The sequence below is a fragment of the Struthio camelus genome, chromosome 11 (assembly GCF_040807025.1).
Source record: "Struthio camelus isolate bStrCam1 chromosome 11, bStrCam1.hap1, whole genome shotgun sequence".
Lineage (NCBI taxonomy): Eukaryota > Metazoa > Chordata > Aves > Struthioniformes > Struthionidae > Struthio > Struthio camelus.
The window spans coordinates 15,332,402-15,476,580 of NC_090952.1; positions in this window are offsets into that span (position 1 = coordinate 15,332,402).

Here is a 144,179-nt window from a genome sequence, read left to right on the forward strand (position 1 = left end):
AACAAGCACTGGGGGAGGTGTTAAACACATTACAGTGAAACAACTGCATAAACAGCGCTTGTGCTACTGCAATTACTATATTTCTTGATTGCCAGGAGATAGGCACTTGGAAACATGTGGCTTCATTGTTCACTCCTGTTCATTTTCAATTTATAACAGAAACCTATAATGTGGATTAGAACACTGCTCAGTTCAGTTTGAAAGGAAGCAGGTAATTAATGACTAGACATTGCGTCTATTTATTTAAGACTGTTTCCAGAGACTTCAGTGACTGGCCATTACCAAGATAATAAGGGTGCTGGAGAAAAACAACAATTTCTTTAGGCTTATTTTTCCACCTGTACTGTTCTTGAACTTTCTTCTTTTTTTCTTTTTTATTATTTAAAGGCTTTTGCCTAGGTATCATTCAGGTGTTCAAAACAAGCATAGCACTTCCTCACCTTCTATATCATATGGTAGCCTGGAAGCTGTAATTTCCAGGCTTCCAGTTGTCCAAAGCACTTTGGAAATGCAGAGCAAATGATGTTCTCCCAACTGTTTCATTCTCATCATTTTTGTTGAGCTGCTAATCTGATTAATCTGTCAGATTTGGTCAGACTATCATCTGGCAGGGCCTTGGGAGTAACTCCTTTTATCAGTAGCTGACCCACAAATTTACAAGTACTTTACAAGTACTGCTTGTACTTAGCAAAGTACTGCTGGTTACAAGCATTACAGTATCTCTTGACAGATTTTGGAATTAAACCACTTTTATCAACAGTTAACCAAACGTGTTTGATTGTTATCATCTCTAGTTCCAGTCAAGAGGTACTAATGACCTATACACCTTTATTCCTTTGAGGAGCCTCTATCAGAGAAGTCTGTGAAAACACAGACAATACTCCTACAAAATGTTTCACACTGAAACGTGCACATTGACTCATCGGAAAGGGGAGAGAGCCTGAGATGGGTGCTATGCAGGAAGAGACCATTCCTGATAAGCAGTGTCAGCAAGTCAGCTCCATACCCAGGCAGAGACCTTTTGGTAACAGCAGATCAGCCATGGGTTTCCTTCATGTCTTCGCTGTGGCTTTAATAACTGTGAATTTTAAGCTAGGTTTTTAATGTTAGCTACTCTAAAGGAAAGCGTTAGTTTGCCTTTTACTTTAACCTGGTTGGAATTAAGAATGATTTGTGAGATCATGGCATAATACCTCTTTACACAGGCCATTTATCAACTGCCCAGTTCCTGAGAATAAGGTAACAGCCTCCATCCTAGAAGCCACTTGGCCAAAGTTGAGATCTGGTACCAGAGGAATCATGGGCGGAAGACATGTCCTCCAGTGAGCAGGTGTTAAGCAGGTGGATCTCCCAGTATGGAGTGAGGTAGCAGGGACCATACCTAAACCTTCAAGGGTCAAATTGGGATCATCTCAACAGCAATTACAATATCTGGTATAATGTAAGCATTAAATGACATTTCTTTATGTAACAATGTAATTTGCAAGAGAAAATGTATGTATGCACCTTTACATATACTCTAAGCCAGAAGAGGTCATTTTAGGAAGCCATTAATTTATAGGAATTTATATTAAACTTTCAAAGCATATTAGATGCTTAAATGTCTATCATTTTCAACGAGAGTTAGGCACCTGATTTAGACAAAAATTAGTATCTATGTATTTAATAACTATAAGAAATTGGGACTGAGACTGACAGTTCAAGATAAATTTTCTTCACAGCATATTTCTTTCAGTTAGAAAAAAGTTATACATACATATGACACACATGCACATTCACAGAATGTATAACGTGTATGAATGCCTGTGTGTGTGTATATATATATATATATATATATGAATGAAAATACAACGTGACCTTATATTAGTACATGGCTAAACATTCATGCTTCCTTTATGCAAAACAAGGTGGATCAGTTACTTATACTGCTTAAAGATCAGAGTCACATTTTCATCACACTTTGTGTCTAAATGCATTATACATATTCAGAGTCCCGTTTTTGGACTTACGTGACTCATTTTGTTTTGAAGTTGCTTATTCATGTGCATAGCTGGAAGTTGTGCTGATGTGCCTGAGGAACATAAGTTCTTTGTGCAAAGAGCATTTCATGTTTTCTTAGCATAAATAATATGGTCATTACTCCTAAATGACACAAATTGCTTATTAATGAGGCCAAAAAATAGCCTTTAAAACACCCTAAATGCAGTTTAGATTGGTTCCTTTATAGAAATAATGAAGAAATAATCGTAACATGGCCATTCATGTAATTTAATACAGGGATTCACTGATCTGCTAGAATCATATGGCCATAAGACAAGATAATGTTTTGGAGCTACATCTGTTGTCATTTATCTAACTCTCACTGAAGTGTATGGGAACAGTCCCCCTCAATTCCACTGGAAATCTGAGCTGATTTCTGTTGATTTCTATAAGAATTGGATTATGCCCTTAGCAGCATGCACAGTGGAATTCAAGAACATGTGCTCATGTTACTTAGTAATTGCTTCAGTAGTTTGATAATGAGCCTATCTTCCATTTGGTCATAGTTATAAAGTAAGAGATGAAATTCTGCTCAAACCATGCACTCCTGCAAAAGAACATGACATTCAAGTAGTTGATCTTGGGATGTGGAATAACTCATTAGGATAATCTCTATGCTGTTGCATGTAAAGACACATTTATAAATTCCTTGAAGAAGTAGACCTTGATGAGGGAATCTGGCCTCTCTCAAATCAGGTTGATACATGAAAATGTAGATCTAAAATATTCCTGATGTACAAGCATTTCCTAGGGAAATGTGCATCCACAGACATTTTTTGTCTGTTACACATTTAAAATTTAAGGAGATACGAAAACGTTCTGGCACACACCACCTGTTTTAAAAGCTAAGAGTACAGTGGGAGATAGCCTGCAATAACATCTGCTGCTTACTGGGAATTCTTCTCTGAAACTTTTATGACAGTGAAAACAATACGCATGTTACAAAAATGGAAGAAAAGATGTGTGTGGTTTAGGGACCTACACAGATAAAGACAGATTCAAAATTCCTCTGCAGAACATGACCACAGCTGCATGTTCTACCTCTTGAGGTTTACCGGCTTTTAATGCAACTTCATGGAGACATGTTCTACTAGGAATTCATCATCTTTCAGGTAAGCACACAATTACATTTTGCTCATTATTGCAGCTACATATGCATATAGGGATCACCAAACGATAATAGACACACCAAGCTGCTGTTTAAACATGAAGTAAGCTGCTGTTTAAACACGAAGAAATAGAACTCTGACTCACTTCCTAAATTGGTACAATTAAGACAAAGTTCATAATTTCACTCTGGATGGCAAACTACTGTGTCCGATGGACAGAAAAACTTTTCACTTGAAAGGTAGTGTTCGACTCTGTACATTTCTGATGTGAAACTTGTGCACTATAATTTTGCATTAGTAGAACAGCAAATGACTCTAATCATGTTTAAGTATCTCATTTGTTTGTTATTGGAGAACCAAGCAACTATGAACTACTGGGAAACATCCGAAATTGCATACGGTGTTGTCTTGGGTTTGTTTTTTACTGCATACAGCACTCTCCACAGAACACACTCTTCCTCACTCAAGTACAGGCTGCATTTTTTTTCCAGTCGTTATAAGAATTTCTTCTTTCAAAAGGTATTTTAGAGGCAGTTAAATTTTTGATATTCCACAAATGAAGCATTGTCCTCTTTCATTTCATTCGTCCATTATCCTGGACGAAAATATTGCCAGAAATACTGGGCAGTTGTGTATCTGAACTGCTTTTCAGATTCGGCCTCTTATTTCTAGTGCTAGGTCTAAAAAGACCTTTTAACAGTAGAGGGCCAGTAGACAATGGTGGAAGGAAGGCCAGTATGTACTTATAAAAAGAGAAAAATCAAGAGAGTGTATTTAAAGGAGGAAGCAGAGGAGGAAAGATACTATAGCAAGAAGATATGCAATAGCAAACATTAAAAAGAGGAAGAGAAACATAAACATGCACAACCGTGCTAGTGAAGACAGAGATAGTAGGGGAAACATCCCAACTTCAGCCACATTATGGGAGAACTACAGATGAACTTTTCTTATCAAAGCTATGGGAAAGAGAGGCAAATTTTCCTTCTACTTTTTTGAGGAGTGAAGAAATCTTAACCTCTTCCTCTAACTCCACCTCCTCACTCTAGCTCTTGCCAGTGCGATGCCAGAATCTGAAGAGGTTCTGTGAGTCTGGGAGAGTTTTGGTTCACAAGGAATAGAAACCAATAGAAAGGATGGCATCACATGAAAAAATGGACTGCCTAACACGTCTGCCTGGGCAAAGGCAGAGCATCAGTTAGAGAAATGACCCACTTAACTTTCCTCCTCCTCAGCCAATTCTTCTTTATTCATGCCATCATATTCCACCTACTGTCAAAGCTTGCAGCATGGTTACAGTGCATAGCCAAGGTGAGTTAAAGTAGGAATTTTAAGGAGAGCTTAGAGAATAGTCACAGAAACAGTGTGTAAAATTGTTAGCAGATAGTATTTGTGCCAGAAAGCTAAATATTCTGAGAGTTACATGTATCACTTTAAGCAACAGAATATCAGTGTTTAATGTGGCTAAACTCCCCCTACTATATATATATATTCCTCTTGTAGTGAACAACTAGCAAGCAACAAATAGGCCACGAATTATTTCAAACTAGCATAGATGGGCGTATTGCTAGCCATTCATTTACAATATGCAATTAAGGGAGAAAATGTATCTATTTTATTTGCTAGGAATTATTTACATTCTCTTACACATAGCATTTTGAAGGCTATATCCAGTAACAGTTTAGAGAGGAGAGATGCAATTAAGGAAAAACACAGACCATATTGGCTGCTATTACTGAAGAAAGCTACAGTCTTCTTATCCATCCCACCTACTACTAAATGTTCTGCAAGTCCGTACTTTAAAATAATCAAGAACTGAATATCCATTCCCTTGTTCCACAAATTCAAGACCATCATGACTTAACCACTAAAAGTACTGACTAAATAACAAATAACAAAACTTCTGCCACTGACATTCAATGCATCACTCTATGTCTCAACACAGCCCAGCATGCTCCAGTATCATTGCCTGAGTCTGGATAATTAAGATAAATGTTTTAGCTTCTCCAAGCACTGTACTAAATCAAAAAGTATCAAGTCCATCTGAGAAATGGCCATTTATTAAAGTTAGTTTTGTTTTTGTTGTTGTTGTTGTTGTTTTCCTCTGTCACCTCACTGATTTAGGTTCTTTCACAAAAGGGAGAGTTTTGTAAAGTGAAAAAAATCAAGCACATCTCCTGGTGAGAATCCAGTTTTCAAGAGATTATGGATTTTGGTACTCCTAATCAATGCTGCACAGCCCTTATTTTACAAGCATTTTATCAACCAGTGTTTTAGAACATGGAATAGGGATTTTTGTCCTCAACTTTATCACTAAGATCGTTATTCTCTATTTTGAAAAGAGAGTTGAGTTCTGAGTATTAAATAAAGAGGAGCACTGTTTAGCCAGGAGAAAAATGTGATTTCTTTTCTTTCAATAAGTAGTGGGTTAGCAAGTTTCCCGCTCCTGCAGGGTACTTCCTTCAGTACTCCAGGGTACTTGCTCTTTATTGCTACCTTTCTTCCTTCTTTGTCCCACTAAAGCACAAAAAAAAAAAAAAAAAAAAAACCAAACCAAAACCCAAAGCAAAACACCTGACAGCTTAATTTCAATGCTTCTCAGGCCTGGGAGGCAATAAACCTATGCAAATATATAGCCAAATATGTATAATTTAGAATTTAAACACCAGAAAATAGTTAAGCACATGAATAAGTTTAGGTAAACAGGTAATTTCATATACTGGACATTAATATGGTCTGCTTGAGTAGGTAAATATATCTGCTTCAAGGCTTACAGGATTAGGTGTGTATCTAAAATCCTCAATATAAAATGTCCTCATAGTTTAGAAAATTGAGCATGGTTCTGAAGTTCTCATCTCAGCTCCCTATAATGCCAGTTCATCACATCAACACAGTATCTCTTCAAGAAGTAGTGAAACATATTTGCAATAAACAGAATAACCCCACTAACCTTTAGCACATGTAACATCTGCAGTGTCAGAGAGCATCATATTCTTCAGTGGTCTTAAAGTGAGCCACATATGAATGAAGAAAATTTGTCTAGAATACCGAAATAAAAGGGGGAAATTGTTAACTAAATAATCTAGCAACTGTTTGGTGCAGCCTTTCAAGTGAAAGAAGGGGTGGGGAATCATATCTTATTTTTCCTAAATGACAGTACCTATTTCATTAATCTCTTTTGTTTGTGAAAACAACATAGTTGCATATGAAGATCTTGCACTGGTCAGCACATATGTGTCTCCTCTCCAGCAGAGTCTAAACTTCCCCTATACAGCTTCTGTTGCTTTTAGCTCTGGGGTTGCCTCGTCTTTAGTGAACTGCCGAGCTTCATGCAAGCATGTTTTCATTCATATAAGATAACCACGCTTCCATTCATACTAACATTCATATGAATTTTATAGGCTGTCATTGTCCAAAACGAAGGAAGAAGACAGCTCCTCTTGCTCTCATGCCCACCCAGAAATCATCAGCTTTGTAACTGCTTTTATTTAGAATAGCCATTCTGAAGCCCTATTATCCCTCTTAATCCAGGATCATTTCATTCCCTGAAGAATCCCTCAGTTGAGAGATGAACCCTAATCAACTCCAGCTCATTTACCTGCAAATTATGGAGGAATTATGGTCTCTAATGGTGATTTTTATCCCTGCCTCCTGTAGTGGATAGGCCTATAAAACCTTTTAGATCTTATATGTGTTCAGCCTGAGAACTTTGTAAACGTTTTCTCTTCCAAAGGAAGGAATTTCACTATAGTCCCAAATTTAAGAAAAGTTGAAGGGTGTCAAAGAACTCTGTATTCTTCCGAAGTGCTTATTTGCTCCCAGATTATGGGTCAGATTTTAAATTTAAATTTGAAAGACTGTGGGCTGCATTTGTACCAAATTACACTCAGCTGGGATGTAGCTCATGGACATTTCAACAAATACACATGTAAAATAACATGCCCTTTTAGTCATTATTTAAATAAAGTCTGTCATCTTTGACATAAAGTCATACAGCCGCTGTCTTGAAAATATTTTCATTAGTTTTTAATATTCACCCCAATGTTTTCCCTTAACTCAACTTTCCTGATTTCCACAAAATGAGACCTCAATTCAGCTACTTGCATTGTATTGCCCCATAACTAAATTTTAGATTTAATTCCAGGTTTTCCCTCAAACTTCTGAGAGATTTTGCTATCATTAGGAACAGACTCCTAGACCCTCCATACTTATACTAAATACAGTAGGAATCATTGTATGAGAAGGTACAATTCAATATAAAAATTTGACATCTTTGACCTGCTTCTTATTTCAGTGGAAAGCCGAGCCATAAGCATAGCTTTGTGAATCAAGTTCTGAATAATTGCAAAGAATCATTTACATAATTAAAAAGCTTTTCCTGTAAGCAGACCATATTTTTCCAAACATATTCACAATTACTTGAATCTGTTCTACAATTTGTTATGTGAATCAAACAATGAATTCCTCCTCAGTGGATGTCACCTGATATATAAAACTTACACATGCCTCCTTTCTTTTCATTTGCTGGGTAAGCAACGTGGTGGTGTCAACTTCTTCACTGGTAGATAATATGGATGTTCTTAGCCATACCTGAAGCTTGTAACTTTGAAATTAATTTTTCACAAAGATTAATGCCACTATAGATCTATAGCTCAGTTCCTCACATGAAATGAAAGGGACATTATTTTGTCACAAGAAAAATCCTCATGGAAAATATTCTTAGAAATACATTTCTGATGTCTACTTAGGACCAGCTTGACATAATTAATTTATCCTATGATTCTCTCTCCACACCTGAAATCTTAGCTCAATCAATAAAGCAAACACAGGCTTTAGGTTTTCAAGAGGGGAAAGTTACAGCCGTTTTTGCTTAATATTTTTTGCAGCAAGATAACCAGAATAGACTCACCAAACTGACAGGAAGAGCAGAAAAATTATCCCCACCTGTTTCCCGGTCTGTTCCTCTCCCACCACATGCTAGGAAATGTATTTTAAACCAATGGGCTTCAAAAGGCTCCTACCGCTTTTTAGAATGAGCACCATTACTGCAAAAAACAGGTCATATTTCTTTGCTCAAAAACAAAGATTTGTATAACAGTGAACATAATACACCTTCAACTTTTTGGTAGGACTGCAATCCCCAAGGGAAAATCTTAATTTTTGGTAGTTTTGGCCCTCCCATGCTGCTAATGTATTCTTAAGGACTAGCCAAAAGAAATAGAATTCATCAGCCTCAGTTCAAACAGAAAAGCATCAGTGGCTCAACATCACACATCTCTTCTCCCCATCCAACTTAGCTTCATGGCTATTACGAGAAGCCTGTGAAGTCTCACAACTACAGTCTCACTGTAGGTTTAAGAAAATACTATACAAACTATATATTTTCCTAGTATTTCACTGTATCTTTTTCTTTCATCAGTATCTGGAATGCAAAAGCATCTTCCCTTTCTATTGCTGAAAGCACATTGATCTGTCATTTCAAAGACTTAACTGTTTGGTTTTTCAGTTTACCACATAAGAAATTTGATTTATATTTTCTTTGCCAATTACATTTTTTTATGAGTGCTTTGGTATGTGTTTATACTGTGTGACTAAGCACTGAACTGAGAACCAATGACTTCCAACATTGTTCCTTTACAGAAATCACTCAATTTTCAAATTCAGATTCACTGGCTAAATTATTCAGAGCACTCTCTGCTCACTTGTCACTCTCCAGAAAAAGATAAAATAACCTTGCTTTTTCTCTCTTCCTCAATGTCAGCTCACAAAATGGGCTTGGATTTTTAATTGTAAAAAGATTTCAGTAGCATTTGGTTTGATTTTCAGAGGTCCTGAGCTTCAATATTTTGAGCGTTTAACTTTGTTTTGCCTTGTTCATGCATAAAGAGTATACAGAGTTCTCCTCTTTTGTGGAGCTGGGAGCTGATACATAGCAACTACTTTCAAACAGTAAAGTACTACAGTGTTCATATAATAAGCACTTTATTACATCAAAGCTATTTTCAACTTGTCCTGCAGCAATCATTCATAGGTTGTCATTTAAGCACTTGCTTTCTTTTTAAAGGCTTGCTACAGCGGCCAAAAACAAACTTAAGAACAAAAAATAAGTAAAAAGGATATTCCGTCCTGTGTTGTGCTTGTTTCTATCAGCGTGACCCTAACCACGGTAGTGACATGCCCAGTCGTGAGTGCTTCTCCTTTAATGAAAAGGATAGCAGAGTCTAACACCGCTAAGTATGACTTTGACAGTTTCCTCTTTGGCTGTACAGTCTCTGGCAGGAAATATAAATAGCAGATGTGATAGGAAGTTCGATATAGTTGACCTAATATTTTAGCTTTTTGATTTTGGAAATCTATTCTAAAGCATGGAATTTCCCCAAAATTTATTTTCTGTACCTCTGTTCAGCAGAATCTCAGCTGTGCTTCCCAGTGTAGAAATAGCATTCTGTTTTCCTTGCTTCTGATGCTACTGGCTTCTTTCATCAGAAGGGAACTGCTTAATTCAAAGGAATGTTAAAACTCTACATCAGTTTTGTACATTTTTTCATATATTGCAGTATTATGAAAGGAGAATCACTCATGGCTACAGCTGATTTACTAAACTGGTGAACACGAAAAGAAATCTTAACATCTTTGGACGCAGCTATTTAAATAAAGCTGTGTTTCTTTTGCCAAGTAATTTCAATATTGGTTGCTTTGGTCTGTATCATCCAACTTATAAAGGAGGTCCCTCCCCATACTCTTGAAGGGTGGTTCGGTGACATTTTATATAAGAAAAAGAGAAGAAAATCATATTCTGAATCCTGAGTATGAGCTCTGAGGACTTCTCCACACCCTCAAGCCGCTTAACAGACTGAACAGCAGTAAGTCACAAAAAAACTTGTTTCAGTTGCTTTCACCCCTCAGACTGTTCCCAGACACAGAGGAGAGAGTAAAACCATTAATATGGAATTAATTATCAAATGATATTTCTTCAAGGTTTAAGCCTGAATGAAAGATATCTGCTAAATCTTCCATCTACTTCTTGTACACTATCCTTCCTAGTCATTGGTTCCTAGCTGAATCTTTTTAGAATAAAAAGCAGCAGCAAAATCGTGCCACGGAGGAAAGCAACACTCCACAGCAGGGACTGCAGTCCTGTGGCTATCTGGACTTGACTGGAATTTCCAGATTCAGGTTTCAGGTTCCAGCTCTTCCAGAGACTCATGTGATACTAGAGAGGTAGGTAGCCCTTTGAGATGGTGATGAGAGTTTAAAACTCTCTGAGATGGCTGAGTCTCCAAACCTCAGTTTCTGTAACTCAGCTCCTGCTCAAAGTGTAAATGGAGACATAGACATGTGAGGAGAATGCAGTCAGACTGATAGGAATCCAGACACCACAGTAGAGAAGTAAGTAAAAATACCTTCAGTTGCAGAAGGCCTTTGGCCTTTTCATTGGCCAAGCAGCATATTTTAGTTTCCTCTTTATGCTACGATATCTCTTTAATGATACTGCAGTGAAGAAAATTACTGTGGTGAGTTGATTATACCGTATGCTATTTTGTTTCTAAATGAAAATGTTTGGACTGTCAACTCAAAGCACTGCAGTGCTGCTAGAATTCCATAGGTAACTACAGCTGAGCATTTGGAGAGGTCTTTTTCCAGACTGAACAAAAAGTTGATTATCTTTACTACAACAGTGCCTTGGAATACAAATGATAGGTCCATATCTTGCTTGAGGAGCTACTGCACAAGTGGAGTATGTCCTCCAACATGACAGTAGTGTCACAGAAGACTTTCCAGTAAACGGTGGTCAGAAGGATGGAAAGCTAGCCTGATTATGGGTTCAGTCCCAAAACCTCACATGATAGCAAAGACAATGGTTCTAAAATATAAACATCATACTGTATTGAATAGTTTTGTACTTTGCCCTCATTACCAGCATATCTAAACACTTCCTAGTTGTGCATTAATCAATTGACATCCATCGTAAATGAACTGTAAGAAAAGTACTGCGAATGTTGTGTAATGTACCCTTCATTTACTTTGTAGTATGAATTATATTTGAAAATCAGAAAGCAACTCTTGTCCCGGTCATGAACTACTTGAGTTCCTGCACTGGTTTCCAAAGGGATCTTTCCAAGTTGGAGCGCTAGAATTTGTGCTAAAATTCTGTAGGAGGATACAAAATACACGCATTCACAGATCTGATTTTCTGAAACACTGCTATGCCTATTCGGCAAGCCAATTTCTTTGTTATTACATGCACATAACTTAGTTACAAGAGAGTTTCCATTGTTTTCCAGTTAATTTCTATGATTGTGGTGTTATGTTTATTAGTGAATGCCCAGTCCTAATATGATTAGACCAGAAATCGTCACTAAAATAAAAGCTAACATTGGTCTGAAAATTCAGCTTTAATTTATTCATCTACATATATTAATAGTACCAAGACATAAATAACTTCTATATTTAATTCAAACACGATAACATCATTATCTTGGTTTACTCACACTTCAATATAAATCAAGAAAGATACTAAAAAAAAGACACTGCAAGTTTGTAGGAAATGTCATCGTTCCACAGTATAACTGAATTTGAATGTCATCTTCCAAAGCAATTTTAATATCCTATTTAAACAGAAGTCACTAGGCTGTACTAAGGTCAACAGAAAGGAGCCAAAGAACCCCATTGACTCCGCAGGGTCGAGATTATACCCTAAAGGGAGAAATGTCACCCTTTCAAGGGTACAAATCAGACGTACCCAGGATTGCCCATGTAAGTACATTGCCATGTACTTACAACATACTGTAGTGTTCCAGCTCTATGTAGCTGTGACTACACTACTATTGGTACAGGAATCAGTGATTCTGAAGCACCCATACCATGGACTGTAGCACAGGCATATCAGTCATTTTTGAAAAATAGACCTTCGGCCTTCAAAGATTTTATCTCAGGATTTGCTGCAAGAAATCTGTTATCGCAACAACTAAATCTATTTCTGTGGTAGTACCTTCACAGCAAACAGCCTGCTTTCATGGTAACTATTCCCAGTTCTGTCCCTTAACTGCAGAATGATCTGGAGTGTCATTAACTATGATTGCACTTCTGTTTCTTCAGCAATACAACTGGACTGGAATATTATTCCCTATGTCCCAGATATATTCTAAGGCCTATAAAAACTTTGCAAGTGTACACAAATGCATATATATAAAAAAATAGGTACTAGTAGTTCCTTTAGCATCCCTATTAGTCCTTGGCCTCTCCAGAAACTATTCTCAGACATTAGCACCAGTAATACTGGTGACAACTTAGATGAAGATATGTCTACCTTAGGATTTAGCTGATGAACTCCAAATAGAAGCCACTAAAATAGACAGAAGTAAAATATTTTTTAATTCAGGTGCAGATGGGAGTGGGTGGAAAGCAGAGAACAGTTGGGATGGAAACTATATAAAGCCATGTCCATGAAAGGAACCTATTGCTGGTTGTTCACTAGAGAAACCCACTGCTGAAATCTTCTCTTTTACCACGTGATGCAGAGCATATTGGATGTGATGTTAGATACTGAAGCTCTTTCAGCTTTTCAGCTGAATTCATGCCTTTAATTTCATGGAAGAGATGAAAACTGAATGACAGAAATGAATTGTGTGTACTGTAGCTACTCTGTAATTCAGCATATGATAACACTTGTTATCTCAGGATTCCTATACACAAATAGAAGGATTTCCCTGTTACTTTTAAGAAGAATCTTTGAAGAGCTGCAGAATAATGCCAAACATATTCCATCATCCAATCACATTCCTTTCAGTCTCTAGTAATAAAGGTGTAATCTTTAACTCTTATATAACACATTTCATTAAGAGATATCAAGACACATCATAACAAATGGCAAAATCAGTGTCCTTACTTCACAGTTAAACAAATTAAGACACGGAAGCAACATTAAGCAATCACTTTCATCAAGCTACAAACAAGCTTCCCGAGCCCAGTTTCATCCTCTGTCAACAAAGTCAACAGTGAGGCTTAAAAGGTGTGTTAAAGGTACAACCAAGAAGCAGAATAGATTAAGATCCATCTAAAATGAGCTCAAAAAAAAAGATCACCCAAAATGGGTGGTTTAGGGTGTGGTAAAAGTCAGACTGAGAAAATAGAGGGGAAGAACAGTGTTAGGAGGCAGAAATAGGTTTTTAGAGGCGTTAGGAGATAAAAGAGGTTAAAGAGTGAAAGTTAGCAATGAGTCCTGTCTATGATAAAGCTAGGAACCATTACACTTGCCACATGACCTATCTGTGCTATTATTCCATCCTGATTATGATACTACTCAAGAGCTAGACTGTACTAAGTGCCTGTGTTGGTCACTCAGCATAGTAAGAGAGAGTCCCTGACACAAAGATCTGGTAGTTAAAACAAATGAAACAAAGACTGTCCCTAAAATTTGATATAAATGAGATAAAAGGATTAGCGTTAACACGACAATGTGCTAGTGGCAAATACCACATTAATTAATTAGTGGTCTTACATGGAATAACACAAGGTGTATTTTGATGATAGAGTAAGCTGATCTAAAAGCTTGCTATCAAGCGCACATTACAGTCATTCTAATAGAATGACTCTTATACTCTCTCCCTGCAGATCTGGGTTCTTTTTCTTTTTTTGACTATGACAAGAGGGAAACATACAAAACAAGTTTTTCTACTAGGGAGAACATGGCTTAAACGTTCACTTATCTAGCACACTATGGGAAAGTGATACAGAGAGTAGACTATTTTTAACGTAATTCTGGGTCAGCTCCAGCTAACTTCTTTGAATAGGATATCTGAAATGTTCCAGAACTTAGCAAGCTAAATAAATCTATCACTGTTATCATCTTTTTGGAGCTCATGATGGCAGTTATATTTATGCATATGAAGTCTTTTCTAATCAGTGACAATATGGGTGCCCTAGCAGCACGTTAGAGAGATTCTCTCAGGTAGTTGTAGCTCTCCCTAGCAAAATTTAGTTGCATTTTTAACAGCTGGCAAAATTATACCTATGTCTTTCACTTCACTTTACTTCAAGTATTGATGATCATCAGACTTTGCTTTCTTGACTACTCCAGCAATCTATTTCATGGATGTCTTGCATCATGTACTTTTGTAAGGCTTCTTCCTTACTGTTACTTACCCTTGATCAGGATCTTTCATAACTGCAAGCTCCCTTTCAGCATTAACACTGTGATGCAACATAGATGGTTGAGTCCAAGGAAGCATGCCAAGATACACAAATTCAAAACACTTTAGAAAGTACTTAAACAGCAAAAGAAAAATAAAAGTCCAGCTGCTCAGCAAGAATGTCTTCTGACAGCTGCCACTTGTTCTTCACAAAAAGGGCTGTTTGTAAATACCATTTCCGGAGCTTAAACTCGTTCAACACCCCAGTGGATGTGAGACCTCAAAAAAAGGTAAGTGGAGCATTTACTAATATCTCTATTGAGCAGATGCTGTTAATGTTCTTACTGAAGGACAGTAAGAAAGATACATGGCGGCACTGTTCCTATGTGCAGACCAAAGCCCAAAGCTCATGCCCGGAACAGCTCTTCAGAGAGGACTTCAGAGAGAATAGCGAGTGGAGGATCTCTTTCTCCTTGTGCCCATGCGCCTAAGTACTACGGTTATTTTTAAGGACTGGTACTCATCTCAGTAAAGATATGGTAGGATTACTTCAGGCAGGGGACCAAAAATGTCCAAAGAAGGGTTCTAGTTGTGGCATAAAGTTTTTTATACATAGCTCCATAGCTGTCAATCAGTTGACCATCCCAAAGATCTTGCTCTAACACTCAGTTTTCATGTTAAAATAATTTTTTTTATTAATAACATTTTCATACCTAAATATGTATCAGACTATGTCCAGGAAATCATACTTACATAAGAACCCCTCCAGCTTCTCCTAGATGGAAGATACTGTTCTGAGTTAAGTAACAAACTTAGTAACAAAAATGGCTAATAAAAATAATTAGCCTTGGGGAATAAGCAAGAGTTTCTTTTAATTTAAAAAATATTTAAAATATATTTTTTTTTTTTTTTGTAAACAGTGTGCGGGCTGTCCTACCTGACATGTTCATTTAACTCCAGGTCATTTTGCAAAATAATCTTATGTCTATTATTTGCTTTTCCCCCAGTGATCATCTGTACATTAAAATCCCCACTTGATGCATCAGTTCATTCTCTGGGATTTGACAAGCAGAGTGATCCTTGGGCCCAGTGAAAAAATTGCATAAGAAAGACTTTGGGGTAGCTTCAGATCTTGGAGGTAAATTTCTGGCCCTGGCAGAAGCAGGGCTCTTAAACTCACAGACTCTTCAGTTCTCCAGGATCAAACCCCAGATAAGCCTTTCAGTTAACATGCAGCAAGTAAATTGTACTTTGGGGGGAAGAAGGAGGACGAGGAATACAGGGGCAGGAGTAAAGGAGGACAAGTTGTGCTTGAAAATAAGAATGTAGAAAGTAGCGGCAGTCTGTCTATTATTTGGACAGAAATGTAAAAGATTTTTTTCTATAGCAAGTATATTAGTTCACAGGACAGGAAGCCACAGCCTAAAATCAGAATGTAGCAAAGTTCTGTGGAAGTTTTACTGCCAAGAATATTTTGGAGAAGAGTGGGGAAGGTAGAAGAAAAGACAGTTTTGGAGCAATAATCTAGTAATTACCTGCCCTTAGGACACGAGGAGGAAGCCAGGAAGCTGTATGATGCAACAATGTAACGGTGCAGGCTGTTTCATGTGCAAATGGAGGAGACATTAGTCATGTCTTAGCTTCAGCCAGGGACTTCCAAGAGCATAAGACCGGACCCTGTATCTTAAGTCACTTTGGCAAGGCCAAAGGAAGTTGCTGTTGTTCCTAGATGAAGGAGAGTAAAAGAAAGTGGTCAATTAATTTAAGCAGCAATACAGCAGTGTAACTTTTTTAATCAAAGGTGAAAAGATGAGGTCCTTTGAGTTTTAATTCTGCACTGCACTAGTACTGCAAAGAAATCAAAATATATACTCTTAACTGAATCCAGAACATTTTGTTATTTTGCCTTTTTTCTAACAGCCTGCTAGCAAGTTGGTAAGTTAAATATTGGCCTAAATTTTAGTCTTATCACACATATCTAAGAGCATCTTTTGGTTTATTTGGTTCATTGCTTCAAAAACGAAGGGAAAGTTTCAAAAAACTGTGACAGCAATGAAGCCAAAATCTCATGTGAATTTGTGTCCCATAAAGTTCTACCACAAGATGCTAAACTCCCTTTCTCACAACCACTACACCACCACCTCCCTGCAGGACATCCAAGTGTGCATATCCTGCAGTGAAACCTCTTCCTTGGTGGACCTCTTCCTTGGTGGGGATGCTAATTTTTTTATCTCATTAACTATTTTTTACAAATTCTTTAGGAAATTCATTATCTTTGAGATCTTCCTTTCTCCACCGAATGTGGCAAATGATGAGTTCAGACTGATTAGTGAAGACAGGGAAACAGTCACATAAGCTTCATTATTTTAGTAAATGAAGCTAAAAGAGAAAAAGGCCTATTCATTTCATTGCCAGAAAAAGAGTAGAAAAAACAGTGTTTTTCCAAATGCAAAACCATGAAAAAGAATGAAAATAGACTATATTCTCATACTTCTGAGAAGTTACTGCAAATAAGAATACTGAGAAAAAATATCTGGTCAGAATACTGGTCAGAAACAAACACCTGCATTTAAAAAAAAAGACTCGTAACTGGGAAAATTTACAGAAAGGTAACTTTGTTTGAAATTTTTAAAATTAGAAATTAAGGTAGTATACTGATTGAAATTTATATCTGATTGCCAGTTTTCTAGCAAGTAACCTATAATTCACAAATACACCTGTAATTTACAGATACAGCAATCTTCTCATTAATATCGTTAATACTAAAATATTTTGCTTTTTTCTCAGAAGCATTTCAAATATAGCTGTCTCCTCAAGTTTCACAACAGGAAAGACAACTATCATGGAAACATGTGCTATGATTTGTTAACTATAATCACTTTCCTAAAGGTGCTCCTTAACCATAAAGTAAGCTTAAGTTAGGAATCCATCAGAAATCCTCACCTCAGACTCTTCCATGGCAAATTTCAAAGCTCAAGAGAGCACAATCAATCATATGTCTAACTAGTAACTCTTTAGCTGTAAAATCTAAAATTGTCTACTAGACTACATCCATTCTATTTTCCAGTTCTGCTCCCTCTAATTGCAAAGATTTTTCTTTATATACTATTTACCAGTGAGTAATTTTTAAAAGTTTTTGCAGTCACGGTGTCATTTCAACAGTGGACAAGGCTTAATTTGTCAGGAACACAATATTGTAATATTCACAGCCTTAAAACAAGAAATAGAATTATTCATGTGTCATCTATTGCTTTGAGAAAGAGACAAATCTGTAGCTGTTTCAAAATTTTGCTAAACAGAAAGACTGAAAATCCATAAAACATGAAAAATATCTAATTTTTCTTCAGCATTTGCCTGAACTAAGAATTATTTTCTCAGCCTTGATTTGACTCTTGATATACGAAAAATCCTTGAAGGTACTTGCATGATGGTCATAGTATCTCAGAAGCTTTTTGTACAATATACAGAATTATATTCCACTTTTACATTAAGGTTCATCTTAATTATCTTATATTTTACCTATCATTAGCATGCTTTTCACATCTCAGTCTCATCTTAATTTCACAAACCACCTTATATATTTAAAAAACACTCAACAACCTGACTTCTTAGTATACTTGTTGTCAAAGGGTAACCTATTGTTGCCCAAAATTATGACATTAGTTACTATGGAAATGCTGTATTTCAAAGGGAACAACATGAAATGAGACTGAAAGAGACAAACAATAAGCACAGGACAGATATATGCATTAGAAAAATATGATTGTGCATGTATGTGCTGCATTGTTACTTGTTAGAAATATTGAATATTAGATTATCTATTGCTAAGAGTTAGTATGATTTAATTCTCCAGCCTCCACTCCCTCCCTAAGACATAGAACACATCATCCCAACTCATACACATCTCAGATAATGTAAATCCCTTATACCATCTAGAAAGATATCCAGTTTTTCTGTTCATGCCTCAGTTCTGTCCTCCTCTCTGGTCTTGACGCCCTTTAAGTCTTTTTCAAGAATACTGAGAAAGCCTTCTGACAAGATAATTTCCTTAGCTTGTCCCTTGTATACTACCATCTCCTCCTGTAGGCTGTCCACTATTGTCTTCTCTTTGACACCATCAAACACAAAATTTTCTCCTAATTGTCTAATTTCTTCATTTGAAGGACTTCATTTTATATTCTCTCATGTCCTTTGGCACATGATAAAACAGAAATCCAGAAAATTATTAGTATCTGTAAGTTTCTTCTAAAGACTCCTCTGTGCCCAGTACAGACATAAACCGGGCTTAGAAATGAAACACAAGGGACCAGGCTGAATTACATCATGGGCTGTCCAGTAACCTTATGCACAGTTCAACTCCAGTAAAATATGTCCCTGCTTTTGTTAGTTGAGTGTTTATCCCCCTGATCGTCACCCACTGGTGTGCTGCACCCTCACGTTTGTTTCACCCATGCTTCTTTCTTTTTCATGGCAGCATTAATTATATACTCATACCTGACAATGAGGCTTGAGCAGCTTGAAGGCTTGAAGCACCCCCATAGTAAAAGAGTTCAAGAAAATAGATGTTTGCATAAATCTTTGAGAAGAACAGTATTTGCCACAAAGTTAATCATAAGTTTCACATCACTCACTTAGAAAGACGTTCTCTGGCTCTCTTAAGAGAGAAAGGATAAAATATATAGATATAGAACGGAAGAACCTGAGCAGCCTGGATCAGCTCCTCCCTCCACTTTGAGTGCAGTAATGTCACATGGAGGCCTGCTGGCTCTGTGTCCAAATCTTTCATCAGTTTCCACTGCAGAAAGTGTAAGTGATGGATTAATATCCCAACAACAGCAAGTGTAAATGACGGGGAGGAGGAGTAAGGATGTAGCAGAGCTCCTTCATTATAAGTTCAAAGAAAGCCACAAAGCTCTAAGTCTCTTTTTATGCAAAAAGCAGTGAGAGTGAGACCAGTTTGCAGGGATACTTTGCCAGTGGAAATAGAACTCGTTTTGATTTTAGACTAAGTAGAGCTGGTTGACTATCAAATTACTATCTGTAGAAAATACTGACATTTTAACATAAGCTTTGTCCCCAGACGAAGACAAATGGGTCAGTCTGTTTTGTGCAACAGAAATTTCCCAACCTCGGGGCTTGTAAACAGTGGCTTGAACACCGTAAGGGGTTTCAAGCTCAATACATTTGAAATTGATATAGTTAATTTCTGTATCACATTGAAACAACCACGTTCCTACAACATGCTTCTACTGCAACAGAGCAGCATTTCTTGACAGAAAACTGTCCCACTAAAAATGTAAACTATCTCAAATGCTGTCACGTGCAACCAGCCATTTTTCAGTGGAAGAACAGTTGTTCCGTGTAAGGCAGACAAAGGCCCCTGTTAAATTTACCACATGTTTTGCTAGACTAGAACAAGTTCTCATTTTGGTATTTGATTACTCCTTTCCCTGTTGCCCATACATTTGCTAAATACAGGTAAGTCAAAGTCTTTTTAAAGCATATGTTAGAAATACAGGTACGTTACAAATCCGCTACCATATTAGAGACTAAAATGCTATACTATGTCTTATAGCAAAGGAATGCCAAAAAATAAATGTTCAGTCATGTAAAACTTGATGCTTGCCTTGAAAACTTGCATTAAATATAAAGAGAAACATAGAAAATCCAAGACCCTGATCCTCCAAATTATACTATATAGCATAGTTCAAATGTCTGCACAGTGCTCTATGGGACTGTCCATACTGGTAGATTTACAGCAGAATTGGACCTGTTATTTTACCAGTTTGTCCTTGCCAGAAATATTCCCAAGTAAACAAATGCTTAGGTTATCTCAAATTTTCTAATTGCTTCTTACTTTTTTAAAAAAAAGATTTAGAATCATAAAACCTGTTCTTTCTTTGCTTTTTCAGCTAATAGTTCAGCAGCTATAACAAAGAAAACAATAATATATCCTTCACCTAACCTTAAACTTAACAAACATGCATCAGAAAAAATGTTTTGTTCTTTCCTCTCATCTCCAGATGCCACCGTTTGATTTTTTTCAAACATATCACAAAACTTTGTACTTGTAACAAATAAAGTTGGATCAACTGCTGATGCAGGGGTGACCAAATTCAGCCACAGGAGTTTGATACTGAAGCAGTTGTTTTTCCAGAGCCAATGTTAAGATAAAAGAAGCTGATGCTTGATGTTATTTGACTTTCAAAATCACCCCTTATATAGCAGCATAACCGATGTCTGGTGTGGAGTTGGTCACTGATTCAGATGGTGCTGCCAGGCTGCTAACAGCCTGTGAGAAATACTGAAATCAGTTTTTTCCATGGGCAGATTTAATAAGACAAATGAGAACTCCTTTTCTGATATTAATTATTAATTATTATCAGATTTTAAATGGAAAGTCCACGCAAACTATGAGAGGCATCAGAGAGTCTTCTTGTGCTGCCCTCCTCTGCAATCGATGAACTAATCAGAGACTTCTGGAATGCTTGTTTCTTGACGATAGCTGGCCAACACTTTAACAGTTTGTCATTTCTTTGAAATCTAGTAATCAATTCACAGGTAAGATAAGCATCTGGCAGGATAAAGCCCATTTCTTCATGAAGAAGGTATAACCAGCATAACCTTTACAAATACAAACAAGAACCCCTCACCATTATGAAGCCAGAAGATGCTGCTTAGTCTTTTTTTTTTTTTTTTTTGAAATCAGACACACTTGCAGATATTTGATACTGCCACTATGTTTTTATACTGTATGGAGCAGGAAAGGGAGTAGTTTTAAGTGAGAAAAACAGCAGCCAGCTGTATTTGCATGCAACCTGATGATATTCCTATTAATGCATTTCAGTTCAGTAAAAAATACTACGGTAACATTACTAACAACAATAATTCTGTCAAAACATTGACAATATTTGAACCTTTTTTCCTGATGGACTCTGGTGGCATTTGTAGACAAATGATTAGTTAATTAGGCTTTCATTTTTTAAACATAAAATAAAGTTGAAGACTGAACAAAACAAAAGAATTGGACTCTGGCTGGAGGAGATGGAAAATAGGCTAGCTTTGATCCAGAACTCTTTAACTGAGTTCACGCTTTTATAAATTAAAAAGCAACTTGAAGAAGGTGAAAGAGCCAAATATTATTTGCTCTCCTAGTTAATCAAATTCAGATCCTGTCAGTGTAATATTGCCATAAAATAGTTCATATATACATATTCACTTTCTGCATCAGCCTAGAATTTAATAAGTCAGTAATTAGAGGCCAAACAGAGTAATCTTTTATCTCCTGCTATTAGTACTGTTTGCTTCCTGTCAGCAATGTTGTTCATTATCTTGTTCTGAATATCAAGTGTTTTTTATTTTTATTTTTAATTCTCTTACATGTCTCATCCACTTAGATAATTCAGAGCTAAGATTTTTTTTAATATTAGCCTTTACAAAGGTCTCTGTATGCCATCTGTTTTTCTATTTAATTAGCATTTTTTCCTTCTTGCAGCTATCTCTCAAAAAATGAAATAAATGACTATAATTATCACTATCAGTTTGCCCTTATTTGGTCTCCTGACCATAGTATCAAATGTTGGTGATTACACAGTATTTCCATTGTGGATCAGTCATTAGACATCATACCTGTTGTAACTATTTTTCTTAATAAGAAAGTAGAAGATACTGATTTTTATTTCCCCCCAAGACAACTCTTAAACCACCGAATTAGAATCACTTTTGTTTTTATTCATTCTCTTTCGGTTGTTCTCATGGTTCTTCTCTTGCACTCTCGCATGTCTTTTGGGCAATATTTGTTACTCAGAATGGTTTGGGAGCTTTTAAATATTGATAGAAGCAGCTCCACTGCTGGTGACACACCATTTCTGATAGCTACACATGACTTAAAGTATTACAAATACAGACAATATCAGAAATTAGACTGGGCATTTGGATTTTAAGAAGCTGAACAACAAAATAGGAATCTGCTCTTGGGAGCTATTTCCCTCTTTAAGGCAATTCTCTGCACAGCAGTCTAAGCATAAATACATTATTTCTAGACAAAGGACTCTTGGCCTGAAAGAATTCAGTAATTAATATCATTGTAATTAATAATAAATTAATAATTAATTGTAATTAACAGTAATTAATTAATATCATTTCAGTAATTAACATCATTGTTCATTCGTTTCAGTAATTAATATCATTGTTCCATGTATGCATTTTTTTTTTCGGTTAAACTTGGCTTCTTTTACAGTAAAATCATCCATGCATGAATTCCTAGGTCATCACTTAAGCAGGCTTTAAATCAGGGCAGCACATAATTGGGGAAGAGTTGTCTGCTATGATTGAAGGCTTTGCTCTGTAGTTGGTGCAAACTGACCAGAATGGAGTAAGGGTTGGAATAAAGGAGCTTATAGACCTGCACACATCCAGCAGATAGGGCTTATTAGTGGGGAGCTGCCATTATTCACTCTTTAGCTGGGGTCCGTGCAGCTACAGGTTGGTTCATCTGTCTCATACAGGCTCAGCTGCCTGGCGAGACTGAATCTCATTCCCTCCAGTTTCCTACAGGAGTCTCTGCATTAAGCCTGATTATTCAGGTCATTGTTCAGTAAAGGGGTGAGTTTCATATTTATGGCTTTAAAAATTATTTTATTACTTTTAAAAAAGTATTTTATCTACTTCCCGAACTCTTCAGAAGGTCAGAATGAATATTGCCCTAATTAACCAAGCAGACCAATTCCTACCTCCTGAAACAAGACTGCAAAAACTTGTATCAAATATTCCCATCCCATAAGTTGAGATTCTCCATATTTTAATTTTCAGTGGATGCCTTTGGTCTCCATGGAAACTGCTCAAAGAAGTTTTGGAATGTTACAGATTATTTAATATATCTTACATTCACATAAATGTTGCCAGAAGATCTGTCATATCTGTTCAAATGTAAAGTACCAAGGGAATTAAGCAAAGGAATATTTTAAATTGAAACTCACTGTAGCCCGTCATTAATTGACACTGCTGGCCTTGAAAGATTTTCAGTGAGACTCCTGAGAACAATCTTGAAGAATCAATAATCTCAGCAGAAAATGCACCAATTATTATAGTCAACAGGCTCATAATAAAGCATCATATTCCCTAATCTATACCATGGAATTTTTGGTAAACTTTGAATACTGAATACTTCACTTGTCAGTCAGACTTGAAAATTAATGCCGTTTACTGGGATTAATGTGGGTATTCTTTGATATCTAACATAAATTATACACTTAAAATCTATAAAGATATTTTGATGAGCAAGGAAATAAAAAGACATGGCAGTTAACTGATTATTCCTTAAAGTTTCACAGAAGAGCTCATTTCATAACTAAATTCCTTTTTGCAAATGACTTTAACGTTAAAGAAAAAAGAACATTACACAGCTGCATTTACACTTATTCTAAGCGGATCCTTGAAACTGTCTGAAATAGCGTATCAAGGTTTTCCCTGGATCTGAATTTTCTTTATAAAAGTGCTTCTATGGAAACATTTTTGCATGATGGTACAAACTGCTAGGTAAGCCTCAGCTAGTTCTTTTGAAAGACAAGCATTTCACGACAAGAATTAGATACCTGAATACATGCAACTGAATTGTTGTGGAGGGTATTGCCTTTTGAATAGTTTCCTAGTTCTATCCTTCATGAAGTTACCCGGTGCACATGAGCAGCAGTTAAATGACAAGCTATGATAGCTTCAGTGACCCCTAGTGAGCTACTGACTCACCACATGAACTTTTCACTAAACCTCTCTAACCAGCTGTCAGTGCTGATGTTAGAAAATGTGCAAAAAGGGGGACTTTCATTGAAAATCAGATGCCTCTTCTCAGCTGAACTATATTTGGGTCAAGCAAATAGCTAGGAAAAAAAAAGCCTGCTGTCAATGAAGGAGGCTTTTAAACAGGTCCCGTCAAAACCTTTATTAAAGGGTTGAACAAATACAACAGATCTTGCTGTCACCGTAACACACAGAATGGCTGCAAATTGATGTTCTGTTTATGAAAGTGAGAATTAGCAAGTAAAGAGTTCTGCCTATCTCATTTTTAAATATTGACAAAAAAGTTAGGGTATTGTATCAACGTGTTTCGACATCCCCTTTGAGAACGTTTCTTCCCAAAGAATCAGAGGTGACATAAACTTTCCCTGAAATATAATAGCAAGAAAAAAAACATGAAAATATTCCCAAAGGAAGAGCAATTTAAAGAAATGCAGAGTCAGGGAAATAACTACACAGCAACAGTGTGACCGCAGTACACACAGGCTCAAGTGCAGCTAGCACAGAAAGCCGTGAAGGTGAAGACATGGCACGCTGAGCTCTAGGTGTCCACTGAAGACCCTCGGCAGGTAATTGTGCTGCAGCAGCCTCCTCTTTCCTTTCTTCCTGCTACGTATGCATATTCTTAAGTAACAAAAACTCTGCTTACAACCTTATCCAAAATGAGAGCTTGCCTACTGTACCCTGCTCTCCGTTGTTTTCTAATCGTAACTCTCAAATGAAGAGATGGCTCTACTTTATCATCAAGGTATGTGACATACTGCACGTGACACTTTGGCCCACCCTTTCTCAAGGGTGGCCTGCTGCTGGAGAGGCTGTGGCCCAGAGCATCGTTGCAGATACTTGCTGCTGTGTCACTCAGCTCAGGCAGGAAAGAAGGTGCATTTCTGCTGCTTGCAGGAAGAGAGGGCTGTGAAGTAAGAGAGAAAGGATGGTGCTCCTAACGGGGAATAGCAATTCAGGTGAAGTACCTCTTTGGAAAGAGAGATTCATTTCAAGTAACTTGGTTCAGAGCATAGGAAATAATTATAAGTATTTGTTCTATGTTTGGATTTAACACCTAGGAAGCATCTCTACCTCTCTCCCTCCTTTACTGGCTATTCTGGCAACCAGAACAGACTAGCTAATATGCACAGTAATTATAGCATGCAATATAATAATGGCAGTATCACCCACTAAAGAGTCAATATACCTGTAGGATTTATTCTTTGCTTCGTATTGTACTTATAATAATAATAAAAAGTTCAGCACAGAGAATTTCTCCAGGATTAATGACTGACTGGGTTAATGGCCTGCAACTCAGTTGTTATTGCTTAATAATGATGTTTTACATTTATATAGTTCCCTGCTTTGAAGGATCTTAAATTTTAAGTATCAGGTTTCATTCAGTGCATTTATATTCCAAGTATCCCAAAGTGGTAGTAGAGAGACGTGGGCAAGGGCAATAGCTATTATGTGCTTAGCAATAGCGCAGAGGTTTGCAGATTGGTTTAGGAGCGCTGATGAGAGAGCTACTCTCTGCAGAGGAACTACTGCAATAAATTTAAAAAAACACATTTATTTTAACAGCCCACTCAGAAGGGAGGACAAAGCAAACAACAGTTCAAATTAGCAGACTCCTGGAAGATTCCTTTGCAGTATTTCAGTGCCATTGCCAGTGCCATCTCATAAGTTTTCGTATCGAACCACAATTGTTTTAAGTAAAATGCAATAGTGGTGAGCAGACCCTCAGGTACTGAAGACCTGTTGTGTTCTTTGGCTCTGAGCTGCAGATGTCCTCAACCTCAGATTCCTAACAAAAGGTTTGGAAAGGACAGTGAGAGGTCATCTCATTCATATCACTGTAGAGGTATTGTTTGTGTTAATAAATGGTTTACTACTACCAGTAAGGATTAAATATTATTTAGCCCACATTTTATATCATCTGTGCAACTAAAGATATTATGTCAAAGATGACATATCCCAGAAGGGTGTGTTCTAAGTTCACAGTGTAAGCTTTATTTCATTGTGCAGTATATTCCAGCTATCTTGCAGCTGAACTGTGAAATGCAGGAAGTCAATATTATTATAAGGAAACAACCACTTAGCAATCATGATAACCCACAGCACAGAGAAGGTTCATATACAGAGTGGTGTAAAGACACAGTGATGCATTCTTGACAGAAATGCAAGATTTTCTCAGTTCTTGAAGATCTGAGTATGACTCCCTGCCATTTGGTATCACATATGTCAAATTATAATCCTGATCTCACAATGTAATCTCCCATACAGAAACTAAATGAAACAGAAGGCTGAAGTGAAGAGGGGTGGAGGTTGCGAAAGAAATCCAAAGTTTCTTCTGAATCATGAACTGTTAGACCACGAACCTCAGATAAAGGAGGGAATGAGAATCAAATTAATTAAAACATAATCCATCATCTTGTAATTTTGTGTTATATAAAAGAGTACATAGCTGCTGGCAACCCCAGTTCTCATGAACATGTCTGTGAAATCTCACTGTGTTTAAACATAAGTATTCTAATGAGTGATTAAAAAAAAGAAAGAAAAATAACATCCAACAAAAAAACGTTCAGTCCTTTGGGACAATGTTTCATAAATTGCGGTTCATAAATCAGTCTGAACTTCTAGAGACGCTTTGTGGATTTCTGCTATTTAAACTAATGACAACAACAGTAAGTTGTAACTCTCTATGTGAATAAACATCAAGAGGTCTACTCTGTCACTGGTTTCATAACTTGGTGGACAGCAAAGGAATTGTCTGAGAAAATCTGAGTTCTGTCTCTAGCTTCCAAAAGAACTGGACTCTGAGACATAGATTACTCTTTTTATTTCTCTCCTGAAATCCTGAATCTCAAGCATGATACCCTCTTACCTTGTCATATTCAGCCTAGCAGTTTTCTTCATTCCTCTTCCCCAAATCCTTTCCGGTCTTAGTCTCTATTCCTAACCTTGTTTCCCAACTCCCGGTTACATACCTACAAACAGTCAGTTGCAGTTCCCTAGGTCAGCCAGTCCCAGCCTGATCTACACCTGGATCCTTGGCCAAGTCAGACTGTCTTCTCAGCACTCTTTCTCATTCGGCTCCTTCACAATGTCTGACAGAAACAGGGGAGACAAAGTCACCAGAAGATGTCCTCATTTCATTTCATGAGCTTGCTGCAGCGTGCTCCACAGCAGCCCAAAATTGCAACTTTAGGCTCCTGAATTGTGTGGCTGCTGATCTGTAAGAAGTCTGACCATCTAAATCCACACATTTTTAAAGATAGCATCTTAGGTAAATATAGGTAACCACAGTATTCAAGGCCGAGCCCCGAAACACAGTAGGCGGTTAAAGCTGCTAAAGATAAGACTGCCACACTTCCTGTTTCATTTTGAAGAGGCAAAACAATGTGTCTTCCTTTGGCCTGACCTCGAACTGGCTACACTACACTAAAAAATTAACTTGAGGCAGCCACAGCCTCAGATAGTCACGTTCTGGTAGACGTATGCAACTAAGAAGAGATAATTTAAAAAAAGTTTCAGGAATACTAAGTAGAAGGTGCTGCCATAAGAGACACACAGACATTTCACATCTCCAGTGATATCAGTACAACTCATATTAAATTCAGTAGTTTCTTAGAAAAACTAATCTTCCTTTCTATGACACTGTAAGTTACAAAGACTTTGAGTACAGATCAAGATTTATTAAAAAGCAAAAAAAAAACCCTTGTTTTCAAAGCTGAATTTTCAATGAGAGCAGTAGAAACAGAATGACAGAATTCCATCAAATGAACAGAGGACTGAGGTGTATTTCATCGGTTCCTGATACTTGCTTCCCAATTTTGCAATCCATTTACATGTAAGTACCATTTTATACTGGTGAAACCTACAGCTACCTACAAATTACAAAGTGTGAACTGTGTTGTGACTAGAATGTATTCATTTTTCTGAATTTCTGTGATATATGATTTGTAGTGTTACCACGATAACTTGGGAACTTGTGACAGAAAAAACACAGCTGAACTGTGAAGACAAGAATATAATCTACTGTAAGAGATAACATTCTTCATCAAGAATCTTTAGACTGGAAGGTAGTTGGGATAGAATAGTTATAACAGGGCACAACCCTCAAGACTACCCTCGTGTATGTGAGTGTCAGATGCTCAAATAGTTCGGTAAGGCCTCCACTAATAGAGGTAATTTTCTTCTTTTGCTTAAATCCGGCACCTTGTTTTTCTCATATTCAATGGCATTACAACTAAGCCAGAAATATCAGATTAAAATACTTCATAAAATGCTTCTTGGGAATTTAAGTGCATCATATTCACTGAATTTACCTCAACTATAATGGCAGTAATATCTCCAAAGAATTTTAGCAGTGTTACGAGGCACAACCTCTCCTACCCCAACGTTATTACAGAGTCACACTGCAAATCAGCAGAGGAGTACAAAATAACATCAAACTAGAAGGCAGCAGCTCTTACCTCTTTGCAATACACTGCATGCCAACAGACTGAGAGAAAAGACATTTAGGTGCAGTGGTAATTTAACCAGTCTTTTACTCTTTACCTACAGTTTCATCCTCACTTTTCCCAGGACAAGGAAGAGCCTTTCAAGAGGTTTTGCCCTGTCATTCATAAATTACTGCGGCATTAGAACAAATCTGTAATCATCCATTAAATTCCTTGCCGTTGTTAATGTACATAACTCCGTGGACTGGCAGGGCTAACTTTTTTTGCTGTCTTCCAAGTAAAGTAGCAAAGTTAACATTGCCAGATAGTATCCAGTGTAAGTAACAGCAGATCATAACCCATACTGTTTTCAAATAATGGTATATGACAATTAGTTAAAAGAAGTGGAACGTGAGGCAGCTAGCTAAAACTAAAAAAACAGTGTTTTGAGATAGCAGTCTGTCAGATATCTGCTTTCAGAGTTTATTTAGACAATAACCATTTTGTACATCCTCATCACCATACGAAGCAGTAGTTGCCATAATCGTACTTAGGGTCCAATTCTGTAAGGAACTGTCAGCTCCCTAAGAATTATTTATGTGAACTGTATCTAAGGGAAGAAACGCTTTGAATCCCTATCTTAACTTTTTTTGTGTGGTGAAATCACACTTGATCAATGGTCTATATAAAACAAACGGAAGATTTATTTTGCTCTATCCAAAGAAATCAGGGAAATATCAGTCTCAGTTTAGCAGCATCTGATACGCAATTGAGTTTGTTAATTAGTTATCACAATGTATGCCCTTAAATCACACTGCAAGCGATGTTGAAGAGTTTCTGCTAGCTTTTCCAGAAGAATGGAAAGCTCTTTAGGAGATATAGATTATGGACATGAATATATTGTGGCAGAATCTTATCAACAATGAAAAGATTTGTTTTGCCTGGCAATGTACTAAAAACAGCAACAAAAAAGATAATTAATATTTCTTTTATGTGTTGATTTTGTTTCAGTGTTTTCTAACACCTTTTTCCCACCCACTTCCTTCAAACAAACAATTTCATTTAGAATTGCATAGTAGTTTCCTTTATGACAGGTGAGTCCAAACTGGCTTATAGGATTTGGTTTTAAAAACATTTATAGATCAAAACTCTTCCTTTTTTAGTTCTAGCTGCCCAAACAATTGTTAATGCTTAAGTTTTCTCTCTCTTCTTTTTTTAATCATATATGCACCTCTACATTTCTTTTGTCCCCACTTCACCAAACTCACACCCAGCACAAGATTACTTTATGATTAACATGTACTGAGAGGAAATTTGGTACAAGATCAGAAAAAGTACTCCAGAAAATTAAAAGACTGGGTTTTTGATCATGTGTAGATCATGTTTTCATTTTCTCTTTGAACTCCATTTTGGAACATATTACTTCTGCATTATTTTTACATGGTGCACATAGAGCATATTTGTAATACAGGTATAATGTCAATCTCTGCCACTCAATTTTTTCTGAAAATATTAAGCATTCCACTTGCAGTCAAATTGGCACAAAAACTTTGAATCTGAATTGACAGAAAAATTCCTACCAACCTCAACGGGCTTTGCAGTAGCAAGGCCAAAGTTATCCATTCTCCCTCACACACTTCAGTGTAAGAATACATCTAGAGACACAGTAATGCTTGTACAAAAGATCCGAATGTTCAAATCTTCCCAGTACCAGGGGAAAGAACAGGCAAGCTCATTTTGCATAAACACAGTGTCAATAAAAGCGGACACCCTTTAGAGAACATTGTATTTACTTTTAAAAACTTAATTTTAAGGAACGTGCCTCAGAACACATTGTGTTCTCTTCAGTAAGAACTTTCTAAATCTGTATGAATAAAAAAAATCAAAAAAACCAAAAAAATCCACAGGTTTTGATATGCAAAAGGCAGAAGATAAGTTCCATAATAACTTTCTTTTTGAAGTACTTGTTGTATCTGCTGTAGTCAATAAAAGACAACCTTGCAACTCAGGGTACAAAAGCTATGGCAGCTGAATACAGAGAGGTCACTTTGGTTGGTACCAATAAAGCATAGGAGCACTAGCAACTAGAAATTCACTTGTCAGATGTAAGCTTGCCATGCAGAGAGGCAGAATAGCAGCTTGGGCTCCCTGTGCCTGTTGCATCACATTCTGTAGCAAGAGATGAGCACTGATGCTCTCTTTCACTCCTAGTTTAGTTTCCATTTGCAAATTGGTCACTACACAGCATGTCTCTCTCCTTTTCCCATGCTCAGACTGTACCACTTTTACCGAGACCATGCAGACTACATTAATGCACAGGACCATGCAATTGTATTCACTGAATTCCACCAGAAAAAAATTCTGAATTTCTTCAATGCTGAATGTTTCAAAAACATTCTGACAGGGAAAATCCTGTCTCTTCCAAAGAACAGTCAAACTGCCTTTAAAAGTGTACTTTTGAAGGAAATATTAACTCCTGAGCGTATTCAGTAAGGTACCTTTTTATATATAGGAAGGTAACAACATTAAACAATAATCAATTATATAAATCTTCTGGCAAGATCTGATTTCAAAATGTAATTCTCCTAGCCTAGGCTCTGTAATTCACTATATATCATCACAGATCCCATCCTTATTGACTGAGCTGGGAAGCCTGCAGGGCTTGTTAAAGCCTGTAAAATCTATTTAAAGGCTTTCAGCTTTGGCATTTGGTAGAAGCAGCCTGGCATCAGCAAAGCAGAATTACTTTATCTATTCAAATAGAAAATTTACTGTAGTTCTAAGATTTAAGGCAGGAACTTTCTATCTTTTTAAAAATCTTTTTGGACATGATAGAATGCAACATACCAACACATTTTCAACATCTGTTTTTCCCCTAAAAATTTACTTTGTAATGCAGTCTAATGCACTTCAGTGGCATAACTTTGTGAGTGGGTAATCTTTAGTCTTGCCAAATATTTCTACTGTATAGTCTCCCAAAAGTTTCACGCTAAGAGGAACAGCTGCACTACCTTTCTAGGAGCAGTTAGTAACAGATGCATCACAGCTTCCACGTAATTATCAAAACCACGTAAGTAAAAACAGTTTTACATTTTTGGGCCCCAGACCAATACTTAAACATAACATGGAAGAAGTTTAATGTAGGGTTGATAATTTAAATATATGCCTAAATCTTGCTGAATAAGTTGTCTCTCTAGTCCTGTCTAACATGTTTTCTTTCTTTTAGATATATATTTGCACCAATTATTGACACAGGGTTTACTCTGGCTTTAGATCTCTTTCATTTTATTGACCTCAGCGCATGTAAGCAGTAATAAATATGATCTAAAGGAATCCAGTCTTGAGTTTCAAAGCAAAAAGACCCTTCTGCAAACATCAGAAATATGCAGGTTTAAAAAATCTACAAAAGGCTCCCTGATAAATGAATTTCATATTCAGGAAAGCTCCTGCTTGTGCTCAGCCTGTTATATCCAGGGATTCTACTTACTCCGAAGGAGAGAATCAACAACAGAATAAAGCACTAAAATACATCTGCAAGAAGATATCTTCTTTTTCCTGTTATAAACCCCTCTCATTAACCATACACATCATAAGCCAGATCATCTGCTCTTAAATTCTACTAACCAGGACCTTGCCCCATATTTATTTGTTTGAAGGCTGTTAGTTTTTTCTTTTTTTTTATTTGAACTTAACCTCACAGAAGCCATGCCTTTATCAGGATTGAGGATTTGAAAGAGAAGATCTGTCATTTTGATTTTGTTTCTGGAAAGCACTTGACTGAAAGGGTATTCTGCAGATGGGGTGATATGCAGTTCACTATTTTCTGCTATGTTTAAAGGATACCTTTAGTTATTTCTGGCTGACAAACAAGATGATATGTATTGGAAGGTAAAGGCTACATCACAAGCTACCATTAACATCAGAGCAGTGATAGACTATTTTAATTAAATGTATAAAGAGGTGTCTGATAAGAGGAGGAAGTCATTTTAACACTGTAAGTATATATAAAGCTATCTAGACATTTTAGTCTTGTTTTCTCAGGCATACCCTTTTATTGTGCAATGTTAGCAACAAAATGTTGCAGGGCTAAGAAGCAACTTTTTGATCTGACAGCACTGTATTACTGAGCCATTCAAGAGGCGCAAAGGAATGCTTTTTCTCTCCTGTGAACTTACGCAATGGACAAACTTATACTTGTTTCTTTTTGCACGGTCAACAGAGCACGCAAAATGTCACACTGCTCTTCCTTTCTTGGGCTTCTTGGTCTTACTGAGGATGCAAGCACTTTTTTCCTTTTCATAAAGACTATGCCAAAAAGATAGCACGGTCTCAGTGGAACAGCACACCACAACATTTATAAGCAAACATTCTGAAGTATAAGCAGTATTCAGTAATGATGCTCCCAGATATGATTTGTGGACATGGATTCAGTTGTTGGTACATCAACTGAACTCCAAAGAAAAGGTAGATTAGAGGTTAGAGAGTTCCCCTCAGACTTCATTCCTTTATGCTGCTATTGGCCTCTCGTGCATCTTTGGACAAGAAGCTTCAGATCTAAACGTCTTGAGGATTTTGGCCTAACATACTTCCTGTAGGGGCTGACATCCTTCATGTCCTTTGGGAGATAGGAGTTTCCATTAAATTTGGTGTCATAACGGTTTTCCTTCTGGCCCTGATGTACCTTTGGTGTCATTTTCTAAATTTGTAAGAATATCAGAGGAAAATAAATCCTTTAAAAGATAATAAATAATTACAGAAACCTTATCCAGCAGTTAAATGCTAGGAACTCATGATGGCCAAAGCCCGACTCCCATAAAAAGATACATACTGAAACGTGGTTTTGCTATTAACTAAAAATAGTTCTAATAAAAAGGACATTTTGCATTAACAGCAACCAGCAATCACTTTTCTTCTGCTTAATTTTATTACTTTGAGAGCTGAAAAAGTGTTTTGTAAACAATTTTCACATTCTGCTCTTTCAAAGCTACCATACTCTTCCAGACTTGCAAAAAGAAACAAATGTAAGATGTGCAGCAGTACAAAATCCCCTATTGAGCACTGAATTCTAATGACTACTTCTGCGATGCGGGTCCTTGTTGGACCACACTGGAAAAGCAAAGTCAGTTAAATAGGTTGACATAGTTTGTCAATAGTTCTTAAAGAGGCAAGAGATGATGTCTATAATTTGGGGACAAACAAGACCTCTAACAAGGAAGACATTCCCACTGGCATTCTTCTGGTTAATTCATCCAACCCTTGAAAACCAGGAACCAACAGCATCGGATTCCCAGGCAGGGGAAATGCTGCAGCACTGTGCACCAGTCAGGGAATGTTTGCCTGCTGGGGGGTTCAGCATTCAAAGCTGGCTCATTAGAAGCATATTACCCAGCTTAACCTCATTTTGCATGCCCTCTTCATCCTGCACTTCAGAACTGGGGAAGACGGAGGGAAGAAAAGCAAGAACACATTCCCTTCTACCACTGCAAAAACCCGTGCTGGAAGCACCACGCATAAGCAGGAAAAAAGATGCTAGTCTCATCTCCTGCCGTCAAAAGACATCGAAGATTTAAAAAAAGAGCACCACTGAAGGACCTGAGAAGCCATTGTCAGCTCTAGTCTGTCTGAAATATAACTAAAATTAAACATAAAAGGCTCTGCAAAGACAGACAATGTTAAAATTGTCACCATTGCCTCATTTTTCTTTAACTTCTCTCTGCCGCTGTTCCACTACTCCACCTCTTATCTCCCTTCCTCCTTCTATGCGTGAGATGAAGGAAAGAAGACAATAGTTTATGACCAACAGGTGATGTTCAACCATAAAATTGAATTGATCACAGCTTATGGAGAGCAATTTTTCTTGAAACAGGGATGTAACCACCAACAATATCCAGAGCAAAAGCCAACTGAATGAACTACCTTGGACAACAGGGAAGGGAGCCACAAAAGCAGCAGATTTTGGCTTCTCTCACTGACCAGCAACAGCTGGAGTAAAATCACTGTTAGGGAAAAAGAAAATGAAAAGAATCACAGAGCTAAAATTAACGGAATTCAAGTATCTGGGAGGCTGATTAATGTTGCTGATCCAGTTCGCTTCATGGCACCAGAATAAAGACTAGCAAATGCAAGAAAGTTTTTAGGCAGTATAGAATGAGAATAGATGCAGACTCTGATGTTTACAGCAAACAGCTGCCTCAGCACGTGTATGGAGTTCTGAAGGTGCAAAATAGCTATTGGCATCACGTATGTTTTATTTTTCAAATTGATTTTCAAGAGAGACACTAAAGGTTTTATTTCTTCCTCCTCTCATCCCTCCAGAAATACAGCTTGAGTAAAATGCAATTTAGCATGCAGGAGTTCTGGACCCTTGTAAATGCAATTATTTGGAGAGAAGGTGTTGAATGGATGGGGATCTGGCGTCTGAGCAGAATCCAGCAGAGGAAATAAGAAATGCCAGAAAAAGCAGCATGGCAAATAGACAGAAATCCTATTAAATACTCAAACCTGAACAGAAAATAAGCACGAGAAAAGCACAGTTGGAACAGAGTAGAAAATAGTGTCTTGCATATATTTCTCACAACTGAAACTCCAGTAGATTTCATGGGTTTTGGATCAATTAGGCTTTCAAGAATTGAAATGAATGATAAATGAAATAAGAGGTATAGAAGAAAATTTATTTAATAAGGAAGAAATAATTTCTGAATTTGTTAAATGTTACTATTTAGGAATAGAATATACCATTAAAAAGAAATAGTTCACTCAGTTTAAACTGAATAAATATTATAGGACAATTTTTTGCAAAGAAAAACACTTTGAAGCTTTGACTATTCTGTGAGCAAACATGTAAAATATCTAAGTAATTTTTTTAGTTAGATGATCGCTTAATATAAAAATAAAAATTAACATCCATCCTCAATCCAAGTTAAGATTTTAAATGAAATAAAAACAATCTTGAAAAGTCCTATCCATACACTGTTAGCACAAATTCATGTCAGCTAAAAAAATTATTTATTCACCATTCAAGCATTTTTCTGCCATAAGAATACATCCCAACAGGGAAGCATGAATCGGTTACTCTAGCTGTATATACCCCTATCCGAGACTATTTATTTGGGAATATCCCAAATATCTGACCTATCTCCAAAATCCACTGTCCTTTTTGGCTCTATTCAGATTATTTTATTCAAGGAGTTTTTTTCTCTCTTTTTGATATTTTGCCCATTCTCAGCCGCTCCTTGACTGTCCCTGACATAACCTGTGCCTTACTCTTTAGGATTTGTAACTCAAAAGAAACTCACACAAAAGAAACTACTTTGTTTTTCTTTCTCCATTTGTTCTCTGACCCACATCATACAATCTTTCAGGCCAGTGTAAATTAGTAGCAACATTGAAATAAGGACCTTTGATATTTTAGCGTACTGAGGCATTATAGGATTATTAATGATAGCTGTCACATAAGCAAAGGCTCAAAAATCTCTAGCTACTTTGAGATGATGAAAAAATAAGTCAAACATAATAAAATTGAATCAAATAAATAGGTAAAAAATAATGTATGTTTTTTCCAAAAGATGTCACGCTAAAAGTTTCCCAAAGGCAGGTTTACTGGTGAGGAAGAAGAAAATATCCTCATTTTCTTACTGCTACTGAAATGGATGAAAGGAAAGAAATAGGGTTTTCCCATCAAGATGCGTTTTAATAAACATACTTGACCAAAATCTACATTTGTTAAGAAGTAATTTCTCCATTAAAAGGATAGATTTCTGACCAGCTCTCATTGTATTTGCTATCCCTTGTATCTTAGGAACTCAGCCCCATGTATTTGTAGAGATGAGGAAGGGGCATATTCCGCTCCTGCTAATGGATTCACTCATGGATGTCATAATGGACTTGTATCAACATTTCACATCTCTCAATTTTCATACAGGTTGGAAACTGCAAGGAAAACAGAATGTGAACACCATCGCCAAAAACAACGGAGCTATCTTTCTTGATGAAACTAAAATTGGTACAAGTTCTATGTTTTTACCAATAATAAGTCTTATCTTTGCAGGACATTTAAAAAAATGTTATAGTTCTGTTGCATGCAGAGCATACAGTAGCATTCTTCCAATGTTTACTAGCCACTTTGCAGGACTTCAGAATCTGTCAGAGCAAGGGAATGACTCAAAAGAAATCTAGGAGGGCAAGCTAGACACTGATTTCTTCTGAAATCTCTGGTAGTGTGCTTGCTGCTGCATGAAGACCACTGTGAAACCAGAATGTCATTTCTATGGCCACTTCCCATGCCTACAACAAATGAGTTCTGAACTCAGTGGCGGTGGTGACAGGTGGCTTATCCATCTGTAACATCAACACCTGCATATAACACCCCACTCCTAAGATCACTGCAAATCTGGGCATTAAAAAAATACTTTAAAATTTACAGCACTTTACTAAAAGCAATAAATGCCTGCCAGTAAACAAAACTAATTTTGCCATAGTAAGACCGCGGAATTTGTCCAGCAAGAGTCTCTGTTCAGACTGACAGATCTACCTATTCTCTTGAGTAACTGGGCAACAATAGCATGAGAGGAGGAAACGCTTAGGAGACAAGCCCTTGTCTATAGCAACAGACAGTCTTTGTGTAAAGATTAACTCAGAGAAAAGCTTATAAGTAGTTTATACTTATGCTAGCGACTACTGTACTAAGACTAGTGACTGATCAGTAGGCTTTTATAAACAGTTTAATGCAAATAGTGGGGAATGTAATTTTGTTAACTTGTAAGAGGATGTTACAGGATGGTAGTTCTCAGACAGAAAAGTGGGGAACTCAGTGGAGAGCAGAAGACTAGCTGCAATCATAAAAGCACAGTATGGCTAATTGGATCTTAAAACATAGATTTTGATGACATAAAACGTGCATAAACACAGTGCATAAACAAAATCATGATTGCTTCTGGGAACAGTATTTACACTTTTCCTTTTTTTCAGGGAGTCTCATAATATTTTCGGGGTAACCCTCTCAGGGGCACACATATTCAGGAAAAAGGAATAGCAGGTCTCTTCCATTTGCCTACCCCACAAGCAGAGGCTAGCACACACATGGGAACAATTGTTTTAACACTGAACACCCAATGACTCTTAGAATAGCTAGATTAACTGATTTAATCGGTGACCACTCACCAGGCAAACAAACTTCTTGTTGCATACAAGGATGTCCTCTGCTGCGTTTATACGGCATTCTTTTTTATCCTGACATGTACATAATCTTAATAAGGTCAAGGTATTTCATCTCCTTCCCCATATGCTTTGGACCAAATATCTTGCATTACCTCATTATTAATGTAAGCAAACACAACTTTTAGTGGAAATTAGAGCTAATAAAAGTTAAAATTGTCCTTAGTTAACTTACAGAATTCTTCATAAAACAAGATATAGCTGATATTACTTTCTATAATCTGAACATGTCACAACTCCTACTGAGGACTGAGTTCTCTAGAACACAACCAAACCGAGCCTTTGGGTTTGAAACTAATTATATTCCACCTGTCCATTTACAGTTTGACTAACCAAATTAATTATTACCTCTTACCTCTTTCCTTCTATTCCTTTGACAGTTTACTTGTTTTAGATGCTGGTATTTGAGCTTCTGGAAATTTTAGAAGTCCAAATCTGTACAGCTTGAGGAAGCTGCTACGTTTTTATTCTGAGCAGCTTTCCTACAGAAACTGTATAAAAAGGGATTTTTTTTTTTAAGTTGCAGTATATCACAAGTGTTGGAGCTATTGGCTTTAAAATTCAAATAGCAAATTTAATCTTTGTAAAGGTGCTGAGTTTTGTGAAACTCTGCCATTGTTTAAATTTTTGCTGAGGGGTAATAAAAAAGCCAGGTTTTACTATGATGTGCAGTCGAATACAGTATAAGAAGATTTCTTGTTAATATGCACTAAAAGTAGTATTAGCTCCTGATTTGTAAATCCTCTGAGCTAGTTTCATTCCCATATAAGCTTCTATTTTGACCATTTAAAACATAGTAATATGGAAAAAAGTTTTACATTTCTTTGCTAGTTTTACAAAAAAGGACTGAATTCCATTAACTGTTACATTTAAAATGAGACACTGACGCTCATAAGCCCCTAAGGAAAAATATTTTTATCATGAATTAATGGGGGTCACTTATATATGGAATCTATATAGTATATTTAACCTGCTTGTGTGTACCATTTTTTGTATCTGGTACTACTGTCTACAAGTCTACCACAAAATTGAGTTATGTAGCCTGGTCCCTTCGTTCAAGTTGTACAGATTTAGACTTCTAAAATTTCCAGAAGCTCAAATTTCATTAGACGCTTGTCAGCCAATATAGCAGCAAATATGGAGAATTTACATCCTCAGAGTAACACTCAACTTTATCCTTTGTAAGCAGACTGAATCCTATTTCTGTACTCGGGGAGATACTAAATAGCCTGAATAGATGCAGTTCCGATTAGCAAAATTCTTGCACAGGTGAATTCTTGCTATTCATAAGAAAATCCAACACAGGTAATGGAAGTACAATTACCATACTGTACAGGGATCAGTACACTTATTAGAACAATTGAAAAAAAAAGCAGGATCTAATACTCACATTCTGAAGCTGAAATTGTTTTTCCACGTATCACAAAATTGTAAAAAAAAAGAGGCAAAGAGGCTGGAAGGGACTCCCGGAGGTTGCACAGTCCAACCTCCTGCTCTGAGGAGGGCTAGCTTTAAAGTTAGATCAGCTTTATGTTCAGCTGAAGTAGAACTCAAAAGGTGATCTTCATTTAAGAAAATAGTATCTAAAGATGCTTCTTGCAAGAATACTCTTTTCACCCACAGCTAGAGGAATCCAGTCCATTTTTCCTGATGCCGTGATTTCCTGTTACTCTTTTGACTCCATACAGGAAACTCTGAGACTCATTGGAAAATTCATGTTCTCTGATAGTGTTTTAAGTGGTTAAAAGAAAATTAGAGTTCATGCATAGCTTGGGGGGGGTGGGGTTGATATTTCAGCTAATTTACAAATCCAATTATTTATAGAGCACTCTTTACAGATCAGTGTTTTCAGGATAAAGATCCTTCATAGTAGAAATTTACTGGTGGCAATTACAAGTGATATTTTAAAAAACATTAAGGCATCTAAAGATATGAATAACTGGTAGCAGATGGATCATCAACATACCATGGATACCCCAGTCCTTTCTTCTACCTTCTTACTGAAAATTTTCTTATCCTTTATTCCAAATTATTAATACATGCAATCCCAATACAGGAACTATTAACTTCATTATATATTATCAGATTTTAGAATTACTTCTACTGATGTTATAACGTTTATTATTCTGCTACCAAATAAATTTATTAAAAGTAAAACACAAAGTAGCACAGAAGTATTTAAAGGAAACCTAGTTTTAAAAAAAGAAATATATATATACATTTTGTATATAGTAAATCAGATGGTAACTTGACAATTTTTCCTAGTTACCTGAAGAGCTACCCTAGTGCAGCAGCAGAGAAAGTATCCAAACACCATTACTATTAAATTAAAAACAAAAACAAAAACCAAAACACACTGTTAAGCATTTGAATCTGCCAGAATGCTCTAATAATATTACCTTCGGGGTAAATTTTTAAAACCATGTTGCCCCTAAAGTACAACTCTCGTATTTGGATCTAATTAGCTTTCATTATTTTGTTTTTTTAAATAAACCCTTATAATAGTCTTTTTGGGAAAACCTGGCAAGGGTTCATCACACTGTAAGGTAGCAATTTTAATGCAGTTTCCATTATTACTGTGGATTCAAAAATTCTATTGAAGGAGTTGGCACTTCATTTGGGAGAAAAAAAGCAGAGAGACGGCCCTCAGGTCTGCATATATGCACTCAGTCAAGTGAAAGGTAGTAAAACAAATTTGGTGGCAATAATGACAGGGTCTTCCACAATACTGCTCACCTAGCTAACTATTAACTTGGTCCTGAAACAGCATTTCTAAAGACTCTCTGAGTACGTGCCACTATATTTTTTTCATTCCTCAGGACGTTTTGGATTTAGCATCAGATATGCACTTGGAATTTGCTGACCCAAGCATGAGCTGCAAGCCAAAACAAATTGAAGAACCCTGCCCTAAAGTAACTAAGTACTTTGAGGCACTAGTTGGTAGAGAACTTTACAGAAAATACTAGACAGAAAGTGAAGAAAATACAGTGTAATTATAGTTTCATAAAATTACCAGACTGAAAGGCATTTTAATCAAATGTGCCTATGTTAAAAGATTAGAACACTCTAAGAGGTGGCCTTTTACACAAAGAAAAATCTTTCTCAAGCTTAGTATGTTTAAACTGAGTCTCACTGAACCTGCAGAAACAACGTGAACTAAGCTCCATTCCAGAGGGACACCTGTTGTCATCTAATCCCTCATATTTAGCTGCATTATCATAATTTTGGTAAGCACATGAAGCTAATTTTATCACCTTGTTTCTGACAGACAAAACTTTGCTATTATTATATTACCCTGCAGTTGGACCTTATGTGCTGTCAGTCTGACTGCCAAGGGTGACTAGTTCATAATATTCTAGTTATGACCTTTTTCTGTCATTCTTCCTTTGACATCTCCTTTTGGCCTAACGTAGGCCTATAGCCTTAACTTACAATGCACAAAACTGACAAAGCCCACGAAAAAGGCCTACAAAAGCCTATCATCATCACCTCCTCTCTGACTGTATACATTTTCTACTTGTCCTTTGAGGAAGGAGCAATCTTTCTGCTTTCTGTGTGCAAAGCAGCACAACAGAGTCTTGATCCATGAATGGGGTATACACCACTAAGGTAGTACTTCTTTGTTGTCTGTGAATTATAACTTTCAGTTGTATGATATTCGCATTCCTCATTTGCCTCCTCAAAACGTAAACCACATTTTTGTTTGAACTGCTATCAAGTATTTAACGATTCTCAGTGCAGAAGGGTTCCATTTCCTTTCATCAACTGACTTAAACAGAAGACTCAAAGTCTGAAGCAATAACACTTGAAGTAACAACATTTTACTCCTGTTTTCAAGCCCCAGAGGCTTTTTTAATTCTTTAATTAATCTTCTACTAATTCCTGCTTTTTCAGTGCTTTACCCTAGCCCATTCATTAGTCAACTTTTCTCAAATGACTCAGTAAACAGAAAAAAAAAATCATATTTGAAATTATTTGATGGTACATGTTAGCAACTTTTGGTTTTTTTGCAAGTGCTAGCTGTGTACCTGTCATCTTGACTGGATCACTGACATTTTCAAATAGTACTCCAGAATGGGAGTTGCGATTTTAAAATGAATAGCAATGATGGTATTGAAAGAAACTTTGACGGTATGCTTCCAACAGAAGCCTATGCAGGAAAGTTTACTAAGCCTGCAGACAGTAAATACATTGACCTTGAAGTCTAATCATTGGAATAGAGCACTGTTTCAGTGAGGTGATATGAAAAATATACAAACAGCCATACAAAACTGTGTTAGGCACTGGGCTTTAGCAATATTTTACCTTTTTTCAGTTTGTCTGAAGTCAACCTAATAGACTTAATCTTCAGTATGCTTCGGTACCCAATTCACTTGTATGAACAAAAGGGAGACACTTTAGTATTCTCTTCTGCTTAAACAAAGAGATAATTCACCCCCTTACCTTTCCCAAACTTCTGGCAAATCAGTTATAATAAAGGACTGTCAAGGTAAAGTTTTCGTACAGCATGACGTGTCTACTCAGCTATACACAATCCCCTTAGTTTCCTATAGGAATGAGATGAGATACAGGGAAACTATCTATGAGTCTCAAGAATATTAGAAGGTAGTTTGTGATTGGTTTTCACCAATCACACTCATCATGTTTCCAAAGTCAGTTTATTCTTAAAATGAAATATTGTGGTTGCATAAAACTTGAATAACTTTTTAATAACTTCACAGCCATTTGCTCTATTCCATTCCCATGTTAAACACAGGAATGAAAAACATTTGCTTTCAGACAGAAGCCGGAGTCTTAGTCCAGGAATCCAATGAATCACTGTAAGTGTAATTGTCTACCTGCTAACAACCACATGCTTGTGAATATGTTTGAAGACATGATATCCACTTCCGTATGTGTTACCACTCCCTGGGCTCACTCACTCTGATGAAAATGCTTGCGTTATTCTCTCTGCTTTTCAGAGCAGAGTCTCTGAACAACCAAAGACAGGCTTTTTTCTGTGTTAGTCAGACCAACACACTGATAAAATGGCACTATAAAAAATCGGTTATTTTTCTGGAACACCTATCTTTGTCACTTTCCAAATACCATTCCACGTTTTCTTCTCTTTTAAAGTTCTTTACTTCTGACAAGTTTATTGTAGCATATTCAGACAAATATTGAAGAGGACCCTCCAAATTTTCCTGTATATTCATTTTAACCAGAAAGAGCAGGAGTTGCAGCAGGGTTGAGCTCTAGCTGGATTATTTCCATTCCACCCACTAGAGACCTTCTTTATCTACTGTTTGTAAAATGAGTGATGGATCTTTTGTTCAGAAAATTCATTCATAACACTGAGGCAATTCTATAGTTGATGTGGATGGCTGCTGCAATGGAGTCAAACTGTACAAGTGGGTCCACTTGCCTTAGAACTAATTTGTGTGGCTGAATTAATTTACATAACAGAAGACATCACCAGCATCTAATAAAGCAAAAGTAAAGAGATTTGTTTACCAGAAAGGAAATATGCTATACTGACCTGCAGTATAAAACTCTCTCTCGTGTAAAGTGCTTATGGAAGCTATAAGGACTTTTGCTGGAGTGGAGGCAAAGTTAGAACAAACTATTAAAATTTTCAGGAAAGAGAAAATTCCAAAATCTGATGACATTCATAACCAGAAAGACACACAAAGAAATTTTGTTTATATCTAGCAACATTTGGTTTTAACTTTATATATATTAAATATATACTTATTTTTGGCCTGAATGGCTGTGCCTTTGCAAAGTACCTTGGGCTCATGAACTTGCCATGACCAGCAACCAAAGGACCAACGGAAACTTTGTTCCCATTTGTACACATCTCTGTGCTACAACAGACAAATATTCCATACGTCATTTCTACGTTTATTATGAAGCTTGTTCCTGCAATCTAAGTTTGGGACAGTATAGCAGATCAGTCAGGTCCCAGTATAGGAACTCCATAAGGGTGTGTTTTCATTTCCAACTTCTCTGCAACTTCTCCATTTTAACAGCAGTAGTTAACAAGTATGTAATTATTTGTCACTTACATTTTGGCAGTACTTATCCAGCATGTATCCTAACAGCATCTGATCTCTGAAGCTAAGCAGGCCCAAGCTTGTTCAATACTTTACAGCAAGAGCACCACCAGTCTTTATGTTATTCAGGGAAAATTAAAGATTGCAGTTATAAATACAAGGGTCATACGACAGGACATCAGGCAGCATTATCAGAAGAAAGTGGAACGTTATTTTTGGTCCATCGCAATCACCGAGGAGTAACCACTGTCTATGCGTGCAAGGTGAAGTCCTACTACTTTCCAGCACAATACCTTTCTGAAAATAAGGCCATGTTTATTACCCTGTCTATAGAAAATGTCAGGACAGAACAAGTCTGGGCAAATCAGAGGCAAGATTTAAAAGGTAGTAATGGATTTATAATTATGGTTTATCGCTGATCAAATGCCACAGCAGTTCCTAGCTGCATTAACTAGAGGACAGAGTCTTATTGTGAAAGTAAGGTAATTCAGAAACAAAGAAGTCCCAAAACTCCCAAGATAGCGTTCAGTGAGTGTACGATCAGTGTCAAAACATATATGTACATTACTAGTGCAGTAACAGACAAAAGGTGATAGGTGCAACAATCCAAGCACGCTCACTGTATCAAGGGTTTTGTAGGTATTACAACATACATCTTTAGATGACTTCTGGATTTTGATGGGGAGACTCTTCCTATGCATGGGAGGAAAAATACCAATACTCCAAAGAAACTGAAATAGCAGGACATAAAAGTTGGTACCACTGTCAGAACAATGGTTGAACAGGAAGCTTTGATGGGTGGAACAGGCCTTAAAAATTAAATATGCAATCTATTTTTAATGCATTGGAGAACTGGGAGTTAGCACCAGTTGTTTGACCTATAACATCTTCTAGATACCGCCAAGATTTGCAACAGGGTAATTATGTTTTTTCTTGTGAAGTCGAACAGTAAGAATCTTTAGGCATGCAATAAAGAACATTTCAGGAGAAGGATCAAAGCAAGAACTAGTAGTGAATAAAAGTAGTGAATGAAGAGTGAAGTAGAAGAGAGAAATAGTGAACCAAGAGGTTCCTTGCAATTGTGAGTTGAGAGAGAGAAGATCTCCTTTGAGAAGAAAATAGAGAAGTCTTCAGAATCATCAGTTCTCAGGCTCTTTATTCCTAGCCCATCATTCGTGTCTTCCACATAGTCCAGGAAAATTGACAAGAGCCAGGTGTCAGGGATTGATTGGTAGTGGTGGAGATGTTCCTCTTACAGAAACACCTGACTGTAATATCTATGAGTAGATCAATCATTTGAAGGAGGATACTGAAGGTAAGAAACAAGACTTTAAGACTTAGTTACAAATAACTCTGAAAGCAAGTAATTGCTTTTAAGCTAATGACTAGTAAAACTTTTCAGCGAAGTATGGATAATTATTTTCCTTCATAAAGCCCTCTAAAAAAGTATTTGATTTGAGTGGATGACTTTGTTCTTGGCCTGCGTCATAATTTCTTTAATGGAACAATCTATGATTTTCTGCCTTGTACCTCCTGCTTGGCATTTTCCTATTGTGCAAGGCATGAGAGCAATTCTGCATATATGCATAATCTTTCTAGTAAAGAATCTGTATGCATCCTAATCAGCTTATCATCTATTTACTTATTTATTGCCACTAAAGGCCTGACATCCCTTTTTCCAACTGGAGAAAAAAAAAGGCCCTGTTGGGAAACGCAGAAGGGTTTCAACATTCTAAGTGCTTGATGTTTGTGCTAATAGCTTGATATTTCTGTGCCCTTCAGTTAGCTGATGACCTTAATACACTTCTACATGGAAGAGATGGAAACAGAAGGTGATAAGCAGTGTGTGAATCTACAGGTTTCTTTCTGAAATCACAGCTTTACAAGCATGTCTGTTCTTTTTCCAGCATAATACAGTCTTATGTAGAAGTGAGAGGTGCTCACTTGCAAACTGAGGTGGGGGAAGTAGCTAGGCATAATTTATGCCACAAAGTCCAGGAGAGCACTGCAATGCAGTATCTGCGTTGAAGTCTTAGGGGAAAAAAATGAGCTTTTTTTTTTTTTTTTATAACTCAGGCTTTATGTCAGTGTTTCTGAAGATGTTAACAGCATGCTATGCCAGCTAAAGTACTGCTAAAGTATTATTGAGAAATGAATGCAAGATTCTCAGAAGAGCTTTCTAGTTTTTACATAGGGAATACTAAAGCTGTTTTCTTGAAAGCATTCCTAAAGGAAAGCTATAAAGTTATGCCATCAATTTCCATTAAAAAAAAAAGTTAGCCATTTTGGAAGCATTTCTAATATGCAGGTTTCCCCCATGCTCCCTTTTCCCTCAGTCCCTCATGATTCATTACACTTAGGTGGAGCGTGAAAAAATTAGAATACTAAAATCTCACTTCTTAAGCAGTGCATTCTCCATTTTTCTTTAGACCAAAGATCCAAACCAAAGTCCATTTAAGTCAGTGAAAAGATTTCTATGGACTGGGGAAGAATATCATGATTCCAGAAAGCATTTTAAATATTATTCAGAGAGACATACAATTTTTTTTGAACTACTGGTAGGATTAAAAAGATCAGTGAGTCTGTTCTTAAAAAGATTTTGTCAAGCTATCAGATCTACTGGACATCTTTACCTTACACAAATACAGTAAGAGTCAGTGTGGCTTTGTGTTTTCTTTCGCTACATGTGTAATTCCTACATATACTATCTTTCCAGGAAATGTTGAATAGATTTAAGCTTTCTGTATACATTTTAGAAAGATAGTAGCCTCTCAAACTTGCTAGATGCAGCACAGAAAGAAAGTATGATACTTTGTGCAAAATCCTTTATTACAAATAAATGAAAAAGAAACCACCAAAACGGGAGGAAAACAAGACAGTTTTGATCACAATGTTTACACAAGTTTTTGTTAGAAAGAATGGAAAAGTAGGACTGTCATCAAGCTTACACTGCATTAAAGGTTAGATTTCAGTACATCCACCCATTAGGAAAAGATCTGAAAGTAATAAGATGAAATTTAGAAGCAAGTTCAGGCTATCATACTTAGAAAAGTGGAGAAAAAGGGAGGTTGGAATCAAGGGCACCAACAAAATTTGCCTAAATAACCATTTTTTCACCCGGCAGCAGCATTGCCAAGCAGAACCAAGATTACAACAGACTGAAACTGAATACAAGTCAGTCATTCAGTGCTGTCGAATGGAAAGCTAACTTATTCTGAGAGACGAAAACCATACAGAAGAAAACCATACCATGCAGGACAGAGAAAGTGATTCTTCTCTTCTTAGCACTGATGAAACCTCAGCTGGAGGAAGGTATTCAGTTTTTGTTATCACTTTTTTGAATGTGACCCTTTATGGAGCAGACAGATTGAGATCATCCTAAGAAAGTCAGCCAAGCAAGAGTAGAAGAAGAAGAAATAAATTCAACGTGCAGCAAGGAAGGCTAAATATTCTTCTTTGCTGTAAGGGCTTCAGCTGTATCTGCCCAGAGCTAGCTAAGCAATGTAGCAACTTTCAGCATCCTTGGCCCTAGGATGAATCATGACAGGAATAAAAGAAGCCTTGGAAACCTGTCTAAGAGCCTGAAGGAAATTAGAACCTGAAGGAAATGCTTTAAGCCAAATGATCTCGAACTTTACGGGGCGACTTTGTTTTCTATTGTTAGAAGGCTTTTGATCAGCCTTAATTATAGGCTGATTATTGGCCTGATAATTGTGAATAGAGAGGATTTTGTCCAATTTTGGCTTCCTTGACTTTGCAATAAGAATTTGAACTGCTAAAAATATCTAACCTCTGCTTCTCACCAAAAAAAAAAAAAAAATCCTGCTTGTTACATGCTTTGAAAATATGGTCCAATACCGACTTCAGTTACAAACTATCTGAAAAAGGTCAGTCTAAATGAGTAAAGAGAGCTTTTTGTTATTCACTCGCAAGGACAGAGATGACTGTACTTACAATTTCAAGAAGACTGCAACAAATATCTGCACTGCTGAGGATTCAGTAGTTGGACTTCCACAAGAGTGGAACATAGACTTAATAGAAGTTATTTTTTATCTGCCAATCTTAAGGTTGTGTGAACAGATATGTGAAAGAGGGCCATTTACTGAAAGAAGTACTATAGATGAAAACACAGGCTGAGCGTTAAATTTCGGATTTCTAGCACGTTTTGAAGTTATGCCTCAGACCTAGCACTTACAAAAATGTTAAGGCAAAAGCAAACAGTCAAATGTAATCAATTTTGGTTAATGCCTCCCAGTATCAAGAAAGAATCAGAGCATAGCTTCACAATTCCAAACTGCCTTTGTCAAAAACAGTTCTCCACTATATACTCACTCTCTTTATAGTATTCCCAATTATTCTTATTTCCCTGCACTATCATTTCACTAGCTGGTTGTACGTTACCTTCAGTGCAGCTGGACTAATCTAGGTCTTGACTGAAAAGAGCATCATCCTAACACTGATGATATAGCTGCATGCAAATGATGGAAATTATCCCACAGGAATTCATAATACTATTTTTTTAAATTTCCCTGCCTCTGAATTCTGAGATTTTTTAGCTACATTAAGCAAAAATTCACAGATTACTTAAACAGGGAAGTTTTAACAAATAACTTTAAGAAATATTTTCTGTAATAGCTTTACTAAATGTATTAAAGTTTAATATAAAAGGTCTGAACACGGTGCTAGCTAAAACTCAAATAAAGGACAGTATCTCATTGGAAAGCTTTACAAGAAAAACACCTTCTGTAGATCACCACGCTTTACAAAAGAAACTAGAGTATCTCCTGTGCCAAAAATGGAGTTAACTGAGGCCCAGGGAAGTGTTTCGTAGCAATCTTTGCTTAGAGATCTATACTCTGTAACTAGCAAGAGGTTTTTCTAGAAATCATAAGGAACAGAACTGAAAATCAGCATTCCAGTGCATAACCCCACCTAAATTATAGAAGGTAATTTGTAAAAGCTATCTGAAAACTATTGGTGAAACCGTTGCTTAGTTTGTTTGTTAACATACGCTGCAACAGAACACAGTAAGGGGAATTAAGCAGAAGCCTTGTACTACTGATGAAGTGAGTCTCACAGAAACAGGCCTGGTGAATTGGAGAAATACAAACGCTACCCAATTCTGTCTGCCTGGAAGACGAATTGAAGGCAGCCTTATCCTCACCCCTTCTTTCCATACTGTTCTGTGGAATATAGGAACAAAGAAGATTTTTATATAGAAAAGACTAGGGTTTGGTCAGATAATGAAAGTTATTTCTCAAGTACAATGCACAGTATCATAATTCTGATATGACTGATATCTTTCAATAACTATGGTGTTTGCACAATTAGTGTGTCGTGTTTTCAGATTTGTGATTGCAAGTTGTTTAATTTCTTTTAATACTCCACGCCAAGTTCTTCCTTGATTACTGCCACATTAGCGTCAGCAGCAAATTCAGCATTTTAGAAATTGCTGTGACTTTTGGTCAACTCTCCCTTTCAAGAAACTATGAAGTTTTAAAAGCAAGCTAATATATTGCAAACATTTCTTCCCAAGGGACAATATTGGTGCATTTTTTTAAAGACTGCGCATTTTTTGTCAAGGAAACCATGCACCAGAAAACAGCAAGAACAATAATGGCTAAATATATTTAAAAGATCTCACCCATGACCACATGAGACTGTCTTATTTAGATTCAAGGGGATGTGACAATAAACATCAAACTGAATAATTTCAGTTTTAAGAAGGAAGTTTTTGAGAGTTTGTAGCTGTACCACAGAAGATAACCAAATAGTTATTTCATATGCTGCATACAGTTGCATATCAACAGGAAGGAGTTGTCTTTTTGTAAGATTGCATGATCATAAATTAATGCTTTCATGCAGGTCAGTTTGCTGTTCTTCAGCTGCACTTAGGACTATAAATCTGCCTTGTCTCCTACGGCCAGGACATACTTTTTGCAGTCTGAGGCACATGGCTCTTTGTCTGAATCACTGCTATGTGTTTGACAGTGTCTCAAATGGACTATTTAGAAAGCTTAACTGCACAACCTCTGTGCTCAAGTACCTTATTTAGATATAAAGGACAAAACAGTTTATTTTTGTTAAGTGTTTACAATGAAATTTCAGTTAGAATAAGCTTACTCTTCTCTCAGGGGTTCATACGGGAGACTGCCAATCTTCCCCATGTGTATGTAAAAGTGTGGTTCATTTTTCAGCCCACACTAACATTAATGGAGACATGGCAAAAAGAGTAGCAATATACGATATATTCTCCTATACATTTGCTGAAGAGTGTCGAGAATGTACCAAGGTTCAAACTTTCCCAGATATGTACGCTTGACAGTAGAGAGAGCATTTACTGAATCAAGATTAGTTACCATCATGCATCAGCTGCTTTCTTGGTCATGTAATTAATAACATCAATTTGAAACTTAATCAAACAAGTGTGTCTTCTTGCCAGCCTAGAAAAAAAATCTTTCTTTTAGAAATAGCCATATAGTTCCCTCCAACCCCCAAATAAAGGCACCATTTATCTGCAAATTTATTTGCAAATTTTTTTTTTGCCCTGTCTAACATAACTAAAGCTCTTCTTGGAATCACTAAGAATGTTAAGATACCATTCCAAGTTTCAGAATCAGTTAATGACATTTTGCTACCCCTAGATTTTTTTCTTACCTTTGGGTACATCTACTGCTAGATAGAGTCTCAGATTTACAGAATGGCTGAGGTTGGAAGGAGATGGCCTAGTCCAACCCCTCTGCTCAAGGCAGGGCCAGCTGAAGCAGGTTGCTCAGGGCTGTATCCAACTGGATTTTGAATACCTCCGAGGATGGAGACGCCATAACCTCTCTGGGCAACCTGTTCCAGTGTTTGATCACTCTCACTGTGAAAAAGTCTTTTTTAATGTTTAAACAGAATTTCCTGTACTTCAATTTGTGCCCATTGCCTCCTGTCCTGTCACTGGATGCCATTCAGAAAAGTCTGGCTCCATGACATGAAGACACCAAGCTCTTAAGCATGCCATTAAACATTTTCTTACTTCCACCCTTCTTAACCTTCAGCCCCTTGGAGAGTGTTCCTGTCATTTCCTTTCTCAGAGAAGCTTTTATCAATATCTTGATCCTCTTCACATCAGGCTTGTGAAACTACAAAACAGATACCTGCTCTTCCAGGAGTGGAACAGAAAGAATATAGACCTGTTCTATGACAGCTATGACTGGCTTCTGCTCATAACACTGGTGTTTCTCCTCTTATTTCCTAGAATCCATTCTAATTGCTAACAACCAGTATTTATTCCATTACTCATACTCTGTTGTGCCCCAGATTAAAATAGCGTTCTTGCTATAACACGTTAGATTAATTTTACTATTTTTTCCATTCATTTTTGATTTTAATAGCAACCAAGGTATTCAAATAGAGTCCTAATTTCTTACATGTTCTCTACATCCTAGTATAAATTTAAAATGGTGCTATTTTCTGTTAAAGAACTAACAGACGCTGTTTTTCAGTATTAACACAGAACTGTTAGTTGTTAATTGTTCCCACAATCTCTGCTTTGTTCATTTGGCAAAGAGATGAACGTTGTTTGTTAACTCTTTAAAGTTTGCCTAAGAATATATAGGTGAAAGACATGAAGACCATTATGTTTATAGACGATTCTATCTCCATATTCCTATCTCCAATCAGTATATGAGTCATACAGGCTATGACTGGAGCTCTCCGAAGGATTCTGTAACAGCTGAGCAGCCTTGTGGGTTTCCCCTCCAATTTTCTCATTACACTCCTAAAGGACTGACAGTGAGAATTCTCTGATGATTTGCAGTTCCAGAACTCTATTACAAGACAACATAGAGACAGTCATCTCTACTCTGAATTTCGAGTTTTTAGTGCAGGGTTTGCTTTGTTTTGGATAGTCTTCTTGGCCAGATTTCATGACCTATAAAGAGTGTTACAGAACTTACGTGTGTGTATATGTACACATATGCACAGTTCATAGACCAAAAAGTAGATAGTGCTGAAATTTATACAGACTTCCTATTTCTGAAGAGCCAATGAAGTGTATTCTGTGTATTACAAAGGCTTTCCTTGGTCCAGCTCTTTTCCATCTGCTCCATACCGGGGGTGCTTTTACTGAGTGGTGAGCAATGCTGTTTGAGCTATATTTGGCCAGGTCTGTGGTACTGAATATTGTCCATCATATGCTTACTTGTGTACTGGATTGAAAATCTGAGGTGAGGGAAATACTGTATAAATTGCTTCACTGCATCAGTTTGCATGTGTATAGGATGGGCTCTTTGCAGATGCATTTCAGCAGGTAGCTGGAGCAGCAGTGGTACAGGTTTTAAAAGGATGAAAATTAATCTTGCTTTCTTTTTGAGTCAAAGATATCTCTGACAATTTGGGACTCTTCTCTCATACAAGGAAATTTATGGTTTCCAAGGTCATAGATATAAAAGACCATCTCAAATGCCATCTCAAAAATAAACCCTTGGTTTATATTTGCTGCTTTCCCATACTGAATACCTCCTACCAGCTACTAATGATCTTCTTTGCTGAATGGTCTTTGAGGCTGCTCAGCATTCTGCAGGATGAGGCTTTTTTTTTTTTTTTTAATAGCCAGTAATAGTCAGACATATCTACTGTCCCTTCTTACTCTTTTTAATGAGTTAAAGGCCATCTGTCCATACTTTTCATACTCCTGCTCCTTAATCGTAGCTTTGTCGCAATACGCAAACATAGTTCTGCCTTTTAACAATGGCTCTGTACAAGAGGATCACTAAAATGTTTTAAACCTTTTAGGTTTTAATATTAAGTGGATTTATACTGAATAGTTCTGTCTAATGGATCAGCTTATTGTATTCACTGACAAAGTCATCCTCATGAAGAAAATGCTATTAGCTGCACAGCGTTCTAACTCTTCCCTGAAAAAGAGCTTTTCCTAACGATCTTTTATTCTGCTGCTGTTGGTTATAAATCATGAGTATTTTGACCTCTGCAGCACATTAGCACTAAGAACTTTTTAATGGCTAGCTCATAATTATGCTTCCTCTTTGTTTTCTTTTTATTCTTAGTTAAAAGTTAACGTCATTTCTGATCTGCTACTTCCCCAGGTATTCACTAAACATTTTCAAATGGGAAAACTAATTTATGGGAAAAAAAAGAAATTACATTTTTCTAGTGCATGTCTTTCTGCTTCTAAACTCTCTCATCTCTATTAAAGTCTCTTTCAATGTGTATTACCGAACTGATCGTATAGTACCTCATTTTCCTCTAATTTTCACTGACTCAAAAAAGTAAAAATAAAAGACAGCACAATAGCTTGATATTGTCTGGCTTGTACTGTCTAATTTCTTGAAGTTAGTGAGCTGCAACTAAGAACAGGTTCCACTACAGGCAAGCCTGTCCCAAAGCCCCCAAAGTCAATGAAAGCTTTGTCCTCAACACAGGCGACACCAGAATTTCAACAGGTCATAGGTTTCAGGAGTTTGGGATGTTCCCACACCCACTCACAACGGCCTGTACTTAGCTCCCTGTTTCACATCCTATGTGGCTGCAACCCTGTGTTCAAGCAGAATGCTACTTTAATTATGCTTTCTTTTTGTGTTGTATCTTGCTCTGAAGTACCAACCACTGTTCCTCTGCTTAGTAATATGCCAGGTTGCCCTGAGAAAGGACATTACCAAAACGGGAAAAATACTGCATACAGAGAACCGGACATGCTTCAAACTAAATAATTAAAGTGTATCTTTACCAGAGCATGCATCAGTGTGGCCCACCTGCCTTCTTAACCCATGAAGCTGTTAAATGGCTTTGAAAATGAAACCAGAATCATTGCTCTCTTGTACTGACTCAGAATTGTTTTTGCCACTGGGCTGCTGAAAGTATCTGGATTAAAGAGCAAAAAGGATAACTTCATTTAAGCATGGGTTACAAAGGTGAGGAACACAGCAACACAGTTTCAGGAATGGTACCACTCCAAAAGCAGAATAAGCATTTCTCTCTCCACTGTCTGACAGATGGAGTTGGGATGAACTTAGGGCATTCTGTCTCTCCTTCTACGTCTTAAGGGTTGCACAAACAACTTAAAGCCAAATGCTAAAAATGACCAGACATAACAGGAAAATCCATAACCCTGAATGAGGGACCCAGGTACCTCCATCAGATTTGGATCCTGTTCTGAGAGATTTTCATAATCAGCCAGCCTGTGAAGCTGGAAGCCAGCTTAAATCTGTATATACAGCAAGCGGCTCCACAAAGGCAGCCAGCAACTGTTTAATGTAAAACACAAAAATAATCTTCAGGAGCATTAAAATGTAAAGGCTCCAGTCCCATACTTTCTTCCACCATATACACATATTTCTGAAGAAATCTTGACAGGTTTTTTTTAAAGAGTTAAACAGCTTTAACAGTTGATTCAAGGAGTCCTTTACTGCACCCCAAATCAATTCACAGTATAGCAATCCTGGCCAGGAAATTTGGTGTTTGAATCTAAATAGGTAGAGTCAGATACTGATTCTTGCCTTGGGTAAGAGATTTCCCATGTCTTGTGTGAGTGTGCTAGACAAATCCATGCAAGAAAAGAAGTATCAGTATCACATTGCGTTGTCTTAGTGGATCAAATCATAAAAATTTCCTAATCTCTAATTCAGAAGCTTTGCATACATATAGAGAGAGGGAGAGAGAGATGGATGGTGACTAGGAATGTGCTACAATGAAATACTAACATTATTGTAAGATAGATGCTTTCTTTGGCCTTTTTTACCCCAAAATTTCAATAAAATTTGTGAAAGAGCAAAACCATCTCCCATCCAGGTTTACAACCAGTCCTTAAAAAGACTGTTGAAATCCTTGCCCCCTGTAAGATTTATCTTTATGGGGAAGAACCCAGATCCTTGAAGTATTTTAACAAAGACTTCAGAGAGAAAATAGCCCATGACAAAATAGCCCAAAGCCTGATAGTGACTGCAGTACTCCCAGCACAGATGAAAATATGGGAGAGATCCCACGGCTATCACAAATCAAGTAGAGAAATACATTCTATCCCAAATCTCTCACACTGCAATGACTGACTTTACCTGAAGAAGTAACTTGATCCTATCTGCAACAGGAGCAGGAATCAAGCTCCATTTGAGATTAAAAAACCTTTTTCCATCAAACTTTCATTGAACAAGACATACTGTCAAAAAGTTTCACTTTTGATAGTTCAGTTTTACTGACCCTCTGACCTTCTCTACTCCCTTAAAGAAAAAAAATTAGCTCTGTTGATTGCAATTGCCAAGTAGCTTCACATGAACTCTAATGGTAATGAACAATAATTAACACATTCTCTTACTGGTCTTAGAATTTAATGTTGAGCTCATGCAAGCAGTAAGGACTATTAACTTTTATGACTGTATAATGACAGAACAAAACCTCCAAATGTAAGTGACCTTTAAGATCTGTTTTGACTCTCTGCCATTAAGAAATAAGTAACTAGTTCATTGTATCATACAGGGAATTAATTTTAGCAAATAAATCAGGCTACATTAATTAAAAGTAACACCCCAGCTTCTGCAAAATTTGGCCTCAACTGTTATCCAATTTGTTTGCTACCAAACTGATACAAAATTTAAAAACTCTGACCTTCCAACAGGAAAGTACCCTCTGTAGTCAGAAAGCTCCCACTTCTACTTCTTTAGCTTGCTGTTACTTCTCTTGGAATATTACCTTTGCGCTTTGGGATGTACTACTTGTGATTTAACTCTTCTAACATTGAAAGGAAATAGACTATCCAAACTTTTGCCTTCTAACAGTTAAGATTCTAGAAGAGCCATTCTAAATTCCTGCTTAAGTCAAAAAAAAAAAAAAGAGTGAATTAACATCACTCCACATGTTAATTTTAATTCACCTTAAAACAAGGAGAAAATTATTTGCGCTTTTTGCTGAGGATTAGTTTCATGCAGGCTTAGCTTGCTGAGTCGGCTTATCAGGCTGTAAGACAAGCACTGTGGAGAGAAGAGAGGAGGTGGTGGAAGCGTGTGCTTGATGGGAGGCAGCGTGAAAGGCGATGCTCCCTTTAGCGACAACTCGTTAAATTAGCACAAGGAGTAGTGCAAAATGTGGCTCATAAGATACATGGGATAAATAATGTGTTGAAGGTATTTAACTGTCTTAGTTGGCTATAAGAAAGGGCACACAGATAATTTTGGCTGAACATTTAACTTATACATGCCTGAAGCTGGAATTAGGTATGATGAATCCTTCCCAGGTTTATTGGGCAGTATCTTGTCAGAAGCACTCATCAGAATAACTTAGTCCTTGACTTAGTCCATGCATGCTAAAATTCCTTATCTGTTTATTTAATTTACCTTTTTCACTGAAACTGAATAATTAAAATCACAATTGCCAGCCTACCTGAAGGCACAGGACAAAATTCTATAGTATTTTATGACTTTTCTTTTTTTGACTATAGTTTCTAGGCATCAGGGCAAGCTGAAAATGCATTATACTTCAGGCACTTGCACACGACTAATACACATCTATGTGTGTGTGTGTGTGTATATATATACATATATATCTCTCTCTATATATATAAAAATAGTGAGAGAGAGAATGAATCTTCATGTAAAATAATTAACAGATTTGGTCAGTTGGCATATATTCGGATAGTGTCGTTCTAGAAAAAAATCCTTCAAAATAGAACACACTAACTTCTTGTTAAATTTCTTGGTTTGCTTGACAGAGCTCTAGTTTGATACAAATTCCCACATGGACATTCCCCCCCGCTCCTTTCCCTGGAACCAGGGATTCTCACTTTCTCCCAAAACTTACTTTTGGTAAGAAGCTTTTTTTTAAAAAAAAAAAAAAAGACACAAAAGCGAGCATGGCAGCGGCGGCTCCTTCTGCCGTTGGTCCCACCCGCCTGCCCGCCCGCACGCGCCGCCGCGGCTGCGAGGCCAACGGTTGACGCGCGAGGCCGCCGCCGCACCTCAGCGGAGGTGGCGAGGGAGGAGCGATGGCAGCGTCGCGGCTGCCGCGGGGCGGTGGTTTCTGAGGCTATAAAGGCCCCAGGGCTCTCACGACTCGGAGACTCAGTGTCTCTGAGAGGTCTTCGCGGGGTGCAGGCAGGTGTTGCTGCTGGGGACCGGGCTTCTGAGGACAGCGAGGGCGCAGGCCCCCGTGTCCGTGCAAGGTGGAGCACTTGTCCAGCCGGCGGTTGTTCTTGGTGCTCTCGGGAGCTGGGTGTCTGGAGAGCTCGTCAGCGCCCGCGTGGAGCCCGGGCCTCGGCGCCACAAAGCCCGTCCCCGCTGGTGGCCGTGGCGTGTCCGGGTGCTGAGACCCCCGAGCGTGCCGAGTCTCCTTCCCGAACCCGGTCTGGGCCGGGGGGTTGCTGCTGGGGCTGCACCTCCCCGTTCTTGTGAACTGGCTTCACCCTAGTACTGAAGAAATGCGTAGAAACAATATATATATATTTTTTCTCCTAGCTGTTAAGTTCATTCTGCTGAAGATGTGCTTTGTAATGGGACTTTTCCATCTCACGTTAAGTGTCTCTGACGACATGACATTCACTGCTTCCCTTTTGAGAACAATTCAGTTCAGGACAATTATTTTGCTATTATAGGTAGTTTGCTAATGATAATACATAAAGCATGGGGTTTCTAGGCCTTTTATATCTCCAGCAGTAATTTCTGCTTGAGAATCTGTTGCAGAAGGGAGGTTGCTGGTCCCCCAAGTCCCCTTTACTCCTCCCCTCCCCATTCAGCCTCCAACTGTGATACGCTCCAGTCCTGTCCCTGTTTGTATGTGGTGCAGTTAAATGTTTTAATACAAGCTGTTCAGTCTTGTGGATTCTTCCCCCATGGCAACACACCACGTTTTTTTTCCCAGATTGGGTAGGAAATGTTGTTCCTGTTTTGCTTCAGTTCAGGTAAAACGTCTTAAAATTAATGGGAGATTTACATGAGTAAGGACTGACTGAAATTGAACAACGGATTGAGAGATTTACCCTTACTAAGATTGAAATAACTGTTTTTTTAGATTTTTCACTACTTCTGTATAGCTCATAATTTGTTAGCTTACTTCTTCTCAGGCATAACAATACTATTGTCTTACTGCTAGATACTCACAGATAGCCTATTGAGTTTCAAAGCAGTCTTATACCAAATCCACACAAATTGGGTCTTACATCTTCTCCTTAATGAATTCCAGTCTAGTTTTGAGTAATCAAAATCTCACACTCCTATTTAGCAGGGCCTCTCCTAAGCTTTATATCTTACTTGGTCATCCATTTCACAGTGTAGCTATATTTTCTTGGACAGACCTATGTTTGTTAATGAGTTTATCCCTTGTAACCTTTCCAAGTGCAGTTAGTAACAATTGCATATCAGTTTCTCTAAGGTCCGCTTTTCCAGTGACAAGCATACTGCAAAGAACAGATCCTCCATTGCCAGCCCACATGCAAATGTACTTGGCTATAATTATCACAGCAACATAAAATGGCTAATAAAAAGAAATGAGTGAATTAAGCATAATTATACTTAACAAACTAACTTGAAAATTCGGTCTGCTTGATAATGAATGCATTCAAATTCACTTACACTACATGTTCTTAGGGTTTTACTGGAAAATACCAAGTATCATTGAAATATCAAGTATCATTCACATAAGAAATTATACGAGAAATGGTGTTTGTTTCCTGCACAGAATTGTGATTTGGCTCCCAAACCACTTCATGGTCTCTGACTGCAGATGATTGCCCTGAATGTCGGGGTGTTTTTTTTTTTTTTTCCTCTCTCTATTAACTCTTTTACTGCAAATGGAAATATCATTCCCTTGCTGTCAGGTTGTTAGTGCCAAGGGCTGTGTTCTGGCTAGGGCTGCATGCAGGCAGCTACTGGTACAGGGAAATTTGCAAGTATAATTCTGCTTTGTCACCACTCAAATCTACTGAAAACAATCCCTCTAAACAAACAAAAACTTCTGGGGAACACAAACAGAGAAGAGGGGAGGACATCTAATGTATTCTTGTGAGCTGAACAGCATTCAAATCTAGGATCTAAACTTAATGAATTGCATAGGGCTTCTTTTTAGGTCACTTTTTGGCAGCAAATGAATTTAATGCAAACATAAGAGGAAAAAATGTGAATTTGAGATGGTGCTGCAAAAACTTGCCCTTCTCTGGATTTTGTTGGTAGTGTGATTTATGACCCAGTTCCACAGCCCCAAAACCAACAGTGGTAATCCCATACTTTCATATGGCTTTTATTTTTTTTATTCTGCAGAGCTCAAAAACAGTCTATAAAAGAACTGAAATGTAGACCCCTTGGAGATCTTTGATTGTTATCCTTGTTTTACTTGATGAGTGAAGAGAGACACTAGTTCTCTGGGCAATTTCTTTCCTTTCCTGTTAGAAAGCTGGGAATAGGGCACAAGACTCAGAGCAGGTCTCTGCCTCCTAAGCCATGCTGCTGCTTTGGCCAGATATAGGTGTTCAGCTCCAGTGTTCATACACAGGCCTCTTTTAGAGATGTTTCATGTCTTTTAGGCCCTGCAGACTCTCTGTAGGTGCAGGGATTCCTTCACATAGTAGAAGGGCTGGGGCTGTGCACTAGTACAGGAAATGTCATTTGAAGTTTCAAATCTAAACAGGCAGATATGTACTGGATAGTGGTTAGCTGTGGTAATGTGGTCTCAAAATATTTAGTGAATTCCTTCCTGTTGGTAGAACTTGGCATGCTCGTGATGCTCTTGAAACTGCCTGCTCCCTTGCAGCATCTTTTAGTTGTGTGTTTTGGACTGTTGGTGTTTTTTTTTTTTTTTTTTTCCTGAAGTGTTGAAAATGCTTTTTGCCTGGCAGTGTGCACAGCCATGTAGATGTTCTGTTGATCCTGCCAGATTATTGCCTGATTTCAGGGATGTCAAAGGACAGGACTTGATAGACCAAGTGGCTGCTTCCTTGTCTCCTTTCCTAATGATGTAGATAGAATAAGGATGAGGGGTGAATATGTAATTACGGCTATGAATCTTGAAATACAAGCAACTGACATGTTTTGCTCTTTGATCTTGTACTTTCAAAAAACTCGTTTCATTTCTGTCAGCAAAATGACTATAAAAAAACTAGGAAAAAGCAAATCCTTGAAACTGCATATTTTTTGTTTAAGAAAATAATATTCCACCTCCTTAGAGTGGTTTTGATGGAATTCTCAAAGGAATTTGAGAGTGATTTTCGAATATTTTAAGGTCTGGCTTTTTATAGGCTCCAGGCCAGGAGACAGGCTACTTTTTAGAGTGAATAAGAATATTCCGCAAACTGTCTTATTTCAGATGTTGTCATCCACAGTGTGGCAATGGCATCTTTAGGGGTTGGAAGCAGCAGGTATGGATTCCTTTCCCACATACTGCTGCAGGGTAGAAGGACCTCACCTCATCTACTTGTACTCCTGTTCCTATTTCCAGCTTGGTTTGTCACCAAAACCAATTTTGGGGTGGAGACTACTTCTTAGTTATGTTAAGTTTTCAATGCAGTGGGAGCCCCAAGTGCAGCAGATAACTTGACCTGTTGCTGTCATGCAAATATTGGTGTTAAGAACTGGTAGGAAACAAAATTACCTAAGAGACATTTCTTGCTTTTAAGAAAAAAAAATCCCTCTTTACATAATTTTAGAGTCTTTACTCTTTCTCCTCTCTGAAGTAATAGTTTTCAGCAGCATGCAGTAACTTTATGACAATTTAGGTAAGTTCGGAACCAAAAAGAGAGGTATCTAGAAGGTCTGTTTTATGCCTTCGTTGTTGTTATTACAGATCATTAGATGCTAATATCTTAAGAGCAACTGTGGTTCACAAGAGAGTGAGGCTCTTGGAAATCGTTAAAGAGTCTGTCATGTTATCAGCCATGGTTGTCATACAGTAGTAAAATGTTTATGGTGTTAGGAATAATTGAATCCTTGCCTTATTACATATGGACTCATTTGAAAGCTCATTATTTATTTGGCAAGTACTTAGCATAACAAATTAATCTTAAGTGACACATGAGAATAAAGTAGGTAACTCAAAATGAATGCTGAAATCAAGATTAAAGAGGCAAGATCAAGCCTATTTATTTCAAACACCAGTAAAATGTTTTGATAAAAGGAAGTCTCAAATGGCTGAAGAAAAGTAAAGAAAAGACCACAGATAAAGGCAGTGTTAATTGAAGATCGAGAATTTGTTATTACCAGAAAGAGCACAATGTCTAAGGAGTTTATACAATACTTTTGTGTATGGCTATCTGTTTAAAAAAGCTACCTGGGAACTTCAATTTGACTGGACAGAACACCGTTAAGGTAACCTTTTCCTGTACTGTGACTAACTCCACTGGAAGCATTGTGCCAGAATTTTACCTTTGATTTTGTGCCATGTTCTCTCAGGAGTTTCACAGGAGAACAGGTGAAGTGAACACAGGTATTTCAAGATAGATGGCTTTGTACAGTGAAAGACATATGTGAATGTCCTCAGGGAAAGGGAAGAGAGGGAAGAAGAGGAAGGGCATTTGCGGGACTTCAGTCTCACTATTAGCATGAGCAAATGTGAGTACGCTTGCAGCTTGTGACAGTTGCAGCTGCACAGCTGCAGATGGGGCAGCTTCTTGAAATATACCTCAGAGTATCTACTGCACAAGTGAATTTTATTACCTCTTTTCTCATTGCTTGGTCACTTTATTTGGGTCACAATTCAACAAAGTGTTTAAGCATTTCAAGGCCTCAATCAGAAAATGCCTAAATTAGGGTATTGCAGCTATTAGTGTGGGTCAGCAAGATTTACCTCTGTGACTCCCTTGAATATTGAAACATAGTATGAAATGATGATTTTACAAAATTTTTAGTGACTCAGCAGCTAAATAAAAAAAAAGAAAAAGTGTTGTAAAATAAAAAGTTAAGCAGTAAATTAAAATGGTAAAATAAAATGGTAATAATGTGGTAACAAAAAATCTTATGATAAATTGGAACACGGAGTTTTGAAGAGCCGGTGGCACAGCTGAATCACAGCAGCCAGAGATCTGTAAATGTTCAGGGAGTTTTTGTGCAGTTTTACCTACTGACCGCCCCAGGACAAAATCTGAGAGATTCTAGGTCGGATCATGAAGTGAAAGTGGCATTTCTACCACACAGGCTAATGTGAGAGGGTGGCCTGGGAGGACATTTTGCGTAGTTCTTCCAGGACTAGGAATTTGAATTAGATATTTAGAAGAGCTTGTTTTGGATGTAAAGGACCCTCTATGAAATCAGTGAGTGTCTGCATTACATCAGAGCCTGCTGCAGGACTGAAATGAGAAATTTATGTTTTGTGACAATAATGAATAAGATATATCTGGTAAGTGACAAATAATGCTTTCACATCACTTTTTTATTGGGTAGAACAGGAATGACTGGAACTAAGGACAGTCAAACTCTCCTTTTAAGATGTATTGCAACTGATTTTCCTGAATGAGAAGTGTGAAGTGTTTTGAGCTTATCCATCCATTTAGACATCTGTGCATAGGTTTTTTTTTCAATCCTTGTCACAGAAAATATTTTTTCTAAACGATACCACAGATTTGGTCAACATGCTTACTGACAGTTTTAATTCACTGAAAGTTCAAGTTTCCTAGCTAAGGAAAGTGGTACTGAGACACCCTGTTTTTAGTGAGTTAAAATATATGTTAATATATTAATGGCCTAATATACTAATTAGTAATGTGAACCACATACATTATTATTTTAGGTTTTTCTAAAAAAAAAAAAAAACCAATCAAGGAAAAGAGGTTACATTTTTCAGTGAGCAATTTTAGGAAAAAAGATTTTGAAACAGACAATAGAAACTTATATTTAGCACTGAAAATCTGCAGTATGCAAAAGAAATAACAGAATGATTTTTCCTTTCCTCTGATAACCTTTCCTTCTCCTTAGCAAGCTGATGGAATTCTGCTGAGTGATAGGCACACATACAATTCTAATAAATCCAGCCAAAGCAAGCAGGAAAAAATGTTCCTTTTTGCAGTCTCCAAATGCTATATAATATATATACCTTTATGAAAAAGGTTAATTTGAGGGGAAGGAGACAGAGGGAAGAGAAGCATATACCATAAAGAACTTTACTCTAATTCCAGTAAATCAAGATTTGCTTGTAAGTTTTTTAAAACGCCAGTTTGGAGTAGTTCAGTGGAGAAGAAGAAAGTCTGCTGTATTGGTCATAGTAGCAGAAGATCCTGGAGGACCTGAAGTATTATAATTTTTTTTTAAAGCTTGCCTAGGGAAAAGAAGGTGGCAAAATTAAGGCAATAAAGACACTTCTGTTGGAAAACACTGTTAATTATCTTTAATGCCCTAAACTAAACTGCCAGTCAGTAAAACCATGCTATTCTAAATCATAGGTAAATGTGAATTAGTACTTTAGGCAACATAATGTTTATCCACTTTTAATGTGCATCAGACAGGTTAGTGAGCCTGCTCTTTTTTAGTTGACGCTATATGATTGAACCCATAAGTGGAGTATCTTTGATAGAATACAGTTAATATACCAGTTAGTAGCTGATGGGAACCAGGGAGAAAGCTAATGTATGTACTAACCTTATTTCAGGCTAATATGGGGCTACAGTAAATGCATATATCATACTACAGGTTTTAAAATACATTTTGTTTAGTTTGCAGTTCCTTTTCTTTATATCAGAGCCAGGTAATAAACTACCTTAGTTGGAGAGCTGTGAATCTAGTTTCCTGGCCTTGTTATTTTTCAAGACACCAACATTCATCACCACTTCAAACTGTAAAAGTAAATGGACCTGCTCAGTAGCCAGCATGGTTTTCTGCAACTTGCTATGGCCTGCATTATGCAGGCTGAAAAGTTAATCATGCCTGCTGCTTGTTTATTGCATGGAATTGCTGTATATCATAATAGGGGGATATTTGAATCTACGGGAGTTGGAAGAATCTCTGCTTCATGGTCTTCTTTCTGTGAATACTGTTTGCATAAGTTATATTGCTGATGTTATGCTTAGTGGAGAAATTAAATGCTATAAAAGTAGTTCCACTGGTACCATAGAGTGACATTAGAGAAATAATCGTGCTGACCAGTTTTGAAATCCATAGCAATAATAAACTAAATTTCTATTTTAATATACTTTTTACAAAATCTTATCTGTAAGAGGAGTGTCAAATGCAGAAGCATTACAAGTACATGTGATCTGTATATGTAGTTAAAAAGGCATAACTTAAACTTTCCTTTGATATTAGGAACCTATGAAAGATATGGATAGATAATCCTACCAAATGATGTCATTACATCTCCCTTAGCATGCAATCAGATAAAGGAATAACTCCTGTCCTACACTGATATGAGAGAAGGTGAAATCCTAGTAATGGTGCATCTGTCTGTGTTGCCTATTTACATTCTGATATTTTAATGAGATGAGTCCATTTAAAGGAATTCGGCTGAGAATTCAGGGAGTGAATGCCAAAGGAAGAAAGAGAATATGAGGAAAAGGTGACAGGAAAGGAAGGAAAAAAGGAGGAATAAGTGTGGCTTAAGAAAAGTCAATTTTCTAACTGAAAGTTGGCAATAATAATAGACTGCGTTTCTCCCTTATTCTTCATGCAGTGCCTTTCCTGGCATCTGTGAGGACTTCTCTGTGGAAAGTATGTAATTTTAGTTCATGCCCTGCTACGAGACTGACGCATGTGACTTGAAGAGTGACGTTCTGTTGTTATTCTTCAGTTTTGACTTTCGTACCTACCCACCCTCCTTGCTCTAGAACTTGTTTGGGTTCCAGTCAGAGCTGCACCGTCACTGCAGCACCATCCATTTGAAGTCTTCTAGAGATGCCAGTCCTCTGAAATTCCTTGGCAGGCAGAGCTGGCTGGCGTTTGACTTGATTTAATTTTACTTTGAATTAAAGAAGATGAATGCTAGCTATTTAACTGATTCTAGGAAGTGTTTCCAGCAAACTGCAGTTAGATTCGAGGCCAGGTTATAGAGGGAATCAGTACAGTACATTTTCTGAAAGATGCCACATTGGCTGAAATCCTCTCTGTCTCTGAGGAACAAGTAGGGCAGCAGTAAAAACATTTCTAAACTGTCTCAACAACATGCCTCTATTGTGAACTGGCAATAGAGGGGGAGGCATCCTAGCCAGTGGGTAGGAACAGTGCATTCCTAAGCCATGAGGATATAGGGCCCAACTTTAGTTTGATCCAATAGTCATTGCTAATGTATCCAGATATGCTGTTTATAGTATGAAATTTCCCATATTGAATGATTAAATCCTGTCTCACATTAAAAAAAAAAAACACACCACCAACAATGTTGTTTATGCCATATTTTTATAGCATTTGGTGGCTATTCTATGTACTTGGAAACTTAGACTCTCAGGTGTCTAAAAAAGCATCCAGGACTCACTTGAAATAAATCATACATGTGCGGCAGTGTTGGTGGTGGAGTGCATCAGGCAGACTGTACCTTATGCAAAGTAACTCTGCTTATGCTGCATAATTTTATCGTACTGGAACTGCAAAGGCCCCAATAAGCATATAATCTCCTACATCCTTAGCTCGTACAGAGTGGAAGAGTACTGCTTTCATCATTCTGAAACAATTTTGTGGACTATTTTGTAACTGTTAGTAGTTGCTCAGTGGGCTTGACAGACGGGCCACTGAACAATTCAGTTCAATTTTGAGTTCAGTTTTGAAATACTAATTTTAACAAGGAAAAACTGCTGAAGTGTGTGTGGTCTGTTGATGGATGTCTTTCCTGTCAAGCGAAGACAACCATTAACTGTCATGCATCAGAAGAAAGAAATACCTGAAAAATTAGGCACACCTCCAGTTTTTTCAAATCTGCGTTTAAGAATGTGTGACAAAAGGTTTTTGAGGTGAAAGGCAGGAAAACATGCCATCCTTAGCCATCATTAGCATCTCCTGGATTCTGCTTTATGCAGAGAATTTCATTCAAGGCTCACAATCTGAAGTATAGGCATCAGTGATAAGATATATGTGAGACTTCTCTATCAAGCTTTGCTAAAGATAACATTGTTCAATCTGGAATATATATCTTTCTCTCTTTTTCTTCCTTCATAGATTCTCTTCCATGAAGATATAAACTGATTTGGAACATAATGTTACTACTTCATGTGTTACTTCACAGTTCCTGGCATGATCCAAAAATTCATTTTATTTGCTTTAACATAAATATTTGCTGCTGAAAGTTGTAGCAGCATTTTTTCAATGTCTTTCTTGAGTCTATTGTGGATTTTGGATTGTATTTCCTTGTAACTGCCAGAACTGTGCGTGAAGAAAAACAATGTAGGATGCTTTATCAGTTATCTTCCTTTATTTTAGCCATATACAAAAATATTCTTCTATTACCAACCACTGCTGCCTCCTTGAACTCTGAATTTTCAAGGACAGCTTGGATCAATAACACCAAAGGGGAAAAGTCCACAGCTGTATACGTGCCAACCAGGCAGCGCTCTGCTGTGTCTTGAACGGGATCCAGGGTCCAAGTGCCAGCTACGCAACTTCAGATGCTTCACAACAAAATGTTACCTGTGCTGGGCAGAGGGGCTGTGAGTTCTTAGTGTGAGGGTGACAGGTAAAGGGGAATGTCTGTAGAGATAAACAGCTACTTTTTAGGAAGTTTAGATAAAACTTCTCAGAGAACTATTTTCTTTTCTGTTATTGATTTCCCTCTCTTCCCATGACAAGTAACTGAAGTAATAATAACTAGAAATGGAGAGAATAAATGCAGCAGAAAGCATAAATGAAATGCATGATCTAGAGAAAATAAAACTTTATAAAATATCTCAAGAAGATGATTTGCACTGCCCACTCCCTGTTTAGGAGACGTAAGCTATCCTCATGTACAGTTGACATCAGGAGCGGTAGAAGATGCTCTTTGGGACTGATCTTGGGTATTTGAATTCAGGGAAGATAGGGGCTAATTTCACAATAGTGATGTTAGTTCACTTTCTGCTACAGGATATGATGCACATTGATTGAATTGGACAGATACAGTTGTACTACTAAACTAGGGCGGTAGTGAGCCTAACTATATAGCGTTGCTTGGCAATAGAGAATTACCCTTTTGTTAGCTGCTGTGCCTAATTTGCTGTATTTTTAAACTAGTTGTAGATGTCAGTCATTTCTCACAGGCCATGGTATTTCTCACAGGCCACTGCTTGACAGGCTTTTTGTTTAAAACAAACAACACCCTTAAAATAGTGGCAGGAAAAGAAAAGAAAAATGTTGAGATTTGAAAATAATTTTATACTTTTTTTGTTTTGGCAGAAGTATTTTGAAGTCTTAAAGATTAAAATTGAAAACTGTGTATGTAAAACAAGAAAAGGAAACAATTTTCAGTTACCTTATTTGATGAATTCTTAATTTTAAATGTTTTTGACACCTATCCTAATCAGAATTGCCTCTTGTCATAGAAATATCAATAAATTTGTAAATTCAGGTTGTTTTACTTAGATATGCTAGAAGTTACGGAAAAATGGAAATTTCTCAGATTAATCAATTTTACTACATTCCCCTTTTTCCTAAATTAATAAACATACATATTTTTACAAAATATATATAGCATATAGCAAAGCACAGCCATTGCTAGATAAGATGAGCTCAAATTTAATGAACAGCACTTAATTAACTGTACTACAATCAATCAAAAGATATTTTCTAGCAGAAAATTTTCATGTCCCATCTGCTTATTATCTCGCAGACAGCTTTCCCTCATGTCTGGCTTTTGTAAAAGTAGTATCTACTTGGCTCCCCTCACCCCATTTCATGCAATGGTAAAATTGATAAGATTTTCTTGTCTTAACTGAGTTACTTTTTAAACTTTTAGTCTTGGCTTCTTGTCTCTTACTTCCATTTAGGAACACTTATTCACGTTTCCTCTTTTCGTTTCCCCCCCTTGCCCAGAATCTAATGTATTTATACCATTATGTTAGTGACGCATCCTGTCATCATTAGAGTATCTTAGCTAGTTTTTGGCTATTTGTTATCATATCACAAAATCAAACAATCAGATATCAGATCAGGGTGAATCTATATTTCATTAAAGTGGAAAAGAATGAAAATGCTTTCTTTTGTGCATTTTTTCAGCTGTGTTACTGCCTTCATGTGCAGTCTATCCTTTCTAACCTTTCTGGTACCCACTCTCCTGACTGGACTTATTCTGATCTTTGTGAAGGATAAAATAATGCCTGAGAAGCCATAATTAATACTTTTCAGTCATTTAGCCCAAAGTCCACCCAGGAGAAGGAGGAGTTTCCCAAACGAATTGTTTAACAATTGAATCTGAGGTACCTGCACACCACTAGTGTGGTACAGACTGGTGTTATTTCAGAGCTCTGCTCTCTGGGAGCAGCTAATTTATTAGTAAATTACTTCTTTAGCTCTCTCAATTTTTGAATGAACTCAGGCTGTGCACTTCCTTAACAAATGCAGACATGGTCTTTATCCCATGGACCATGCAACCCATGGCTGATGTTTCTACTGAGTATTATAGTAAGAAAGACATATATAAAGCATGTATTCGGTATGACAAGGGCATAGATACATATTGAGGGTGTTATTTTATTTTGAGCTAGTTATCATTTTTGATTTTACATCCCTTTGGCTTTATTGTAGATGTGAGTCATCAGGAGGAGCAGTGAAGGTGAAAGCTTGATTACTGCTTTTGCAAAGGTGGCGTGTGAAAGAGGTGGCTGTAAGAAGCAATCTACACCGGTTTTTTAGGCTTGGGAAGGCAGTGGTCTAAGAAATAATACAGATAAAGACTTTGTGATGTAGGATCAGATTGACAGGACAAAAAGATTTAAGGCACTGCACAGCACAAGTGAGATCTGTGCTACTGTGTATTTCCTGTGTCTACTCATTGTGTTTCGGCTGTGTGCTTACAGTGAACAGGTCAGTGGACAGCGACCAAGTTCTCTGTCACTCTGTGGGGAGACCGGGTGACATGGCTAATGCAACAGAAGGATTATTATTATACAAATATTTGGTAGTATTGAATGGAAAAGTCAGTAATAATGTCCCTGAAAATTCTTTCCATACCAAGTCATAGTAGTGAGAAACTTCTTTCCAATATCTAAATAGAATTGGCCTTTTCTTAATGTCAGCTTGTGCTTCATTAGCATGTGCAATCTGACCATTAATCTAATTGGTTTGCCATGTCAGCAACTTTATTCCTGGCTCAAGGATATAGATCTGGGATGGAATTTATGCTAGCAAATTTTTCACCAATTAAACCAAAAGGTTTAATAAAGGTTAACTGATTTCACAGGTGTCATATATTTGTGAATCTCAGCTGTCCTGGAAGCTGTCACTGATAGCCAGTTTTCAAAGAAATAAACAGGCTTCTGAATTAGTTAGCAGCTGCAGGCAAGGTAAATGAAAATGAAGGAATGAAGACTGCAAAGGTCTTTTAAAAATACATGTGTACTTTTTTTTTTTTCCCTCCCCTGAGTTAGAACTTCTGGCTTTTTTCACAAATCAGTTCATCTGCCTAGAAGCAAACAGCCCTGGCATAGACAGCTGTGGTGTCAAGTGTTAGCTTCATTTTTATTATAACTGTCCCTGGTAATAACCATTACAGTCAAGGCTGTAAAATTTTGTTATATCTACTCTCTTCCACATGCTCATAACTTCCATTTTGAACTGACATTTTCCACACCTGGTCTCTGTCCTTTTTAATAAATAGTTTGAACGTAACACCAATAGCAGTCACTGAGATGCACGTAATATATTTTTCCTTAAAAATAAAATAAAAGCATGCCAGTAACTTGAGCTTTAACGTGCTAGGTTTTGTATGCAGATGAAGGGTAGTGGACAGAGACCAGGACTCAGGAGCATGAGTGATTTCTGCGATTGGACTGTGACAACTTGGAGATGAGGAGTTGTCCCTTATCATATTTGTAAATTGTTCAGCTAAAATAAAGCCTTACCCTCTCCTCCTTCCTCCTGGTCTATGGTACCCCATATGGAACACCTAATTTCTTAAGCTTTGGGGCCTGAGTTTTTGTTTGCTTAATTGCAAAATTGCTAATTGTAGGATTGTGGTGGGAGAAGACTAATAATAAGAAGAAATACTCAAGGCAGAGTAAATCTTAAGCAGTATAATTTGTTTTCCAGCAGCATAGATCTAAATTCATGAAGGTGTTTTGTGAATCTCTTATTCTGCTAAAAACGTGATTTGAACCACTGGATGGAGTTTGCTTTTCAGATGCTTGACATTACTGCGTACAGAGAAAGGAAAAAAGACGTTCATTTCTGTGAAGTGAGGTTCTGTACTGTGATTGGTATGGTGTGTCTGATGTGATGGACTAGCCTTCTGGGGAGTTGGAGATGGTGAGGTTTACTGTGGAAACCTCACTGGGGAAGGGGTTACTGGACTGTGTCCATTTACTGTATACCCTTTCAGGTGTACTGTTATAGTTAGGTGGTACCCTCTAGTGTTAGAAGGGGTGTTCCCGGGGAGGCAGGCCAGCTTCCTCCTGACTGGGGAAGCAAGGCAGACACAAGTAGAGTGGAAGGGGTAGGTTTCTTCTGCTGCAAACCGCAGCAATCAGGCATGGGGCTGAAAATGGGGAATACCAGAACAGCCTTGATTACATCGTTTGCTTACCTTATATCTTTCCCATTCACCGATTTTCCCCCTTTATAACTCTCATTCCCTCGCAAGTGAACTACCCACCACTGTTTACTGTTACCCCTTGTCCTCAGTTTCACTGTCCTCAAACCCCTTTTCTGGTAAGTATGAAATGATTGCTCTGGTAATTGCCCATAGTCATGGATCAGGTAAGCCACTGCTCCCTTTTTGTTGTCTATGCAGTGCAGTTATTTTTCACACCATCATCTTGTAGTCTAACTACATGGCCAGGGTAAGCCATTTGTCCACATACCTCAACATCCTTTAAGAAGAGTGAGTAAATGAGATGGATATCCTTAGAGAGAGGAGAGATTATTTCTCTGGGAGCAGCTAAGTTTGGGTGAGGCAGAAAGCTCTAGCAACTGCAAGGTCTTGTTAGTGAGGAGCAGGGGCTGCAGCTACAGGAGGGAGAGGCAGTGAGGAGCAGGGAGCAGCTGGCCAGATGCAGAGGGCCTGGGGAGAGCTTATAGGAGCCAGCAAGAACTGAGCAGTTCCCTGCCTCTCACAAGGCCGCTGAATTAGTTAAAACCAGGTCTGGAAGCAAGGACCTATCTGTGAGTTCATACTGGAACAGAAGAGGGTAGAATGTAAACCCTTTGAAGTCTATTTTCTGTTATCCCTAGTCACTTTGAATTTTCATCATTTAAAAAATTGTTTATTCTTTTTATATTTTCCTTTTTCTATTTTTAAACATATTTTATATATAAATATATATTTATATGCTTTTCCCATGTATATCTTATACATGTCTTTACATGTATGTCTTATACATGTATATCTTTATATATGCATACTTATAAGTAGAAATATTTATATTTTCTATTTTTATATATCTATTCTAATAAAACCAGGCTTGTTTCTATTTTAAAATCTTTTAAAGTCTTTGTGGAGTTTATTAGAGGAGAAGTTCTCAGCATATCTTCTTTAAGGCTCTAGCCAAAATGATGTCACTTCAAGTTTCTTTCACTCCTATCTCCTAAGTCAGGAGCTTGATCCTTGTTCTGCTCCAGTTTGGCCCAGCTGAAATGTATTATTCAGGTAGTTTCATCAGATTCCAAACACCTGAGTGCAGTGAACTTTTTCTGTTGGTTTCTCTTGAGGCTTACCCCTAAAAAATGGTTAGCCCCTAGCCTTCAGGGATTTTCTATATACTAAAGGAGCCTCCCTGATATTGCACCACAAACAGAATGGGACTGAGGCCACATACCTGACTGCTGGTGTCTGCTTCTGAACGATCGTCACATTCAGTAAAGAAAAATAATTATTTCCAAAAAAAATCTGAACCAAAGTATTCTCACTACAACTTCTTTTAAAAGCAGATTTAATCTTATGCGTGTTCCAGTTTATCACTACTTAAGCATACATGGGAGGTAGGACAACAACTCTGATAGCTCTGTAAGGTAGAAATAATACTTTCTTGTTTTGTACCCTGTACTGATTTTGCATGTTAAAATGCCTAAAGGGAAACTTTCACTGTTCACTTTTCTAAATTTTATTCTCATTTTTATTGTTACTCAGCCTCAGCTACAACGGGGGTTGAGATTCTTGCTAGTGATGTTTTTCCATGTTGCAACTCTCCTAAATATGCTGGAGTTGTTTTAAGTAACAACTAAACTCTCAGAATGAAAATAAGCGTAAAAGTATGTCGACACCCGCATGTGCCCACAAAGGTGGGGTGCGTAAATACAGACTTGTACATGCAGGTTTTTTTATAATTTTCTTCTAAAGTCAGATATTTAACCTTAATATTTCAGTGGCAAATTCAGACAGGTTAAGCAGGTTTGTAAGTAGTAGAGCTATGTGAAAACAGAAAACACTTTGGTATATGTTCATCTCTGTTGTATGTAGCTATTTTGTGGAATGGAAATATTGATAGTTTTCCAATACATTACTATGCTACTGCTGCTGCAAATGAATGTGCCGTGTTTTTTTAAATTTTAGTATTTGGATTGTGTTTCTCTGATACTTGCAGACACATTCCCTTCACTATTGTTTCTGATAAATGGTTTCAATACAGTTTGATTTTTAATCTGAGTGGTTTTCCATGGAATCTTGATTAAACTGGTAAAATCCAGTAGCAATTTCAAGCAAGCAGTTCTGATTAATATGTTGTAGCTTTGCCTTTTTATTTTTAGGAAAAAAATATGGTAAAGAAATCATTGCACTTCTCCACTACTTAAAATTTTTTTAATACAAGAAAATGATGCCCAGGATTTACACATATTGTAGCTGAAAGATCTTTATAAAAGAGGTATCATCCCAGTTTTATAGCCATGGAATCTTGCAAGTCTTATCTAGGTGGCTTCCTCAAGTCTCTAAATAAATTAGTATTGTATTTTGCACTCTATCCATGTTTACTATGTTACTCCAGGAACAAGTTGCTGTAAAACACCTATTGGGGCTATTTAAATCAGATAATGCTTCAATTTGTAGGTAAAAGTAGTAAGGTTCCCTGAAACAGATAAAATTATGTCGTGGTAGAGGCTCATTAAAATAAGGAGGGGAGGCAGAGACCAGGAAAAGAGTGGATAATAACTGAAATAAATGGTTTCGAGGACTGAAAGGATAGAAAGATAGTTTAGGCCAGATGCCTATATAAGATTTGAATACAGAAATAATCCTATTAAGTTAAGTAGCTGTCCTGAGCTCATATAAGACAAGAATCACAAAATACTTGAAGTCAAATGTAGAAGACAGTGCCAAAGGAACAGAACAAAACTTAGAAAACAAAGATGATGGAAGCAGGAGTACAAATAAGATTAAACAATAACCAGGTAGGAAACTTCTAATCGATTTAATTAGAATGCAGGCAGAAAATGAGACTGACCAATAGTTTGATGGTTAAAGTACTCACCTGGATTGTAGGAATGAATGAACTGTTCTTGAGAGAATGTTTTGTTTTGTTTTGTTTTTTTCTCTTTGTCTCCTCATCTGGACCAGAGAAGTTCTTATGGATGAAAGTTTTGCCAGAACCAGTAGTTTTCTATAGGAAGTTTTATTTTGAAACAAGAAGTGACCCAGTTGCCCACAAAAAGGCTAGAGTGAAAACAGTGCCTTCCTGTGTAAGGGAAGGCTGTTTCTCAGTGATTGCCTGGTTGTTTCCAGGATGGTAAAGTTCCACCTTTTCTGCTGTTTTCTGAAGTTCCAAGTCATGCTGCAGCTACGTAGGAAGTTTCAAAGAGAAGAAAAAGGGATGGAAAACTGAGTGCCTGCAGCTTATTTTTCCATAAATAGCCCTGACACCAATAATTATCCAACTTTTGAGTTCCTTCTGAACTGTTTAAAAATATTTATTAATAACCTTTAAAAACAGGAAAAGTTGCTTCAGTTTATTTTCTGCAGTCTGTTCCAATTTGCAGTCCTTGTTTGCTGCTACTTGAAGAGATCTAGGAAAACTGGGCTTGGAATTAGGTGGGCACACTGGGCAAAAATTAGGGTTCAATGCCAGCTGTGCTCCTCTGGATAGGACAATGCCAACTGGAGTACACAGGCAAAGGTTCAGAGGAGGAGAAGGGAAGGTTAGAAGTTTTGGGGTAGAGTTGATTGCCTTGGAAATGTGACCCTGGTTTAGAGTCTCATTGTTGAATGTAAGAAAGTGGATGGTTGTGGTTGTGCTGACCCTGAGGCTGGAACTGTGTAAAGGCTAAAGGCTACCTTCTCATGGTGCAAACTTACTTGAATTTCATGGCTCTTAATTGTGGACTGTCAGACTTTCCAAGTTGTAATTGTGGTTAAGGAGTAGTGGAAGGTAACTCACAGCTGTGAGTTACCAAATCTGACTTTGTTTCCCACCTAGTTCTCTGCTTTATTGGCATTGGGTATAATAAATTAAAGTCCTTTTAAAAACTTCTGAACAGTGTTTGCTAAAAATAGCTTGCTTGCAAAAGATTGCTTTCATAGGATGTGTATGTGCTCACGTACAATGGTGCTGGAAGTGCTGTAGAGCTCTTTAAAAAAAAGTGGCCCTATTCTGCCCCGAGCGAATGCATTTCTTTCCCAAGGTGTATCGGACTATGCCTTTATCTCTAGCTTATGGTGAATGAGCTGCAAACTAGCTACTGTTAATCAGCCTTCCTAGCCTTTAGGAGGCATAGCTGAGGGAAGGAGGGAAGGAAGCTTGTGCTACACAGCTGCCAGCTTTATGAAAAGGGAAATACTGTAACAACGTCTTCTTGATAACTGCTATGTGTGAATCTAATGTTCCCCTGTGTTTTCCTTTGGCTTTGTACTAGTTATTAAGACAGACTCAATGCCTCTCTAGGTAAAATTGTTTCATGCATGTATATTTTGGAAATGGGTTTCTACGTCGTAATTATACTTTAAAAGTATGCTGTTTGCAGTTGAAATTTATATTCCTTTTTAAGGTAAATCAGAAGAATCTAAAGAACCATATGCTGATTAAAAAGCAGCCAATGAAACTATTACTTCTCTCCATTGTACTCTATCAATCAACTAGTCAAGCAGGCAAGCAGATAAAGGGGGAAAATGATCCATTTTGGGAAGATTTTGTATACTTATGTGAGAGAACTATTAAAATTGCATAACATGCATTGGGGAAATTGGTCTTACATTTATTTAGTATATATGGTATTTTAGTAGGATTTTCCCCTAAGTGGAGGACAAATGAAGTTGCAGAAAACTAGTTTTACCTTCCTGCTTCTTAATAGAAGTGGAAAACAAATGTTGCTTATATGATTCAAAGAAAAAAATATTTTGGATAGTTTCAAAACAGTTTTAGGGGGTTGGTGTTTTTTTTTTTTTGTTGAGTTGTTGGGTTCCACACTCCCCCCCCCCCCCCCCCAGAGTAGTGTGTGGTGTGTGGGGTTTTTTTTTTTTTTTTATTTTCCCCAAAATCTTCACAGGCTATATTTTCACTGGTCAGCTGCATACCCTGCAACCAAACAGCTCATCTCCTAATGAAAATGTATTTCTGGGAAGAGACATTTCAGTTGCTTTCATTCACTTGGTGGCAGTATGGATTCAGAACTGTGGATAAAGATGACATGCCTTCTGTAACTGATCTCTTGAGGTGACACTTCTGGAGAGGTGCAGAGTGTTCCCAGGTATCAGTAAGCTTCAGCAACTCTCGGTATTGGTTTAAGTAGAAAAGCACTGTTTCAAGGACATTGCCTGTTGGAGCCCACAGGCTTTACAGCATAGGAGCAGGGAAAGCCAGCATGCCAGAGCAGTGCAAGTTTGTTCTTGGCACATAGAAAGTCTATTGTCACGCTGAGTCTGAATTTAGGATCCTAAGGGTGTGCTTGACCTTCTGATGGCCAAGGTGTACTTTATGGCTGTTGTCATTTATTTTGTCTGAGTGTAGCTTTGCCCAAATCTTGTTTAATCTGCCTTTCTGTTTTCAGCAGGCCCTAGTTTTATCTCATTTGGAACATTTGTGTGCTTACCGAGAGAAAAAAAAAAAAAAAAAAAGTATAAATTAACCTGTTTCCCCCCTACCTCCCACCCCAAATTCCCATGAAGACTTTTACAATTAGCTTTTGAGTAAGTGTCACCCTGCATTTGACATAGATGTTTTTGGAATGCAAAATACGTGCAAAGAGTGATAAAGATTATGTAATGCTTAAACGTTTTAAAGTTTCTTGCATGAGCAGGTATTCAGTATTAGAGTGGGGCCCGGATTCATGTCCTCACTAAACTGTTTCCTTAAAAGGAAACTGAAAAACTAAAGAATTTATACATTGCATATTTATTATCTCTTTTTATCAATAGCAGCTTAAATGACTGCTATTGGAAGATTTCAAAAAACACTTTTCACTGTGTGTGCTCTTTCTCCCCCTTCTTCTCTCCTGCACACCCCACCAGTCTAGAAAAATAACATCATTAAAATTGATTTCAATTTTTCCTGCTTTTTGGTAGTCTCACCTTCAGGATATTCAGACTTGGGTTGAAAGCATCACTTAGGAACATGTTTGTTTGCTTTAAAAAAAAAAAAAAAAAGCACACTTATTTTTGGTATAAAATTTCTGTTTGCCCTTACTACATTATCCTGTTAAATCCAAACTGTTTGGAGCAGAATCTAAGCTGCATTTTAAATCTTGTTTCTGTTATACTGCACTACTGCTGATGGATGGTTACAAGTTGTATGTGTACAAAAAAAGAGGAAACAAGATAAGGGAATGCACTAGATTGCTTGTAACCATCTTTTCTCTCTTAGGCTGATGTGTCAAAATGATGGAATGCCAGTTATGTACAGACTAATTTTTCACCAACTGAGTTGATCTTTATTAGAAATATGTTCTGATCCTTTCTAGATGTCTTATCAGAAAGAACTTGCTTTAGAACCAAAAATAAAGAAATGCAACTCAAGGGACCTGACCTTCACTTACTGAAGTGTCTAATGGCAAGGTAACCGACATGGCTAGTGGACAGCTGAGCTGCCGATGCGATGCAGTGATGGAAAGCTTATGAGTCTGGGATATGTCATGCAAGGTTTTTTAAAGGAAGCAGAAGTACTGATAACTACCCAGGAATACCTATAAGAGGGAAGAGAGCATAAACCTTAATGACAAAAAGAACTATTTAACTTGAAGGATAATTCCAGAGCAAGTTCGGATGGATGTGAACAACTATTTTGTATGTGAAGACTGGAAATTAAGAGATTTCTTTAATAGTTTTACCAATGATACAGCTAGAGATGAGTAGTCACAATTTTTTTAGTGATAGAGCCTGTTAAAGCTTATGGAAGGGACTAAATGGCAATTACTGAAAAACAGGAAATGAAGATTGTGGTGTGAATCCTTGGGTACTGGATGTGTTAGTAGATCAGGGTGGCAGATGGAGACTGTGAAGGGTGATTAGGTTGTTATTTGTACTATATTTATGTTGTAACTCACACTTAAGGGCTTCTGCTGGTAACTAGAAAATAATTTCTCCCTTCCCCTTTGATATGTAACTTGGCTTCTAAGATTTATTTTAGGATTATCCTTTGTTTACTTTTTCCCCTTTTTTTTTTTTTTTCCTTCTTTCTGGTACATTGGAGCTTAAGCACAAATAGAAAGTGAATGAAAGTGGGATGAATCGTTGTGTCCAGAGGCATTTCTTGGCTTTGTTTGGTCTGTCTTCCACAAGGAGAAAAGCATGGTTTGCTTTCCAGCTTTGTTTGGGAGTTCTAACAGCCAAGTTACAAACAAGTTCCCAGTGACTGAAAAAAAATAATACTTCCGTCTCATACCATGAACTACTTGACAATAGCAAGCAACAGGGGCTACAACTAGTCTAATACTCTACCATGTTTTGCTATGAGCTCTGTAGTCGTCAACACTTGTTTCATACACTTGTTTCCTCAACGTTGGGCTCAGGGGTCAAGTCTTATTTCTTTTCCAAACTATGCATCTCTATGTTCATTCTGGGACACTGAATAAAAAGTACTTGTCTTGCAGTCATGTGGTATGGGGGGTACAACCAGCCAAAAAAACAGAGAAGTATCAGTATTTAAACATTTCAAAAGAAATTGTTGAAAGGAGTTGTCTGAACTAGAACAGCAGATTTTCCTGTTTGCACAGCCTTGTTTTAACCGTCTTTATCCATGTGGATGACTTTTGTAGCTGTCAGCAGGATAATTCCCTGCATATGCAAAAGGCTGACAATTAGGGCTAATTGTGTCAAGGTATAGAATGTATTTTCATCACAGACTCCTCCTTTATTCTACAGCACATCCTACAATCCTTTCATACTGTAAATATGATAAAATTTTCAAACGGCCACGATAATTGGGCAGCACAGATATTTCTTAGGGGATTTTGAACATGGTTAGCATACCTTTACTTACTGCATTTTGAGGTTTATGAAGAGGTGCTATTTGGGTGGTGTGGTTCAACTGTTACTGTGAATGCTGAATCTACCCCTTCTAGGTCTTGTGTCCCTACACTTCCTCAATCCCCATATAACCATCCTTTTGTGCTTGTTCCTCAATTCAGTATAAGCTGGTGGACACAGTTCTGGTGTTTAGTAGTAGGCCAGGATATCTCAGTCTAGAAGAATTGCCTCAGTCACAGAACTGATCTTGGTTTTGCATATGCAACTGCATAAATTGCAAATATAGTTAAAAAGCACTAAGCATATGTATATAGAGACAAGCTATTTACAATAGAACAGAAAGCATTAAATATTGTTGTGCAGAATTCCCAAAGTACTCACCTGTGTCTGTTTCCAGTCACGCAAGTGCAAGGAAGATGAAATCAGATTGAAAGAGGGTCAGGGAAGGGCCAGTAGAGTAATCATAGGACTGGAAAGGCTGTCTCGTAAGAGAACACCAAAAGGGCTTGGGTTATTTAGCTTTCACAAATATACATTAGGGACACTATGACTGCTTTGTACAGATATCACGGAGGTGAAAATGTTGTGTAGGCTTATGAGTGGTGTTAGTATGAAAGCAATGGATAGCATCAGTCCACGAATATATTTAGTCTGGGTATGAAAAGGTATTTAAGTATCAGAACAATAACATTCTTAAACAAACAAAACCCTTCCCTATCTCCTGTTGAAGAGACCTAGCTTATTTTTAGGTTGCCATAGGAAAGATTTCCCAGACCTGTTGACTACTTTAAGGAAAGGAACTTGCTTTGCAGTTTTTAAGATAACTAATGGCAGTAGTTACAACAGGTGATGCTAAATTTTATTTCAAGTGTTTCCCAATGCGGTCCATAGGAGTTGTAAAAGTGTGTATCAGAGTAAAATTTGTCACTAATAAAGTTTCACTTAGTATATATGGCCTATGTGCAGGGAAGGGAGAATTTTAAAGGAAGAGAAGGTTCTATCCGTTCTTGTGGGCTGAACTGTTAAGTCTCGGCTCATTTGAATTCTGTCTTTCATGTTCAATAGATGCTGTGCCTGCACTGACTGTACGTAGAGTGTGATGATCTCTCCTGCTTCATGACTGACTATGTGTACCAGATATATTTGATCAAATCCATGGTGAGTTGCATCTAGCAAATAAAAAAAGGGAGGGAGGATAGGGGATGCAAAGGCTATAGTACAGGTATAGATTATCTCGCTAAAGGGACTCCATGATCATTCTGCTAGAAAACGTATTCTTCAGGTGCATGGAAATTCATCTATTCACTGGAGTGTATGATAATTCCATGTCTCCATCACATGACGCAATTCACTCAATAACTATCCCATCATATATCAGATTTCAACAAAGCTGAGCAGTTCACCAGTAATAACTCTGAGGTGATGTTCATTTTCTTCAGAAAAGGTTGACAACAGAGGGAAATATCTTCACTGACGATTCCTTATTTTAAGTAAGAGTATGCTAACTCCAGTGACAAGTCTGTGAGGTTACTTCTCATCAAAGTAGTAGAGTAAAAGACAGAAATTACAGGCAGTATGAGGTAACACCCAAGGATAATTTAGGGCCCGTCAGCAACCCCACTGAAGTTGATGAAAATTTGCTGTTGACTTCAGTAGGAGTAAGATAAGGGGACGTGTGTAAATTATAGTATGATTCTTAATGCATGCAATTTCCTTTCATCTCTCTCGGTGCAATTACATTGATCCAGACATTGATTGTGGCATACTCTACTTTATTAATGAGCAGCTGACCTCAGCAAAGATTTTGTCCAATTTTGACTTCAAAAATGCCATTTTATATGGCCTCTAATGTGTCTACGCTCTCTTGTTCCCTTATGAATGCTCTGATGTGTTGGAGAAATAAGTAATAGTGACCTTTTTTTGCTCTGTGGTTCTCATCTGTTTAATGTTGTTGAATTTGGAAGGAGATGGGACTGCTATACATTTAGAACTTGAAACCATACCCTGTGTCTCCAATTTTTCTTTTTTGGGGGGGTGGGGGGGATAAGATGGACTCTCATTACCCCATCTCTGATATAATTCAAAAATAGTTATGGTAGTCTTAAATTAATGCATTTATTTTGTTTAGGTACACATGTAGTACATGTACATGTGTACCATAGTAATAATGCCCCAAACATACTTTTCTATTCTAACTTGTTAATTGCTAGTGTTTTTCTATTGTTATTACTCTTACTGGGTTTCTTAGCTAACCCTATAATAACACTGGGAAGTTGCATAGTGACTAGCTAATATGTAATTTTCTCCAAGCACCCATGCGTTTTAAAGCAAACTTTATTTAAGGAAGTAACTTCAAATTGTTCTTCGGATTTAAGCACTGCACAAAGGATTTGTTTCGGTTTACAATTCTATTTTTCAGAATATTGATTTAAGGTTTTTATTATGCTTCATTGAGTTAAGACATATCCCTCGGGTCTACATGAGACTTGAGTGCTGGTCTTGATAATAGAATTTATATTTCATTTCTGAAGCCTTAATTTAAAGCATTAAATAGTATATCACTGGCATCTAATTTTAACAGACTAGCGCAAATGGTCCTTAAGTCCAAGTATTAACTTTATTTATGATGTTAAAGCATAAGATTATTTATAATATTAAGTGACCTATTGGCATTAGAAAGCCTTAAGTGAAGGAGGAGTACTTGATGTTCATTTGTGCCTAACTCACTCATGTGAGTTAATCATGGTAGATAATTCTGTAGCAGAAAATATTCTGTCGCAGTCACTTTGAAGTATTGGATCTTGCAGAAAAATCATAGTTTGGAAACCAGGTTCTCCAACACACTATTTTTAAGGTATCACAGGCATACATAGGGAAGACTGAACAGCGTGGTGACACAGTTAATTTAGTGGCTATGTGCAGTACGATCTGTCTTAGGGTTTTATACTGTTGCCCATCAGTTTAGTATCTGATTACTCTGTCTGTAAAATTGGTTACAAATGCAGTATGCATTTTTGATTTGCCATAAAAATGAAGAACCCTTTTATACTGGAGTTTGTTTAAATTAAAATAGAAGTTTTGTGGGCAGCTGCATAAGTTGTGGCTAAGTTCTGTCTGTTTTAAATTGAACGTTACCTGATTTCAGCCTGATTTCACTTTGCTAGTTTCTCAAGGACTCCTCCCACCCCTCAGGAAGGTGAGATCTGAGAAGCCTGAATGGCCAGCTTGTAACTCCTCAGCAAATTCCCTATGATTGTAGGTGTGAGGAAATTTGTCTCGAGCTGCCACATAGAGCTAGTTGAAAAACAGTGATGCAATTTCGCTGGAAAAGTTGGCAAGGTGAAAAGGGGGAACAGGAGAGACATCTGAGGATGGTTTCATAAACAAACATGTCTCTTATAACAGCTTCTAACTTTGTGCAAGTCTATACTGTGTTAGTCAAGTGCAGTTTAGAGAAACTGAGAGATCTAGATTGCTGCTAGCAATCTTGTTCCAACCTGAGATCAGCGAAGGCTTATTTACTTTACTCAAAAATAGGTTACTATCATGTGACTTGATTGCTACTAGTATCTGATAACTGAACCAGGTAACCATATGTCTGTGCTGTATTTGGTTCCGTATTTGGGTGAGTGACACATCATCCATTGCTTGCTGACCACATACAGTTTTCAGAGAATCTATTCTTTGCATCAAGTCCTACCTACAAACAGCATATCTGCATCTTCTTCTGCAGTTGCCTGAGGCAATGAGTAGGGCTCATTTCTCTAGATGCCTTCTGGCACTGCACCTGATGTGGTAATGACTCCTGTCCAGCCTGCCTGGGACAGGAGCAGAGGTTGCTCTGACCTCCCTCAGTAGCCCCAGCTTTCTCCCAGTTATAGGTGCAATTGCTTCCTGCATGTCTGCTGCCATTCAAAGTTTTGTGGCTACAGCTTAGATGTACACCTGTTTTAGCAAACGTGGCAGGGGCTGAGATGTGTTCCTTGGTGTTTCTAAATGTTGCAGTGACAGATCACCTAAAATACACACTTCCACCAAATGAAAACCGTCCATAAACATACCTGAATAATGTCCATGAGCTTAGGCTAGAGAAGCTACAGCACAAGTAAAGGCTGGAGTATTTGCAGCCTGTTTGTCTAAGATGAAGGCCCTGGCAGCGTCACCAGAGCCTCTAATAGTAGCACTTTGATTGATAAAACATCCCCATTAAAATCTCTAGCAACTAGAATCATGTAGTCATAACTCTAGCGGAACAGACTAAAGTCCATTGCAGTTACTTGCCCCTAATACTAAGTATCCTTCCCTTTGAGTAGTCAGTACATTTTTTGAGCTTCTCTTCTGTTAATGTTGTGAAGATCTAGGAATTGCGGTGCATTTAATTAAATGGTTTAGTGCTTACCTCTTCAAATTGATCATAGCAGAATGTCTGCAGTTTTGACTGGAGAAAGAATGGATTCGGAGATTAGATTCACAAATGTAGGTGTGACGTGATTCTCTTGGACAGAAAAGAAGCAATCTGCCTTGTGCAAGGTATTCACCAGCTGATACTGTAAAATTATTTTTTCTTCCATTTATTAATCTTGTAAGTTAAGCATGACAGTTGAAAGTATTGGATAATACTCTAATTTTAATCTTCTGGCTGACCTTGTGCACTTACTGAGATGGGATAGCCACGCAGTTATTAATAAGCACTTTGCCAGAATGGCACCTCTGAGATTTAACAACTTGAAGGACATGTGAAGAGTGGCTCAGGATAGACAGGGCTGTGTTTGTGCCCAAAGCAATGCTCAATGGTCCAACCAGAAACTGAATTCAAATTTCAGTTAAATGTGAGTAATTGCAATTGTTCATTTGTGTGCCAAATGTCAGTGAGCATTCTAAAGCTATGGTAGAGATGAACCATTATGAACCAAATAATAAATACAGTTAATATAAGTGTGATGCTGACATAATTTCTTTTAGTTGGGGAGCTTTGTGTTGTGATATTTCTTTTTCAAGTCTCATTTTGTTATCTTGGGATTATCTCATTTTGAAGGTGTTGGCTCCCCTTCAAGTTAGTCTTTAAGTTTATAGTTTCACTTGTACATATGAAGGTAGTACAAGGCCAAGGTTATCAACATGTGGTACAGATGCTAAAACGAGATGGAGATACATTTTTAAGCAGAATAGCTCCTCCAACACATTTCTCCCTCCCTATCTGTGAATGCAAATAGTATCACACCTCTGAACACTCTCATTTTGTGGGCTGTGCGAAATGGCAGCAGCCATGTGCTGGTTCCTGCCAAGTTCTAGACTCAGTGGGATTTGGGCATCCCTATCTCGAATAGGGCCGTGGCAATGCTAATTGGCAATACCTTCTCTCTTTAAGAGAGAGCCTCTCCCAAGCCCTGCTGAGTTTTTACCGATGCAGTTAATCTCTAAACTGAAAAAGAATTTTATGTGGCTTAGCACTCTGATTTGCTGCTGATCCCTGATTCATAAGAGTGCATTATTACTTGACTTAATGGTATTTTCTCTCTATTTGGCCACCACTTTAAGCACTTTTATGACAACCCTGGAATGATTTAATTCTACCTTCTATACTGTCACGGTGGTTTTCATTAATAATAGTAAGGCCTTGAATCTATTGTATACTGATTAAAATATCTTCTGGAGATCAGTTTAATTATATTCATATAAAATGCAGTTAAACAGCTGTGGTGAAGCTCATTATTACTACTGTATGGCCTCCCTTCGCATGTGGAAAAGCAGCCAACTTTGGATTGGAGTCTTTCCATTCTGAATATTTATGTTGCATAGAATTCACTTGTGTGAAGGATTGCTTGGGTGTGACAGATGGCATATTCTGCATGATGTAAAACAGTCTGGGGCAGAGTTATTTTTTTTTTTAAAACATCCTCTTTACCTTTTAAGTAATTGGCAGTTTATTTCTGTCCACCATGTTTTCTTCAGAACTTTGATAGTTTTAACACAATTCTTGGCATTTATTTTCATTCTTCTCTACTGATTAATGCTCGCTATCTCAGGGTGGGTTTTTTTTTTTTTTTTTTTTGACAACCAACTGTTGAGTGCAGTTCTGATATAATCTAGTTTATGGACTGTAGTGATAATTTTGCAGACTCTATCGAGCTTCTGCCCCAAATTAAGCACACACACAAACGTCAGAGAAACTCAGGCAAAATGGATCTCAAGTTGTAATAAATGATGTTATAGAAATGAACGGCAGTAATTCCAGTGGACCTGACGAGGCTGAGTAGCCCATCCACCGGTGCAGCTCAGGACAAGCTGCGCCTGTTCATGTCAAATGGTTGCCTAGGTTGTTCCTAAATTTGCTAGCAATGGAGATCTCACACATCATAAAGGAATCTTTTCCATTGCTTGACTGTTCTTTCCATTAGAAGGTTTTTCCTACTATCAATGTGAATCTTTCTTGCTGAAAATCTTAAGTCTGTTGCTTCAGTCTTATCCATTATAGAAAAGAAGAGGAGATTATTTCCTTCTTCTTTGAAAAGATCTTTAATTCCCTCAAAAAAATTTTTTCAGATAGCGGTAGCGAAAGATTCAGTGGTTAGGGAGGCTAGGTCTGAATTCTTCACAGCAGCTCCCTCTATGCTAACTTGATTCACACAGCATTCATACACAAAGTTATAGTAGCGTTAAGTCTGAATTGATCAATTCAGACTTATAAACAGGTTTTTGTTCAAGACCTTCACAGTGTCAAGAGTGTTTACTGAGCATATATCTATAGGGTAGCAATGACACCATTTGTTAGACCAACCAAAGTGACTGACAGAAAATAGTCAAGTTTTTTGGGTCCACAAGCTCCCTTCAGGTTTGAAATAAAAGGTGAAGACTTCAAAGCTAAGCACAAAATGAGGAAACTGCTTTGGGTCTGACTAATTAATATACCTATTTGAACTATCTGAGAACAGAGCTTTTGCTGCCTGTGGAGTAGGAGGAGGACCTTTGTTTTGAAAGATGTTTTAAGGTGGTCCCCTTCTCTTAACGGAAACAAAGGGAAAGGTAATTTATCACTTATGGAAATTAATCTGAGCTTTAATTTCAAAATGTATATTTTTTTAATTTCATATCTGAAGGAGTCGGGTGTGACTTGAATGCTTAATTATATTCCCCCCTCCCAAGAAAAGAGCTAATGTAATGAAAGAGACTACTTCTACTCTCTAACCTTGTCTTGGTTCTATTCTTATACCTTCACAGCTACAGTAACACTCCCCTTCAAAATAGCCAATCTTTTGTCTATTTGAAGATGTTGTCTTGACTCATTTTTCAAATTAGTACTTGCCCTCAAGAAAGTGAGGACTTACCTAATGTGCTTTTATTGATAGCACAGCAATCCTTTATGATCTCACCCAATCCTAGCTCAGTTGTTTGTTTTTACTGCATTTATGTCCTCCTGAAAAACTTTATATGCCATAGTGTAAATTCTCATCATCTCAAACCTAATGTTAGTTATGTCCACTACAGACTTCCATTAGTGTTGGTATGTTTGAGTGAAAACAGTGATTCATCCTTTTACTTCAAGGCCGGTAACTGCACTCATATGATCATATGAACAGTAAGTATATTTCAGTTTATTGTTTATAGCTGCTCTGTTGTGTGTGACAAGTCTCAATAAACTATCGAGAGTATTCAATAATATCACAACTCTGCAATTAGACTCTCCAACAGGCATATATATACCTATCATACTTTACAACGAGGTTCTATTTTTAAATGGTTAATTCATGATTAGTAGATCTGTTAATGATAAATATTTTTCCAAAAGGGTGCAGAGGTCATTAGTTATAAACGCCAGGGCTGTAGCACATTCTCATAACTCACTTTAACTCCTGCAGCCATCCTTGTAAATGTATATATCGCATACTGGTTTTGGTAATAACAAGATGGCTTGTAAGACCTGTTAATTGTCTATTCACTACTTAAAAATAAACCCTTAATCTAAAGAATAACTGCATCATCTTTCAATAGTTTGTTCTTTATACCATTACCATTTCTTATTTTCTGTAACATACCTTTCTCTGAATGATTGTGTGTCTGAAAAGTGTTGAAGGATTGACTCAGCCTCATGGGCCTGTTACAGACTTAGGAATATAATGACTTACATCAGTCTCTGGAGAGTGTTTTACTATTACTTCCATTGTTCTTTTCTGTAACACAGCTAGTTTGGGTTGGCCATGGTATTTATTTTCTAGGGTTCAAATGCCTTTACGTAGCTTTTTTGACTTACAGGAAAATATTTCAACTTAAAGTAGAGATAAAATACAAGCATTTATTGCTGATATTCAAAACAGACTACATAGCTACACATTTTTATGGGTGAAGAAATAAAAAGTAAAAGCAATACCCCCTGTCTATGCCTAACTAGTACGGTTACATGAGAGAGATCTCTTACTCTGCCGACGTCCTGTTCTCTTCCTGGCAGGATGGTGGCTGGGGTTTCATCTTCCCTTGGTGCTTTCCCCCACAGAAGTGGTCAGTCCTCCGTGCTGGAGCCAGCTTCCTCTTTCACGTCTCCTCACATTGGAGGCCTGTCTGGGCTTTACTCTGGAAATCCTTCTGTTCTTTGCTTAAGCCGGAGATGATCTGGGCACCCCCTTAATTACAGTAAAGGTTGTTTCTCTTCCATGGTTAAGTAAATACTACTGTATTATGAAGTTATCCTCTCTTGAACTTATATCCTTCTTTGGCCCATGGTATTCATCAGTGGGAATATCATCTTTCACTGAATCTCACGCTCTATACCAGTTTGTGCACTTAAAGACAAATCATGATACAGATTTCTAAATAATTTGGTTATATGTGGCTTAGTTTTGCCTCTTGATTGAGACCAGACATTATGTAAACATGCTATTTTGAAGCAATGCACAGCTGCTTCATTTAAGGCAAAATACAGCAATTGGTTTTCCTGAATAAATTATCACTGAAAAATAAAAGTATTACCACGTTGAATAGTGCCTCAACTGTTCTTAGTAGATATGTTAGTGACAAAGCCCTGTGCCAAGGAGACTTATAACTAGAAGTTGTAGTTTTAACACTTGTGGTTTTGGAGGGCTACTGATATTTACTGTTTTCTTCTTATAGCTGCCAAGCTCTTTCTGAAACTTACCCATCTGCTTGTTAATGCTTTCTGCTTCTGTTACCAGAAGTACATTTCCTCAGTTAAAGGATCAGTTTGTTGTTTTCCTTGCAGCCATCAGATCACTTGGTCCTGCTCTATCCTTCCGCCATGAAGTGCTATCTATAGACTTCATTTAATGTACCTGCCAAAGACACTTTTCTCCTTTTTATTGATATGGAGGCGCCAGGTCAGCCTTCAGAAAGAAGAGTAAAAAATGACAAAGCTATTTTTGTAAACTGGGAAAAAAAGCGCTAGTTCACTCAAAATAAGAATGAGATTTGCCTGCATGTCATCATCTAAATGTGATGACTCCCCGGGTGCAATTATACAGTGATTTTTCTCCTCTGTGATATTGTAGGATTGTGTAGACTAGCCTAGCAACATGGTTTGGGATCCTATTCATGGTGCAAGTTCAGTGATTTTTATGCAATTAAACAGAAAATCATTTGGTCTATTGTCTGCAAAATAACTTTGCCTTTATTGCGGCTGCTGACATAGTCATCAGGGTGGAAATTAGTGGGGACAGGGGAGGCTTAGAGCTAGTAATGAGCAGAAGAGGAGAGGCAGAGAGAGTCAGATGCAGCTTGGAAATTGTTGGGATATTGCGTTTCAGGTAAATACTTCTGGTCCTGGGAAAAGAAAGAGGAGTGTGTGCAGTCTTTTTCTTTAATCTAAGATGACTCTTGGAAAGAAAAAACACTGTAGAGCCAAGTAGTTACGACATAGATGATAAGCAGACACTGACTATGTGTGGCTTCCATACCGCATAGCAAAGTATTTGGTTTTTAAGGTGGGGAAAAAACCACTATTTGATGAGAGAACTCCAGGGAAAAGTGAAGTGTGATTGTGTGGGGGTATCTTAGTGTTAAGTGGGTGCTGGTAATATGGCAAGATTTCACAGAGTTTAGGAAGGAAGCAATGGTGCTAGGGCATGCCTGTGTTTCTGGTGGTGATAATATTGGGCTGATAAATAAGCTGCAAAAGTAGATTGATTTTGGGGGGAAGTTTAAAACCAGAATTTGTTGAAGACTACATAGTAAGGGCCAAAACTTTGAGAGCTCTTGAGATTTAGCTTAAACTATTTGCATTATCCTTGAGGCAGTCTGAACTGAGCTTGAATTTGTGATGCTGCAAATTTTATTTGCACTTGTGGCTGGGGAAACAAGACGCTTGCAGGAAGGGTCACAGGCTGGTTTGTCTCCCTATTGCCCTTCATGAGGCAGTGCTGCAAGAACAGATAACATATACGAGAGGTAAGCAAATGCACACTAGGAAGGAGGTGCTGTGCTGTCACAGAGGGTCTCAAAGCTGTTCCAGTAGGGAAGTAATACACAAAGTTAATAAGCTCATCCTGAAGCACAGCCTTGAGCTTGGTCCTACAGTGGAGTTCAGCCGCTGTGCTCTGTCCTCATCCTGGATGTCAAGCCCTTAGGACTGTTCGGTCATAAGCCGCCTCCACACTATGCTGCCGGCTGGGGATGCAGGTGTGCCTGGCTTTAGGACTGGGAGAAGCTAGCTTTGGACAGGCCAAGACCTGACCAGGAAAGTCCGTAGTGTAGAAGAATGGCCTGCCACGTTGCAGCTTGGTAATGAATTAAACAAACTAGTATTGGGGATGAACTAAATTAACTTCTGCGAAGACACTGCTCTTTCTTCTTTCCTGAAACACAAGGCATAACATTAGGCCCTCTGAGTAATGGAAAACAGTCAATTCTTCAAGGAAATTCAATGTTACTTGTTTTCTCTTTATTTAAAGCCTCTGAGGTTCAATAGCTGTTAGTAATATTTTTAGATAATAAAATATTTTTACTAATCGTAAAACATAATATACGCACAAATACAGAAACCATTTCATTGTAGTTTGTAAAACTGCATTACAATTCTGGGCCTGCTTTTCACACAAATGGACAAAAATCCCATATCTTTATTGTTACTGAGCACTGCTCTGCATGTTGATACTGTTCCAAAAATCTGATGATGTCCATAAAATCCTGTGAATCAGGATTTCGTGTTACTATCAGGCAGTACGGCACTTTGTTAACTCTGTTCCAAATAGCGCAGAGTTGTACTCAGCACAGTGCAGAACTGAGCTGGTGGAGCAATGTTATTTCTGCCCCTGGAGTGTGCTTCTCTAGCACTAGTTCAGAGATCACTATGTGGCATAACATAGGGATGCTTCTCATTTAGCAAGCTTCAGGCCTGCTTGCTTTTAGCACTTGAGATTAAAGCACTTATTTCAGTGCTCAATTATTTCACAATTGAACTGAAAAAGCATTCTATTTAAGGACCCTGAGCTGAGGCCTTGTTCTGGTTTCAAAGGGACTGCTTACAAATTACCTTAAATGTAATGGATTAAGTCTAGGAGTATGGTTCTGAATATTCAGGAAATCCCTCTGCTGGTATATTGGTATGATTTGCATCACCAAATAATCTCTTTAGTGTATAATGTATCTGCTTTTCTTTGTGCATGATGTATATTTCACTATTCTGGGGTTTTTTTTTGAACATGAAGTATGTGCGTCACTGATTTTGCATATACTCCACTATGTGAGAGATTCATTTCTGAACTGCAGTATTTGAAATATGTTCCCAGCAGACCTTGCATAAACAATGAGCTGGAAGGTGGCCGTAGGGCAAAGAACTGAGATATAATATCAATGTGCTTGTGTTCAGACATTTAGCTGAGGAGTGATGAGATTTAAAGGCTTTCTGTTTCTCTACTGAAAGATATGAGGGGGGAAAAAAAATATGTAGAGAGAGGGGAAAAATGGATGAGGTGCATGGAAGCCCAAGTTTGTTGTCCTCATCTCTGGAAAGTGGCAGAACCTGCTAGTAGAGCCTGATGAGGAAGGATCCAGGTTCATTTGCTAGACCAGCTGCATTTCTGATGTGTTCATGAACAAGTCACTCTGCCACTTTGTGCTCATTTGCATTTCTGAAAAGCAAGGATGCCACCAGCCCCAAGCCTGCTGAGGCTGCCGAGTGAACAGGTGACACAATGATGAGTCACTTCCCAAAGCAGGGAGAAAAGATCATGTGGCTGGTTTGGTATTGCAAAGGCAATCTTCTTAAACATCCCATCTCTGCAAAACACATTGGAGAACATACTTTTATTTCTGTCCGGCAGTCCTGAACTGCCTTTTTCCACCCTGTTAATATTTAACAGACCCACCTGTCCTAGACTGACTCACCTCTGCTTATTCAGCCACCAAGGTGGTGGTAGTTCAGGGTAGAAAAGTACTGGAGTATTCTCCTGTCAGCCTTTTACTAGCAGTACTGCAGTAAAATGAACAGATTCAGCTACCTGTTCCAGAAGGGTCACACAAACTAATAGTTTTTCTTTACTAAGCTGATTTGATCTGCGTTGTCTCCACTCTTGTGAGGAAGCTTGGTCAGCCTGAGCAAAGTAGACAGTGCTTTCTGCATTTCAACCTCCACCTCTTTGTTGAAATCAAAAAACATTTTGTCATGATGATAATGTAGCTCAGCCTATTTTCACTGTCATTTCCAACCTTCTTTCTCTTTGTACTTCTTGAGTATAAATCATCTTTGGTGCTCACCATACACAGCACACATCAGGGCATATAAACTGCTGATTATTAAACTGTTCTCTCCAGTCTCAATTCTGCATGAAAGGCTGCTGCCTGCTGCCTCAGATCTAGTAAAATATTGTCTAGTCAACAGGAAATTATTCCATCTTTTGTATAGAGAGGAGATGAGATTACTTTGTTGTATTCATGTAATGCTGTGTTCATTTGGGACATTCTGTGGCTCATTGAACTTTGTAGCACAGTAATACTTTTTGCCATGAAAGTAAATCAGCTTCAAACTATTTGTCTAAGATACTGATATGAATGGAGAGGGGAATTCCCTGCATCGTATAAGCTGTTGCTATGTGATTTGATTTTTTTTTTTTTTCTTTCTTTCTGATCCTCCTTACAAATTTTGGAGCGGTAGTCCAAGCTTGCTTCTATTCCATGTTCTTCCAGCGATAGCTTTTCAACTTCGGGGTGATGAAAAGTAGATACTGAGCAGAAATTGGATTATAAGCCATAGAAACTATTCACTCTGTTATTTGTATTCTTGTCTTTCCTCCATTCTTTTTATCTTCCCTACCTGTACTCCTCATTGCAAACTTCTCATCTTCCTCTTTTGCTTCATCGGGAGTTTCTACCTGCATAAAACCACTGTGTCATTTGTACTTTCCGCACAGAATCTCACTTTTCTCTTATGAGAGGAAATTGGCAGAATTTGGCATGATTTACCACTTAAAGTAGCTTCTACAGTTTTCTCCTTTTCCTCTATTTGTCTTTATGCCCTCTCTGATCTCTTCCTTTACCCTTCCCTCAAAATACTTTTCTTTGGTTGTCTTCATTCACATCTGCAGATCTGCTTTGCTTCCTCCAGTCTTAAATAAAAACAGTCCTTTGTGCTTCCATACTATTTCATTTTTCTCTTTTTGGTTCTGTCCTAGATGGCGCCAAGCCCTGTTCTTACCACCATTTTTAGTTGCCTCGTTCTAACTGAAGCCCTATCAGGAACCTGCAGCAAACCTTCACATTTTATGAAATCTTGCCTTCACTTTATTCTTCTGACGCTTACTGCTTTCTAGGATGGAGCTACAAAGGATTTTCTTCACAGGTTTTGGGAACCGGTCCATGAGCTTCGTCTTCAGTCTTTGTCTTTTCTTCCTCTACAACTTCTTGCAAGGTTGTCTCCTCTGCTTATCCAAATTAAACTTTTACAAACTTCTAAACCTGTTACAAATCATCTTCTGTCCTTGCAGCTAAAATTCAGAATAGATTCTATCTTTTATTTTGTGCAATGTCCTTCCTAGATTTGACGAATTTAGTCTTTCTCTTCTCATCTTCATTCACATGGCAACTCCAAACAGCATATTCTGAGGCTGTCATTTTCACTATATCACTATTTTCTCTGGTATTCCATAGGCTTTCCTTTCTTGTTGCGCTAAACACATGAGGTCTTGCCTTTACTTTCAAGCCCCAGGAATTAGGTCAGTCTGTACCTATCATATGTCAGTATTGAGATGTCAGCTTCCATCTTCACTCTGTTGTTGATTTATCCTCATAGTCCCAGTCAGATTTTCAATAAACAGGCTTTTATTTTTCTCTCATGTTGAGTTTACTTGTTATAAAAAAATTTTACTTCGACGCACAGGAAGTGTTTGACCTGAGTAACTTCAGAGGCCTGGGGTGTACAAAAGGAAGGCTATAAGTGTTGTTCTTGAGTGGTGCTAGGTAGTTGGTTTGGATAATTTGGAGGCTATGCTATTCTCATGCTTACACATAATTTCTTATGCAAAGATATCACAGTATAGTAAGAACAAACACTAATTGCACTTTCTACTCACTTAAGGGTTCACAGAATCACAGAATGGTTGAGGCTGGAAGGGACCGCTGGAGATCACCTAGTCCAACCCCCACCCCCAGTCAAGCAGGGTCATCTAGAGTAGATTGCACAGGATCATGTTGCGGGGTGGGGGTGGGGGGGGATGGTTTGAATATCTCCAGAGAAGCAGACTCCACAACCTCTCTGGGCAACCTGTGCCAGTGCTCAGTCACCCTCACAGTAAAGAAGTTTTTCCTCATATTCAGATGGCCCCCCTCCATGTTTCAGTTTGTGCCTGTTGCCTCTTGTCCTGCCGCTGGGCACCACTGAAAATAGTTACATTAACTGAGCAGCAGACATTGAAGTCTGTTTACAAACTGATAGAAGGAAAAAGTTTTTCCCGTTCGTTACTGAAATGATACAGAGCCTGTAGTATATACGGGAATAGAACCAAAGATGCCCAACTTCTGGTCTAATTTTTCACTCATGTATTATTGACATAGGAGATTATCCTGGATGCATAACGCAAGTGGATTCGATGGGTTCTGGCAATGAGTATACACAATACTGTTTCCTAGATAGTCTAGGTACTTTCTGCTCTTTTAAAACTGAACTCTAGCCTTGAATTGCATTTCTAGCATCTTCCTCAAAAATGTAGAGATTTTTCCTTCACTGTCGAACTTCTCAGTTCTTTTGAGAACTGGACATAAAGTGAGACCGTTTGTGTCATTGTAATGGATTCTTGCCCAAGAATGACAAGTTGCTTCTTTGGAAGTCACCTTGTGAAGTCTATTGTAGTCATACTGAGTATTGTCTTAACAAATTATTCTTCAGTTAGCTTTAATTATGATTAATTTAAACAGATAAAAAGCAATCCTATGGTAATAACTGAACAGTCCCCAGGGAATACCCCCATAAGGTATTTATACACATAGGTAAAATCCCTCCTGAGCCTTTCTCTTCTCTAGGCTAAAGAGCTCCAGCTCTTTCAGCCTCTCCTCATACTTTCAGATGCTCCAGTCTCTTAATCACCACTATGCGCTCTTTGCTTGCCAACCTGGTCCACCCCTTGACGTGGGTCATTATCTCCTTCCCCTGTTGCTGGTAGTTTAAAGCTCTGCTCAGCAGCCTGGCCAGCCTGTTGGCAAAGATACTTGTGCCCCACTTGGTTGGAACTATTGACACTAGAGTTTTACTTTATCTAGATAGTCAGTAACAGTGGTAGGAGTACTTGTGTGTTTGAAAATTTTATCTATGACCTCAGTACTTTGAATGGGGCACCAGCTGCAGTCTGGTATATATTTGAAAGGAAATACAGAAAAGGATTTTTCATCTCCCTCAAGCAAAAGCATTTAAAGGCAATTCTACTGCTCTAAATTACCATGTCCTTCCAGTACATTGATTTGCATTGCACTACACCATGTCAGTTGTGCTAGTTCTAGACTGTAGTTGTTTGCATAGAAATGTTTATAAAGTGGGAAGAAAAGGAAAAAAAGATGGCTTTCATGTGCTCTTCCTGCTGTTTGACCTCAGTAAAGCTCTCATTGTTATGGATCACTCTGTGTCTTATCAGAATCTTAACTAAGAAGCTGGGACAGTTCTAATCCTCTTTTTTGCAGATTTTATTCTTACCTTTTACTACCTGTTTTCACTCTGTTCATTTCAATGGTTTCTTCTCTCTTAGAGTTCTTTGCTTTCTTCTGTTCTGCTTTTCGTGTTTTAACTCCAGAAGCTGTTTCCATATAGGTGAGCTGTTCTCTACTCACGGCTTTTGCCTTGATTCTCTCACTGCCATTTTGCTCCCTTTTCTTTTTTTTCTTTGCTTTGATTTTCACCTTCTGGAAGTAATACAACTCACTACTACTGGTTTAAGCATTACAGATCTTCTACCTATCTTTTAATCTCCAAATTTGTTGTTTGGATATTTGCACAGAAGTACTAAGTTCTTTTCTGTGTTTTTTTTGCTGGTTCTCTGCCTTGTAAATCTATTGGCTGCCTTTTGTGGAGGGGAGCCAGAACTTGTTCTTGGGTGACAGGGTTGAAACCAAAAGCCATTCTGACACTGAAGTATCTTGATCAGAGAGATTAGAAAATAAAATCAGAGCGCAGTAAATCTCCTTTGTGGCAATATCTGTACCACTCCTTGGGGTTAATTTAACAAAAGAGTACTTATAGTGAAAAGATAACGCCACAACAGTCTCTCCTGTGCCTCAGACTTTATAGCGTATGTGTAGGAACACCAAAGCAGCAGTAAGGAGACTTAACTGAACCCAACTCAGTAGGCAAGACGGAGAAACAATTGACACTTTAAAGAATGCCTGCAATTAGTTTGAATTATGATGCCCCCACCTCTAATGTTATCTTGCAGCCTGCTTCAGAACTGTCAATGGAAAGACCATAATTGGGATTAGAAATATTCTAACATTACAAAGTGAAATCATTTTATTTTGTGGTTAAAACCTGGGTTGCAGGATTTTTCCCTTTTTTAAAGTAGACAATTCTTTTAGCTTTTTTTCTCCTTTTCCTTTTCTAAATTCTTTCTTCTTCGTGGCTAAGATGGTGAGGGGACAATACTGAATTAGAACAGTGTGGCTGACGCTATTTCCTAATATAGACTTTAACAGAGACTGAAAGGAGAGGATTTTGCAACAATTTGTCTTTTTTTTTTTCTCTTTTTCTATAATATATCATACAGTAGTTAACATAAAGTTCTTATCTTCTCTGGCACCAAAAGAACACTTGAGTTTTTTCACCTAATAGTTTTCACATCTTTCAGCCACGGGAAAGGTCTTAATCTTACATCTCGCATGAATGTTGTCACCTGTGGAATGGGAAGGCATCTTCCGTCAACTCTGTTGGGATGGTGTCTGTGTGAAGTGGAGGGGGTCATAATTTCTCAAACGCTTAAAGTTAATAGACATTGATATTTCCATTCTCACCTACAGCCGTTTATTACATCATCTCTGTTGTGCCAGCACAGGTGTTTGTGAAGTTGCACAGTGAGCTGGACCATAAACTTAAAGCTAGTTAAAACTACGCTTGAAAAATGAGAGTTACTTTTAACCTGGATCAGTTTGTTGCATGAGTACACAAATGCTTGGGCTGGCGCAGGGCAGGAGGAACAGCGAGGAAGCATTGCATCATTTGGTGGCAAGGCTCATTTACACCCGCTTTAACTGTTCATAGAACTGCGCAATAAGGTGATGTATATCCACAATAAATATGGAATTTTATTTTGTAGTGTTTTTTAAGTAAAATGACTAAAAGAAAATTTGAGGGGCTGCTTTACTTCCAGTTTAGTTTAAACCGGGAGGGCATTAATTCTACAAATTTGTTGTGTCTTGCCTTTCAAAAATCAGAGCTCAGTTACCTTCGCCTTTGTTCGTGCCGTGACGTCTTATGAACCAAATAACTGAGGTTTTCAGATGGAGAGGCAAAATGCTTTCTTTTTGATTTTTGACGTTTTAGAGGAAGTTTGCACAGGCTTCATCCTGGTGAATTTCTAGACCACTATTCTGCCAAGGATTCATTATGTTTATAATAGCGTGCAGTGAAATTTAGCTTCCAGACCAATTTTCCTTTTAATGGTAGCTTTAAGGTTGAAAAATAGGTGCTGCAACGTTTACTTCAGACATGAAGCAGTTATGCTTAGCTGCACCAAAGCCTGAATTGTGTCTCTTCCCAAAAGATGCGAGCTATTTCATTTAACTTTTCAAATACTAGTCTACTTCATGCTTTCAAAAAAAAGTCTGTTGGACTTATCCAGAAATATTTTACAAAAGAGTTGTTGGTTCTTCAGGTTTTTGGGCCTAAGAAAAAGATACTGGCATGAATAGCAACATAGGATTTCTTAAAACTTCCTGAATATTGGGATGCTTCTCTTATACTATTCTTGAGTTACTGTGAGGGAAGGGTTGCTCAGAAGTAATAGATTTTAGATAATAGATTTGATCTCAGCACCTCTGCGCTTTTCTTGTACAAGGTGTATGTCTATGTTTGATTTATGCCTCTTCCCTCTTTTAGTAAAGAAAATGTTTTTGGAACATTAAAGCTCACACCTTTTGGTTTCATTCCAAATAATAGGTTTAAGAGGCTTAGAGAAAAAAGCAATCGCATATGTATGCACGCATGAAGCGACAAATGGAGGCCATGCTGTTCCCTTGGTACTGATTTCCAGGTTAATGCTTTTTGCCACCATGGGGAATGATGCAAGAGGTCTCTGTCTTCTAGCTTCAAAGGCTTGAGGGTATATAGAGATGAAGCTGCCTGTTTATTTCTCCTATTTGCTGTTACTGGAACACGTTGCTGCCCTTAGCCAAAAAAAGAGTGTTATATCCACCTCTTGTAAGCCAGTAGAGAACGTGTGTTGATCTTGCGCAGCCCGCTCGGAGTGAGTTCACAGTTTTCCAGTTAGCAGTGAACGTGCCAGTCTCAGCTTATCTCTATACAAATCCAATACCCAACACTATTAAAGTGTGATTGTGAATTCAATCTCTAAGTAAATCTGCTGTCAGGGGAAAACGTTGGGTTTGTGCTGGGTTTTGTGGGTTGTGACCCAGTCAGTTCAATGTGGGTTTCAAATAAGGAAGAAGAAGAGATTCCTGTTGTTCAGCAGCTTTGTGAGACTACTTGGGGTGCTGGTGAGGAAGTACAGGCAGAAATGCAGAGAATGCCCTGCTCTCGTGTTGTCTTTTTAGACCAGGCAAAAGTGATGAGGCTATCAGTCCTGGGAGGCCTGTCAGAGCCGTTTTCATTTTTATGAATAAAAGATTATCAAGGAGATGTATAAGGGTAGGAATAGGACTAAGCACTTCTCAGGTACAGGATTCCTTGATCCTTAAGAGTCCATTTGTCTAAATAGCCATGGCCATACAAAATACACTTCTAATAGCATTTGGGAAAAGTTTTGCCTTCTCTTTCAGATTACAGCCTGGTTACTGTAATCCATCCACTAATAACTTCTGTGCTCAGTTACTGTCATTCCTTATACCCAGGAAAGAAACTATAAGCTGTGAAAAAAGACATAGTGGTTACAAAATTATTGGATATCATGATGCAGCATAGATCAGTGGAATTACAAAACTGCGAGTTGCAATCTTCGCTCTGGGTGCTTCTTGAGTACAAGGCATTGGTGGTGATGTTTGAGGTAGAGATGACTGGAATATGCCTAGGCCTTTTTGATGGAAAACTTGCTTTTCAGCGGAAAACTAGATTCTCCAAAAAGCAAATTTTGCATGAAATTGTTTTCAGTTTCAAGTGACAGTTCTTGGACTACAGTGCCCAACAGTGGCATCCCTGCTAACTAGCTGAGCAGCAGCTGTTCGGTCCATGAGCTATAGAAATTACCTGGGTTGTCTGGAAAGAGCAAAACTTCTGGTGCAGAGTAGAATTTTTATGGCTTTGACTGTAAATACATACGACCTGATGATTCTGTTGATAATAATTAAAAAAAGCCCAAGGCAACCAGAAATAAATATCACAGGCCTTCCTCTGCCTGTGTTCACCCCTTACACTGATAGCCCCTTTGGCTTGTTCAGTTGGCTTCCAGTATCTCTGATTGTCTGTGGATACATATTAATGGAACCTTTATTTCTAACTTTTTAATGCTTCAATTTATTGGTGTATTTATATGTATATGTCTCTGCCATTGCCAAAAGTAAATACTTAACGCCTTTCTCAACTTAGATTACTTACAGGACTCTCTCAGTAATTGTTTAAAAAATTGTATATCAGTATCTAACCAGAAGATGAGTAAATCTGCTTCCACACTCAGCAATTAGAGTGAGCCATTTACTTCCACTTACGAACAAAAGTATAGGTATTTTTATTACAGTTAAAAAATATATATAGGCTGCTAGAGTCCACGGAGTTTATAGTTTTCTGTAAATCAAGCCACTGCTTGATATCTCTGAGTTTATTTTATTCAGGGCCTTAAAGTGATGTGTAATGGAGGGAGACTTCTCTCTCAAATGTTCAGCCTTTTTTCTCCTTCTCAGTGTTTCCGTAGTCTTTCCTGGTAAACATATTCACAGTGCAGACTAATGCGCACGCTGCAAAATTACAAAACAATAATAAAAAATAACAGAAAGTTATTTATCTAATCAATAAAATAAAGATTGGCCACATGCTTTGTGCAGGCTCAGAGACGATGCTCAGCAAGTAACTTTATCTTACAATCAGTCCCACAAGAGACTACCTAGGATGCCTGGTTACAATGGTATAAATCACAACCTTGACTTTTTGTTACTCTGACTGGTTACTGCTCATTCGTGTATCTGCGCAATTTGCCCTCCAAAACCAAAGCTTACCTCCATCAATCAGTGGTGACGACCCAGTGGGAAGTGAATGCACTTTTCAAGAAACCCATGTCTGATATGTAGCAAGGAGGATAGTTGTATCAACATTGGGCTGCTTCCACGTTTATTTTAAGAGCAGAACAGCAGTCCTGTCTAACTTGTTCTGTTCTCTGCTTTCTTCCTACCAGTGGCTTTGGTTGTCCACCACGACACCTGAGCTTGTCACTTCTAAGAGTGAGTTGTCTGCTGTCTTTCCACACTGTCTATTTCTTTTTGCCACAACTCATTGTGGACAGATAGGTATTAAGACTACACTAGGTACAAAGTTATTCAGTGAAATTCAAGGTTTATCATTGAAAGTGTAATTTTTGGCCAATAAAATATCATTTTTGCCATATCTTGATTGTTTTTTAAACACACTGCCTAATCATTTCTTCATATTAGCTTAGTAGCTTCACTGAAAAAAAGAAGTAGGAGAAAAATAAGATAAATTAAAAATTTAGAGGACTTACATTTTTTTGTCCCCTGAAAATAAATATTCTTTATGAAAAGTACATATGATCTTCCTGGCGGAAGAACAGCAACAAAGGAGGAGGAGGAAACAGCCCAGTTGTACAAAAATGAAATAGAAGGGGAAAATGGTGTTTCTTCAGGGAAGAAAAAAATCTATTAAATTTGCACCACTCTCCCCACATTCTGAAAAAACTTCTATGGATACACAGACAAGTTTCAAACAGTTCTCCTGCAGTGCTGCTTTGTGCGCCAGCACTTGCGTGTACCTGCTGGTAGTCATTCTCTGTGCTCTGCATGCTTTTCTCACGTGGAAGGGAGCAAAGAAAGAATCCATTTTTTCGTCCTGCAGATGCTGCACTGAGCAAGTTTCTTAGTGCTTTGTGTTGATTCAAGCAAAATAAAAATTAGGAGTTATTTTTAACTGCTGGTAGCAAACATGCATTGCCCCAAAGTCTGGTTATTTCTATTTACACAGGTTGCCTTTTGCTGTGAGGCGGATTCTCGTGTGGGTGAACTTGTACCATGTTTTCTCAAATGGAGATGACGCTAGTGGTATGAGGAACACACTCTAGCTTTCTAGTGTCGCCTGCATCTTTTGCAGTCTCCCATCTCTTTAGCCATTTAATGTTCATAAAGAGTTTTTCTGCAACACTGCACTGCCAAAAGCAGCGCTTGCATGGGTTGTATGTGCTATAATTGCTAGTCACAGAAAGTTGAAGCTGTTTGGGCTAGTGTCCTCTGGCACTTCACATTTTAATTTCATTTTTTTAACCGCTTTGTTGAATGTGTGAATAGTAACGAGGCAAATGTATTTCTGAGCGTTGGAGTGGTTTTGTGGCCCGTCATTTTTTGTTGTGATGGGCTAGATTCCACTTAGTCTCTGTCTTATCAGAGTGGAACAACATGCGGTGTTCCGTGTTAACATAATGAGACAAACTTTATGGCTCAGAAGGGCAGAAAAACAATGAATGTGTTTGCAAATTTTATCGGGTGGTTATATCAGGTCTCACCTCTAAAAACGTTATTTCATGAGACCATGCAAAATATGTAAGTTTGGTGGGTTCTGATTTTGGCATCTCTCCGAAAATGCAGTCCCTAAAATTCTTGAGAATTCTGTTTATTTGCTGCAGCAAATATATGAGCCCTCTGGAAATGTTTTCATTTGTAAGCCTTCTGGAAAGACATCTATTTCCTCCCCCCTCACCCCTTTTTAAAAATTAATTGGCTACTTCCCTTCTAATTAAATTGCTTTTTTTTTTTTTTTTTTTTGCATATACAATATTTATATAGTCTATTTATTAGTATTAGAGTTGGTGAGAAATGTTTAAAGTATTTTAGTGGCTGCAGAATTTTACATTTTGCACCATTAACGATTTCTGCTGAAGACTGAACCTCCTTATAAATGAATGCCTGTGCATTTAGGCTGAGAAGTAAGGGGGAGCTGAATGGAGCTGCTAGGCATATTGTTTCCTTGTTTACTGTTGAATGCAGAAGCTAAATTGCTTAAACAATGTGAGCCCAGTAGACTTTGCAACGGAGCTGGACAGTTATCTTATTCTTGATTTGTGCCTTCTTCCATTGCAGTAACAAGCACACATAACGGTAAATTTGATTCCAGCTTTTGGGTTCGTGTGTGGACACTTAGCGGTGATGTATCTGCGGAGATAGGTGCTGGTTGAGCTCAAGATATCTCTGGTTCAGAGATCTAGCATTAAACTCCCATTAAATAAATACATTGTTTTAAATCTGTTATTGGGCTTTCTGAACTGACCATTGCTAATTATGTGAGAGCATTAATATAAGATTGGCATTCCTTTCTGTGAATAAAGAATTCTTGTGCCTTGCAAATCCCTCTTTCGTTTAGATCGGGTTTGACCAGCAAAACAGAACGTTCTCTTAAAAGCAGAAATAGCAGCCTATCCCAACTTTGTATTTGCTTGTAAGAATAGGTCAACAAATTGTATGGACTTCTCCAAGGTTAAATGTGGATTTTATTTGCAAATGAATAGTGTACAGTCAGTGCATGTTCTGTCATGTGGCAGTCAACATGAAGAAATAAAAATGGTTTGGTACATAAGTTTATTCACTTACAATTAGTATTATAGATCAGGCTGTATTTTTAAAGAATTAGAGCAGCTATACAAGGTTAACTGAATTATTTTAATGATTGAGTGATTTCTGCCCCCACAGTCTAGTCTCAGCTAAAAATATTTATCTAAAATGTTCCTTCTATTGTCAACATTTGGTTATGTAAAGCTTGATAAAAGACAGAGTGATTCAATGTAATAGATGTCTATCAAAAATAGACTTCAGGAAAAATGCATGCATCAGTAACATTTAATTTTACCAGGAGCACAAGATCTATTTTTCATGCAGCATATCTAAATGAAGAAACCTCTGCGATAGGAAAGGCAGCATAAACGAGTGTGTTATTCTGTACACATTGCTTTGCAACTGAATGCTACGTAATTATCAGCTTAAGGCTTGGTCCTTTTTAATTCTATCATGAAAAATTTATCAGATTAAAAAGAAAAAAAACAGCACCGCAAATGTAAATATATTGTGTGTTAGTGCTACGAAGAGAAAAGTAGTACTTGTTTCTGAAAGCTATTTTGCAATCACATACATCAAATTTCATCTCAGTGAAATTAAACCATAGAAGCTGTTTTTGAGAGTAGATTATTCTCCTGGTTCATTAGCAGTCTATTTTTTGTAGGAGCTGAAGGCCTAATTTGGATGTAGTTTGGCAGGGGAGGGGGAATGGTAGCTTCTAAATATTGGTATCTTGCAGTTTGGTGTATCCTCATCTCTTACCTCTGTTTGAACTTTTTTTTGGCTTTTTTTTTTTTTTTCTTCTTCTTTTTACAGTCACTAGATTAAGAGTGAGTTTACTTTTACTACAGCCCTGCACAAGTGACCCTAATCCAAGTCATTCCCAAAATGGGGTGACTTGAAGGTCCTTTTCTGTCTTCCTTTTAACATTCTGCTCCTGATACAAAAGGGTATGTGGTGTGATGAAGTGACCAGCATTTAGTTGTTACATTGCAAGACACTTTCTGCTGCTCTAAAATAACGTCCTGCAGACCTCCGTCGCCAGTAGGTGCTCATTGGTATCAGTTGTATTCTGTGGAAGACGATGATACCAGAGCCCTTTTCTAGAGTCCACAGTAAAATGAGGAAGTTCAGAATACCTATCAGGTAAAAGCTTAATGTGCTTTGGGAGCAAGGAGGAAATGAGCAATATTATTCCGTACACAGTATCAAGTACAGCAATCCATATTCCATTTTTCTTATCTTTCAAATTGTGATGAACATACAAACTGCTATTTATTCACTGGAGTAATAAGACTCTTCAGCAGTGTGTCTGAGACTTAAATACTGTACTATTCTGCAGCAGACCAGAGCACAGATCTTTCATGGAGTGGGGGAGAACAGAGGGCTGCAGTGGGACTGCACAGTCCGTTACAGTGACCTAACTACTGGGATACTGAGATGGTTCCTATTTTGCGTCTCAATGGCTTTCATCAGAACTTTTTCACTATTTAATTAAAAATTCACTGTGCCAGAGAGCAGGAAAGAAGCGCTGATTTTATAGCTCAGTGATTTATGGTACTACTGTGGGCTATGGAAAACCTCTGTTTGTCTCTGCTGCAATTAATATTTATTCATACAAAGTCAAACCAGCCCAGTAGAAGAGATTGGGAGGGACCATTCCCAGAGCAGCCCGATGGCTCATGGAGTAAAACTTGCCTGGCATATGCAAGGCTGAGCAGGGCTGAGAACTAAATGTGACTCTCCTACTGTTTAGGTGAGCCCTTTGATTAATAGATTATTGGTTATTATAGGGCTACTGCTTCTCCAATTTGGACGACCATTTGTGGACATCAGAAGTCTTTCTCAGTTGAGTTGCTTTCAAAGCTATTTTCTTCGGGAGAAGAAAATCACTTTTGGCAAATTAGTGCTTTGCAGTAAGTAGTGTTTCATAAAAAACAAAAAAAAAAAACAAAAAAAAACTGTCTTTTCTTGGCAGCCATGAAGTTTTGTAGTGTTTACTGGACAGATGCTAAGCTATGTGTGATGAATATTTGAACAACAGACAGCAAATATGTATGTGCTTACCGGATATTCAGGAAGACATGCAAAATCTGCACTGGGATTGTTCTGTTAAGAATGGTATATTTGAGAACTGTGTCACAAAATGAGAAAATCGGTGTTACTCAGTCCTACGGGGTCAGCTGAAAAACTACAAAGTCACAATCCAGCTCTGCAAATACCCGTTTTCTGAAGATAAGTGGTATAAACGTTTCCTTTGGATGAGAGAGAAGATTATATTTAGTCTAAGTGATCATTGCACCCCAAACAATAGTTAATGCTGACAATACTGTCAATCTGGTGCAAGAATCATCAGAGAATTAAGCATCTTTAAAACCTTACCAAACAAAACCTACTAAGATTAGCCAGTGATGGATTAATTGTCATTCTGTAACCATAATAAAGCTGTGAAATTGTCTCCCTATTTATTGAAGTAACAATCCTAGATTCTCTCTTTTCATTTGTTTTATATTTCCTGCCACGCTGCTAGAGATATTCATAAATAAAATGATAAGACTATTAAAAGAAACTTGTAAATTAAATATATAAATGTGCCAAGAGTTGCAATCTGAAATGCTAATCATTCATTTAAAAATTTGCACTTTGGCAATAATGAGATTCATAAATAGTCAGGAATAGCAGTGCTAAAACATGCCAGAAAAAATGATGCTGAAGTTAAGCAGGTGTTCAAAGTCCTGATTGTCAGCTCCAGAGAAGAAAAAACAGTTCTTGTAGCTGAGGAAGATGACCAGGTGGATGGTCAACCAATGTGTTTTGGAAATGATCTTTGTAGCCTTTAAATGAAGTAATAAAACGTGCTTTCAGAGAGTGATGAGTGTCAGACCAAGTAGCCTGGCGACTGAATGCATCTGAGAATTAATATACTTTGAATAAAGACTAGTTCACTTTTCATAGTTGAATTTTTTCAAACCTTAATTTCTAGTGAAAATAGATGCACAAGTAGGAAGCATACAAATGTTAAGGTTCCTCAGTTTGACAGGTATATCTTGATGCTGTAAACCCTCAAAATGTTGAGGTCCCTCTTTACTTCAGCTATCCACGCTTCTTAAATTATGCATGTGACAAGTTTTAAAATTACATGTATATTCTTGGTTACAGATAAGCTCTTTATTATTTATTTCAGAATTTTGTACAGGAATGTGGATGAAGGTCATCAGAAGACATTGCATAAAACACTGCCAATGGGAGAGTCCAGAAATGGATCTGTAAGTTGCTTTTTTTCCCCTAAATGTCCAAATTAAAAACATGTACTTAAATGTTGTACAGACATAATCTTGATGCAGGGAGTTTGTACTGATATGACATCAAAAAATGTGCTAAGTCTAACAATAGTGCCAGAGGCATGCCTCTGCTTGAGTTATAACTTACGTTAAACAAGGTGTTAGGGTTAGTGTGTGATAGTCTTAACTATTGCATGGATGTCAAAGATGACAATTTTATATCAGTTTTGGAAAAGGGATTCTTTATTGTTTCGGCGTCCTCTGCCACCCTCAGATTCTATTTTGGTTGTGTCGATCTAGGAAGAGCGGTATCGTCTAAAGAATGTCCAGTTTTACCCTCACAAGGGAAGTCATTTTTCAAGGTCTCTGATGGACACTGATTCGTGTTTCAAAATTAATAAGAAATCATTAATTATAAGATTACATTCGGGACTAACATGGTTCTACTGAAGGTTACGCTCACTCGTCCTTCCTGTTCGGCAGATGCTGGACTTCAAATTACAAACCTAATAACGCCTGTTCTGGTACATGACAAATATAGGTGATGTATGATGCATATCTAGATGTTTATTTGTAAAATTGTTCACGAGACCAAAGTCCCAGAGGGGAAAAAATATTCTTTAACCTAGAGTAGGAATCTTTCCTTTTTTTGTTTGTTCAGTCAGGTCCACTTAATATTTCCCCAAGCGCTTTTGTTGTGAAGATACTAGTCTTGGAGGTTTACCTCTGATAAGCGTACACATACATGCAGTGAGGCATGAATGTGATTCCTCAGCATTAAATTCCAGAAAGATATAATAGGTGTAGGGGAGGGGAGAGAGAGAGAAAAAAAAGATTTAATTGTTCTCACTTTATCTAAGTTTGATAATTACCTTCTTGGATTAATTTTGTCTAATCCATGTAGCTATTTGGCAATAATTTGTGTTACATCACATAATTAGCCATGCTTTATCATCTCTTTCTTCACTTTTGGATTATATTTCTGAAGGCTTTTTAGACTAAAACATTGCTGAGTAGTATAAATTAGAATAATTAGTAGCTCAAAATTTTAACAGTAGATGGCACTGTAAGGTGTTATCTTAACTTATATAATTTTCACCTGAGATCTAAGTCCTGTTTAGCATTAAGAATGGAAAATACATTGTTACTACAACTTAAATCTGCGTGTAGACACATGTGTTAACAGAATCATAGTGTCAGTGTGTGGTTTTTTGTTTTTGTTTTTTTTGCTTATGCTTTCAGAAAAATAGGGCTATATGCCTATTTCATTTGCAGGTACAACAGTTTGATTGGTCTAGGGTGGGTTTTTTGTTTGTTTTAGGGAGTAGTTCCTTATTTTTATGTTACACAATTTGCCTCTGGAATTAGTTGTCTCTGGTATTGATTTCAAACATTCATCCAAACAAATGGAGCAACTACGTTAAGGATCTAAAGTTGAATAGCTGTGTTTGCCAGTAGAATTAATTGCTCAAGGGCAATATTCTAAAAATTGTATTTTCTGTCTTTACTAATTAGCAAATAGTACTTAGCAATTAAAAAGTTAATGCTTTGCCATGGTTGTCATTGCCCATATTTCACAATCCATCAGTTGTTGTTGTGATGCAAAAAATAATTGCTAAATATCCAATGTCATGAGGAAAGGTAATCTTTTGTGATGTTGAGAGCATCCTTTGCAAACTTACTTTGGTGAGAACTGGGTTACTGTGCTTGAGTGTGAACTTGACCACATGTAGTAATCAGTGATTTGTACGATTAAATCTATGAAACTGAGAATCCACTTACATGAATATCAATAGGATGATGGGCATTGCAGTATGATCTCTTGCAGCCTAGACAATCCAGGATGAATTTATGTAGAAATGTAAGCTATTAATAATTATATTTTATGTTCCTATGGTCACAGAGGTATGATTTTAATGTTAAATGAACAAACTTTACTGATCATTTTTATGTTTAAATTAATATCTGACAGACTGTAAATCACAGAACGTTTTGTTGCTTACAGTTCCGTTGTTATTAAACAGAAATGTTCAAAATTATGTTACAATGTACTGAGATTCTTGTTTAATTTAAAAGATGTTAAATACGACTGCTTTCTAGAAAAAAAAGGTTTGTATATTTTCTCATTATATGACAAGAATACAATGTTCAGTCATTACTTTTCTGTTCTCTTTTCATATAATGTCAATTGTATTGTTGTCATTTTTCCCAAGTCATATTGCCCCTTTGTACTACATGAATGCAAGTAAATTTTCAGTTCCCACCAAAATCTTTTGAAGAAACCATCTTATTCTGTGTTGTACTTCCGAAATACTAGTGTCACTGCTTCAGCAATCAGATCTCTATGAATGTCACTTCCATAAATAACCATATTGTATCTGACTGTCGTTCTTTCATGTTTTCAGAATGTGCTAAAGCCCCAAAATGTGGAAGATAATAAATTGCTAGCAGAATTTAAAAGAAAAACTGCATACAACAAAAAAAACTATTGAAGAACCTCAACATACGTGAAGATACAAATATGCAATAAATTTTAGCTGAAAATAAGAGAAAATCAGGCCCTTCTGATTTTATCAGCAGTTACCTTGAAAGTGATGGCAGTCTTTCCTTTATTTCAACGGACATTGAAACAAACCTTAGATATTAAGTAAGGATACAGAACCTGTTGTTTTTTGTTTGTTTGTTTGTTTGTTTTTTACTTTATTGTCAATTATAACTGAAAACGGGAAAGGAAAAATAGCCCTTATTTCTGTGGTTTCCATAATTCCTTTGATTAACTGACATTGGAAGTTTACTTTGATAGACTTCAGGGATTCACTGCGAGCTTATATTTTTTTGGTTTGCTCTAGGTTTGAATCTGTTTATTATTTCACTTTCAAGCTGTGTCCCATGCTTTCTCTCTTCACACCTTAGTGCAAGCCATTGTGTTGTGGCCATAGCAAGATGTGTTTGTTCCCAGGCCTGGAAAGTTCTAGGATAGTGTTTGATTTTATGCTCGAGAGTAGATCCGTTGTTTTCAGCAGGGCAATTCTAGTAAGTGAAGTTCAGCATAGATGTGTTTGCAAGACTGGGACCTTCAGATGCTTGAGTCTGCCCCTCTCTTACTTTCCTTCAAGTTTTAAATTCTCTGGTGAAGGATTGTTCTAGCACAGACCGAAATAAGGACTTCTGGGAGCTATTGCTCTCTGTTAAAGGGACGATAATTTTAGGTAAATACGGAAATGCAATTTTCACAAATTGTCATTAGTGGTTTGGAAGATGATGAGTAATAGTTTTAAATGTCATTTAACTTGCAAAGTTAAGGCAGGTGAAATTGACTTCTTAATAAAGCTAGATTTATTTTTTTTCAACTTTCTATCCATAAACCTACACTTCAACTCCAAATGTTGCAGTTCATGTGCAAAATAAGTATCACAGCAGGTGGATTTTTAACCTATATTCATTCTCAGAGTTTCTTTGTTTCAGAATTTTTATTTATTTGATCCATGGAGCAATGCATACTCAAATATGAGTGCAGAAAGCATCACTGTATTTCCACTTGTTCTGGTACAGAATTGGACAAACATCATTGCTTTTATTTTTTCCCTTGTACAAATCAGAAATCAATAGTTCGCTGTATCCATCATTTGGAAAAAGTAACTGCTTATGTACTGCGACATTGAACTCTGAGTACGTTACTGTTGCACGTCAATGTAGATTGCCAAGTTTACCTCAGAATAAGAATAATATTAACAGTATATAGTTTGCCTTGTAGAATTTTCACTCTTGGAAGATAATGTCTTTTCTTTCTGTTACCATAGTAGTACTTTATTTCTTTCCATGATGGGTTTACTGAAATAAGAGATGCAGCTACCTGACACGAGAATGCAAGTTTTTAATCTTTATTCTCAGATTCTGCTATTCTTTTTAATTTGTAGGAGGAATTTTTTAAGGCATAAACAAAGTACTGATTTTGTGCAAAAATCTTTTGTGTCCTTTGTTTACTTTGAATGGCTACTCTGCAGCCACACATGATAATTACAATTAATCATTTTATTTCTGCTATTAGATGAAAGAAGTGGCAATCAGTACCCAACAGCACAGGTGAATCAGTTACAGGTAATCCTTGCATTTTTTTTATGGTTTTGCTTCCTATCTGGTTCAGCGTTCAACCAGAATAACCTCTTTTAGTTTTTGTCCTTCATTAAACATGGCCCTGGGTGTCCCTCTTTTTTTGAGTAATGATTTCTGTCAGGAGGTTGAAAACTTGGTCTATACTACAGGAAACTGTTGTATCAGATGGCTGGATAGGGACATAATGAAGTATCTTAAATGGAACGTACTGAAGTACTGATTTGATACCTGTTGATTTCAGCTGAGTCTGTGCTGATGCATGACTTGTTCTGGCCTCATCTTTTTAATATGTTAAACACTTTCTCATACATACGTGCAAGTCTCGTTCACAGTCTGTCTTCTGCATTTTATCCAGAAGTTGTCCAGAACAAGGATAGTGTCAATTCTGTTTTTCTTCCTGTTAGCTTTTTGTGTGTGTGTCTTCATGTTCTTGCACTTGGTTTATCTCTTGATGCATCACAAATAAACGTGGAACTTTTCTACCTTTAGGTCTCACAGGGTATGGTCCCCGTCGTCAGGGTTATGGATCCCATCAAATCCAAAATCAAAAGCATTGAATTAGTTCATTCAAGTATTTTTAGTACTTTCCTAGGCAATCCTTGTTTGACTACTAAGATGTAATTGTGGAAGTGGCGTCAAAGTAGAGATTCTTTCTCCTGAGGCTTGAGAAAGATAGGTTGCTTTCTGCAACTTATGTAACATAAAGAAAATGCAAACAGTATTCAACAAATGGAAAACCTACAAAAAATCAATTCTTTTTTACAAACAAAGTTTTGAAAACTTAAAACTTGGTTTTAAACTTGACTTTTTCTGGAATTTCCTGCAAAATTCAATTTTGGGGAATTTCAATTCCTTTATTCCCCCATTTTAAATTCTTTTCAGCCTGGAAAATATCATGTGAAAAGCCTGACCCGCATTAGTTCTTAAAATATCCAAACTGAATGCCTGACTCTTAAAGGGTGGGTACACTTCTGCAGAACAGGTTGGCACTCTTCCTGGAACAGCTCACTGATTTGATTGTACTCATCTGCAGAGTAAAGCACTATTCAATAGGAGGCAGTGTAGATAGTGTGTGTGCCCTGGGGGAGATGAAGTTGGTCTTGACTGTGTGGTCCATGGCCAGACAAACACCTCTGAAACTTGCACCATATTTGCTTGCCCTCCATTTACACAAATTGGCTAATCGTTTGTGACAAATACACTCTCCCTGCTGGAACCCCACACTTTACCATGTCTTTTGTATCTTATTTGTAGTTTCTCTCACATAGCAATTTCTTGCTCTAAAAAAATACTCAAAATTAAACTAAAAGAATCAATTATGGTGAAGACAATACTAAACGTTATTTAGCCTTCTGTGTAAAGAAAGCAAAGAGAAGTTTCTACAATTGAACTTCAGTTGCAAATAAAAATGCATCCCCTTTCTTCAGTTCTTCTTCTGGATAAAACCCTGTCATACAATACGAATGCACTGGGACAAGAGTACCTCATTCAATTTCTGATATCTACTTGAAGACATTATATATAGAATGTGCTTGTACATATTTATGTACATATTTGTGTTTGCTTCAGAATTTAGTAAGATTGAGCATCCTGTGTTACAGTTATTGGCTTCTTTGAAGCACAGAAGCATTGCTTGTTCAAGTAATGATTACCTTTTTAAAAAAAAAAATCAGTGATGGAAAAGTCCTTCCCTTATAGGAGAAGTAAAACTTTGGCTGCCATCTCTTAACTATCCTTAATTGAGCAGTCAAATTTCAGAACTAAATCCATGTACCTGTAATAAAAAAAAAAAAAGAAAGAAAGAAAGAAAGGTAGGAAATTACACTACGTTTCAGTGTTTGCTCAGGTAAGTGCAACAACAAAAAGCGTAGATGTTCTTGAATCAGGCATGCACGTGAACATGCCCCACACAAACAAAAACTGGGAATGAAGTCAGTTGTACAGATAACTTGCAGATGAAACTACATCAATTTTGCTTCCTCTTTTCACCAGAGAATATTTCAGAAACTCAATGTGAAATAATAAGGAAATTATATTTAAACTTCAGAGGGCTCGTGCTATCTGTTTGCATGCTTCATCCTTTAGTGACAGTATCTTCAAAGGAGCCCAGTGGCACTGAGGACAGAGCAGCTTCATGAGGTCACTTCATAAGCAGCACTCACTGATTTTGATACACTGGTCAAGCAGTGCTTCTAAATGTATTCATCTGAGATTATAAGCATCACATCAGACCATTTTGAAAGTATTCTCCTTATCTTCAGTGAGTTTTGGATCAAACCATTTATCAGGCATTCTTCATTTGTGTTTAAATCATATTCCTGACTTCTGCCTTCTAGACTTTGCACTGTTCTGTTTCTACTTTTTTATCTTTTACTCTGTGTCTGCCTTTTCCTCACATGGGCGTGCGTTCGCGCTCTCTGTCTGTCTCCATCTCCTGCAGCTACTAGCTGCTCCAGGCAACTCTACTTATATAAGTTTGTCCCTGGAACACTGTCCTTTTCCATGTTGCCAGCGTTCTTCTTCCTTTCAGATAGCTCAAGCCACAAGCTTTCAGCCTGATCTTTGAGCAGTACATGAGCCAGTGCGTTGCTTATTGCTCCACGTTGTTGTATTGAACTGATGACTTAACTTTGATCATATAACAAGGACCACACAAATACAAGGTCTATGATGCATCTTTAAACTAGGACTTTAGATGTCAGCCTCTCCTGTGTAATCAATTTTACCTTCACTGTATATTTCTGAAACCTGTATATGCTTCCTGCTCTCAATAGATAATGCAAAGTAGTTACTGTTTCCCTGGTGTACAGTGTTTTACAAGGAATCACTGTCATTAAGTGGTTCTGTTACATAAAAGTAATGCTTTTCAGGTTCCTGCATGTACATAGTTATGAATATAGGTATGTATGTACTCAGTATCTCACGTACTTGAGCACAGCGAGAGGCTGACAGTACCATATGGAGTGTGAAATATCCCTAGAAAAAGTGAGAACTATACAACTATTACTGTTTTATAGCAGTCCATTTCCTCTGGACTTACTGTAGTCCAAAAATAACTCAATCAAAGCACTTTTTACCTTTGCAAAAAAGTTAGATTTTTTTTTTCAAAACAGCTCACACTGTCCTTCTCAAACTGAAACACTGGGTGGAAATAAAACTGTTATTTCTGATTCCATTTAATCTTTGCTCATAGTAAAAGTGGATTTTTTTTTTCCTCCTACAAACCTATTTTTTACTTCTCTTTGATTTTGAACAAACAATTTCAGACTCTCTGAAGTAACTTAAAAGTATGTGTAGAAAGAAGGTCTATTAGATATTAAACAAAATAACAAAGATATGCCCATTCATAAGGTGATTTACTAGTGAAACAAGCAAATATGTCTGAGTGATAGTTCAAAGTGTTCAGCCCTGGAGCATTAATACAAGAGAATATCACAAATAATTGCAGTAATTTGGTTACCAAGAAGGTGACGCAGTATCACGTTGCCAGGGAAATGTCTGATCTGTGCTTAGAGATTCCAGCACAGCTAATTCAATCTTTTCTCGTTGCACCACTTTAGGCAGATACAAATCAAAACAAAGAAAACAAGAAATATTAATGATATTTGTGGGATACGAATCAGGATTTTTGGAAAAGAACGCATAGAAACCATAAAACTGAAATGCATTTGAGTTCTGGAGCACATTTGAGTTCTATGAAGTCTCCACTCACCTATCCACAATATTTCATGGAATGAAACAATATCCTTCACCTCAACAGAAGGAAAGATAACATTCGTTAGTGTTTGCATGGATCATGGTGATCAGGTTGCCATGACTCAGCTGTCACCTCGTCAGTCCTTAGCAAATCTCCACGTACAATTTCTTTTATGTATGTTGTTGTTAAGGAATATGTTGCCTCTCTCTGTAATGGAGTTCTGTCATTTCTTTGGGTTTACATAACTGTAGTAATAAAAATATATACATAGTTAGTACATATTGAATGATGACGACGTGCTATGGCAACTATACAAATAATATGATGTATGTGATAGTCTAGTGTCATAGTGGGTTTTCTATGTCATAAATTTTGAAAATGTGGAAAATATTGACTTAGCTCAGTATTATGGCCTTAGCTCCTGGCAGGTAGCATGAGGTCTGTAATCTCTATGATTTAATGAAGCACATATTACTGTAATGTTTAACTCAAAGCAGAATAGCCCATTCTCACTGTGCATTCAGCCATCTCCCATCTAAATGAATTGTTAAAAGTTCCTGCATTATTGTGCAAGCTAACGAACTTGTAGCAGATGATGTGTCGAGATAATGAATACTGTGTTTTGTTCTTGTATAGCTAAGATGAAATAAAGGACTCGAAGCAGATGTTAGGTGTAGAAATAATGAATATTGCATAGCCAGCTTTGCAGAGTGTGAGTAGATTCTTAGCTGGGATGAAATTCTGGGTTAGTTCAAGTCTGTTGCAGCTTAACAACAGACTACTGCTAGAAAATATTTCATTCTTTCTGATTAGTATCTATGCTTGGGTGCTTTTCATGTCTAAAAGTGAGGAAAGTTTTCTATTCCCTTTTTCCAAATATGAAATTAGCACATGTTATGCTGTTTGTACTGGTTACAAGTGGTGTGTTGATAATATCGGTGCCCAGGCAAACCTGTTCATAATGCCCAAGTGTTTTTGAGAAGGGGATCATGACAGCAGGATCACAGTTAGTGGGTCTGCGTAATAAATCTTTTGGACAAAAATGAAATCATTTTTCCAGAATACTTTTAATAATTTCATTATTGCCTTTATTTTTAATTCTTGCCTTTCTTGGGACTTGGGAGAAGAGGAGAATGTTCTGCGGCTTTGGGGTTCACATACAGTACTTAAGGGAGGCCAAGGCAGTTACGCTTGGAGTAAGTGGCAAGTGTCTGTGAAGCGCTCCCTGGTATTGCGGGATTAGCTTCACGTTGGAAAACAGAACTGAGCATCGATTCTGAGTTCAGAACTTTTTTTCATCACTATGTTGCTTTCACAACACCACTCCATCCTTTTCTAGCTGTGTTATGTTTTCCTTGGTACCTTAAATAACTGTTTCCTATTATCCCTATCTTTTTCACAGAGCCATTTTTATTCCTGATTCTCTTTTGGTGCTTCTCCTAAGGTCCTTGATTGTCTACTGCTGTTTCCTTAAAGCAGTAAAACAAATGCGAGGTATATGTTTGAAAATTACATGAAGAAGAAATTTCACAGCCTGAGATTTACATAATAATGAAATAGGCTGGAAGAAATAGGTGAATGATAAGAACAGGATATACACTATGGGATAACGTAAGCACAGTACAACTCTGCTGAGGATTGCGACCAGTGTTGGTCAAAGTGACTAGGTAAGGTGACAGTGGTATATGTCATTAAATAAATATGTCCTTAGCCTACTATTAGAGTATCCTATTTTATTCTAGTACCTACTCCTGAGACTCTTGATCACAATTCAAACTTCAGGATTCTGCAGCTGAGGAAAAAATACACATCTGCACTGAGAGCGCAGATTCTCTCTCTGTGTTCTGGGGTTCCACTGAAGGTTCGAATACCCGTGCAGGTTTGGCAAAGCTTGTGCGCTTAATGTGGGCTAGCATTTTATTTCTGTTAGAAACTATGGGAAGTATGGTTGCATCACAGACTGTCTGTGGCTTATCTTGAAGACAGTAGTGGCTGACTTTATGTAAAAAGCATAGTGGAAAGGGGAATGAGTCACACAATGTCCCCAAACTGTTAAGATCTACAAAACTCAAATCCCCAGGCCAAGTGTCAGGATCCTAGCTGTCTTTGCAAGCAAATGTTCTTGAATCAATTTGTCATTTGCTACAGAAAAAAAATGGATTTTGAATCTAGAGAAACTGATGAATAAATAAAAGCTATATAGCTGTGGGAAATATTTTTCTTTTCTGAGAACAGAAACCCTATTGGTGTGTTTCTGAGCAGATCATAGAAATATAAGTAAAACCTTAAAAGACAACTTATTCATTGTGAGTTGTGATGAGAAAGGAAAATAGCGTATGTAAGATTTTATGAAAATGTTAGCAGTACCCAAATACTAATTTTGTAATCTGGTATTTGAAAAGTATTTGAGCAAGAAGACAGACAGGTTCAGATTTTTCACTGAAAATACTTTCCCCTGTTTAATCATGGAGTTGGTTAGAACCTGTGGAAATTGTCAGTTAGGAAGTGTTAAACCAGAAGCATCTATGGTCAAAATGTAAAACAAACAAACAGACACTGTCCTTGGTACAAAGATGTACCTCAGTGCTGTTTTGGTGCTTATAAATTGAGGTCATGGTTTGGGGGAGCAGAGAGGGGAGGAAAAGGAAGCAGGGAGGGGAAAGAGGAAAGTAATGGGAAGCTATCTTTGTTTCTTAAAACACCCAGAAGATGTGAAAAGAACTACGTTTCAGTGGATTGATGAGACTTGGCCAGAGAGATCAACAACAGCTGAAAGTGTTCATTCTTGTCTCTGTCAAAGTGACTGGATGCCAGCATTCGAAAGTAATTTTTTTCTCTTGATGTACAGAAATAAGTATGTGGCAATCTGTCCATAGAAAGCCTGTGGAAATCAAGTAGTCTGGGCTGTTGTGTATTATCACAAAAGAAGATATTTAATTTAAAAAAAAAAAAAAAACAAACCATGAAGTTGCCAAATACAGAAATTAACACTTTATCCTATTGTTTTTAGCAGATCATGTAAAACACTTTGTGAAGTATCTGAGTTTATAGCAGTAGCAGAAGAATGTGAGTTTTATTCCCATTATTCAGTAGTAGATAGTGATTAAAGTTGAGCAGTGATAGCAGTTTTTGTTGACTACTCTTTGCATCAAACCTGAAGGGGAAAGAAAATGTTTGCTTTCTAGCAAGACTTTTTAAAGGAACGATGCTACAGAAAAGGCTAAAAAACATCAGATTCCTGGAAAGCTGAGGGACAGCTGATACTGGTGAAAGGATAGAGGGTTGTCTGTATCAGGAGAAGGCAACACTGAAACTGAGAAAGGGCTAAGCTCATTTCTATAGCAAATACCTTTGCATAGCATGCTCTCTACATTTTACTAGTTTCATCCATTTTTCTTATCTGTTATGTCATATATAATCTTTGCAATCTAAATAAAAAGTTCTCTTTGCAGCTTATAAGAGGGAGTATCTTGTGTACGGTGGGAAAATGAAATCATGAGGACTATTTTGCTGGCAAGTGGAATATTCTGTGCCATAAGCTAAGTGGCAGTGATGTATGTAGCAGTGGGAGGGAAGACATAAGGATAGGCAAAAAATTGCATGCTGCATTATCCAGTTGTATTTTGAACTTTCTATAAGAAATATTGTCTACTGGAAGGATTAGACCTTCTGAAAGAACAAAGATGAGGTTCTGTTCTCTGGGGAATGCTGAAAGGTAACACGCAAAACAAAATATTAGGTGTGTTGCAATAAATGCTGACCCACTTCAATAAAGAAGACATACTGCTAACATTTTTATCAGTCTAGGGAATTTTAAGCTGCACAGCCCGCATTGTACTTGAATTGATACTGGTTCATTAATGTGTTATAGTGCCATCTAGTTTACCTCCATGGAAAGCTGCACGTTCTCATAGGCAGTAGTAAGCAGTAAAAAGCAGTAAATCATGAGAAATAATATGAAAAGCAGATTGTTTTATTTTGTTGTGCTGAAGGACGCTTTCACCTTCTTCTGAAGTACCTGGACGCGTACAGGATGCGGGACTGCATAGTCCACTGATCTGATCCTGCCTGATGGTTCTTCTATTTGATAGACCTCGCAGGGCAACGTAGACATGAGAGGGGTGCATAGAACAATCGTGAAGCTCCCCACAGGTACTCTAGGGCAAGGGTCATACCTAATTTCTTAGTTCACTGGTAAACTACCATGACTTTTGTATTGGCCACAAGAGCAGGGAGCAGCCAGGGAGAAGTAAGAGTTTGTTTGCAATCAAGAAAAACATAAGCTATCGTTTGGATTTTTTTTTTTTAATCAAAGACTTAAGGTCTAACAAAAAAGAGGAGGGGAGATGGTTAATTGGGGAGCGTGAGCAAGAGTGGCAGCCCATGCTAATCTGCGAGCTGATATCCTCCATAGCATCTCTCAGATCCAGTCCTCTGCACCTCTTTCTGAAGCAGCTACTTCAGCTAGCGTAGGTGCTAACTACAATGTTTCAACTAGCTGATTTTTGCATTTATAGAAATCTGAAGGTGTACTTAAAAATGGATGCCAGAAGGACCGTTTTTAGGCTGGGCAGAATTTTTTAAGATGGTGGTAGAAATGAGAAAATAAGGAAAGAAAATGAAAGACAACTTGACCCTGAAAGAATTGTCAGACTATTACAGTAGAACTGAGAAGAATTCCTGATCTAGGAAAGAAGTTGTAAGTAGCATCTGTTGTGCATTTCAAAATGAAGAACAGAAGAGAAGCTATTTCGATAGCTACATTATAACTTAACTGAGACCAACCACTTTTGGTGGTACTAATGACTAATATTGCTGATAGCTCATGAAATAAGTTCAAATTAAAGAAAATATAAAGTTTTTTTTTTTAAATCCTCTGAGTAGAAGCAAGAATTCTAAAACAGCATTTAAAAGAAAATTGAAGTAATTCTTTCAAACTGTCCCCCTCCATCTTTTGGCACTGGATGCTGAATGAAAGCAAATTTCAAAAAATTCTGTTTTGAAAAACAGTCTTTGACTTCTCATGCAAGGCCAGCAAGTCTTTCATCTTTTATAAGACAATTAACTCCTTAATCCCTGGAATTCATACAGTACTTCTCAAAATATGTTCTCATAGAACAGATGGGGATGATTAAATGACGGCTTATTATTCAGTCCCCTTGCACCAAATACCATCGTTTTGATTTCCATTTAGTAATGTTGGAGCTGTTGTGTTTGTATGTGTTCAAATTTTAATTACAATCATTTCCCATGTCTGATATTTTCTTTCGTTTTTAATACATCTGATTAATGCTTCAGGGTCTCCTACATCACCATACAAATGAAGGTAAAATTCTTCAAGGGTTGCAGTATTCATTTTTTGATTGTTTAGGGAGTTGATTCTTTTTCAGTGCGTTTATTAGCGTTTATTATTTTAAATCTTTATTGAACATTTTTCTTCTGTATGATAGTGAAGGGTGCAGAGGTTCAAATCCTGTGCAGGGCTACATGCCGTCTGGTCAGAGCTTTGCTTTAGAAAACAAGGGCCTTTCAGTATCTGAGTTGCTGACTCATGAGCTAATAGGTGACATATGTAGAAATTCTGGAGGTTATTGTTCTGGATGCCTCTTTCTAGATGCCAATCTTATGTCACATCGCAAGGCATTTAGATTTTCAAAAAATCTAGGCCCTTTGAAAATCAAGCTATGAGGGTATAATCTCAAAGGGATGAATTGGAATTCCATGTTCATAGCCTGATGTATTAAGCAATGGAGTTATTCATTGTAGCAGCATTAGTCTGTGGGCCCATCACTGTCATGTCTTGGGGAAGATATGTTGCATGTTCTGCAGCTTCTAAGGAAAACCTTTAGTAGAGGGACGAGTAAACAGTTCCAGGGGGTACTCCCTTGACAACCTCTAAATTCAGCTAAGTGTTTGAAAGTAATTGAGCTCCCCAAACAAATACATCACTTATCACTTTAGAAAATCTTGGGTGTGTTGCTTTTATACTGTTGGTATTTATGTGCCTTTCCGTGTGTCTCTATATTTGTGCTGTAGATCTAGGGAGAGATCAGTGCTTTGGGGCTATGTTTAGAGCCAAATATAACCTATCTAAAAATGTCTGTCTCAGGCAATGGTCCTTGTGGTTAACCCTGGAAGGAGAAACTCAGGATTTGGTGACTTAGCCTACTTAGTATATCTTCATGTTCTGCTTTCCCAGTATGTAGCTGCTTGAGCATGGCTCATTACTGGTCCTATTATTTTAGGTTTTTGAATACTGAACAGTTCATCTCTACTCTAATCTTTCCAGAAAAGAGATTTTGCAGTGCTTTCCTATCTGATACAAACAAAATCTGTGAGGACTAGAGAGATTCTTCAGATAATGCTTGTAATTTGATATGCTTATTTGATTAGGTAGATTCTGGTCAAGGAGCAAATCAAGGAGCAAATGAGCTTTTTTTTTTTTTTTTTTCTGTTAAGAGATATTAGAAAGAACCAAGAAAACTCATGTTATTATCAATTTTGAAAGCTTTAATTAAGGCCCATTTTTAATTGTTGCAGTGAAGAGTAGCTGAGAAAGGCAGTAGCAAACTGAATGGCCGAAATTTTGTCAGTGGGCTTTGTTTGAGGGCACCACTTGGTATACAGTTAATACTAAAAATTCACAACAATGGTAATGAAATAAAAAGGGTTTGTTTATGTGGTATGTATTGCATAAACTACTATTAAAATAGTCTTGTAAGTTTATAACCTTTCATAAAAAATGGCCAGAATCGTTTAGACCAGCGTAGATAAGATTAGTTAAAAGAAAAAAGTATGATGGTTCTTTATCAGTAATACCTTTCAACTGAATAACTTTCAACTTAACCCCATCTTCCTGGCCCCCAAGTCCCATTAAATATGTTATCTGGTAGCCATCTGTTGAGCAAATATCTGATGAAAAGCACTGATCAGGAACAGTTTATTCTAAAAAGCTAGAAAACACTACTTACACTTCTCCTTGTGGAGGCTGTCGGTTAGCATAAATCAGGAAGACATATCATGAGCTGAGAAAAGTCCTCTAGCACAAATCTTATGAATTGAATCAGGGACAAAGAAATGCCCTCTTTATGCATCCTTTCACTGCAGAGCATGTCAGCAGCTGGAAAAATGCCGAGTTTATGGATAAAATCCAGAACATAAAGAAAGAATTTTTTCAATAAAGAACCAAGGAGACAGCTTTTACAAAGCACAGGGATATGCAGTTAGGGAGATAGTAGGTGAAAAAAGAAATTTGTCCCAATTAAGGTATTTTCATTTTCTATTTTACTACCCCATTCTTCAGCACTCTGTGTGGTGTAGCTCCCTATCCTCCTCCTCCTCCTACTCCCTCTCAGATTTAACAACTTACTATGCAAAGCTAAAAATTTTTAGTGGGCAGTCAGTGTTACAGCTTTTTTGTCACATTGCCACACCTTATATTCTGCTTTTTTATTAGCAACAACTTTTCTGTTGAATCATATGCCATTACCATAAATAAGGTGTTTGCAGTTGCTGTTGGCTAAAATTTCTGCTCAAGGGTCTGCTAAAATTTCAATAGGCATTTTTTAGTATTTTCTGCTATTTAGATTTTTATTGTTTTTGCTTTCTGTGTATATGGAATGAGGGTCACTTTCAAATCAGCTCTTTTGTGCTATGTCAAAATGCTGGAGAATTATAGAAGACTTGAGCAGGCAGAAGATTTTGGCCTAATACATGCGTTGTAATGTAGTTGGCCATAAAAACAACATCCAGAGATTCCTGTCTAAGTGCTAGTCTGGAAGCTGAGCTGAAAACAAATCTCAGAGTGGGTAAGGTGCACTTAAGGCAGGACCACAGCATACAGACCTAAGAAAGCCACTCTAATTTAATCAGATGAGCGAAAAGTTAGCTTAGAGTGATCTCAGTCCAGTTTGCCGTAAGTGGGATTGCTACTGGATCATACCCCACACTTGTTCCCTAAAGATTCTTAAGACCCTAAGACCAAATGATTTAAGTACATGGCACCTGAAATTAGAATCAGATTTTCCAGAAATCTTTAAAGGGAGAAAATGAAAGGGTCAAGCTTTGAAAAAGTACTCAAGACATCTACTTTTAGGATGCTTAATAGCAGCATACTGATCTTACTTGATAATCTGCTGATTTATTTAGGCGCTAAAATAAGAGCTAAACTCTTTTGAAAATCTGACCCTAATACCAGCACTGAGAGAGCTACTTATGTATTTAAAAAGGCTTAAAAGTCTAAGAATAGAGATTCAGAGATTCTTTTGAAGGAAAGTGGTAGAAACCATGCTATTTACCTCTTTGAGTTATGTGCTGTGCTTAGTTTTAAAGGGGTGGAGGGGAATACTTGAACATCCAGGAGCTCCAGTGCCTGCGCAGTGTTGGTGCCACAGAGGGCTGTCTCCTCGTCAGGTCGATGTCAGGAATTTCCTCTTTGTACGCTAAGTCCTGTGCTACTGCAACTGGTTTAATATTTGTGCTTATTCCTTTGATGGAACATCTAGCACTGGAGAATAAGCACTCTTTGCTGGTTTGCTTCAGTGAGATTGTTCAGATTGTTGTAAAGCTGCTGAAATGGTTGGTCACACCTGCATATCTCTTGGGCTAATTGTGATGCAATTAAACTTGATGAAGAATGAAAGAGGAATTATATAGAATTTGTTATTGAAACCTATTTTAAGTGTGAAGCCATTCAGTGTCTTTACCTATCAAGTATCTGCACGCATACTTTTTTTTTAACAATTCCTTGTGAATATTGTCAGCCAGATTCTCTCCTTTTTTTAAAATAGTTTCTGTTATTTAATAGTGTTCATTTCAGCATAGTTACTTCCAATTTACACTGTACTCAGAGGCAAATCTAGTCTCATAATTGTCATAGTAGTCTCAGCTACACCTGCAAGAACGGTGATGCTGCCTTCTGAATTGGTATATATTTAGTATGCCTGGCAAGACCTCTAGAGAAACCTGCACTGTAATATGTATTTTTATCCTATTTACTAAAACCCATGTTACAGTAGAGCAAAGTAAGTACTGGTTGGTAATCTAAGGCAAAATTGTTGTCTTCTGCAAGGACAGCATGTGAGAATGTACTCATACCTTCTGGACTGCAAAGTGCATTGAAGGTGGGGGGGGTGGAAAGCATACGCTAATTTTAAGGATTTTAATTCGTCTTTACAAAAGAAGAAAAAATTGATGTTAGGCAGAATTGACTGAAGAGCAATAGTTCTGATTTGTGGAAGATTTTGAAAATTTCAAATGTGTTTGCTTTGAGTCACCCGAGTAATTTGAAACTCTGGGCAAGGAAACGCTATTCTAATTTGCAGCTGTTTACCTGGCAGCCTGCCTGTGAGCTGTGGGTGTCTGGCTTGCCGTGCTTAGTCTTCCAGGTCATCGAGGTTTTCAGCCCACCAGGTGAGCTGCCAGGAGCTAAACAAGGAAGCTAGTGAGAAGCAGGAAGGTTTCTCATAGAAACATGGTTTGGCAGGCGAGTCTGGAAACCTTTGCCAGAGTTCCATCGAACGTTGTCAAAATTGAACTTTTTTATGTGATATTTCAGTTTAAATGAGTCAGCAAATGCCATGGAATAATGTATTTATTTTGCAGCCCTCAATTTTGTTTTCATTTTGGAGTGAGAAAGGGTGTAGTGAGACGCTAGTTACATCAGTGATGCAGCCGTTAGGTCTAGACAGAGTAGCTTTAGGTTTGTGGATTAACTTTACTTGTTGTAGAAGTGGCTCAGGTAAAGTGCTTACTATTTAAACATTGCACTTTGTACAGCATATAGGTAGAGGCATGGTAGCAAAACAGTTCTTCATGTGTATGTTGTTTGATGTATCCTAATTTTTACAACAAAACTGTATCTCTGGTAGTACTGAGTTCAAAGTAATTGGTACAGATACATGGAAGAAAAGACCACAATTCTCTTTTGTTAGGTGATGCTCAAGACTTCACAAACTCCTTAATTACTGAAAGGAAAGCTGAAACTTGACACTGAATGTTAGGAGCCTGAAGACTTTTACTTCTCATGCAACCTCTTTTTCTAGATGAACTTTTGAATTCCTCTACCCGGCTGATGAGCAGATGCTTTAAAAGCTGATGGGATGATGGGAAAAAAATACCCTAGAAGGCAGGCAAGCAGGCAGAAGGAAACCAGCTATGCTGGTAGTGTTACTGGAGATGAATGGAATTACAAAAACAGAACTGGGAATTTGCCTCTTCAGAAATATTTGCTTTAAAACTTCAAGGTTCTAAGAAGTAGTGTCAGAGTGAATAAAAATGACTGATTCACTGTGATATGGTCAAATGCAAATGAACAGAGAAGTAAATGATCGCGTTATACATGTTAGCTCCTAAACCCTTGTTATTAATCACTGTGCAAATCTGAATGTGTATTTTGCATTAGAATAGCTCATTAATGAGTGGCTAGATGGCACAGTGGGAGTTTGGAGAGGGCAGTGAGACATTTGCCATTTGCAAAAAGACTGTATATCGAGCCTGCATTGCTAGGCATTATAACTAGGTATTTATATTGACTGCTGAGCCAACATTCCAGATGCAGATAGTGAGGGGAATATGTGGGTAGGTGTCTTTCAGTAAGCTAAGCCTAAAAAACAGATGAGTAGTAGAGACTGAGTTTTTTTTTTTTTATCATCACATCTGCAGACTTGGTGGATTTTACAAAGCATTGATGAGGCTGTGCTAATGATGATTACGTTCAGTAAATAAAGGAAAAATTAATTCCCTCAGCTGTTTCAAGACCTTTTGCTAATACTAGAATATATTCACACATTTTAGAAAGATTAAAACTCTAAAAAGAAAGTTAATCAGTTTGTATTAATCATTGTCGGAGAGAAACTCCATTGCCAATTGTAAGAATGAAAATCCAGCATTGCAATCCATAATTGGTATGGTTTAACTTACTTTACAGAGTCTGCCTGTGATTTAATATATCAGTTAATTAGGTAAAATAATTACAGTTTAGTGTTAAATAGATACTGTAGACTTATGGTAGATATGAAGATGAGTAACCGTGCTGCAGGCAATACTGCTGCTCAGTGCTGCTACAAGATATGATGTTAGTCAGTTACTTCATTTTACTGGATCCCCATGTACAGTCATTATTCAATCAGTTTTTCCTTTCAAGCTTGTAGAAATCTTGTCTCATCAACTACTACAGGATTATAAAACACACTTTATTCTACGCAATATAAAAGTAAATATGCAAGAACTACGCTACAGTCGAATGTATAAAAACAGCAATTTTTTTGTTTTGGTCTTAATAGCATTAGTTGATTAGCAGAAACAGACCTTTGGGAAAAAAATGTAGATTTATTAATGTCACTGCATGACGCACATGATAGTGTATTGCTGAGAAAGAGCAGCATTGGTCAAATATCTATTCACCTTGGGCTGCCTAGGTTTGAATGCAGAAAATTAGGGAAGCATAACCTGCAAGATTTAGAGTATCTTGACATTGAAAAAGAGTATATCAACTCCTGATACCACATTTCTATGCTATGTCAAAAGGAAAGCTCTGCTTTATTTTAAAGCTTTCTTTGCTGCCTAAGCCTCATTGAATGGTCAGCTGTCAGGATCTTATCTTCCTAGAATAAAATCGTAGCCCTTTTGGTGTTAATTGCAAAACAACCAATCCTTAAAAGGGCCATTGCTGCTTCTCTTCAAATTTTCAGCAGCATTAAGATTTTTAATTTATCATTTCTACAGCATCTGCCAAGCCGTTTCAACATCAAAAACTTTTGCTTCAGATTTGTATGTGGTTACAGCACAAAGAGGCAGTACAGCCTTCAACTGAAGTGTGCCGGTGCAGGTGTGCTAGTCCCACTTGGCCATCGGTTCTCCTGTTGGGACACGTTGCTCCTTTTCATTCTTAGCTGAGTTGCTTGTCTCTTATCTCAGCACCCTTGAGCAGAGTTGCTGCATGCCTAATTCTTGGTGTTTCCTTCAAAGATCACATTCCCAGATCGATTGGAAGTGGAGTTTTGTCTGGACAAAAAACTGGCCCTACCTCTTTTCTTTTTTTTTTTTTTTTTTTTTTTTTGGTAATATTGTCCTTAGATTCATAACTCTTTAGAGCTGAAGAAATGAGTGTGGACCTCTGTGAATGTGACGAGTTGGTGGTTTGTGGTAAACATGTAAAATATTCTTCGTGATAAGTAAATGAGCACTTGGGTTATAGTACTGATCAGAATATATTTGGTACAATCATGTATCTCACACTGTTTTTTTTTTTTTAAATCTGTCTGTGTGCTGGGGGTTATATATTTAACAAGCTTGCATTACTCTGTCTAGTTCCAGTCCCCTTTCCTCTGATCAAGAGCAGTATCTGCATAAAAGATTATTTTTATTAGGATGAATTCTGTCCCTTAAGACATCGTGTATGCAACTTCTGTAGATCTTACGACTTCCCAATCTGTCAAGTTCTTCGCAAACACTTTGAATTTAAATCTGATAAGCACACCAGGATAGCTCCAACTTTTATACAGAGCACAGAAGTGTTTATTTCAATAGGAAAATGTACATATTTGGTGGCTTTATGCTAATAGTACAAGGCATCTGGGCACACTGTATAGATTTAGTAACCCAGAGGTCTTAAGAACTTAGTCCTCCAGTGTATTTGGGTGTCTACTGGAATAATCCTTATATATCTTACTGCACAGATGTGTTTTGCATAGAACAGTAGGTAACTTCTTTTTACTATAGTAAAGAGGTAAAGGAAAGCTGGAATTTTAGTCCAGCTAAGAAAGAAAAGAAAGTATTTTGTTTGGAATCTCTTCCAAGTCAACAGCATTCGTTAATTATTTTGAGAAGTGGTTCATGGAATGGCTTAATATATTAACAATTTTATTAAGTACTGGAAATTGTTGGTAGTGATATCAGGAAAAGCGTGCTTTATTTCAGATACGTATGACAAATATGACTTAAAATTTTGTACTTTCCTAATTTCATATTTTTAGTGAAAGAATCTCAAAGAATGGAAGAAAACAAATTGATGTAATTGTCATGGTGTAAAGGAAGCTGGAGATTTTATTTGATTATAAATACGAAGAGAATATTCTACGTTGTCAGTACTTCACAAGGTTCTATTTGACTGAAGTTCTTTTTGCTTTCTTCCCCAGCAGAAGCTTAAATGATATTATGTTTAATGTAATACATATTTTTTAAAAAGTCTTTTCATTACCCAGTAATACTACTAGTGTTAACTGCTTGAAAATACAGATCAAAGTGTCTAAATTATTCTATTTTAAACATAAGAGTTCACATTTTCAGTATTTTTTGTCATGATTATGAGGATGAGGCTCTTATTAATAAAGTGAAATATAGACATTCTGTCACAATTACATGATTTCAAGATCTGGGACTTAAAGAAGAGTATACCAATTAATGCAAGACTCCTGATAAAATTGAGAGAGTTGAGGAAAATGAATTGGATTCTTACCGTATGGTCTAGCGCAATCTGGATTTATCGCTTCAAATCTGACACCTTGCAAAATGCCAGCACAGCCTGCTACACTGCAAAGATTATTTCATGTGAAGCTTTATCTTCATAATTCATCACAAGAAATTGAGATTCTTGACTGCACTTTTAACCTTAAATTATTCTGCATTATAATATAATGAAATTCTAAGAATTAGCATTAGTGTTTTCCTAGTTTTCCCCTCCCCTAATGGAAAGTGTAGTTTCTGCAGGGTTAGAGGGGAAGCTACACTGAAAGTGTTTGCTTTTCCTCTTGATGAGATGTAAATATATTTTATTTTGGATCATATTATCTCAAATGAAACAAGTTGTTGAACTAAATCAAGGCATATTTCATTATGGACCTATCTGATGCTAAGTAGTGCCTGCCTAATGAGGAGGCACCAAAGTGCCTCATGGGAGTTGTTTAGGTGTGTCATGCCCTCCTTTCTCCTGCTTTTCCTGGTTGGCCTACGTTTCTTAGGTGTGCTGCAGTCTCTCCTTTAGCAAACCACAGTGGGAGATCGGGGACGCTCCAATTCTGTTATGTGCCTCCAGGCCAGCAGGTCTCGACGGAAGGCGAAGTGTTGACCATGGAGGGCACTTCACTTTCAAAACCAGTATCCACGCTCAAGAAAGGAGAATTTTAAATTCAGTTTTGGATCCTAAGCTCTAGTTTCTGATTCAGACAACTTACAGTGTGAACACTCCCATTGCATGCAAGAGCAGTTGTAAGGCTGTTGCTGTTATGTTCTTAATTAAAGCACTGACGGTTTGGGTGAATTAACACGTGCCTCATTATAGCACTGATCTTACTTGCCGTATTTTAACCTGCAAGGAGTTCTCTTGATTTTGATGGATTTACTTCTTGTTGACCTCACAGGATGAAAAGTTGGACTTGTGATCCTCAGTCTTTGCATCCTCATTTTGAACAGTTAGGTTTTGACTAAATATCTTGGGATGAGGGAAATATTTAAATCTTTTCATGATTCTTCATAGATTTTACAGTTTTAGATTTGTGATTAAATTTGTTACTTTAGAGATTTTGAAAACTTGTGAAGTACTTTAATTTTTTTTTTCCTTTTGTGAGGGCTTTCTTCACCTCCACAAAATAACAACATCTGAGGTAGTAGCTGAAAAGGTAGCTGACTCAGTTTTGTACGCTTTGAAGTGTGCTAAGTGGAAATCTCCATGTGGGAAATGGGAACTTTCTGCTATGTTTGATTTAGTCATAGTTGTGCTTCTTGGAGCAACAGATAAACAGTGGTTTGCTCTGTGGGAAAGAATAAAGTGTTGAACTGAAATCTGACCGTAGCTGCACTATCTGTTTTCGTATTGATGAAGGGATCGAGAATGACTTGAAACCTAACATCATAAAGTGTCTTGATGCTTTGGATGCTCGTGTCTGGGAGGAATGCTGATTTTCAGCATTTTATATCTCTGTCCTTTCCCTCCCTCCCCCTTGTAATTTGTCTCCACAAATTAGAAAACTGCAGTGAAGATAATCACTGTATATCTTATCAAACAAAGAAAGGGAAAGTGTGAAGAGAAGCACGTACCAGATGATTCGATGTGCAAGGAGATCCAGTGGCCAGATGGGAATGTTTAAATAATGAATGACTTGAGTGCAGCAGAAAAGAAGCACTGTTTAGATATTTATTGGTCGTGAATAGATTGTAGTGTTGCAGGTTGAAATTGTTCACTTCAGTCACTCTATTGAGTAACTGGAGGTGGTATTCTTAAAATGATGATATACGTACTACGCATGTGGAATTTCTTCAGACAACTATGTGAGTAGTGCAAAATTGCCAGAAAAATTTAGCAGTCAAATCACAAAATATGCCCAGGTGTTCTTTGCCAAGATGACTAATAGGGAATCACAGAATCACAGAATCGTTTAGGTTGGAAGGGACCTCTGGAGATCATCTCGTCCAACCTCCTCGCCCAAGCAGGGTCACCTAGAGCATATTGCCCAGGATCACATCCAGACGGCTTTTGAATATCTCCAGCGAAGGAGACTCCACCACCTCTCTGGGCAACCTGTTCCAGTGCTCTGTCACCCTCACAGTGAAGAAGTTTTTTCTCAGGTTCAGATGGAACTTCCTGTGGTTCAGTTTCTGCAAAAAAGCACAGGTGCTTTAGTCACATCCCAGAAATGAATATTAAATGCCCACTCCCTACATTTGTGGGCAAGACGAAATGTACAAAATAACTTTAGTGTGACTATACTGGCAATAGTGCTGTTTTTCTTTCTTTGCAGTACTTCTGATTCTCCATGTGCTTTATAGTTTGAACTCTGGGAAAATAAAGTACAGCAAATAACAATAGCCTTCATTGCGAGTAAATATTAGAGCTGGGAAAATATTTTGGAAAAAAAAAAATCTCTGTCAACATTTGTTTGAATTTTTAAGTAGCTTTGCCGTGATCATGCATGTATTCTTTCGGTTTACTTGCAGAAAGGGTCAAGTTTTAATAGAGAGGGTATATTCAGGGGTGAATTTCAAGGTTGTTTGAACAAATGTGTCCGAGTTTGGCACAGAAGTGCCATCTTCATAGTGAAGATGGGGTAGCACCGTCTCTCAGACATGAGCAACTGTAAACATGTTTATTTTGAAACCAGCTGTAGCCGCATTGGACTCAAAATCAGAACACATTTCATTTTTAGATTTTCTCAATGGAAGGGATCTGACTTTGTTGAATTTCTTAACTCGGTAAATTTCTTTAGAATCTTGTATTTCTCAGCCTTGCTTTTCCAGAACCGAAATTCACCCAAAGTTTTAAAATTAGAAAGCAAAAATAAGTCTTTAAGGTTGGTGTTAAGCAAAATGTGGCAGGTAACAAATGTTCCCTCATCAGTGTGCTTCAACGTATCCAGCAGCCACAAAATCTAAGGTACTAGTTGAGTTCGTAATAATCAGCAGGATATGACACATCTGAATAGCAAAATGTCAGTGGTCTGAATAGCAAAATGTCAGTGTTCTTTTTAGTTCATCCCAGAGATTTTAAAAGGTGGAGGCAAATCCGAAGCACTCTGTGATGTAAATGAAACATCAAAAAAAAAAAAAAAAAAAGATTAGCAAGGGAGCCTTGTGTAAAAATATTTCCCTTTCTTTTCATTGCTTTAAACACTAAACATCTTATTAGCACTGCTCTATGAACATGACAAATCATTTAAATAATGTAAGAACATACACCAGCTGCATGTGAGGTCAAAGAACAATGTGTTCAAATGCACCTTTATCTGAATCTACTTCTTTACGTACCAGGTTTCCCTTTCCTTTTCCCCCCTCCCCAGAATCTTGCAGGGAATTCCAGCAATTAGTGCTATTTGAGAAGACATCTGCAACGTTACTTCCCTGCTGTCCAGGTCAGATTGCTCAAGTGAGATTAAAGATGATGGTTTGGGAAAATATCTGCATAATTCAGGCCAATCATCAGCTGAAACTGCCCATACTGCTTAGTACAGCTTCAACTCTTGCAGCCGTTGAGCTGACAAAATAAATGCTGCTCCTGGCTTGGATCAAAATTCACTGATCCTAAATAGATAAAATGCTGATGTTTTAGAGAAAATATCAAGGAGCCTGATACGTTATTCAGATTTGTTCTGCGTTGACTGTTGTTAGCTTTTTTTCTCGTGATGGCCACAAGGCCAGTTGTTGCTAATACTGCAGTGCTTACAAGTCTGACTTGGTGAATGTGATTGTCCTAATACTTGAAATCCTTCATGTTATTAGAAGGATTTCTCTGATCTGCAATCCCTTCTCAGGGAATAGATTTTCCTCTGCGTTACGATGCTTTGTTGCTACATTTCAGACTTTCCACGGGCTTATATATCTTAGTAAACTCATGCAGTAGGTATTTTTAAAGAAAACAAACAGATTCAGCAAAACTACTTATTTTTAGGTGTATATTTTAATGTGTCGGCTGCATTGACTTCATAGGAATATAAGAGCTTGTCCTCCTCATAGGGAAAAAAGATTCAGACACTGCATTTTTTGTAATTCAGAAGTGTAAGTGGCTTTCTATAGCTAAAATTTAACAGAGAACTTTGTTTGTTCGGGTTCATTAGAGAGCCAAAATTGCAACCTCCAAGTATATAAAGACAATGACAGAGATAATGATGTTGTGCTTATTTTAAATAAAGACATATGAGACCAAAATAGTGAAAAGAAATTACTGAAATACTGGCAAAATATCTCTTAGAGTATTAAAAATAGGGAAAAATGTGTATATTACGGGTAAGTTGCACCCTTCTTGGAAAGACCAAAGTTTACATTTTGGACACTATGAAATGAGATTTGTTAGGACCTGAGACCTGTAAGCTCAGGCCATAAGATAAATTAATTAGATAAGAGATTAAGGGGTGATCATACAAAGAGACTAATTGAAGAGTAGAATTTGTAACTAGGCCAGATATTCACTTTGGGACATTAAAACTGTGGACCAATTTTGAAGCTCAGAGTAGCTGCAAGGAGTGGAGGAAAGGTATCCTAATAGTATAGGGGCTCATCTCTCACCTGGGACGTTCCTGATTCCGAACTAGTCTGGTTAAAATTTATAGGACACTGTCTTGGGACATGTAAAGCATTGCAGATCTCCGCTTGATGTGGATGAAGAATAGCATTGTTAATATTTTCAGAAGTAATCTTTGCAGTATATAATATTTTCCAAACTAGTTCGAAACATCTTTGATTGAAGGATCTTCAGTCAAGATCTTGATCTTGTATACAATTAAATAGAATACGTTTGCTATTTTTGGAATGGATATTGCTTATTTTAATATAAACTTGAGAAACTGAAAGATATGAACTAAGGCAAAAGAAATTTTCTCTCTAGGGATAGAAAATGTGTCTCAATCGGAGTAAAATAACTATTTTAAAAAGGCTATTGTCTGTCTGTAGTCACTAAAATTATTTTGATTTCCTTGGCAGCTCTCTAATGGCAAATGCTAACCAACAGCAATAAAATATGAATAAGCATGAGAAATATGTCTAAATGGAAATAAACTTCATGGGAATTGAAAAAATATGTTAATAGAGACCTACAAGAGAGCTAAGAGTGGAAATGACTGATTTAAAGGGAAGTTTTGTGACCCGTCACTTTGAAGTGAAAGCAATGTAGGTGTTTTCATCACCGGTTTGCTGTTCTGGTACTGACATCATTTTAATAACAAACTTATGCCAACAGTTTTCTGTTACAGTATCTTCAGGATTTTTCTTCTTTCTGTGGATGCACAAAATAGCGTGTTGACATGGGTACACCTCTATACGCCTTCCATTCCAGATTTTTATAATTACTATTTCTCCCTTGTCTAACTGGGAGTCCTTTTGTCAGATGCAAAATAGGTCTGAACAAGAAATATGAAATAGAATGAAAATAATTGACTGGAGGAAAATGTATTATAAGAGAAGGAATGATGAAAAGATAGACTAAAAATAAACGTAGCTACCATAAGAATCCAAGGAAAACCTACTGAGGCAGGTCTCTTCAAGGAAAGCCCAAGGGGACATTTATATGAAGATTAAAATTACCCAGGAGTGAGAGAATTTTGTGCCTCGGAATTAGTGATGAAAGGAGGGTGAGGAACGCTGTTTGGTATGCAATAACAGTTCAGTTCTTCTGCATTAATCTTCTGTGTCAGCTAGTTTCCTGATACCACATCTCAAGAGCACTCCTCTGCAGTGTGAAGATATATATGCAGAAGGAAAACTACAATATAGAAAGGAACAGATCAGCAGGAGGGGAAGCACTAAAAATCCAAAAACCCAAAATACCCATGTGGTAAAAAGTAAATGAGGCAGAAAGTAATGAAAGAGAAAATCAGACCTTTCTTTGATTTTGAAAAATACTTTCCCTTACCATCTGAGTAAAGTGTTCCTGCCAAGTCTGAAGGAAAAAAATGATAGATAAAAGATCAATATTTAATTTCACAGGAGGACATACATAGGCACAGGAAGTCTTTTCTTTTAAGACAGTCATGTAAATGCTGTAACTTCTAGCACAGAGAACAGTTTGAGACAGCTAGAGATAGCCTTATAAGTTGCATGCTTGCTCTGAATCAATCTGTGATAAGGGGCATATTTGAACAATGATCTGACATATCTCATAAGAATGTCCCCTAGCCACTGGCCAAATTCCCCTTTCTTTTTTGTTCCCATCAATGAATATTTAATAAGCACTTACTGTGCTGCAAAATACTGTAACAGTATGATAAAATGATAATCTGAGGAAAAAAACATTCTTTTGAATTTTGGGATGATCCAGCTTTTAAAATTCTTCTTGGTCCAGGGGCATGTTGAAAAATCAATTACTAGTATGTTAAGTTCTAACTGAAAAAGTATAATTAGTGTGGTACTATGACTACAGAAAAAATGATGTTATCTTTGTAGAATGTCATCTGTCATAGCCCTGCTGGAAAAAAGATAATGTCTGAGTTTGTCTGCACCTCAGAAATTTTGCTCAAATCCAAAGACTACCTCAGGTGCTACTTGAAGTCACAGTTGTTGATTGAAAAGCGCTGAGCTGCTCTGTGATTCTTGAGCTAGGTTAAGCCTTGTTCAGCTCCATGGCAGTATACATGGGCTAAAACTGTGCATCCAGCGTTCACCATCTGGCAGTATCTGCTTGGGTCTTGCAGAACTGGGCGTTTCATTAGGACGAAGAAATATGTGAACAACTCAACACACCATACTCTTTTTCATCCATTCCTCCTGGAACTGGAAGAAAATCTTCTGTGGTTCTTGGTATCTTGCAGGCCTCAGCCTTGAATGCAGAATTTGACCATTAGTGTTTTCTTTCTTAAATCTTGTAGAACATGAGCTTGGTGAATATACTAAGCTGGTTAACTGTATATCTACTGAAGCATATCCTGAATACTCCTCCCAAAAATGTCATTTATAAATAGAATTGCTTTAAAATATTACAGGCATCTGCTTCTGTAGAAGATCATTGTGCCCCTCTAGTTTCTTGCATGTTAAAAAGGCAATTATTGCAACGTGTCTGTAGTTTCTGGATCATTACCCATTTTTCCTTAAGCAAAAATATCCTTATTCAGAAATCACTTAATGTATAATCTAGTTACTCTACATTTGTAATGCTTTCATGAGGTTCGGAGTATCTGTTACCATACCATTAGTTGTTATTACTTTGTGATGAATTGCCTATTTTATAGTCTTTGCTGTCTGCTCATGAGGATAATGAGTCCATGTCAGGATTTCACTGAAGAGGGCACTGAACCTGTGTACAGACCTTAACAGCCAAAGGTACCTAGCAAACATGGTGATCAGTGTGATAGCAGACTTCATATAGGATAGAAACGTTCTCTAAGATCATGGCATTTGTGGAGGACTTGACTGAAAAGTTGGGTGGTACAGCCAGATTTTTCCCATGGAACGCTGAGCGTTTTCTCCTCCGTTGTTGCAGGATGCGCTTTTTGCAGGTGAAGTATAATGGCATGCTTAAGAAATATAGCTATTATCTTCGAAAGGATGTTTGTTTCTCTGTGTTTTGAAGAATGCAGTAATTTCTAAAATGAGTTTCAGTATTTCAATTAGAAAAATAGTTTATTCTCCTGCCACGTAACCTTCAATTACAGCTATTGTCAAATGAAATAAACCTACTGAGAAGCATAGTTAGTAAACCAAATAGGTTTCAACTGCAGGTGGCATTCTTTTTGGAGCTCATTTTCAAAATATTTGGCAACGTTTGTAATTGTGTAAATATAAATAGCGACTACCGCATTTAGTAAGTACAATGTACACATAATAAGCAACGCAATGAATATTCGCTGACTGCATAACTGTCAGATAATTAGAAGTAAAGGTCTCATCTACCTGCTTACTTCTTACAGAACATATTTTACTCAGGTGTGTTGATCTGAGCTGGAATTCCGTAGTACGCTGATATTTCAGATCTCTTCCTTTAACATCTGCCAAATTTATGTGTAGTGAGTAATATGATAAAATTTGACCTTTTCTCCCCGTGTCAATTTTTTTTTTTTTTTAAGTAGTTCATTGGTTGCTTTTCTGTTGTTTTCATAGCAAACACGAGTATGACAAGCTCTGTGATTCTCTATTTTGTGATTCCTTCTGTCAATCATATATTTTTGCTGTTGCATGTCTGGGTGAATTTGTGAGGCCGAGGCATTACCAGACCTCTCCAAGGAAGGAATTCACCCTTCTTCACTGCTATTTGCACATAGGACTTAAACAAGTCTTAAATTTGGTTTGGAGCAAAGATACAGGAAGGGTTTATTTTGATTTCCTTTTTCTTTGTTTTAGCTTACCAGATGTTCCCCCAAATAAACGAGGTTGGTTTTAGTGGAATTGCTTTCTTGGCATGTGGTATGCATCTGAGTGTCTAGCTGAATCGAGGCCATGATCTGATTTCCAGTGGAAATGTTTGTGAAAGCTATTTCATTTTTCTCGGTCCAGTGAAAAGGAAGTCCCAAATGTCAGAATCCATGACAAACCTTGACAGGAAGGTTGTTCAAAGAAAGCAACACAAAGGAAAGCAAAGTCAGGTGAAGGTAATTCTCTCAAAATATGAGTGATATTCCAAGTAGAAATTTTGTATTACCAGACACTAATGTTAATAATGCATTTTCATATTGAGATAATAAAGATACAAAAATAATGGAGTGGGGAAGTAGATAGGAACTGTAATAAAGGAGAGACTGTCCAAACCTTCCACTGTAGTGTATCAGAAGAGGTCATGTTAACTTCAGATAGTTCCTCCAGTACTTTTTTGAATAATATTTCATACTTGGTCTTAAAACGGTTTTGATTTCTAATTTTTAAAAACTAGCAATAATGAAGTATATACATGCTTCCTGTGGGTAGTTTGCTGCTCCAGTTTGTCATTTGTTAGCGAGTGTGAAGAGGAAAAACACAGTGGAATCCAAGCGCTAGATGTGTTTTTAATTTCTGTTTGTCTGTCTTTATCGCTCCGTGCCTCAGCTTCCCTTTAATTAGAATGAAAACAGATGAATTATGTTTTTTGTATAGTGCTTTATAAAATACAAATGACAAGTATTATTGAAGTGATTAGAATTAGTATTACTATCATTATTATTGATATATTTTTTTCCTTGCTTCTGGTAGCAAAGAGAACATTTTATTTTATTTCCATGTTTAGCACTGAAAGCTGAATTATGTTTTCTAAAAAGGACAGTCAACTCCAGGGTATCTACAAGCTATGGGGCTCCTCTCCTACAAGTGATTTGGTATACAGCATGCTTTTGCTTTTTCCATTTCTGCTCCCTGCAGCACTTTATAGTAGACATTAATTCCCAGTTTCTGAGCTCCCTTCAGTCACCCGCATATTCCTGATATCTGCCCACTGTTAATGAATATGAATGAAATGAAAAGCAATCACTCATAACTTAAAATAATTATTGTAGCGTCTGATAGAAATGGGCAGGTTTATGTAAAACACTGTAAAGTATATTTTTAAGAACCCTCCCTGTAGTTCTTTGAAGAACAGATGTCAAAACGAGCTGCGGTAATTTCTTTGAGAAAGGAAAATGTATTAAATTAGAAGCATAAAAATCACACAAGAGGCAAATACTTAAATTCTTAAATTAAATTTCATACAGTTCTGTGCATATGAATAGAGCTACTTGAATTATTCATTGTGTATAACTCATTGGCCAAATTTAAGCCTTTTATGTTGAGGCATAGCATGATTTTGATAGCTTTATTTGTTGATTATTTATAGAGGTTCAGTGAGGACTTTGTAAGAACAAATGTACGGTGCATCTTTGCTCTGAAATATTACTTGGCCAAGTCGGTGATATGGAAATCTGTGATGTGTTTTAAAGGTGAATTGTTAATCTCCTTTTTTTCTTACAAATAATAAAAAAAAAATTTCCCTTTCAAATGAATCCTAATCAGTAATGGAAAAATTTACATACTGAACAACAGCACATTCGCATCTCCTCTGGGGTAAAAACATTAACACACTGATATGAGAAGCGAGAATGGATTTCAGAGGAGGGTGAAATGCAGAGCAAAAATGGCCAGCATAATTAACTGGTTTTGAGGAGAGAGAAATGATAGTGGATTCTCAACAGTTGATAATGGACTGGTTTTTGCATTTTGTTATTCCATGTGAAAAAATTACTATAGAAAAATGAAAGGGTGTGTTGTTGCAAGTGGGAATGTATAAGGCCAATGTGAATGTAAACAGTAAATCTCTATTAAAATACTGTCAACACTGAAACTTGTGTGAGAACCCAACGTAAGATCCATTTGCTCTAAAACTTTAGCTTGTCCTGGTAAAGACAGATGGAAAAAATGATGATGTTTATGCTACTTGTCTGCTTTGCTGATGAAGTCTTACTCTTTTCTAAGCAGGGTATGTGATAGATATACGCATACAAGTACAAATAATAATTTAGTAAAATACTATGAAAAGAATCCTCATTACTGCAAGTGTCTCCAAATTTGTTATAGTTAAACAAAACTCTTAAATTATTTTCTTAGTCTGGTTACTTCATTTAGGTTAATGACCTTCTGTAGAGAGACTTAGCAGTAATTAGGTTAGTTCCCCAAATTGCTGTCTCTAAGGTTCCAAGTCTATGTCTAGACCAAAGGAAAAACAGAAGACCCCAACTGTAAAGCAATGAAATAAACTAAACCATGCCGACTCCGTGAAAACTCTGGTGCCTGTATTCACTATTACTGAGCAAAGTGTATGCAGATTAGTCTAATAAGGTCTGTGCAAGGGTCCCAGTGAACTATAATGTGTCACAATGAAGCGTGGGTAGAAGTTTTCTAGCAAGTATTTTCCCTTCACCATTATGATAGCATTAAGACAGTGCCAGAGTATTACAGGGCTGACACTTAGATGTCCATATCTGCCACCCGTTCAGTATTTCAGTACATTTTTAGATGCTAGAAATAAATATTTGATGGTGACTAAGGTCTGAAACTTTCCTTTGAGTCAGTGCTGAACAGACACTAAGCCCAGTTTAAAGAGCACATATGGAAATCCGGCATTCGCTTTGTCTTATTCATCCCAAATGTTGAGTAATTGGGATAGCTGTCATGATACTGAGCCATCCGCAGGTCAGAGGAGAGAAGTACAACGCAGCAGCAGCATAACTAATTGCAGTTCACTGTGGTTGGGATCAGGATTTTAATCATAGCTGGCTGACGTGATAACCATACGATTACCTTTGATCTCTGCTAGAGTTTCACTCTTATGGCAGCTCTGCTAACTGCTTACGGTCTAGGAACACGCTAATTTTCTTGCAAGTACAGAAATGCTTTAATAGGAACGGGAGTTGAGGGTGCTCAGTTACTGCCATGTTCTTGGGTAGTAGATCTGGACAACTCAGGATGGGGACTGGTAACTCCAGTGAGCCTGTTACCTAACAACAAGCAAATTTACAAGTACTTGGAAGAAAGGAAGCGTGTTTGTGTGTCTTTCCTCATAAGTGAATAACATTGGCTCATCCTAAACAAAGTATTGCTGGTACTCTGACATTTTAAAAGGCTGGTTACCCTTGTAAGTACTATTGAATTTCAGTCCCTTTCCTCTTGGGTGTGAGGGAAAGACATATATAGGCCCATTAAATACCTTCTGTACCTTCGGTGAGGCCCTATGGGTTTATCCCACCAGTGGAAGTGGGCAGGCAGTCAAATGCAAGGTTTCCATCTTCCCATTGTTGTGGTCAGTGATCTTGCTCTGAGAGACTAAATAAAATTACTTTTACAGCAAGGAAAGTTGAGCCATCATTGAGGGAGGCTGTTACTTAACTCTGCAATGGCTGGCATCCCAAATTTCTCTGGAGTGAATTCACTTTTTGCAGATGTGAATCAGAGTAACTACTTGAGGGACTTAAGGCATGTGGCATTAAGAGGCGCTTCAGGTGTTTTTCTCTTACAGTCAGACATCTTTGCCAGCTTCACGATCTCTTTCTCCGTCCCTGCCTCCCAGCGGATTTGCAGCAGGCGTCTTTTCCTTGCTGTTGCAGAGGTTTGGCCCATTGCCAGAAAGTTGCTGCTTATCAGTTCTATTTTGTCTTGGTCTAATTTTTGCTATGTTTCTATATCCTTATTGAGATCTCAGTGAGTGCCGTCTTTCTCAGTCTTTCTCTTGCAACCTCCTTCGTGCTTGCTTTCACTCACTCTTGCTGTCCCCTGATGGTAAAAGCCTAAATCATAAAGATACTTTTAATAGTTAATTGTTATTTAAGAAAGTAAGCCGTACTGGCATCAGAGGACTGTTGTGCTGCTGATCAGACTAGACCATGCAAATAACTGGGCGGCGGGAACTGGCATCCATGTGACACAAGCAGGAGCTGGGTCAACGCCCTTCCTAGTGCTTCTGAAACATGATGACAGTACTTCATTTTGCCAAATGCATTTGGAAGTGGATTTTGCTGTGGATTTTACTGTCTCTGCTTTTTCAATGCAAGCACTGCTTAAAAATGAGTAATATACTGAATTTGAAATAGCAGATAATTTGGAACATTATGTAGTTTGTTTTTCCCATTAGGAATGCACACATGCAATAATGTTTTCTTGTTCTTTTAACTCAAGTTTAAGGAAAGCCTTTGGTTCTGTATTGCTCTTGTAGAAGCAAGTTTGCAAGCTGACTGCACACAGAGTAAGATTAGAACTGTGGGCGTATGATTTGCCCTTTATCAGTAATGTTTTAACAAAATGCTATTAGCTAAGTCACTTTAGAATAATTAAAACCACCTCAATGATGCAGTGATTCACAGTAATAAATAAGAGGAGAAAAATTATGTAAGAGAATGCCTGAGAAAAGGTGAAGTTTACTACAATACGTAAGAGGGGTTATTTATTGAGAAGAACTGTTGTATTAAGCCTACAGTATTCCTGCACTATTTATATATTCTTAGTCCATGTGCCTTCAGAGCATTTCTTGACTCTCATGATTCTCTCTCTCTCTTTGTGATACTTTCTGTGAACAACAGATGTAACTGACCCTTTTAAAACACTTTTAGATTCAATTAAGTTTAATTTTAGCCTGAATGTAGCCAGTGTGGTGTTAAGATTTTTTTCTTCTTTTCTAAGAATAAGAGGAGACTGAAAAAAAAAAAACCAAAATAAAAAAACGGTTGCTTTAACCTTTATATAGTTTCATTAAAGCAAAAACTCTTTCGTTCTCTCAGTAGTTACAGTGTTTAATTCTGGAACAAAGACAAAAATAAAAAATAGGAGGAGACTGCAAAAACAAGAACGAAATAGCTCCAGGCAGTTAGGGGTGAGCTTAATCTGGTTATTGGCCAAAGGTTAGTTTCCTTCCTCCTTATTTAGGATTCATCTGATCTGTAGCTCTTGTGGGTATTGATAGATCAGTAGAAAATTTTTAACTTTGGATTCACTAATAGCCATCTTTACTGTCAGTTTGTTATCAGTTTTTATTTCAAGCTCCTCTACTTCATGAAAATATTTAGGATTACCATTTTTTACCAATTTTAATGATAAATTTATTTCTCTTTCAGCATGTTTCAGAATCCATACACAAAAGATATCTATAATGCCTCTCGTCACAAGGCATTTTTATTGTTTTGCTTTAGTTTGCCTATCTTTGTTACGGAGAAGAGTAAAGCTATGGCTGGTTTTGGAGGTCAGGCAAAAATACTAGGTGTGCAGGAAAGCAGAGGCAAGAACATTTCACAGCTACTGTGATAAATGGGAAAATACGACCAGCTAAAAGCAGTCAGATTCAGGACCATGTTGTTTTAGGTACTGCCTGAGCACAGACTACGAATCTCTGTCTCAAGGAGCTTAAAGGATGAGGAAAAAAGGTATAGAAAGAGATAATCTATGATTATGGTCGAAATCCAGAATATATTTACATTTGGCATGCATATATTGCTGATTTCATTTAAAAAAAAAAAGGTAGAATAGGCTATAGAAAGAAGCATAAATATTGTTTACTGTTTGATAAGACCATTGCTACTTGTTAGCTGCCTTTGTTGGGTGGAGGTGTTTGGTTGGTGGCACTAAGTGACACTGGCGAGCAGGGATGTCCACATTCTTTGCTTTGTTGCAAGAAGCCCATAGCCCTGAGAAACACTGGGCTGCTGTGCCGGGAACAGAGAAAATGGTGATGTAATTTTGTTCAATAAAAAAAAAAAAAGCCACTGGTTGCCAATCTTTCAGTGTACTGCTGTACCACATATGATCACAGGAATCCCCAGGAATATTGTATTTCATAATCATATATTCTGTATGACAACTGAGCTTGCAGACTAGCCTGTCTCTCTTACGGACTTTAAAAAAAAAAAAAAAAACAGTGTTCTAGGAGGCAAATTATATTTTGGATGTTAGTGGTAACATGAGCAATATCCTTCAAAAGGGAATGCACAATAATTTGGTAAATTTAGTTTTCGTTAGACATAGTTTAGAAGATCCCAGGACATTCAAGATGGTAGACTTGGAAATGGGCACTGATATGTGGGACCTTTTTGTGGAAATACTTAGAAATTTTGACCTAGCAAAGGCTTATAAATTATTCTAATTCAAGGACCATGACCGTCCCTTTGAAGCCAGCAGTGCTACTTTAACTAAGCACTTAGCAAAAAATGTTACTAAATCTTGGGCTAAGATTTTTTTACTGTTATTTTATTCCAACTGTAGCTAAACTGTAGCTGTAGCTAAGCTGAACAGAAAAGAAAGTTTCAGAAGGGGGATTTTCCTTGGAGTCTTCATAGATTTATTTGACACAGTGGTTCCTTTTTATCTTCCCTATCATTAGTTCCCTGTTGAAGAGTTTTTAGTGGTTCGTTTCATTATAAATACATTCTGTTTTGTGAGGCATGTTCTGATTTTAATTGGCTTTTAAAATGATAGTTAAAGTAAGTTACTATATATTTTATTTTATTAACATAGAGTTTCTGTACTGTTATTTCCAGAATAAATAATGTCCATATTTAAGATAATCAAAGTGTTATTAAATGTTAAGTATTTTAGGCTTGAGTTTGTTATTTTACATTTACCAGTAAATCAGTTTGGATCAGCTAATTCATATTAAATCCAGATCCTTGTAAAACCTAGCTACTTAAAATCTCATTTCAGTATTTCGGAGTCTATCACTGGCAGTTTAATTAGTTTATGTAACGGAGTTAGCTCCTACTCAAGTAATATACGGAGTTACTCTTTCTCATCTGTTGAAAGAGTCTCCAGTACAAATGGCAATTGTATTTTTCTCCACAAAGGAACATTTTAAAAAAGACAAAAGGCTACTGTACTTAACTTGATTCCTCTTTTGGGAAATGTATGCTATATGATAAAAATTGTCTGTATTTGTCTACATAGGCTTTCTCTGTGCAGTGCTGTAGGACTGAGAGAATCATCTCTGAAAGCTTTTCTTGTTGCCAAATGGGAAAATGCAGGGTGGGGATACACCTATTCCTGTTGCACAAAGCTGGGTAATTTTGCTTGCATACATTGCAAAAAAGTTACCTAGTTCTGCTTAGAGAGCAACCTCAGTCTCCTGAACGTGTGTGGTTTTATCATTACCATGCTACTTCAACATCGGGTTCAAAAGAAAACTCCTTTCTGCCTTTCGTTGTTGTTTTCTCTAGACAAATTAGTAGAATTTGAAGCTATTGGGTTGTATGCTTGTGCATTTATCTTTTAGAGTAGCAGATTGCTGCTTGTTCTTTATTCTGGATCAAAGTATTTTTGACAATACAGATCAGTTAGATTTTGTGTATGATATTTAATGGACCTTCCAGTGTTTCTACAATAGAAATGTATTTGATCAGACACTCCTGTTAATGAAAGTGCAATAAATGGTTTAGTCTACTGCTTTGGCATTCTGAACATGTTTTGTTTCTCGACACATGCATTTAGTACTTTTTTGTACTTTTCCAAAGACGTACAAAGATGTACAGAAATTTTTCAGAGAGTAACACTTAACACAAATGCTTGAAAAGAAATAATGGGCTAAGATATAAAAACTGGTAGCACGCTGTCTTCTTGAGGAAGGAATAATTGGACAACAAAGCCTGTTTTCATCAGATAGTGCCACCCTATCAAAGAGAATTTATTTATTCTTTACTTTTTTAAAAGTACTTTTGGAAGAAAAGTAGAATAAGTTGAGCTAAAGTAAGTTATTTTTTAATGAATGATTAATAAATGAATTTTCAGTTCTAAGTGATATTTTGAAATGAAAGGTAAGTATAGTTCATTAAAAAAAAAAAAGTTTAAAATCAAAACAAAGCAATTAAACCTGAACCAAAATGGCTTGATTTTACTACTGAAAATTTTAAAAACTTTTTTTTTCTCAGCTTGCTAGGAGGCAAAGTTTATTAAAAAATCTTCCAAGTGCTATTTCTAAGGGAAAATTCATCTCTGCTGTTTGTATAGTTGACATATTTTATATTACAATCTCTTTCCAAAATGTGGTGCATTAAAGCGGTCACTTTTTTTGTATTATACTTTGGAGAGCACTTTGAGTAAAGTTGTTTGCCTGCAGAAAATTGCTTATCCAATTTGCCAGGTGCGCATTCCCCCCTCCCCCACCCCTTGTAAGTTATTATCACTCCATCCAGGATTTTCCTCCCTCTTGCTTGTAAGATATTTGGTCATGAGTGGTATGGAACTGAGAGCCAAAGAAGCTGAAACAAACCTCAGTAAGCCACTGACTAATTTTTCCAGCTTTCCTGATTGCTTGCCCCCAGTAGAACCCAATATGAGTTGAAAATCCATTTTTTTATCTATTAGGAACATATTTACAGGTAAGAAAAAGCTGACGACTTCTTCTTCAAGCCAAAATAATTTCTCCAAATTCCCTTGAATCCTCCTTTGGATCCTTACAGGTTTTGTCTGTAAAGAATAAGCTGTTGCTCCATTCAGGTGTCATGTACTTTAACACATACTGCATGTATAGCTCTTAGGTGGAAAATTTGAACTGAAGAGCAATCTGGGAGTATGCGTCCAGACTGCCAGTCGTGCTAGCAGCTAGGAAAGAGTGACATTCACCTTAAAGAACTTAAGGATTGTTTTCTATGATTTTTTTCTTAGGCTAGAATAAATACCTCTCTCCCCTCTTTCCTCAAGCAGTGACTCATGGTTTTTTAAACAATGGTGTTTTTGAAGGATTATTGTTTTGTTTTCTTTCCAAGATGCATTAAAATAACGTTGCAGCAAAGCCAAAAGCAAATAACGATATGACAGTTCTCTTCTCTATAAACATAGAGTTTCTCCCTGAGCTTCTGCAACGTGAGAGGCTTTTCCTCCTCCTCTCCAGTCCTCTGGTCTTTCCAGAATGACTAGGAAATATGCTTTATCTCTCACATTAACAGCTGTAGTGGTCAACTTGTGTGTTTCCCAAAGAATTGCACTGTATTTGAATAAGAGAAAGCACGCTGTCACAGATGGATGCACACATAGAGAAAAGTAGGTCAAAACAATCTTCTGCACCCACTTGGACTGCCAGAGTTGCATCATCCCTGCAGCAGCTTGGCGCCGTGTTGAGGCTGACAGACTGCTCTGGGGGCCTTCGAAATTGTGGCCCCTTTTCCTGTGACTTGTGTGTTGAGAATGAAATGAGTTTCCCTGCACCGCCATTACCGTGGAGTACGGCCTTTGCTAGTTTGCCCCGAGGGGAAAGGGTTTTCCTTCTTTTCAGGCATAACCCGTTAGATTTTCTTACATTTTTTTTTAAAGAAGTGCTTCAGTTTAAATACTGCCCTTTGCTCATTTGTGTGTGGCAGGGGGAAAGGGAGCAGTTTTACTATGATTCTGTCAGTCATATTCCTCCTCAACAAATAAGATGCATTAATTTATATAACTTTCATGTTTCTGTTTCTCTTTAATAGTGATCTGTAGTCACTATCTTTATTAGCTGCTGTTTATGGCAGTGAAAACGTGAGTCTTTTCAGGATTTCCTGCATAAATTCCTACTTTATGAATTTATAAACTAGATTAAAAAAAGTCAACAAAAAAAACTATGGCAGCCTAGTAAACAGACACAGAATTTCAGGGAAGAGAAAGCTTGGAAAAAAAGTAGGTGTTCTGTTTTTACATGACAAAAAAACACAAAGCATGAGCTAAGAAGCCTAAATCTTAATTGCCTCTCAGAACTGTTGTGGGAATAACAAGTCTTCATTTTAAAACAATTACTGTTCA